This window comes from Procambarus clarkii, chromosome 94, assembly GCF_040958095.1.
Source record: "Procambarus clarkii isolate CNS0578487 chromosome 94, FALCON_Pclarkii_2.0, whole genome shotgun sequence".
NCBI classification, from domain to species: Eukaryota; Metazoa; Arthropoda; class Malacostraca; order Decapoda; family Cambaridae; genus Procambarus; species Procambarus clarkii.
In genome coordinates, this window is record NC_091243.1 from 7,657,243 (window position 1) to 7,782,700 (window position 125,458).

At 47.0% G+C, this 125,458-nt stretch overlaps 2 protein-coding genes across 2 annotated transcripts; one reads left to right on the forward strand and one right to left on the reverse strand.

The window, feature by feature from the left end:
• Window positions 1-13,558: 13,558 nt before the first annotated feature.
• LOC123748167 (uncharacterized abhydrolase domain-containing protein DDB_G0269086) lies at window positions 13,559-77,728 on the forward strand. The gene is given in 8 exon segments (XM_069319762.1): window positions 13,559-14,375; window positions 36,211-36,400; window positions 36,606-36,788; window positions 68,301-68,399; window positions 73,644-73,796; window positions 74,927-75,370; window positions 75,372-75,491; window positions 75,493-77,728. Coding segments are annotated over 8 exon segments (1,641 nt in total). The 5' UTR covers window positions 13,559-13,950; the 3' UTR covers window positions 75,520-77,728.
• A 10,291-nt stretch (window positions 77,729-88,019) lies between these two features.
• Window positions 88,020-89,132, reverse strand: LOC138359993 (neurofilament heavy polypeptide-like). Its single transcript, XM_069319872.1, has one exon. The coding sequence runs from the start codon at window positions 89,130-89,132 to the stop codon at window positions 88,020-88,022; it is 1,113 nt and encodes a 370-aa protein (XP_069175973.1).
• Between the last annotated feature and the right edge of the window lie 36,326 nt (window positions 89,133-125,458).

Sequence of the window (125,458 nt, forward strand, 5' to 3'; positions counted from 1 at the left end):
AGGAGAATGGGATGATGTTGGGTGTGGGCAGTCACCGTCGACAGGTCATTACACCCTCCACAGGAGGTCATCATTCTCTACAGGAGGTCATCATTCTCTACAGGAGGTCATCATTCTCTACAGGAGGTCATCATTCTCTACAGGAGGTCATCACACAGGTGGTCATCACCCTCCACAGGAGGTCATCATTCTCTACAGGAGATCATCACACAGGTGGTCATCATTCTCTACAGGAGGTCATCATTCTCTACAGGAGGTCATCACACAGGTGGTCATCACCCTCCACAGGAGGTCATCATTCTCTACAGGAGATCATCACACAGGTGGTCATCATTCTCTACAGGAGGTCATCATTCTCTACAGGAGGTCATCACACAGGTGGTCATCACCCTCCACAGGAGGTCATCATTCTCTACAGGAGATCATCACACAGGTGGTCATCATTCTCTACAGGAGGTCATCATTCTCTACAGGAGGTCATCACACATGTGGTCATCACCCTCCACAGGAGGTCATCATTCTCTACAGGAGGTCATCACCCTCCACAGGAAGTCATCACCCTCCACAGGAGGTCATCACCCACCACAGGAGATCACCACCCACCACAGGAGGTCATCACCCTCCACAGGAGGTCATCACCCACCACAGGAGGTCATCACCCACCACAGGAGATCACCACCCACCACAGGAGGTCATCACCCTCCACAGAAGATCATCACCCTCTACAGGAAATCACCACCCACCACAGGAGGTCATCACCCACCACAGGAGGTCATCACCCACCACAGGTGGTCATCACCCTCCACAGGAGGTCATCACCCTCCACAGGAGGTCATCACCCTCCACAGGAGATCACCATCCACCACAGGTCATCACCCACCACAGGAGGTCATCACCCACCACTGGAGGTCATCACCCTCCACAGGAGGTCATCACCCTCCACAGGTGGTCATCACCCTCCACAGGAGATCATCACCCTCCACAGGAGGTCATCACCCACCACAGGAGATCATCACCCACCACAGGAGATCATCACCCTCCACAGGAGATCACCACCCACCACAGGTCATCACGCACCACTAGAGGTCATCACCCTCCACAGGACGTCATCACCCTCCACAGGAGATCATCACCCACCACAGGAGGTCACTACCCTCCACAGGAGATCATCACCCACCACAGGAGGTCATCACCCACCACAGGAGATCATCACCCTCCACAGGAGGTCATCACCCTCCACAGGTGGTCATCACCCTCCACAGGAGGTCACCACCCTCCACAGGAGATCATCACCCTCCTCACGAGGTCACCACCCTCCACAGCAGATCATCACCCACCACAGGAGGTCATCACCCTCCACAGGAGATCATCACCCACCACAGGAGATCATCACCCTCCACAGGAGATCATCACCCTCCACAGGAAGTCATCACCCTCCACAGGAGATCACCACCCTCCACAGGAGGTCATCACCCTCCACAGGTGGTCATCACCCTCCATAGGAGGTCACCACCCACCACAGGAGGTCACCACCCACCACAGGAGATCATCACCCTCCTCACGAGGTCACCACCCTCCACAGGAGGTCACCACCCTCCACAGGATATCACCACCCACCACAGGAGATCATCACCCTCCACAGGAGGTCATCACCCTCCACAGGAGATCACCACCCACCACAGGAGATCATCACCCTCCACAGGAGGTCATCACCCTCCACAGGAGATCACCACCCACCACAGGAGATCATCACCCTCCACAGGAGGTCATCACCCTCCACAGGAGGTCATCACCCTCCACAGGTGGTCATCACCCTCCACAGGAGGTCATCACCCACCTCAGGAGGTCATCACCCACCACAGGAGGTCATCACCCACCACAAGAGGTCATCACCCTCCACAGGAGGTCATCACCCACCACAGGAGGTCATCACCCACCACAGGACTTCATCACCCACCACAGGAGGTCATCACCCTCCACAGGAGGTCATCACCCACCACAGGAGGTCATCACCCACCACAGGTCATCACCCACCACAGGAGATCACCACCCACCACAGGAGAACATCACCCACCACAGGAGGTCATCACCCACCACAGGAGGTCATCACCCTCCACAGGAGATCACCACCCACCACAGGAGATCATCACCCTCCACAGGAAGTTATCACCCTCCACAGGAAGTCATCACCCTTCACAGGAGGTCATCACCCTCCACAGGAGGTCATCACCCTCCACAGGTGGTCATCACCCTCCACAGGTGGTCATCACCCTCCACAGGAGGTCATCACCCACCTCAGGAGGTCATCACCCACCACAGGAGGTCATCACCCACCACAGGAGGTCATCACCCACCACAGGAGGTCATCACCCACCACAGGAGGTCATCACCCACCACAGGAGTTCATTACCCACCACAGGAGGTCATCACCCTCCACAGGAGGTCATCACCCACCACAGGAGGTCATCACCCACCACAGGAGGTCATCACCCACCACAGGAGATCACCACCCACCACAGGAGAACATCACCCACCACAGGTGGTCATCACCCTCCACAGGAGGTCATCACCCTCCACAGGAGGTCATCACCCTCCACAGGAGATCATCACCCTCCACAGGAGGTCATCACCCTCCACAGTACATCACCACCTTCCACAGGAGGTCATCACCCTCCACAGTACATCACCACCTTCCACAGGAGGTCATAACCCTCCACAGTACATCACCACCCTCCACAGGAGGTCATAACCCTCCACAGTACATCACTACCCTCCACAGTACATCACCACCCTCCACAGGAGGTCATAACCCTCCACAGTACATCACCACCCTCCACAGGAGGTCATCACCCTCCACAGGAGGTCATCACCCTCCACAGGAGGTCATCACCCTCCACAGGAGGTCATCACCCTCCACAGTACATCACCACCCACCACAGGAAGGTATTCCGTACAGAAAACGTGAATATTGTCATGAAAGATAGTCGCATTACATGTCCTTCTACCACTACTATTACTACGATAACTACAATTACGATAGCTACAATTACGACGTCTACTACTACTACTACTACTACCACTATGACTTCTACTACTACTATCCTCACCAGTATTCCCACACCATCACAACAGTCTCAAGGTCGACACAAGGCACAAGGAGTCAACAGTAGTAAGGCCGCCACGAGCAGCGCTGACACTACAGGGACACCAGCGGCCATGAGCACGGAGGGTAGTGAAACAGTTTACTGGATCCGATAGCAGCGTGTCGTGTCCTGTTCCTGTGTAATGTAGAGTATTACACGCGGTAATGATACGGGGGAGTTGTTGTCGAGCAGCCTGGTAACGAAATCTATTTGAAATACCTTTTTCTTATATATATTATATATATATATATATATATATATATATATATATATATATATATATATATATATATATATTGCCTTAGTCAGTCTGGTGTTGACAAAGGCTTTAACAAAGCCGAAACGTTCACCTCATTTCATATTTCTCTGTGGATTTTCCGCATATATATATATATATATATATATATATATATATATATATATATATATATATATATATATATATATATATAACTTTTCCTCTTTGGGGTAAGAATATAGAGCCCTTCGTCTTAGGGGTAAGAGTGTAGAGTTCTTCCACTCTGGGGAACGTATAGAGCACGTCCTCTATGGGATAAATAAAGAGCTCTACTAGTTTAGAGTAAGTGTACAAGCGTACACTTACCCATAAAGTGTACAAAGGTACAAGAGGCGTCTTAATTGATGATTCACGAGAGATTATTAATCCCGGACGACTTGTGCTGCGCCTCTCCACGGACACCAGCACTCATTGAATCATTTAATGGTCAACGTGATGTACTGCTCAACACGGTCGTATATCAGTGAGCGAGCGGCTATAGGTAGGTATAGGTAGGGTAGGTGGGTGTAGGTGAGGTAGGTGGGTATAGGTAGGGTAGGTGGGTATAGGTAAGGTAGGTGGGTGTAGGTAAGGTAGGTGGGTGTAGGTGAGGTAGGTATGTGTAGGTGAGGTAGGTGGGTGTAGGTAAGGTAGGTGGGTAGTGGTAGGGTATTTGGGTATAGGTAGGGTAGGTGGCTATAGGTAGGGTAGGTGGGTATAGGTAAGGTAGGTGGGTATAGGTAAGGTAGGTGGCTATAGGTAGGGTAGGTGGGCATAGGTAAGGTAGGTGGGTAGAGGTAGTGGTGTTCTGCGCGTCCTTGCACGTAGACTCGCCTAGCCACCTCCCCTATTCATCACAAACGTTCAAAGAACGACCGTCCCTAGTTCTCCACCCTTACGAACGACTCACTCTCCACCCACGACCCTCCCTCAAGCCCTCCACCCACACCCTCCACCCACGCCCACCACCCACGCCCTCCACCCACGCCCTCCACCCAAGCCCTCCACCCATGCCCTCCACCCACGACCCTCCCTCAAGCCCTCCACCCACGCCCTCCACCCACGCCCTCCACCCACGCCCTCCACCCAAGCCCTCCACCCATGCCCTCCACCCACGACCCTCCCTCAAGCCCTCTACCCACGCCCTCCACCCAAGCCCTCCACCCACGCCCTCCACCCACGACCCTCCCTCAAGCCCTCCACCCATGCCCTCCACCCACGCCCTCCACCCACGCCCTCCACCCAAGCCCTCCACCCACGCCCACCACCCACGCCCTCCACCCACGCCCTCCACCCAAGCCCTCCACCCACCGACAAAGCCTCGTGCTCCTGACCTTTCCCACTTCCACTTCACATCCTGTAAGTTAAAATTAGATCTCACTTCTTATAACATTAACAATAATAAGATAACGTGCAATAAAACTTTTATATTTCTAAATTACCAAGAATCCACTAGCAAAAATAATCATAACAGGGGAGGACTTATTGATACAAATACTTCATATTTACCGTCGTTATAATACTGGTTTTCGTATCTGAGTTAGTCTTATCTTGGTTATCTTAGTCATTGTGAGCTACGAATTGTAACCTTATAAATGGAGAAGAGGCTAAATATTGATCTTGGAAACGATGCAACGTGATTCTTAATTCCCTGGAAACACAAACCGAAACTGTCTTTATTTTCCGCTTGTTACAACTTGTAATAAAGTTGTTACATCTTGGCTTAACGTGTTTATGACGTATTAGAACGTTGTTACAACTTGCTATATTGGTTGTTATAACTGGTTAGGAGGTGTTAAAAACTTGTTCGAACGTTGTACCAACGTCGTAGTTTCAGTGTGTGTTTGGCGGGTTACTCTAAAATGGCGAATAAGTTAGAATTGGTGTAGATGCTATTGGTTTGGTGTTGATCTTATGGTCTCTTGAGAGGGGGTTATTAAGGTCACCACAACAGCTTATATTGACCAACCAGCGAGTATGCTTTTTGACCAACCAGCGAGTATGCTTTTTGTCCAACCAGCGAGTATGCTTTTTGTTCAACCAGCGAGTATACTTCTTGACCAACCAGCGAGTATGCTTTTTGTCCAACCAGCGAGTATGCTTTTTGACCAACCAGTGAGTATGCTTTTTGTCCAACCAGCGAGTATGCTTTTTGACCAACCAGCGAGTATGCTTTTTGACCAACCAGCGAGTATGCTTTTTGTCCAACCAGCGAGTATGTTTTTTGACCAACCAGCGAGTATGCTTTTTGACCAACCAGCGAGTATGCTTTTTGTCCAACCAGCGAGTATGTTTTTTGGCCAACCAGCGAGTATGCTTTTTGTCCAACCAGCGAGTATGTTTTTTGACCAACCAGCGAGTATGCTTTTTGTCCAACCAGCGAGTATGTTTTTTGACCAACCAGCGAGTATGCTTTTTGTCCAACCAGCGAGTATGCTTTTTGACCAACCAGCGAGTATGCTTTTTGACCAACCAGCGAGTATGCTTTTTGTACAACCAGAGAGTATGCTTTTTGTACAACCAGTGAGTATGCTTTTTGTCCAACCAGCGAGTATGTTTTTTGACCAACCAGCGAGTATGTTTTTTAATCAACTAGCGAGTATGCTTTTTGTCCAACCAGCGAGTATGCTTTTTGACCAACCAGTGAGTATGCTTTTTGTCCAACCAGCGAGTATGCTTTTTGTCCAACCAGCGAGTATGCTTTTTGACCAACCAGCGAGTATGTTTTTTGACCAACCAGCGAGTATGCTTTTTGACCAACCAGCGAGTATGCTTTTTGTCCAACCAGCGAGTATGCTTTTTGACCAACCAGTGAGCATGCTTTTTGACCAACCAGCGAGTATGCTTTCTTAGTCCTAAACATAGTCCGAGAGTAGAGTCTGAATGTATACTCATCGAGAAGCTGCGTTGTTGTATGCCTATAACCTTGACGTATACCTATACATATGTATGTATAAGCACACATGTGTATGTTACATGTGCTAGCTACACAATTAACAATTGTGTAACTAGTTTCGCAAGATTGTCGCTTGCTTAGCTAAATGAACTTCACAATTCGTATTACTGTATTGTGATTATAGAGGCTTTGGTAAATGTGAATATTTCATGTTCTTTTTTACCCAGTGTTCTTGTGTTGCATGGTTTAACAGGTCTCGTTCATCCTGGAGTTCTTCATTCAGCTCGCTCACCAGCAGAGCCACAAATCACGACAAATAACTGTTAACTCCAAGAAACAAATGCAACCTGCCACAGGTGAAGTCAACCTATCACAGGTGACCTCAACCTGTCATAGGTGTTCTTAACCTGCCACAGGTGACGTCAACCTGTCATAGGTGACGTCAACCTGCCACAGGTGACGTCAACCTGTCATAGGTGACGTCAACCTGCCACAGGTGACGTCAACCTGTCATAGGTGACGTCAACCTGCCACAGGTGACGTCAACCTGCCACAGGTGACGTCAACCTGTCATAGGTGACGTCAACCTGCCACAGGTGACGTCAACCTGTCATAGGTGACGTCAACCAGTCACAGCTGACGTCAACCTGCCACAGGTGACCTCAACCTGCTACAGGTGACCACAACCTTTCATAGGTAACTTCAACCTGTCACTGGTGACGTCAACCTGTCACAAGTAACCACAATGTCTGTGATAAACACAATCACTCTATCACAACTTTCCCCAAAATCTTTATAACTTCCAATAGACCTCGAACACTCCCCCCCCCCCCTTCCCTCTCCCCATCACCCTTCTCACTCCCTTCGCAATATTTCCTTCTACAGCCACAAAAAAAGAAACTGTGTTTTTATTTTTTTTAAGACTGTGGTCGTGGGAGCCGTTATCGGAAACGGAACTTCGCGAGTCTCTGTTGATTATGGGTTCGTGGTGTTTTAATTTATTAAAATAAATGTATATTGAGGAGAAAATTTGTTTGGCGTGTATTGTTGATGTGTTTGTGTGTTTTTTTAGAGAGTTGGACTCGTAAAGCATTCCTGAAGCAACCAAAACAGCCACACACACACACACACACACACACACACACACACACACACACACACACAACAGTAACAAAAACAGCCACACACAAACACTCTGCAGTAAACAAAGAAACTAAAGTAACTAGACAAGAAAGCACGTACAGTAAAGTGAACCAATTTTATCTAAAGCAAAAACTAAATAAAAACTAGGATAAAGAGGAATGAGGAACCTCAAAAAATAAAAAAATAGTAACCTTCCAGGAAGAGGAGGACTCTCCAACCCTCAAGAAGTACCTTGAGTTCCAGGAGGAGTCTGGGGTTCCAGGAAGAATTTGGGGTTCTAGGAAGTGTCTGGGGTTTCAGGAAGTGTCTGGAGGTTGCAGGAAGTGTCTGGGGGTTCCAGGAAGTGTCTGGGGGTTCCAGGAAGTATCTGGGGGTTTTTGAAAGTGTCTGGGGGTTCCAGGAAGTGTCTGAGGGTTCCAGGAATTGTCTGGTGGTTCCAGAAATTGTCTGGTGGTTCCAGGAAGAGTCTGGGGGTTCCAGGAAGTGTCTGGGGGTTCCAGAAAGTATCTGGAGGTTCTTGGAAGTGTCTGGAGGTTCCAGGAAGTGTCTGGTAGATCCAAGAAGTGTCTGGGAGTTCCAGGAAGTGTCTGGAGGTTCCAGGAAGTGTCTGGGGGTTCCAGGAAGTGTGTGGGGTTCCAGGAAGTGCCTGTGGGTTCCAGGAAGTGTCTGTGGGTTTCAGGAAGTGTCTAGGGTTCCAGGAAGTGTCTAGGGTTCCAGGAAGTGTCTAGGGTTCCAGGAAGTATCTGGGGGTTCCATGAAGTATCTGGGGGTTCCATGAAGTATCTGGGGGTTCCATGAAGTGTCTGCGGGTTTCAGGAAGTGTCTGGGGGTTCCATGATGTGTCTGGGGGTTCCAGGAAGTGTCTGGAGGTTCCAGGAAGTGTCTGGGGGTTCCAGGAAGTGTCTGGAGGTTCCAGGAAGTGTCTGGAGGTTCCAAGAAGTGTCTGGGTGTTCCAGGAAGTGTCTGGGGGTTCCAGGAAGTGTCTGAGGGTTCCAGGAAGTGTTTGGGGGTTTCAGGATGTGTCTGGGGTTCCAGGAAGTGTCTGGGGGTTCCAGGAAGTGTCTGGGGGTTCCAGGAAGTGTCTGGGGATTCCAGGAAGTGTCTGGGGGTTCCAGGAAGTGTCTGGGGGGTTCCAGAAAGTATCTGGGGGTTCCAGAAAGTGTCTGGGGGGTTCCAGAAAGTGTCTGGGGGTTCCAGAAAGTATCTGGGGGTTCCAGAAAGTGTCTGGGGGTTCCAGAAAGTGTCTGGGGGGTTCCAGAAAGTGTCTGGGGGTTCCAGAAAGTGTCTGGGGGTTCCAGAAAGTGTCTGGAGGTTCCAAGAAGTGTCTGGGGGTTCCAGAAAGTGTCTGGGGGGTTCCAGGAAGTGTCTGGGGGGTTCCAGGAAGTGTCTGGGGGGTTCCAGGAAGTGTCTGGGGGGTTCCAGAAAGTGTCTGGGGGTTCCAGGAAGTGTCTGGGGGGTTCCAGAAAGTGTCTGGGGGGTTCCAGAAAGTGTCTGGGGGGTTCCAGGAAGTGTCTGGGGATTCCAGGAAGTGTCTGGGGGGGTTCCAGGAAGCAAGAAAGATCGCCACATTCTAAATTACCTCTGTCACACTTATTACCATTATTATTAATATTATTATGTTGGATAAAAACTCCCACTTGTGTATCTGTGAATTTTATGTAAAGATTTAAACCAAATACAAAATTCACAAACACACAAGTGTGGATTTGTATCCTATGTTATTATGTGTGTAAGAAGACATTACTATTACCTATTATTAGTATTATTAATAATAATTTTAAAAATGTATATAGAATGTTTGTGTCTCGGTTAATTTATTTATGTGAATCATCTGTTTGTTTTTAAGTCTGCTGCAACAGCATCCGGGTGTCTGCTGCAACAGCATCCGGGTGTCTGCTGCATCACCATCCGGGTGTCTGCTGCAACAGCATCCGGGTGTCTGCTGCATCACCATCCGGGTGTCTGCTGCAACAGCATCCGGGTCTCTGCTGCAACACCATCCGGGTGTCTGCTGCATCACCATCCGGGTGTCTGCTGCATCACCATCCGGGTGTCTGCTGCATCACCATCCGGGTCTCTGCTGCAACACCATCCGGGTCTCTGCTGCATCACCATCCGGGTGTCTGCTGCATCACCATCCGGGTGTCTGCTTCAACACCTTCCGGGTGTCTGCTGCAACACCATCCGGGTGTCTGCTGCATCACCATCCGGGTGTCTGCTGCATCACCATCCGGGTGTCTGCTGCATCACCATCCGGGTGTCTGCTGCATCACCATCCGGGTGTCTGCTGCATCACCATCCGGGTGTCTGCTGCATCACCATCCGGGTGTCTGCTGCATCACCATCCGGGTGTCTGCTGCATCACCATCCGGGTGTCTGCTGCATCACCATCCGGGTGTCTGCTGCAACTCCAACTAGGACAAAGTCTCGTACTCGAACATCAATGACTCGTACAGGTCATCAATGACTCGTACAGGTCATCAATGACTCGTACAGGTCATCAATGACTCGTACAGGGCATCAATGACTCGTACAGGTCATCAATGACTCGTACAGGGCATCAATGACTCGTACAGGGCATCAATGACTCGTACAGGGCATCAATGACTCGTACAGGTCATCAATGACTCGTACTGGTCATCAATAACTCGTACAAGTCATCAATGACTCGTACAGGTCATCAATGACTCGTACTGGTCATCAATGACTCGTACAAGTCATCAATGACTCGTACAGGTCATCAATGACTCGTACAGGTCATCAATGACTCGTACTGGTCGTCAATGACTCGTACTGGTCATCAATGACTCGTACAGGTCATCAATGACTCGTACAGGTCATCAATGACTCGTACAGGGCATCAATGACTCGTACAGGTCATCAATGACTCGTACAGGTCATCAATGACTCGTACAGGTCATCAATGACTCGTACAGGTCATCAATGACTCGTACAGGTCATCAATGACTCGTACAGGTCATCAATGACTCGTACAAGTCATCAATGACTCGTACAGGTCATCAATGACTCGTACAGGTCGTCAATGACTCGTACTGGTCGTCAATGACTCGTACTGGTCATCAATTACTCGTACAGGTCATCAATGACTCGTACAGGTCATCAATGACTCGTACAGGTCATCAATGACTCGTACAGGTCATGCAAGTGACGTGTCAATTCATCAACGACATATCAGTCACTCACTCTAAAGTTATAATTTACCTTAGTTTAATACCTCACTCCCTCTCCTTCGTGTCTCTCTCTCTCTCTCTCTCTCTCTCTCTCTCTCTCTCTCTCTCTCTCTCTCTCTCTCTCTCTCTCTCTCTCTCTCTCTCTCTCTCTCTCTCTCTATGTTATCTTGGTTTCCTATTTCCTGCGTCCCCATTGTCTCTCTATCTTTCTCTCCTCCCATTGTTATCACCTGCCAACTGACACAACGATCACCTGGTCATTACTCCCTTCTATCTCCCTTCTATCTCCCTTGGATCTCCCGGGCTGGGGTCGTTGCGGGCCTCTGGAGGCGTGTGTTCCTGCCAGGAAAGCTGCTGGCGGGGTCGTGGCATGTGTATAGGAGCCTTACACCTGCCTGACCTGACAGATGCAAGTGTTACCGCTGTCTTCTTCTCATTATTACTCTCCCCTCTTCTCTGGGAACCAGTATTGCAGGGGGGGGGGTTCTGCTATTGCAGCTGCAAGAGCCACCTGCTGTTGGGCGGCGTCGTCTGTGTGGGGAAGCTCTTTGTCTCTCTCGCCCTCCACACAACAGCGAATGATAACACAATAAAAAGCTCACGACGACACCTCACATTCCAGGACAGATTTATTTGTGTAAGTAAAATAACAGAAAGAGGTTTTATTCATTGATTTAAACTGTGATTTACTGGGTTAAGTTGGAGGTGGTTCTTCAGGAGGTAGCTGGAGGTGGTTCTTCAGGAGGTAGCTGGAGGTGGTTCTTCAGGAGGTAGCTGGAGGTGGTTCTTCAGGAGGTAGCTAGAGGTGGTTCTTCAGGAGGTACCTGGAGGTGGTTCTTCAGGAGGTACCTGGAGGTGGTTCTTCAGGAGGTACCAGGAGGTGGTTCCTCAGGAGGTACTTGGAGGTGGTTCTTCAGGAGGTAGCTGGAGGTGGTTCTTCAGGAGGTAGCTGGAGGTGGTTCTTCAGGAGGTAGCTGGAGGTGGTTCTTCAGGAGGTAGCTGGAGGTGGTTCTTCAGGAGGTAGCTGGAGGTGGTTCTTCAGGAGGTAGTTGGAGGTGGTTCTTCAGGAGGTAGCTGGAGGTGGTTCCTCAGGAGGTACCTGGAGGTGGTTCTTCAGGAGGTACCTGGAGGTGGTTCTTCAGGAGGTACCTGGAGGTGGTTCTTCAGGAGGTACCTGGAGGTGGTTCTTCAGGAGGTACCTGGAGGTGGTTCTTCAGGAGGTACCTGGAGGTGGTTCTTCAGGAGGTACCTGGAGGTGGTTCTTCAGGAGGTACCTGGAGGTGGTTCTTCAGGAGGTACCTGGAGGTGGTTCTTCAGGAGGTACCTGGAGGTGGTTCTTCAGGAGGTACCTGGAGGTGGTTCCTCAGGAGGTACTTGGAGGTGGTTCTCCAAGAGCTACCTGGAGGTGCTTCTCCATGAGTCACCTGGAGGTGGTTCACCAAGAACCACCTGGAGGTGGTTCTCCAAGAGTTACCTGGAAGTGGTTCTCCAAGAGCTACCTAAAGGTGGTTCTCCAAGAGCTACCTGAAGGTGGTTCTCCAAGAGCCACCTGGAGGTGGTTCACCAAGAACTACCTGGAAGTGGTTCTCCAAGAGCTACCTAGAAGTGGTTCTCCAAGAGCTACCTGAAGGTGGTTCTCCAAGAGCTACCTGGAAGTGGTTCTCCAAGAGCTACCTGAAGGTGGTTCTCCAAGAGCTACCTGAAGGTGGTTCTCCAAGAGCTACCTGAAGGTGGTTCTCCAAGAGCTACCTGGAGGTGGTTCTCCAAGAGCTACCTGAAGGTGGTTCTCCAAGAGCTACCTGGAAGTGGTTCTCCAAGAGCTACCTGAAGGTGGTTCTCCAAGAGCTACCTGAAGGTGGTTCTCCAAGAGCCACCTGGAGGTGGTTCACCAAGAACTACCTGGAAGTGGTTCTCCAAGAGCTACCTAGAAGTGGTTCTCCAAGAGCTACCTAGAAGTGGTTCTCCAAGAGCTACCTGGAGGTGGTTCTTCATCTGGAGATTTAATATTACAATATTCAAAATGGGAGATATTCCTTATCTCCCTGGCCTCTCCTAAGTCACACTTACTACAAGTCTGTCGCACTCATCAGCCTCTGAGGGTACCAATGTTTACATGGGAGGGGGGATGCTGATGGAGATGAGATGATAGTTTGGGAGGGGAAGCTGGGAGTGGGAGGCTGGGTGGAGGTTTGGAGAGGCTGAGGAAGGAGGGGGGGGGGGAGGCCTGGGAGAGGAGATGCCTATAAGAAAAGGGGGAGGGGGAGGCTTGGTCGTGAGGTAGGCCTAGAAATATCTCGCCACAGCCTCGTGCCAAAGGTCTTGTTTCACTCAATTCATATTTGTGTTTTTTCTATGAAGTAAAGTTTCTAAATGAACACTTAATCTGCTAATATTGATATTCAATCTTATTTAAAATTACTATTTGGAACAGATATGGACGGCGTTTCTAACTGCCACAGATAAAATGTTATTCAAATAACTTCAATAGATAAGATAAGGGGGGAGAATGTTATGTTCGTGAACACTGTCTAAATGTTCACTCCGGCTGGTCAGCTGGGCTGAGTGTCCACCTGGGCTGCACACCTGTCCTCCTCCACCAATCAGCGCCCACCTCCCACCTCAGATGCCACTTCTTAATTAATCCTTCACATTTTCTTAATTATATCCACCAGTGGCAATATATCCATACTTCCAGAAGAAGTCACAATTAAATGAGTGACATTAATGGTTATGACATCACCAGCAAAGACTTTGACTTCATCATACAATTGTATATCAAGGCACCAGAGCTTCAGGTAGATTACAGCCAATCAGAGAGAGACTTTTGAGTTTGGCTCCGCCCAATGAAGCGCCAAGTTAATCAATGGTAAAAACGTATCAATGTTTCTATAATGAATAATGAAAATAAACATACGATAAACACCCACATGTGTACACAGGCATGTAAGCCCTGCAACTTGCAGGCTTGCAATACATATATATATATCCCGCATGTTAAGAACGCAGCAACAGCATGGTATTCAGCGGGCGAAAGATATGGGAAAGAACGCAGTGTAGTGGGAGATCGCGGGGGCGCGTGCCGCGAGAGCGCTGGCGTATATAGCCTGTGTTACTACCTAGTGTGTTGTTGTTACTGCGTGGCGTGGAGGACGCGAGGTGTGTATGCGTGTGTGGCCTGCTCCCTCCATGTGCGTGTGCGTGTGACGTGTGCCGGCTCCGTGTACTCGATACAGTGGAAAACAAATATATTCGCCTCCAAATACATTTACAGTGAAAAAATACATTTGGAAAGAGTGAAATATGTCCGCGATGACAAGGGCGGTCTTGGCACTAGTGGTGTTGGCAGTGCTGGGGCACAGTGCCACGGGCGCGACCCTCCGCGAACACAGGCACCAGCGAAGTCGCGATCACTTCGCGCGCCTCCAGGATACTGTAGATCGTCTTCACCTGCGTCAGAAGATAGACCACATGCTCCTCGCCAACCTCCAGAAAACGGTGGAACAGCTCCAGGAGAAGAGCAGAGTGTCTCAAGAGTTTGATGATGCTTCAGCCGGACCAGAGACGCCCTTCGCAGCCTCCTTGAAGATGATGGAGGCTGAGGGCCGCGCCCTCTCCGCCCTGGGGGAGAGGGTGACGGAGATGAGAGGGACAGTGACGCAGGCACTGGAGTCCGAGCAGCACCGTGATGATATAACGCAGCTCAGGCAGGAGCTGGCCAACCTCAGGTACTGTCCAGAGCACTTTCCTTTCATTCTTGTTGACACTGTCCATGGTATTGTCCTAACACTGTAGCTGGCACTGTCCATGGTATTGTCCTAACACTGTAGCTGGCACTGTCCATGGTATTGTCCTAACACTGTAGCTGGCACTGGCCAGGGTATTGTCCTGACACTGTAGCTGGCACTGTCTAGGGTATTGTCCTCTCACTGTAGCTGGTACTGTCCAGGGTATTGTCCTCACACTGTAGCTGGCACTGTCCAGAGTACTGTCCTCTCGTTCTTGTTGACACTGTCCAGGGTATTGTCCTCTCACTGTAGCTGGCACTGTCCATGGTATTGTCCACTCACTGTAGCTGGCACTGTCCATGGTATTGTCCTCTCACTGTAGCTGGCACTGTCCATGGTACTGTCCTCACACTGTAGCTGACACTGTCTATGGTATTGTTCTCTCACTGTAGCTGGCACTGTCTAGGGTATTGTTCTCTCACTGTAGCTGGCACTGTAGCAGGTACTGTCCAGGCCACCCCAATCTTAATGTTTCACTCGCCTCTGATGTCATCAGTGTTCACTCACCCCAGGATTTCACTCATTCACTAAGTATTATTTCTACAGTGCAGTGTCCGTCTCATGTTGATATTATCAGGGCGTGATCAATCTGGCTGTTACTGTAACTATCATCTAACGATGGGCCAGGCACCGCGACTATCACACACACACACACACACACACACACACACACACACACACACACACACACTACCTTTCTATTCATAGTTTTAAAACCAGGTATGATAGGGAAATAGGACTGGAGTCATTGCGGTAAACAACCGATGCTCGAAAGGCAGGATCCAAGAGTCAATACTCGATCCTGCAGACACAAATAGGTGAGTAGAAATAGGCGAGTACACACACACTCGAGGCTATTAGCACTGCCACTCCTAGTATTACAACTAGGAGCACCACTATTAATACCCCTACTATTCCTTACTAGCATTGCGTCTATGAATACCTCGTCCTTCAGCTCTGATGGCAGGAGCAAGATTTAGTCTTTTTTAACGTGACCGAAACACGTTTCTGTGCTATTGAAACTATTCTATATCAATTTCAAACCAAATCCTGCTCTCTCATGATCATTGATTTAGAAAAAAAGTCTTGCAAAAGCCTGCAATATTGCACCACAAGAGGACCCTGCTGTTTAACGCTGTTACGTGAATTCTGGTTTACGTATACTAACTCGGGGAGTTCACATTGGACGTGTATTTTGGTTTACGTATACTAACTCGGGGAGTTCACATTGGACGTGATTTTTTTGGTTTACGTATACTAACTCTGGGAGTTCACATTGGACGTGAATTTTGGTTTATGTATACTAACTCGGGGAGTTCACATTGGACGTGAATTTTTTGGTTTACGTATACTAACTCTGGGAGTTCACATTGGACGTGAATTTTTTGGTTTACGTATACTAACTCTGGGAGTTCACATTGGACGTGAATTTTGGTTTACGTACACTAACTCGGGGAGTTCACATTGGACGTGAATTTTTTGGTTTACGTACACTAACTCGGGGAGTTCACATTGGACGTGAATTTTGGTTTACGTACACTAGCTCGGGGAGTTCACATTGGACGTGAATTATACATTGCAGTGCTGGAATTATACGTGAATTACGTGATACGTATTGATAATTCAATACGTGGATTATACATTGCCTTCGATTTGTTTACAATTGCTCGATAATTCATCATGAATGAAGAGCCCTGCAAGCATCCCAAGTGATCTCATCTTGAAGAAGAGTGGGATGCTGAGGTCTCCCTCCCCTCCCCCAGGTGTGATGGCTGGCTTCGCCTCACCAGGAGCGCTCTTATATGACAATAGGTTTGACACCATTTTTCGGGCTCACCATAGCCCGTGCTACATGGACACTTCGTTCTGAGTAGCTAAATCTCAAACAACAACAACACCATTCCTTCCCACCCCCCGTCCCATCCCAAATCCTTATCCTGACCCCCTGACCCAGTGCTATATAGCCTTAATGGCTATATAGCACTAGGTCATAGCACTATATAATACGCTATATAGCCGTAATGGCTATATAGCAATGGGTAGTTCTTTCCCCTGATAGTTCCCTGTTCTTATGTGACAATAATAAATTACTTTTTATTATCTTATCTCTTCCACTTCTTCCTGTTATTATTGGTATTGTTAATGATAAAAATAGTAGAAATAAAAAGAATTAGTCAACTTTTATATAATGATCTGAAGCAAGTCTTCTTTGACGTCAAATCTTAAGTTCCTTGATAATCAAAATAGATCCATAGGTCTGAGCTGTATGACTGTCTGTCTCTCATTCAGTAACTCACCAGGTTACTCACCAGCGTAACTCACCAGTGTAACTCATCACTCTCTCGACTCCACTGATAAGATATCATTAGATGTTGGTAAAGAAACTAACCAGTTCTTCAAAATAATAAACATTTCGTTGTTTTTATGTCGCTACACCTCTCGCTAGTATTATCTCCTGCTCCTGGGTGAGGCAAGCGGGTAGGACCGGGGTTCGAATCCTGGGGTAGAGAGGGTAAATAAAAAAGCAGGGTTGGGGGGAGGACGAGGCTCCCTGCTCACCCATCTGAACGCTCCAGGTTCGAACCCGGATGAATAGAAGCTTCGTCTCGCAGCGTGCTCCGAAGGAATCGTGACGCCACGTGTCCTGACCGATTCCAGTACCTGGTTCGAGGCCTTGAGGTTATCTTGAGATGATTTCGGGGCTTTTTAGTGTCCCCGCGGCCCGGTCCTCGACCAGGCCTCCACCCCCAGAAAGCAGCCCGTGACAGCTGACTAACACCCAGGTACCTATTTTACTGCTAGGTAACAGGGACATAGGGTGAAAGAAACTCTGCCCAATGTTTCTCGCCGGCGCCTGGGACCGAACCCAGGACCACAGGATCACAAGTCCAGCGTGCTGTCCGCTCGGCCGACCGGCCTGAAATCACCCTCCAGTCTCCTCCTCAACCCCTTCAAACTACCCCAGGCAACCTCCCCCAGCAACCCCCAGCCCTGTAAAACGTCAGCTACGATAAATAAACTACTTATTACTTAGTTTGCAACAGTCTCCTTATCGGGCTCGCCATAGCCCGTGCTACTTGCAACTTTCTGTTCCAGGTAGCGAATCTTAAACAACATATAGTCTCCCCTGGCTTGGTGCCATTTGATAATTAGTATTGAGACGGAGAGACTAAGTCTGCTGAGGGAGATAACGCATGTTATCTGCGTTATCTCCCTCAGCAGATAACGTTATCTGCGTTAGGAGAAGAAACAGCGATGTGTGATAACATGGGTGAGGAGAGAGGAAGAGATAAAGGAGAGGAGAAAGAGGAGGTAATTAAACCAACGCGCTGGTGAGCGTCTTGTTCAAAAAAATATAAAAATAAAAACTTGCGCTGTCAAGGTAATCTGCTCAGACGGTCAGCGCGTGGATCCCACCTGCTGCTGCTGCTGCTGCTGCTGCAGCTGCGACACCAACAGCTGCTGGCTCTTCTACCCTTCCCTCCCTCCCTCCCCCAGCTGCTGCTGAGCTTTCTACTACTATGGTCTCTTACTGCTGTTCTTACTCTTACTGTTCCCGCTCCTAGGACTACCGTTGCCGCTACTGTTTCTGCTGTTCGACTGTTTCTGCTGTTCGACTGTTTCTGCTCTTCGACTGTTTCTGCTGTTCGACTGTTTCTGCTGTTCGACTGTTTCTGCTCTTCGACTGTTTCTGCTGTTCGACTGGTTCTGCTGTTCGACTGGTTCTGCTGTTCGACTGGTTCTGCTGTTCGACTGGTTCTGCTGTTCGACTGGTTCTGCTGTTCGACTGTTTCTGCTGTTCGACTGGTTCTGCTGTTCGACTGGTTCTGCTGTTCGACTGGTTCTGCTGTTCGACTGGTTCTGCTGTTCGACTGGTTCTGCTCTTCGACTGGTTCTGCTGTTCGACTGTTTCTGCTGTTCGACTGGTTCTGCTCTTCGACTGTTTCTGCTATTCGACTGTTTCTGCTGTTCGACTGTCACTGCTGCAACACCTGCTTTCATCCCCAACTGCTAATATACTGCTTCGTTTTGACTCCATCCCTCCCCCCTTGCCTGCTGGCTCTCTGGCTCCTGCTGTCTGCCTCTTACGATAAAAATACGAGTACAACTAGGTCAGTACACCTGCGTCAGCACATCTAGGAGAGTAGAACTAGGTGAGTACATCTTAGACGAGTACTCAGGTAACACTCTATGGAATCTACACTCCATGTTTGAGAACATAATTATGTGTTTTTTCTTGTTTTACACCTTAGGGTGGGGGGAGGCGCTCGTTCCTGAATATATATATATATATATATATATATATATATATATATATATATATATATATATATATATATATATATATATATATATGGTTTGAAAAAGTTTGTGGCAATGAATGATAATCTTAAATTAACTGTATGTCTGTGTTCTTAACTGTTCTGACTATCATTTATTTGCTTCCATTCACCTATTGCGTGACACGGGGCTTTAGTGTCCCCGCGGCCCGGTCCTCGACCAGGCCTCCACCCCCAGGAAGCAGCCCGTGACAGCTGACTAACATCCAGGTACCTATTTTACTGCTAGGTAACAGGGGCATGGGGTGAAAGAAACTCTGTCCATTGTTTCTCGCCGGCGCCCGGGATCGAACCCAGGACCACAGGATCACAAGTCCAGCGTGCTGTCCGCTCGGCCGACCGGCTCCTCACCCCAGGGAGCGAAAGAAAACGGAGGGAAACTCACCAGGGGTAGAACGTAAGCCAGTAACGCCAACGTAACTGTTACAGCCCCGCTCCTGTGCCAGGTAAGTCCACTCTACGGGCTCATCATAGCCCGTGCTACTTTGAGACTTTTGTTCTAAGTATCTGAATCTAAGACAACAACAACAGCCAACGTAACGTTTCGAAGAGAACACGAGGACAGGCTGGGAACTGGCGAATCACGCCGGATTCAACGAACGGATCCCCAGCCACTCCAATCATCGGGGATCGAACGCAGACCCTGCGAGAGGCGAGCCGCCATTGCTGTACCGACGATTTTAACAGAACCGAGAAAACGGTAAGAATCAAGTGGATTAAAAAAAACTAATCGGAGGAAACAAGGCGGATTAGCTTAAGGAACTAGGGAGTCGAACCCGGATGCTCAAGGCAACGTGGAACCAAAAAAGCACAGAGGGTAAGGAAGCTGCGACGACGGGGCGCACACGGAAGCCGGAAGAGCCAGAGTTGAGAGAAAGGAGAGGAGAGGAGAGGAGAGAAGAGAAGGAGAGGAGAGGAGAAAATGAGGAGAAGGCAGAACAAGGAGTAAACATCGTGCATAGACTGGCAGGAAACTGAGGAAGAACTGCGGAACAGAGGTGGAGAAGAGAAGCGAGACAGTGGCTGAGGAAGATCAACAGAGGAAGAGAGGTGATGGTTTGGTCAAAGAGGAAGTGAGAAAATAAGAAACGGTAAGACTCAAGAGGAGCAGCAGGTGGAGGAGTTCAGGAAGAGAGGAAGACAAACAGGAGGAGAAGCAAATAATACATAGCTAAATAGGGGATGAAAGAACGAACCCCCCCCCCCCCAAAAAAAAAAAAGTAAAAAGAGAAGCAAACAGTAAGAAATGCTGCACAGGGCGAGAGCAGGAGACACAAGGAAGAGGAGAGAATAAAAGAACGGAGAATGAAGAAGGAAGCATAGCTAGAAAGGGAAAATAAAGAGGAAAACTGCAAAAGAAGGAGGAGGAAGAGAAGAAGACTTAAAAGAAGACAAGAATGGATGGTTATAACAGGGGCCAGGACGGATACCAGATTTCGGGAGACGCAGGAGTGATTATGAGGAGAAGGAGGAGGAGGAGGAGGAAGAAGACAAGGAGGAGGAGGAGGAAGACAAGGAGGAGGAGTAGGAAGACAAGGAGGAGGAGGAGGAAGACAAGGAGGAGGAGGAGGAAGACAAGGAGGAGGAGGAGGAGGGCAGCAGTGTGAGCCCTGACCCGCCTTCCTCCCGTTTGACCTCCAACTCCTCCCCCTTGACTAATGTCACTTCCTCCCAACTCCTGTAATTGTCGGGGGAGCTGAGTACATCCCTTGTACACTATCACTGTACACCATCACTGTACACCATCACTGTACACCATCACTGTACACCATCACTGTACACCATCACTGTACACCATCACTGTACTCCATCACTGTACACCATCACTGTACACCTTCCTTGTACACCTCTTCCGTACACCAGTGTATACCTCCACTGTTTGGAATTTTCAAGTATATACATATATAATATTATATATATATATATATATATATATATATATATATATATATATATATATATATATATATATATATATATATATATCATGAAAATTAACACGTGATGAAAATGTGACAGTGTCAGAGAAACGAAGGAAGAATTGAAACAGGAAAGTCCTTAAGTACTTTCGTATTTAATAATCTTCAGAAAGATGTATTCTTCTGAAGAACTCAAGGGGAACCGAGCAAGCTTTTGCCCTGCATTCTTATTGGTCGGTTGGGATAGTAGAAATGATGTTAGTGACAGTTCTCTCTTCATCTTGTAGATGGTGGGACGCTTTTAAGCCTAAGCTGGATGTTGATAACTGGATTGGAGCACTTGTCCAATTATCCACTCAACTATATACCACTCTACCTAGAACAGGCGAGTGCTTTCACATCTTCCAGTCAGTAATCTCCCCCACCCCGAGCAGTAAAATAGGTACCTGGGTTTTAGTCAGCTGTCACGGGCTGCTTCCTGGGGGTAGAGGCCTGGTCGAGGACCGAGCCGCGGGGACACCAAAAAAGAAAAAGCCCCGAAATCATCTCAAGATAACCTCAAGATAACCCCCTTGTCTCTGAAGATGTTGACGAGAGCTTTAACGAAAAGCGCCCTTCAACAAGACGTCGGGTCCTATAATATTGTAAAATTATCTTTGGAGAGATAATTGTTCCCTTTTCTTTCTCAAGTGAAGAAGAACGCGAGAAATACTGGCAAGCGTCTCACAAGAACAGCCTCCTCTTCGTGTATCTTAACCCCCCCTTTATCACCTTCTGTCTCCTCGTCTCCATCTTCTCTCTCTCTCTCTCTCTCTCTCTTTCTCTCTCTTCCTTTATCTGCTTATCTCCTTCCACCTCTGCTCCCGCAACAGGTAATGGAAACGAAAGGAGAGAAAAAGAGATTGATGAGAGTTTAGAAAAACATTTCTGTTGTTGTGATCTTGAGAACAAATATGGCAAGTGTGAACAAAATATTAGTCTTGTGGGAGAGAAGGTGTTTAGTGGGAAAGAAGGGGTTTAGTGGGAAGGAAGGGGTCTAATGGGAGAGAATGGGTCTAGTGGGAGAGAATGGGTCTAGTGGGAGGGAAGGGGTCTAGTGGGAAGGAAGGGGTCTAGTGGGAAGGAAGGGGTCTAATGGGAGAGAATGGGTCTAGTGGGAGAGAATGGGTCTAGTGGGAGGGAAGGGGTCTAGTGGGAAGGAAGGGGTCTAATGGGAGAGAATGGGTCTAATGGGAGAGAATGGGTCTAGTGGGAGGGAAGGGGTCTAGTGGGAGGGAAGGACGCGGCCGCAGGATGTGTGAGGGACGTGATGGCCATCACAGGTTCCTGAGGATGAGGATGATGTTAGAAAGAGGCAGGATGGGGAATGATGATAATGGTAATAGTGGTTGTTGTGGAGGTGGTTATGATGCTTGCTATGGTAGTGGTGGTTATGGTGGTGGAGGTGGTTGTAATTGTGGTTGTGATGGTTAAGGTGGCTCTTACCTAAACTTACCCATCCAGTATTTGCCTATCAGTGTCTTCGGGGATGTGGAATACAGCCTTGTTGTTGTACCTGTTGTATTATAATTTAACTATTCTGACGCTCAAATTCTTGTATCAAAATCTGGCTTTAAAATTGTGGAGGGAGGTGGTTTCCACAACTTATTCTTTCAGTGCATTAGAATAGATATCTCCATACATTATTTCCATTTCTTTGCTCCTCCAGATTACACTCATGTCCTCTTGTCCTATTTTCTCTCACTTAAAATAGACTCTGTCCTTATCCATCCTTTCAGTTTCTCTCAGTATCTTGCATGTTGTGACCATATCCTCTCTGTTTCGTCTCTCCTGTAGGGCGAAACTCTGTACTTTCCCAGTTCTTGTTTTGGTCTTCATAATGTCCGGCTTCCAGGCCAGTGTTACGTACCCTGTGTTCCACTGGCTGTATAGTATGTCATTGATATAGAGTCATTACTTCAGTTATTAAATATCGTTCTAATGTTGGCTATTGACACGTCCGAGCTCACTCCCTCGGGGTAGGTCTTTAACGTCCACTGGGATCAGCAGCGGTCCCAGGACCGAGCCATGGGGGACCCCGATGGCTGGTCGACACCTCTCCGAATGTGACTTTATAGAAAGTTGATCACACATGACGAGATCCCGGCTTGAGCCAACCGGACAGCCATATAGACATCCAGCCAGCCATACAAGCAGCAGGCATGATCCACATCATCTTAATCCGTCGGTGAGAATAACCCATATACTGAGGGGGGTGTCCAAGTGTATTATGTCCCACACATCCACCACAACAACCAGCTACAACCCACCACAACCACCACTCTGGGTCTTCTCCTCTAACACAGCTCTTTACCGTCAGCACAACAGGCCTTCGTCGTCCTCTCGCGTGCGTCGGGGTGTGGCAAGATGATGTTTATAGGTGTGACTCTGCTGATTAGATGACAGGAGCAGACTCGATGACTTCCAGAAACGGAGCATGGTGTCGTACCTTTCTGACTGGCTCTTGCCGGAGGCCCCGTCGAACCACAGGAGATTCAAGTCTCGGAGGCTAATGGTAGTGACTTTATCCTAGGCATGTGGTGGCAAAAACACGAAGCTCGGGGAAGGGAGGAAGAAGAAGTGGCGGGTGGAGCGGAGGGTTGCCAGCACACCGTGGCTACTGGTGGCTTTTATCCTAGGTATTACAGAGCAAAAACTCGATACGGGTCTTTATCGCGTGGGCAGGCAGGCAGGCGGGCGGGTCGGAATGTGTATTCACCTAGTTGTGTTCACCTAGTTGTGTTTACGGGAGTTGAGCTCTACTCTTTCGGCCCGCCTCTCTACTGTCAATCAACTGTTACTAACTAATAACTCACTCTCTCTCTCTCTCTCTCTCTCTCTCTCTCTCTCTCTCTCTCTCTCTCTCTCTCTCTCTCTCTCTCTCTCTCTCTCTCTCTCTCTCTCTCTCTCAGGAAGCAGCTCCGTAACAGCTGTCTAACTCTCAGGTACCTATTTACTGCTAGGTAACAGGGGGAATTTAGGGTGAAAGAAACTTTGCCCATTTGTTTCTACCTGATCCGGGAATCGAACCCGGGTCACAGAATTATGAGTCATGCGCACTGTCCACTCAGCTACTAAACCCCCCCCCCCCCCAGACCCCTGAATGTGTGTGTGTGTGTGTGTGTGTGTGTGTGTGTGTGTGTGTGTGTGTGTGTGTGTGTGTGTGTGTGTGTGTGTGTGTGTGTCTTTCTTTGTATTTCAGAAATGTTAAACCACACTCACATAAACACAATGGACCTTCGACAATCGATATCGTTCCCCTCCAAAAGCTGGCGCACAGGTTGGGGAAACAAGCAGGAGTAACAACAGGCAAGTTGTTCCAGCCAGTAAAGAAGTACTTGAGCAACATTGGTTGTTGTTGTTGAAGATTCAGCTACTCGGAACAAAAAAAATTCCACAAAGAGTTGCACTCAACTTTGAGGTACTTTCTGTTCGTTCTCCAGATTCTTGAATACACCTCAAGGTTCACATACTCTGTGTCGTCTCTCGATTGATTGATCAAGATTAAGCCAACCAGGAGGTGGCACGGGCATGAATAGCCCGTAATGTCGTCTCTCTAGACTATAGACTCGGCTATTCGGAACAAGTTCCAAGTGAGCCCGTAACTTTGTCGTCTCTCGTTGTTGTTGTTGTTGTTATAGATTCAGCTACTCGGAACAAGTTCCACGTAGCACGGGCTATGGTGAGCCCGTAACTTACCTGGCACAGGAGCGGGGCAAGTAGCACGGGCTATGGTGAGCCCGTAGTGGACTTACCTGGCACAGGAGCGGGGCAAGTAGCACGGGCTATGGTGAGCCCGTAGTGGACTTACCTGGCACAGGAGCGGGGCAAGTAGCACGGGCTATGGTGAGCCCGTAGTGGACTTACCTGGCACAGGAGCGGGGCAAGTAGCACGGGCTATGGTGAGCCCGTAGTGGACTTACCTGGCACAGGAGCGGGGCAAGTAGCACGGGCTATGGTGAGCCCGTAGTGGACTTACCTGGCACAGGAGCGATCCTGTCGTCTCTCGTTGAAAATGACCTTATATACAGGTGAACGAGGCAGGTGAGATCCTCTGCCTATTGTTGATGTAAAAGGGGCACTCCTCGTGGATTAGCGTGACAGCGTCATATCTGACAACCTCGTGACCACCTCACAATTGACCAGAGTTGATATGGCCCTTGGTTAGCGCCTGATGCACGTGTGAATTTCCCAATGTGTACAGGCGATTATTCGCCGACGGGTTCAACTGTTGCTGTTCTGCTTTGTACTGTTCTCTCGTTACAATATCACTGGAAGACACAAGACTCGGGGAAGATATGATTACCACCTACAAAATTTTCAGAGAAATTGACAGGGTTGATACAGACAAATTATTTAGTATGGATAAACACGAATAAGGGGACACAGGTGGAAACTTAGTACTCAAGTGAGCCACAGAGACATTAGGAAGAGTTTGTTTAGTGTCAGAGTAGTTAACAAATGGAATGCACTAAGCAGTGATGTGGTGGAGGCTGACTTCATACACACTTTCAAATGTAGATATGATAAGAACCTGTACAGAAGATGATTGACGGTTGACAGGACCAAAGTAAGGCGGGACCAAAGTGCCAAAGCTCAAGCCCCGCAAGCACAAATAGGTGAACACACACACACACACACACACACACACACACACACACACACACACACTGACAGGACCAAAGTAAGGCGGGACCAAAGTGCCAAAGCTGAAGCCTCGCAAGCACAAAAAGCACACACACACACACACACACACACACACACACACACACACACACACACACACACACACACACGGAAACACTAGGCGGGGTAGTGCGTATTGAGCTCCAAGCCTCGTGACCAAATATTTACGCAAGTGTCAGGCATGGCAAACAAGCGTGTTGACTCACTCAATGGTCAATAACCATGCACTCTCCGGCCGCTATTGACCAAATATTGATCGTCCCACATGACGTGTGATGGAAATTCTCCACAGGAACCCCCCCCCCCCTGTCACACGAGTGTGGAAGCCAGATAATAATCAGGTAATTATTCCTCCATTATATCTACTACACATATTTCTCTAACACACACACACGCGCACACACACACACACACACACGCACGCACACACACACACACACACACGCGCGCGCACACACACACACACACACACACGCACACACATACACGCACACACACACACACGCACACACACACACACACACACACACACACACACACACACACACACACACACACACACACACACACACTCGGGGCCTCGTAGCCTGGTGGATAGCGCGCAGGACTCGTAATTCTGTGGCGCGGGTTCGATTCCCGCACGAGGCAGAAACAAATGGGCAAAGTTTCTTTCACCCTAAGTGCCCCTGTTACCTAGCAGTAAATAGGTACCTGGGAGTTAGTCAGCTGTCACGGGCTGCTTCCTGGGGGTGTGTGTGTGGTGTGTGGGGGAAAAAAAAAGTAGTTAGTAAACAGTTGATTGACAGTTGAGAGGCGGGCCGAAAGAGCAAAGCTCAACCCCCGCAAAACACAACTAGTAAACACAACTAGTAAACACACACACACACACACATCACCAGAAGCCATTCCGATTATATAGCACTAGGAAGGGGGCATAAGGATTTAGATTGGGGATTGTACGTAAAAACATTAATTGTGCGAAAATACTTTAACCGTCGGGTTTCGAAGCCTGCCAGATAAAAAGAGGCCTCTGCTGGTTGGTCCACAAGAGCCTGAACTTGGCAGAAGTCACTATCAATATTATATAATGTGTTATTTGCGGCCCTGTATCATTCTGGTCACTTCCCTTGGTACTGTCGGCAGAGTTCTCGTGCAAGATCTGGGTATAATTGAGGACTTCCTTTGCCACCTCAGTACAAAATAAAGACATGGTCGGGAATCCCTCCTAGAGTGCTTACAATCACCGCCCGTGGTGCTCTGTACCTCTGTACGTCTGACCCTTGCTGGAACTGGCAGAAATTACGTCCCCTCCCCATCTCCACCTCGATCACCCTTCCCACCCCCCACCCCAATCACCCTTCCCCCCCTCTCTATTTCCTCCTCCCCAATCATCCCAATCCCCGCCATCTTAAACCCTACAATCTTCTACTCCTAACCATCCCAAGTCTAGCAAACCCCCCTTTCCCTCTCTAATCATCACAAACCACCTTCCCAGTCCACACCAGCCCCCTTCACCACCATCCTGAGCCTCACCATTCCATCCCTCACCATCCTAATCCCCCTCGACGTCTCACTCATCACCCACTCCCTCATCACAACCCTCCCAAGCCACATCTACCTTAAATATCCCTACCTATCCACCCCCTCCAGCAATATTCTTCCCCCACAACTCCTTTCACCCCATCTTCCTACCACTCTCAACCCCCCCATTCCACAACACCGCATCTGTCGCTCATTCAGCCTAGGAAGGCCTGTGAGAAGAGCCCTGTTGCTCGCCCTGGCTCGCCTGCTGCTCACGCTGTGACAGGTCTAAGTCTCCTGTCTCATGCCAGTCAGCTCTGAAAAGCGTGAGTCAGCTCTGAGGGGCTTGAGTCAGCTCTGAGGGGCTTGAGTCAGCTCTGAGGGGCTTGAGTCAGCTCTGAGGGGCTTGAGTCAGCTCTGAGGGGCTTGAGTCAGCTCTGAGCAGCGGGAGTCAGCTCTGAGGGGCTTGAGTCAGCTCTGAGGGGCTTGAGTCAGCTCTGAGCAGCGGGAGTCAGCTCTGAGGGGCGCGAGTCAGCTCTGAGCGGCGCAAGTCAGCTCTGAGTAGCGTGAATCATGTGAACATTCACCTAGAGATGCTGGAACAGCAGAAGGTTGTGGGCACAAACGTTACTATGCTTGACCTCCGCCGGATACAGCTGTGCTAATTGAAACGAGCCTGGAGACGAGCATAGGTGTACTGAGCGAGACATTATAAATCCCACCGGTTTGTCGAACTCCTCCTCTCCTCCTTGATGATGACTGTGTGATTACGAAGATTGATTCCTTCAATCAGTTATCAAACAACTGCCGTCGACTTTCAATCATCTTTCCTCAACCTTCATTTTCATCCTTTCCTCTGGTTTTTTGTTTTATTAATTTCAGTTTCATTAATGTCGGTGGGTGACCCTCGACCCGGCAGCCTTGCTTGTGGTCGCTCGCGGCGATAGTTCGTCAGCTCAACTCGTAGCCACAATGCCTCGGAAATGTCAGAGGTTCGTTCTTTCCCCGAATTTATCGCTCGTTCGTCGCCTGGCCCGGCTGCGATCCGCAGTCGTGCGTGTGGACGCAATCGCGTGCGGGGCTGTTTTTTTAATGACACCTTCGTGCACGCTCGTGCGAAATTAAAGCACACTTGTTTCTGGCATTATTTTTGTGTGTGTGGTATCGGAGATCATATTCCTTTTTTTCAGTCAAAGTCATTTTACTGAAGATATGTCTCAGTACTAATTTCAGTATTAATAATAGTTAAGACGCCGTTTAATATTTCATGGTGACCTTGGACCGTGAGTGACAGGCTACAGAAAATTAATCTTTTGTTAGGGTTCGTGGCGCGGGTGAAGGCACGGAAAGATGTACATGCGAATACGCAATGTACGCCGAGAGAGAGAGAGAGAGAGAGAGAGAGAGAGAGAGAGAGAGAGAGAGAGAGAGAGAGAGAGAGAGAGAGAGAGAGAGAGAGAGAGAGAGAGAGAGGGAAATAAAGAGAGAGAGAGAGAGAGAGAGAGAGAGAGAGAGAGAGAGAGAGAGGGAAATAAAGAGAGAGAGAGAGAGAGAGAGAGAGAGAGAGAGAGAGAGAGAGAGAGAGAGAGAGAGAGAGAGGGAAATAAAGAGAGAGAGAGAGAGAGAGAGAGAGAGAGAGAGAGAGAGAGAGAGAGAGGGAAATAAAGAGAGAGAGAGAGAGAGAGAGAGAGAGAGAGAGAGAGAGAGAGAGAGAGAGAGAGAGAGAGAGAGAGGGAAATAAAGAGAGAGAGAGAGAGAGAGAGAGAGAGAGAGAGAGAGAGAGAGAGAGAGAGAGAGAGAGAGAGAGAGAGAGAGAGAGAGAGGGAAATAAAGAGAGAGAGAGAGAGAGAGAGAGAGAGAGAGAGAGAGAGAGAGAGAGAGAGAGAGAGAGAGAGAGAGAGAGAGGAGAGGTGGAGGCGGAAAGTTGTGTTTTATGTCTGTTAAAACAGGTGCTGGTACACATCGAGGGTTATATAATAGCACCTGTATATACCGTTATATACCAGGTGGAGTAAACATTGGGGTTGGCGAGTGTTTGTTGATGATGGGCGCATGTGTGTGTGTATATGTGTGTACACACACGTGTGTATGGATGGTCCAGACGGGGGTTAATGAATAAGGGTGTAGATAGTGTGGAAGCGAGAGCGTGAATATCAAACGTAAACACTAATGAGACGCAACAGACGATGCGTCACAATAACGTGGCTGAAGAAATGTTTACCAAACCACACACTCACACTAGAAGATTGATGATTGATGAAGATTAAGCCACCCAAAAGGTGGCACGGGCATGAATAGCCAGTAAGTGGTGGCCCTTTTGAGCCATTACCAATATCAAGAGCTGATACTGGAGATCTGTGGAGGTGCGACTGCACCCTGCGTGACGGAAGATGTCTCCCGACTAGAAGATGTAGAGACGAGTGAGATAAACACTGCCTAAGCGAGTATGGCGTAGGCAGTGTAGGGATCACCAAGCCTCAGCCACTGTCTCCATGTGGCGATCCCGAGATTGATTGATTGATTGATGAAGATTAAGCCATCCAAAAGGTGGCACGGGCATGAATAGCTCGTAAGTGGTGGTGGCCCTTTTGAGCCATTACCAGTATCAAGAGCTGATTCTGGAGATCTGTGGAGGTGCGACTGCACCCTGCGTGACGGGAGATGTCTCCCGTGCGATCCCGAGGGTCGAACCCATTATTTATGAGCGAGGTGACACGGGAACTATTGCGGCTCGTCCACAAGATAGGTAAAAAGGAGAACAACACCTGGGGTGTCAGTGGTAAGTTGTAGGAGGAGGTGGGGGGGGGGGGGTTGTCTAGTTGGGGAGGGTCCAATATAAAGTAGAGAGGGCCGGAGTCAGCCAACTACCACTTAGGGGCTATTCATCCCTGTGCCACCTCTTATGTGGCCTAATCTTCATCAATCAGAAGTTAGCCAAGAAGGGAGGCGAAGACGGTAGAAACGTTAGGTGGAGTCTTAACTCCTTAGATAGATTCCGAGGGGGAACAGATTAGGTAAGTGGACTAAGGTAGTTAATTAGGTTAGGAAGGTGAGTAATTAGGTTAGGAAGGTGAGTAATTAGGTTAGGAAGGTGAGTAATTAGGTTAGGAAGGTGAGTAATTAGGTTAGGAAGGTGAGTAATTAGGTTAGGAAGGTGAGTAATTAGGTTAGGAAGGTGGGTAATTAGGTTAGGAAGGTGAGTAATTAGGTTAGGAAGGTGAGTAATTAGGTTAGGAAGGTGCGTAATTAGGTTAGGAAAGTGCGTAATTAGGTTAGGAAGGTGGGTAATTAGGTTAGGAAGGTGAGTAATTAGGTTAGGAAGGTGAGTAATTAGGTTAGGAAGGTGAGTAATTAGGTTAGGAAGGTGAGTAATTAGGTTAGGAAGGTGAGTAATTAGGTTAGGAAGGTGCGTAATTAGGTTAGGAAGGTGCGTAATTAGGTTAGGAAGGTGAGTAATTAGGTTAGGAAGGTGGGTAATTAGGTTAGGAAGGTGCGTAATTAGGTTAGGAAGGTGGGTAATTAGGTTAGGAAGGTGCGTAATTAGGTTAGGAAGGTGCGTAATTAGGTTAGGAAAGAGCGTAATTAGGTTAGGAAAGTGCGTAATTAGGTTAGGAAGGTGGGTAAACTAGTGGGTAGCATTACGTACGTCGGTAAACTAGTGGGTAGGACAGTAATGGTGACCTTGCTCCTTGGGTCAATACACTACTTCCCTTGCTTCTACCTTGCTCTAATCCCCCCCCCTCCCTAACACCTACCACCCTCCCCCCCTCCCCATCCCATACCCCCACCCCGTCTCCCTCTCACCAACGCATCCTGCTGCCTCCTGCTGCTCCTGCTGCCTCCTGCTACTACTTGAAAAGTGAGCAGGAATAACATCCATATTCCCTAATATAGACGTTATTCTTGCTTGCTTCTGGCATATATTATATTTCTGCTGATGTCGTTGCATGTGTGCTCTTCCTCCAATCGAAATTGTTGCTGTTGTTGTTATAGAGTCAGGTACTCGGAACAAGTTCCAAGTAGCACGGGCTATGGTGAGCCCGTAGTGAACTTACCTGGCACAGGAGTGGTGCTGTGTCGAAATTGTTGTGTTGTCCACTACTTCTACTACCGACTGTCCCTCGAGTTTTCTCCGCCTAGAGCTTTCGCTTAAGTGATAGATACCTGTCTACCTGATAATCCGATAAGCCAGTTTCCTCTGTCTCTTAACGTCCAACCCCTTGGGCTGGACGGTAGAGCGACGGTCTCGCTTCATGCAGGTCGGCGTTCAATCCCCGACCGTCGAAGTGGTTGGTCACCATTTCTTCCTTCCCGTCCCATCCTAAATCCTTATCCTGTCCCCTTCCAAGTGCTATATAGTCGTAATGGCTTGGCGCTTTCCCCCTGGTAATTCCCTCCCCCCTTACCCCCTGTTAACTATTTCTAGAGTTATCTCTCTCTCTCTCTCTCTCTCTCATGAGTCCCATAAAATGATTTACGTCATCATATGACAATCGCTGTATTCCGTTCTCAGGCACAATCATTTGTACTCCTCACTCTGTATCCAGCGCGTAACCACCGCGCCCGCGAGCAACGCCTCCCGAAAAACCGCGACCACTTGCGCCCGGGGTGTTTATCGTGCTGGGGGAGGTGCTTAGCGGGGCCCTAATGTACGTTATTTGGCGCGCTTAATGCCGGCCCTACTTATGTTTACAGCCGCGGCGAGGCGCTCTCCACCACGCCGCTAGGGTCTTCGACTCGCTGCACGCCTGCTACCGGAGGGTAGCAGGGGTAACGCGCCAAGCTATTACGGCTCTATAGCACTTGGAAAGGGGGCTATAGAGCCTATAAATATATATATATATAGGCTATAAGGATAAGGATTTTGGATGGGACGGAGAGGGAAGGAATGGTGTCCAACCACTTGGACGGTATGGGATTGAACGCCGACGTGATTGAAGCAAGACCCTAGGTCTACCGTCCAGCCTAAGTGGTTGGGTGAGCCTGCTACCGGAGATTATCTTCAGTTGAGTTGCAGAGCTGTGTACTCTTCAATTCTTTCATTCCCATTACTTCCGTGCTCGTTTCATCAGCCGCCATCCATCCTGTTTTATGTTGAATAACACGTTGCAGACGACTCGCATCTGTTTGCCTTCAAACTATTTTTTTAACACCAGTGCTTTTCTTACTTCGTGCGTTCGAAGCACATTTTATGACTGGAAATGACTGGAAATCCACATTAACATTGGACCGCACATTTAGAGTAGATTTCACAGCCCGATCTCATCAACAAAGGTCAAATACTCATTAATCTAGCCGCTGAACCCGCTGTTTATAAATGAAAAATAGTTTATAAACCGATTCACAAATTACAACGTTCGAATATTTCTTCGCTAATGACCTCCGTTCGAATCTCAGGACTGTAAATGCTTCATCCACGTTCTTTAAATTCGAATAAACGCCAACGGACTCTAAACACTTAACCTACGCCTAACAATATACACAACTTTAATATATAATATTAACTTATTATAACACACTAATTTTTAATACAAAGTACGTCAGAATTGATGACTGGGTTTTAAGGGGATGGCCGCCACTTTAACGAACCAGACCTGAGGATAGATTTTAAATAATTATCAAAAGAACCAAAAACCTCCTAACCTGACCTTCCTTCTTCCTAACTATACACAACTTTAACACCTAATAATATTAATTTATGTGTTGGAAAACAGTGTTTTGAATTACACAGAACGGAACACTTGCTGAATGCTCCTTTGCCGACGAATGAAGCCTGGACGACCTGCTACCTGCCAACGCACATAATCCCAGATGCTCTAAATCCTTGTATCTAGAAATAATCAAAAGAATTTTTACTTTAATTTCTTTGAAGCTAGACAAAATATCGTTCAGATTTTGTTTGATTTAGTCCACTGCTCAACTCTCGGGTTGATAGTCGTGTTCTTAACTCTTAAGACGTTCATCTCTGGCTGCAACACTTGGGGATAAAAGCACTCTGGAGACATTTGGGAAATTTCCTTCTAGCTGTTCGAGGTTCAACCTGATTGCATCGTGACTGATCCACAAGTGCAACAGACTAAGACTAAAATTATCGTGGAGGGCTTCAAGAAATTTCAAATCCATATTTCCATCCCGTCGTTTCTCAACTAATGATTCTAATATTATACACAAACAGCAGACAAACGCACGAAGTATCAGATCTATCATTCAAACATCGAATCGTTCATTTATTGCTAGTTAATTACCAAAGGCAGTGGACCGCGAAGCCGTATACCAACCGACACTATCATCAGGAAGTCTCAAATCCATCTTGCCAACGTCTCCTTCATTGCTTGATTGCTTGCACGATTATTGATCTGAGATTGCAAGAGGCAGTAGCGGGAATCACCTGGCGAGAGTTACTAAATCACATACACCGTGGGACGGGACTCCAGGTGAGCTTGGCTTGTCCTTTACCTGGCAGTAATTAAGGGTTGATAAAGGCCACGTGTTTGTGGTCAGGTGTGAGGCGGAGTTGTTGATGGTGCTTGAACCGTTGATGGTGACGGTGTTTGGGGGGATTGATGGTGTCCTTGATGGTATGGCCGTGGTGGTGTTGACGCTGGTGAAATTGAAATTGAAATAAGTTTATTGAGGTAAAATACACACAAAGGGATGAGGTACCTCAAGCTATTCTCACCCCGTTCAGTACATCGTGTTAATACACACATATACACACATCACAAGCAATAAACGTATTACCGAACATTCTGAGAGATAAACATATACATTTCCTCCTTTACACGACGCTATTGAAGGTGATGTTGGTGAAGGGGGGTGTTGATAGTGATGTTAACGAAGGTGTTATTCTTGGATAGTGACGATAGTGAAGTCACGTGACGGTTAGGCTGAAAATGACACCACCACCAACTCCCCCCCCCCCCCTCCCACCCTTCCACTCTCCCCTAAAATTAGTGCAATTTTAGCTTCTTGACTCAACTGACTATTGTTGCTGTCCTGGATGTGATGTTGCTAGCAATGTCCTCTTGCACGTTCATTATTATTAAATATTATATTATCATCATTACTGTCGCTGTCGTGGTTATTACTGCCGTTATTATTACTTTATACATCATAGATTTGAGTATTAAATGTATTTTTTGTGATCATGTCGAGTATATATTCCTTTGATGTATCCAGATATATATCCAGAGATTCATGTATCCAGAGATTCATGTGTCCAGAGATTCATGTGTCCAGAGATTCATGTGTCCAGAGATTCATGTGTCCAGAGATTCATGTATCCAGAGATTCATGTGTCCAGAGATTCATGTGTCCAGAGATTCATGTGTCCAGAGATTCATGTGTCCAGAGATTCATGTGTCCAGAGATTCATGTGTCCAGAGATTCATGTGTCCAGAGATTCATGTGTCCAGAGAATCATGTGTCCAGAGATTCATGTGTCCAGAGATTCATGTGTCCAGAGATTCATGTGTCCAGAGATTCATGTTTCCAGAGATTCATGTATCCAGAGATTCATGTATATATACCCAGATACGCCCTGTGTGACCAGGTCAAGCAATTAGAAACTATCGCTCGGTACATGGCAACGCTGTTGTCATGTTTCCTGCACAGAGCAGGCAACTCGGTGCAGAAAAGTGTCCTGCACCGAGTTTTACTGAAACTGGAGAAACACTTGTGTACCGCGTGACGCCAAGGCTAGCCTCACGTGACGCCAAGGCTAGCCTCACGTGACGCCAAGGCTAGCCTCACGTGACGCCAAGGCTAGCCTCACGTGACGCCAAGACTACGACACAGAATTTTCCCACGGGCACTTTCACGACCGTAAAATAGGGTATTGGATAACCGAAGCCTATTAGGGGAAATCAGGCCTAGGGAGGTGGGTGAGAGATACAACAAGAGGGCGTGGGCGTGGATTTACCCACCAAGCTGTGCCTGTGTGGGCGTGGGGAAGGATAAGGAAGCTGTGAATGTGGGGGAAGGAAGCTGGAGGTAATAAGGGAGACGGGATGGAAAGGGTAAGTGAGAGGAAAGAGGAAGATCTCAAGGTAAGGGAGGAAAGAGAGAGGGAGAAGGGGGAAGATAGGCGGAAGAGGTATAACACCTTAACGCCACAAACTACCCACCCCCTCCTTCTTCTTATACCCATTCTCGCCACCTCGACCACCGTCAGGGCTTCACCACACCAGACAGTAGGCGGGTTAGTCGGGTCGAGTCGGATGCTCTCATGAGGATTCTCATTTTTTTAGGGGGGTGGTGAAGCGACTTTTCCTGCGACGCCATAGCCAGCCCTGAGGTGCTGAGGTGCTGAAGGGCTGAAGGGCTGATCGCCAAAGGGCCTCGAGATGCCCCCCTTGGCGATCCTTCCTTCATGGTTCCCTTTGCCGACCCCCTTTGGCGACTTCCATTGTCAGGGTTCAGGGTTCAGGACCAGAACCAATCTTCAGGGTCACAGAGGTTTCAAGACTACAAAACAATTTCAGGGCTACAGGGGGGGGGGGTTCAGGGCTACAGGGGGGGGGTTTCAGGGCTACCAGACTAGACACATAGGCTTCGTAACTAGTCAGGAAATCATTGTAGGCAAAATTAAGACAAATTCTGTGCGTAACTACAATAGCGGATTATGAGATGGAGGGACGAGGCCTTAAGCAGAATGCCAGCCAGAACAATGTGGGTCGTCGTTCAATCCCCGACCGTCCAAGTGGTTGGGCACCATTCCATTCCCCCCGTCCCATCCCAAATCCTTATCCTGATCCTTTTCAAGTGCTATAGTCGTAATGGCTTGGCGCTTTCACTTGATAAGTCCTTCCTGCCTTCCATTGTGCTTCCCCCCCCCCCCCCGTCCCCCGTGATACTGGAGTCGCTTTCATTGGTATCGGGAAATGACCGATATGACGGATTGACGTACCAGGGCGGACGATTGACGTACCAAGGCGGACGATTGACGTACCAGGACGGACGATTGACGTACCAGGACGGACGATTGACGTACCAGGAAGGACGATTGACGTACCAGGGCGAACGATTGACGTACCAAGGCGGACGATTGACGTACCAGGGCGAACGATTGACGTACCAGGGCGGACGATTGACGTACCAGGGCGGACGATTGACGTACCAGGACCGACGAATGACGCACAAGGCCGGACGATTGATGCATCAGAGCAGATGAAGCACTGGAATAATGTTACAACAAATTTATGCTCGTACGGGATACTTTTCCCCGAGTGTTAATAAAATGCTAATCTTTTTGCTTCTCTTCTCCTGCAGATCTGAGGTGCAGAGACTGAAGTCGTCTAGGGCGTCTGAGAGCGAGGCCAGCGCCGCCCACGCCCACGCCCGCGAGCAGCGGGAGGCGGTGACGGCGGCCTGGGTGGTGGGCAAGGTGCAGCATCTTGAGGACTCCGTGGCAGAGCTGCAGCGTTCCTTCAACGTGACTCAAGCCATGCACGACAAGCAGGTGAGTACCCCAACACCCTCACCAATCAGTTGGTTATCGTGACTCAAGCCATGCACGACAAGCAGGTGAGTACCCCAACACCCTCACCAATCAGTTGGTTATAACATATAAGCTCAGAGAATGTAGCGAAACTTGTTCCGGATATACTCTTATAGTCCCTGGAAAACATGTTCTACGAACCTCTCTCACACATTATATCCTGCAGGAGGTGGAGTCTCGCCTGCTGGTGGTGACCAAGGACTTGAGCGCCCTCAGAGGGACGCTGGCAGGGGTGACGTCGAAGGCCGAGGCGGCGGCAGCCACGTCGGAGGCGCTGCAGGAGGAACTGACGAGGACAATGGAAGACCAACACCGCATGGCCGGCCGTGTGGCCGCTCTCAACACAGAGGTGAGTGGCTTGGTGCTACACTGTGGCTTGGTGCTACACTGTGGCTTGGTGCTACACTGTGGCTTGGTGCTACACTGTGGCTTGGTGCTACACTGTGGCTTGGTGCTACACTGTGGCTTGGTGCTACAACACTGTGGGGGATAAGCGCCTCAGTGTGAAACTTCCCATATTCAAACAAGACAAGTCTCTCACTAGAATTGTATGTGTTCTCTTAAGACCTAAATATCTCTCCAAGAATAGCGGAAGCAAGACAAGGACCCAAGCTAGTCAGAACTATTGTTCTGACCAGCTCTAAGTTGTTCCACCTGTTCATTAGTCTCTTCCTCTTTATCACAGTTCGCACTTCTGAAACCCATCCAGTCTTCCTTCCTCCCACAACCCCGGCGCCCTTCCTTCTGTAACTCCCTCTTGCCTGTACTTCTTCCTCTTCTAGTCATTCTTGACATCATCACCGTCTAAACAGTACCTCAAAATTCCTTCTCTCGTCCAGTTTGGCATCGAAGAATTCTTCCGTCTCTTAGTAGACGGAGAGAACTAATGCCATTTTCTTATTTCAACTTACTCAGTAATGGTATCATACAGAAATGTTGATGAAATGCATATTTTGAGCTTTCAAAGGAACATAAATCAGGTGTTATACACTGTTGTGTTAGTTTTAGACCTTAGCTGCTTTTGAGGCCAATGTGGAACACTGTGTATGAGAGCAGGTATACAGCTCTGCGTAGCCATGAATACGAGTGTATGGCTACCAGGCTCCATTTAGCCACGGAAGGCTCTCATGTGCTACCATGACTCTCAGAGAAACACATCAACCTTCCGTGGCCTCAGCACTAGGGTTTCAGGTGCTTGGGGTCGCGGTTGCCATCAGTTTCTCCTGTCTGTATATATTGCTCAAGACTCGGGTCTCTGTTATTAAGGGCGCCGCGGCTGGGAGAGTGACCTCGGTAAATGACCTGGCGCTCCTGGTAATGACGAGGGAGGGAGACAATAGAAGCGTCCCGTGTCGTACCAATCACCGCCCTCACTGTCACTCGTCGCTAAGGCGGCCGGTGTCAAGATGACGCCCTTGGGCCTCCCTCCTACCATTGTTCTAACCCGGCGTCCTGGTCACGGATTAAATCGATATATGTCACGGGGTCGTTGCCGCTTCAGGCCACGTCAATGCCAGATCCAGCGGTGGTCCACGGCGCATTGTCCGTGTCGACGTGCTGAGAGAGGTGTGGAAGCTTCATCTGGGCCAGGTCTATTGTCCGGGAGGCTGTGTAGTTTCCGGAAGAAGTAGTTGACCCCACCACCCCTCCCTCTGGCCCAACATCTGCAGCTGGGTCAGTTCGATGCTGAAAACTGGTGCTCGGGTCTACGAACAAAGTTGTCGCTTGTCTGATGCGACGCTCAAACGGCAGGCTTGCATGACCACTAATGTGGCTGTGTGTCTCGACAGATGCGAACTAATAACTTTTCAACTGATCTGAGCCGTATAGTTGACCTTTTCAACTGATCTGAGCCATTAGTATGTCAGCATTGTAAATGTGTGGCCACGTCTGTGGTAGAAAATAAATAATAATAATAATAATAATAATAATAATAATAATAAAAGTATTTCGCCAAATGTAAACAGTAAGTTTTCCAAGTTTTGAAATTCCTTTGTATAACAATATAAAATTCTATGCTGCTGAGCCTAGAAATGTAATTCTTAATAATATGGATTTTCTTATATAATAATACATTATATATATATATATATATATATATAATTATATATATATATATATATATATATATATATATATATATATATATAAATCCATGAACCCCCACTAGAACCCCTGGGAGATATAAAAACTTTAATCTTTAACGCTTTCAGTCCCTGTGAAAATTTCTTTACCTCCCGCGTCATCCGTCTTCCACGGCCCCGCAGCCCTGTGAAAAAAATGGGTAATTGATTCCGGAGGTCCAGTTAGTGTGACCAATTCGGTCCGTCGCCGACCACGATGGAGATGGCCGGCCTAAAATAGGTTCCCTGCGACCCATCCGGGAATATAAACACATGTATATAATATATACATGTGTTTAATATAACACATGTATATACTGTAATATAACACATGTATATATTTACATATGTGCGCTCTCTATCTCTCTCTCTCTCTCTCTCTCTCTCTCTCTCTCTCTCTCTCTCTCTCTCTCTCTCTCAGAACAGAACTCTCACAAACATCGTCGAAGTTTATTAAGTTTTAAGGAATAAGTATTACGATTAGATTTTATATATATATATATATATATATATATATATATATATATATATATATATATATATATATATATATATATATATATATATATATAATTTTAGTTTAGTCAGTGCATGGAATTTTATTATATGATAGTAAAGCAATTTAGAATTTATCTAGAATGATATAGCGATATCCATCGTGGGCTTAAATTTAGTATCACGTTATATGATACTCTTTTTTTTTTTTTAATGATAACATGCTCGACCCGTCCATGTTGAGCAATACCCGTCAGCTATTGTTGTGAAAATTGAGCGAGACTAGCGTCAAACATCTGGCCTCCAACCTCAGACACACAGATATTTTATTTTTAGACATAGATATCCTACTGTCGCACTGTTATCAACCTCTTCGTCATGGGACGAAGACCTATGGACAGAAGAGGACAGGACCTCCTCTTCCTCCACCCTCTTCCATCCTCCTCCACTCTCTTCCATCCTCCTCCACTCTCTTCCATCCTCCTCCACTCTCTTCCATCCTCCTCCACTCTCTTCCATCCTCCTCCACTCTCTTCCATCCTCCTCCACTCTCTTCCATCCTCCTCCACTCTCTTCCATCCTCCTCCTCCTCTTCCCTCCGGTCCCCACCCTTACCCATTCCTTCCCCCCCCCACCTCCCCGAGCTCCCTCACGGCCCACGGTAGCAAAAAAGGTGAGTGTGGCAGCATACATCTTGCCTCCTTGATCGCGTATCCGTCCCAAGAGTGACCTCAGCCACACACCCATTCCTCCCTCACCTCGCCTTCTTTATGAGTTATTAGGTTAATTCGCTACCTCTTTCCTCCCCCCTCACCCTTTCCTTCCTTTCTCCTCCTCCTCCTCTCTTCCTGGCGGTGAGTTAGTGGGTAACAGCTCCCCATGTCTCTTACCTCCTCATTTGCCTTTTTCTCCTCTTCATGTCCTATTAACACCCTCTCCCCACCCCTTCCTTCCCCTACTGACCCCCTTAGCCTCCTCATGATGAGTTAGTGGGTAACTTTCCCTCCCCTCTTAACTTATTCCCAGTACCTGGAGTTGGGAAACTGCCTTTTACTCGACTCCCACCGATCTCCCCTATACCTCTTCCTCCTCTCCTCTTCCTCTTTAGCCCCATTTATCTTCTATGTCCCCCACCCCCTCCTCTCTTACTTCTCGCTTCTTCATTTCTTCCCCTTCCTGAATCAACCCCTCCTCTCTCTCTCTCTCTCTCTCTCTCTCTCTCTCTCTCTCTCTCTCTCTCTCTCTCTCTCTCTCTCCCTCTCTCTCTCAGTTCTTGATTTCTCCTGTTTCGTCTCCCTGCTCTTTCTTCTGCCTTGAAAAGGAAAAGTCCTGATTCTAACCTGCTGCTCCTCTAACAAAGCAACCTATAGGTGCAGTTTGGTACCAGGAAATAAGGACAGGACGCCGTCATTCTGGATTACCTCACGAACACTGGATTATTTCAAGCGTCCTGGGATTACCTCACGAACACTGGATTAGATCAAGCGTATTGTTCTCACCTAATTGTAGAGACGTAACTATGCTTGCGGAGGATGATGCTTATGAAGAGACTGTCCAACAACCTCACTTCTTAATACATTACATGTCATCGCAATTCTGATATTCACAACAAAACTATTTAGACTCAGTTCGTGGTTCATTTGGGTGCTGACGTCCCATTTCTGTCGAATTATTTCGCATCAGTAACCCTATTTCCGAACCACTGTTTACCTGTACCTATTCGTATTCTTACATTTCCCATTTTGAATACATGAAAAAGGACTTGGAAGGAAATGCATTTGTTGGAGGGTTGTTGAACTCTGTCAATCTCAGGGGTAACTAAGACCTGTCAACCTCGGGACGGTAACTAAGACCTGTCAACCTCGGGACGGTAACTAAGACCTGTCAACCTCGGGACGGTAACTAAGACCTGTCAACCTCGGGACGGTAACTAAGACCTGTCAACCTCGGGACGGTTACTAAGATCTGTCAACCTCTGAAGAAGTAGATACAGCAAGACGTTGTCGAAGCCTCGTGCTGTGAGTACATTGCTTGAGGGGAAAAAAAAGAAGGGTGGGGAGAGATGAAAAAAAGAGGGTGTGCACTTTGGTGAGGGGAGGAAGTAAGGGGGAAGCGCCCTCTGGGGACCTGGGGTGTCTCCCTCTGGGGACCTAAGGGAAGGAAAAGGGACAGGTACACTCATGCGGTCAGGGCAAGAAAACAAAGGTTCAGTAAGCTCCACGGAAAGGGAATGTGGCGAAGAAAAGGGTTTCCATGCTTGAAAAGGAAGTAGGGGGATGAAGAGTATAATCTTCAGATGGGAAGGTTAGGGATGGGTGATGTGGGAGGGTGTGTGAGGGATGGGGGAAGGGGAGAGAGAGAAGTGGAAGGGAGATGTGAGGGGTAGGAGGGCATGTGATGGAAAGAATGGGTGGGAGGGAGTGATGCAGTGTGGGATGGGTTCGGGGGAGGGAGAACACCGTCTCTCACACCGTCTCTGATCCTATTCAGAGGATCTGCACGCTGATCTTACCGTATTTCCTTACCATGGCCACACCAGCGCCACACCATGGCCACACCATGGCCACACCAGCGCCACACCATGGCCACACTATGGCCACACCATGGCCACACTATGGCCACACTATGGCCACACCAGCACCACACTATGGCCACACCAGCACCACACCATGGCCACACCAGCGCCACACAGAATAATCTCATTCGCGTAAAAAAAATCTTGTTAAGACAATACTTAAGACAACGCATAAGCAGATTTTTCCCATAATTTAAAATTGCATTTACAACTAAAAATTTTAAAATGGAAATATGATTTTCAAGTTTTCCGCCACTAAACACTTTATTCTTTACATCAAAAAATTAACGAAAGTTGTACAATGAAAATATTCAGAATTTTGACCAATTAGATTGAGAAGAAAAGTCATAACCAGCTCGTTTAGCCAAGATGGAACTACATCTTAGCAATGATTCTAAATACCAATTGTCTAGAAATAAGTCAACTGACGTAACTTGTTCTTATAGCTTTATTTGTATACAAATTAAATATTTGTATTTTTAGCTACATTTTCAGCTATTTTCCATAACTTTTCTATGTTAATTTTCCATAACTTGTAAATTTTCAGCCTTTAATGCTATTATTTTGTAGCTCTTTATACATATTTTTAGCATTTTATATTAATTTTTAGTCCTTTTCTCTCAATTTTTATTCATTTTCAAAAACGTTTTGCTAGTTGGTATGAATGTTGGCACCAACACACTCCCACACTTACCAAACCTCTACTTACTCGCTGCCACACCTGATGATTACTGATATCGATTACTGATATTACTTATTTGTAGCATATTCTATAAATCTTTAGCAGCCGGGAATAGTAAAGTCAGTGGGAATGTGTATGTGAGAGAGAGAGAAAGAGAGAGAGAGAGAGAGAGAGAGAGAGAGAGAGAGAGAGAGAGAGAGAGAGAGAGAGAGAGAGAGAGAGAGAGAGAGAGGAAGACAGAGAGGAACAGAGAGAGAGAGGAAGACAGAGAGAGAGAGGAAGACAGAGAGGAACAGAGAGAGAGAGAGGAAGACAGAGAGAGAGAGGAAGACAGAGAGAGAGAGGAAGACAGAGAGAGAGAGAGAGAGAGAGAGAGAGAGAGAGAGAGAGAGAGAGAGAGAGAGAGAGAGAGAGAGAGAGAGAGAGAGAGAGAGAGAGAGAGAGAAAGAGAGAGAAAGAGAGAGAAAGAAAGAGAGAAAGAGAAAGAAAGAAAAAGAGAGAAAGAAAGAGAAAGAGAGAGAGAGAGCAACAATCTCCATTTCCGTTCTACCTCGCTGATCTACATTCAAACGACGAATTACTCTTTGATAAAAAAAAAATAAAAAAAAAAAAGAATAAACAAGTAAAAATCGCGGTACGACACTATGGTCCGTGCAGACCACATGACGGCGCCGAGTCCCAGCTGTCGCGCTGGTTCATATCTTTTCGTCCCATTTCACTTATCCTCGCCGGGGGGACTCAATGGTGGTTTGAGCGACGTTCGAGGTACGTGAGTGACTCAATTGTGGCTTTGGATCACCCGGGATTTAATTCACGAAAATAATGTTATGAAGAACGAGTATTAGCGATTAGTTGTAGGATATGGCAGGAGGTAAGAGGGGTATAGAGCCCCGGGAGGTAGAGGGTATATAGAGCCCCGGGAGGTAGAGGGTATAGAGCCCCGGGAGGTAAGAGGGTATAGAGCCCCGGGAGGTAAGAGGGTATAGAGCCCCGGGAGGTAGAGGGTATAGAGCCCGGGAGGTAGAGGGTATAGAGCCCCGGGAGGTAGAGGGTATAGAGCCCCGGGAGGTAGAGGGTATAGAGCCCCGGGAGGTAGAGGGTATAGAGCCCCGGGAGGTAGAGGGTATATAGAGCCCCGGGAGGTAGAGGGTATAGAGCCCCGGGAGGTAGAGGGTATAGAGCCCCGGGAGGTAGAGGGTATAGAGCCCCGGGAGGTAGAGGGTATATAGAGCCCCGGGAGGATAGAGCCCCGGGAGGTAGAGGGTATAGAGCCCCGGGAGGAGGGCGTGGGTAGAGGAGAAGATTATAGTACCATAAGGGAAGACTATAGTAGGGTAAATAAAGAGGAGGATACGAGATAATGGTTGAGGAGACACAGTGATCAATAGAGAGAAGAAAAACATGGAGACTTCAATGAGACAGAAAGTAAGAATCCTCACTTACCCTCAAAAGATTTTTTTTCAATCTACGACGCAAGAAATTATGAAGACATAAAGATTCAACTGTCAAAACAGTATTATAAACCAACCCGTTCTCGCAAATTTAATAAGTCAATATTGACTTATTAAATATGTGCATAGGTGACATACTTAACATAATAGATACCCTTAAAAAGATTCATAGAAAACCCCGACCTTACCTAACCTTGTTAGTATCTTAAGATAAGCATCTTATTGCTTCGTAATTACAATTATTACCTAACCTATAATAGGTACAGGTTAAGTAATAATTGTAATTACGAAGCAATAAGATGCTTATCTTAAGATACTAACAAGGTTAGGTAAGGTCGGTGTTTTCTATGAATCTTTTTAAGGGTATCTATTATGTTTAGTATATCACCTATGCACGTAGTTAATACGTCAATATTGACTTTACGAATTTGCGAGAACGGGTTGTATAAACAGAAAGGAATCCCCGGCTCTCTGTTATACTCAAATTCTGTCAGTTGAAATGTAACCAATCACAGGCGAGTAGGCCTCTGACGTCATGCCAGACAGAGGAGCATCAAGCATGCTCCCAGCAGCAGCCTCAGTTATCCTCACAGACTCAGAGTAGAAGGACCTCGGCTAGGCAGATATATACCTTGCTATCTCAGTCAATAAATATAAACAGAAGCGACTACTGTGTCTACCTTCTACCCGAACAAGGCAAACGAATATCTCAACCAATTGTCGTAACTTAATCACTAGTACAAGCAGCTAGCCAAATATGACTCCATTGCAGCACCTAACGTCAAAATGCACAGTAGCTAGAAATGTATATTTTGTACGTGAATATGGTAATTCTAGAGTTATATGAAAGATGTACTCTAGGGAAACAGGCTGGAGTTCCAGCCAGCATAAGGTTGTAGGTACGTTGTGACATCGCTTGCAGGACCCGCCAGTGCAAAGATGACAGTGATTTTGGGCAGCGGCCGCTAATGAGAGCGGTTAGCAGTTGCAGCGGTCGCTAATGAGAGCGGTGAGCAGTTGCAGCGGCCGCTAATGAGAGCGCTGATCGCACGGCTACCTCGGGCGAAGCTCAGGCATTATCTGATCAATATTTCTAGTTAGGACATGAGGCAAACGCTGCACTCAGAGTCGGTCCCGTCTCACAGCTGTTCTCAACGGTGTGAAGGTAGGTATTGCTTCCTTCTCTCTCTCTCTCTCTCTCTCTCTCTCTCTCTCTCTCTCTGTCTCAATCGTATGTTTACATATTTAAACATAGGCTTCTACATCATAGCTATTTACAAGCAGACTGCTGACTAGTACATCTTTTTCGATCCAAACCACTTTTAAAATGGAAATAACTGGTCTTGATTCCACTCTCAGTGTGCTAATGAGGTACCTTGTAGCCTTGTCACCTTCATATGTCGCGTTCCAGTATTGACAGCAGCGGGAGACTTGCTTGTGGACCAGAGAGCGGGGGGAGGATGATCAACTAATCTTAGTTATCCAGTTGTTATGGTTGGGGATAACAGTGGCATCTTCTTCCCCAAGATGCTTTCTCATCTCCTGAGTGTGGGACCGCGGCCATAACTAGCAGTTAGCCGTCTTAAGTGCGAGGGGTGGTGACCCATTCATCAGCTCCCTCTGTGATAATTGTTTTCACTTGCAGTCTTCCTGGGATGCTGTCTTCTAGAAGCAGTCTTCTTGAAAAGCTGTCTTTCAGAAGCAGTCTTCTTGAAAAGCTGTCTTTCAGAAGTGGTCTTCATGAAAAGCTGTCTTTCAGAAGTGGTCTTCATGAAAAGCTGTCTTCCAGAAGCAGACTTCCTGGAAAGCTGTCTTTCAGAAGCAGTCTTCCTGGAAAAGCTGTCTTCCAGAAGCAGTCTTCCTGGACAGCTGTTTTCTGGAAGCAGTCTTCCTGGAAAGCTGTCTTCTAGAAGCGGTCTTCCTGGAAAGCTTTCTTCCAGAAGCAGTCTTCCTGGAAAGCTGTCTTCCAGAAGCAGTCTTCCTGGAAAGCTGTCTTCTAGAAGCGGTCTTCCAGGAAAGCTGTCTTCCCGAAGCAGTCTTCATGAAAAGCTGTCTTCCAGAAGCAGTCTTCATGAAAAGCTGTCTTCCAGAAGCGGTCTTCCTGGAAAGCTGTCTTCCAGACGCAGTCGCCCTGGAAAGCTGTCTTCCAGGAAAGCTGTCTTCCAGAAGCAGTCTTCCTGTGGTTGCAGTCTTATTATAGTCTTCCAGAAGCCCTGGATCAGGTTCTTGCCATAAGTCACTTCGAGACAATGACCAATCCAGCAACGCTACGCCAGAAGTGTAAGATTATGTCCTAACCAAACGCCCTTCTGGGACATTGTCTTAACCTCCGACCCTTTCCTGAATTGCAAGACTTCCCCCTTCTTCCTCCACACGTCACCCCTCCCACCGCCCCTCCCTTCCTCACTGCTAATGTCACCCTTTGACTCTCTGGGAGAGACAGACTTCATGTTTTTGTGCGCTAATAAGCGACTCTGTGTTAGGATTTCAAGGCCACGCTCCATAATCTTCTTGCGATAATTTTCCAACACTAACACAAAAACCAATTCCGTTTTTTGTTTTTGTTTTAACCATTGTAAATGTCTCGTGGCCTCGGCATTCGAGTTAACGTGGGTCCTCGTTGTTCTCTAGAGCTTTGGAGATCTTGTGCCCAGTGTGGGTATACTAGGATTGCACATTTGCAGGTTCATGTTAGCAAGTTCTACTGTATTGCAAGTTGGGTTTTAGCCAGAGAACGTTTTAACTTAATATCCATTTCCAGTACTTGAGAACTGCTTCACTCCTCCCTTCCCAATACCTTCTCTTTACAACGTTACAGCTTGCAGTTCTTGACACAGTTCTTGCACCAACACGGTATTGATAACATAACCTGCTGCAGAATCCCAGATTTTTACTCTCAGAGAGTTTGCTGTAATATCTTTGTTGCCATCTCCCTGCCATAGTGTTGCATCGTCTCGTTAAGTAGCTCTCACACTGTCTCTAGGCATCGTGTGAGAGATCAGCTTATGTGTTTACTACAATATTCGAGCATTAAAGATCCTGTCATAATGTTGCAAATGTTTGAATCTCCGTGTGCGGTCACCACGAGGGAGTTGCAGCGGGTTGGGGGGTCAGTCATAAGATGGTGTACACTCTTTCTTTGCCCTCTCTGTAGCTACAATATCTATTCCCCGACCCCTCACTCTGCTCCCCTCTTTTTAGTAGACCACGTCCCAAATACCTCTCATTTCCCCTCTCACTCTAATGTCGTGTAACACCGCCAAGCTTCCCACACCCGGTAGGGTCACCCTGACCCTTCCCACTCCCTTGACCCGGCAAGGTCACCCTGCCCCTCTGTAATTCACGTTCAAGTATGTTTAGTGAGACAAGAAAGAAATACATCTCAGAGGGATAATGTAATGTCTGTAATGTCCACCTCTTCCTCTCGTTACCCCTGAGACATCCATACACTCCTCCACAACCCATCCTCATCCCTCCTTACATCTCAGATCTCCCCCATATCCCCCACCGTCATATCTCCCATCCTCCTTCATCCTTCCTCACCCTACCAGTTCGATCACCCCCCCCCCATACCTACACCCCATACCTACCCCTCATACCCACACCCCATGCATGGCATCTCCCCATCAGCCACCACACTCCACCTTCGATACACCACCTCTCACATTAGGGCAGTGTCGCCCCCTCCCCCCTTTATATCTCCCACGCTTGTAACACCTCCTCGCCACACCCCCACCAGCCACCCCCCATCTCCGGCTCCACTACACTACTGTAGCACTTCATGCCTCTCCCCCTCACCCCTCTCTCCCCCACCCATCACACCCCATCATTATGTACTATCGACACCCCTCGCATTATCTCTCCCTCCCTCAGTGGTTAATCAGTTGGGGTCACGAGGGAGCAGCAAGCACCGAGTTCCACTGAAGAGGTGGAGGTGGAGGAGGAGGTCATATTCTCCTCTTCCTCCTCCTCTTCCATCCCTCCCCCTCTTCTCGTCGTCTTCACAATCTCTCTTTAATTTATCTACTCCATTCGTTTCTGCTTTTTCTCTTGCATCCCCTCTCTCTCTATCTTCTCTTCTCATCTCCTAAAGGGTTTTGGATAATTAAGGATCTTGCCTTACTAACAGGGAACAAAATATTTTTTTCTAACTCTACCTATATAATTTTATATATATTAATTTGTCGTTTAGAAACATTCTCTTTGGGGTACCGGATGAACATCTTGATTTGTTAAATGTATTGCAAATGAGGGTCACGGTAAGTGTGGTGGAGGGGGTCAGCAGCTAATATTGTGGTAGAAGACAGGCCCATCAACTAGCAAGATAGAAGGCAGGCCGCCATCAACTAGCAAGGTAGAAGGCAGACCTATCATCTAGCATAGTGTGAAGGCATTATCGTGAACATTTCTACAATGGCAGCCTCCCATCGCCTACCGCAGGCAGATGAACACACACAAGCTAAAGACTGATAACAGGCAGCACAGTGAACATCTCACTGGTCAAGTTAAGAAGGCGGTCTTCAGCGTTGACACGGGCCACAAGTTATGAGGTGTACTTAGCAGTTAGGAACTGTAATTGTCAGATGGACCACAGACTTAAGTACCCTACCCTGTGGTAAGCTCCAACCGGGTGATTTGCTGTCTAATCTATTTAGACAGTCTAATTGTTTAATCTAATCTATTTGCTGTCTAATCTATTTACCTATTTCTGTATCGTTGCTTCTGTATTTCTCGTTTCGCACGCCCTTCATTCCTCCCTCACACCTTCCCTCCCTCTTCTTTCGTCTTTTTCTTCCTCCATACATCCATCCAGCTCTTTATTTCTCTTCCTTTCCCCATTTATTGTTAATAGGAGGATAAACGAGATAGGAGGGAGGGGGGTAGGGAAGAGGGGGAGGATTTGCGTGTTCAGGCAGAGGCTTTTGGTGTAAGGTTACGAGTTCGCTTAAGAGGGATCTTAGGAAGCCTTGCCTTAGTGGTGGGGATGCCCAGTGATGTGGAAGCTTGCTTGCTCGCTCTCTCTCTCTCTCTCTCAATCATTCTCTGGCAAGTGAGAGAAAATACCAGTGTACTTCATTTGTTGTTGAGACATGATACGTGACGATGGTTTAAACTACTGTTGTTGACACAGGGGCGTAGGTTGGGAAGGTAGGAGGAGGGGGGAGTTGAGGGTCGGGGAGGGGGAGAAAGTGTGGTGGTGAGGGAGTGAGGGTGGTAGTGAGGGAGAGAGAGGGGCAGGGTGATGGTAATGTGGCTTAGGTTGACCCACTGGGATCATGTGTCAGCCTCCAAGACCTACCCCCATATTGGATCAGTGAATAGATGTACATACACGTTCATACATTATACATATGGCATCTGTATAAGAAGGGTAGTAATCAGTATGTATCATCACACGTATGGACATGTATATACCACGACAATTAGAACGCCCATGTACATTTTAAAATGGGAGTACACATGAATGGTATCATCGATATTTTACATTCCTCGGTAACGTACACTCTGTGGGACTATCCACACACACACACACACACACACACACACACACACACACACACACACACACACACACACACACACACACACGGGATCCAAGATCGGGATAGGCGGGATCCAAGAGTCAATGCTAGATCCTGCAGACACAAATAGGTGAGTATACACACACACACGGGATCCAAGATCGGGATAGGCGGGATCCAAGAGTCAATGCTCGATCCTGCAGACACAAATAGGTGAGTACACACACACACACACACACACACACACACACACACACACACACACACACACACACACAGAACATCGTGTCAGCAAGATGGATGCTTTCGTAACTCATACTGCAGTATATTCCATATAACTAAAATGTTCCTTTACCTGCACCTCTCCATCTTCTTTAACCCCCCATCCCTCCTACCAACCCCCTCCCATCCCTCCTACCCCCCCCCCCCATCCCTCCTACCCCCCCCCCCACATCCCTCCTACCCCCCCCCCCTACCCACTATAATGAACGGACAGGTTAGAAGAGCAGAAATGTAACCACATTCCTTGTGTGTTTTCTTATCTCAAAGTGATTGTATGTTCAGGGGCTTCATGGAGTTGTATGATTGTTTAGTCATATGACAGACGGTGTTTTGCTGCTTTTCTTAATGCCTTGTTTTGCACTGCTTGTAATTTTTGTATCTTAGTTTTTTTAAGGTGTAGAGAAGTAGTGGAGGGTATTGGAGATACACAAGGCTGTAGTCCCGCCGTAAGTGTAGCTGTGTATTCGTGGTAAGGCTACGGAATCTCTTCAGTTTGCTTAATGCTGGTTTTGCTTTGTTTATTCTGGCATTCAATTTAATTTTGATTCCTGTTCTATTAATCTTGAGTCCAAGTGTGCTGCCAACATTCGTGTGTTGCAATGGAAGGTTGTCAGGAATAATGGGGCTCTGGATTTTGTTTTGCAATGTGTATTATTTGGAATTTTTGTTTGTTGATGCTGATTTTCCCATTTTACTCTTGAAAGTGCTGTACAAGCCTACCTACCCCACACCCAAACGCTACACTTTCCTACACCCCCATACACCCTCCAGCACCTTCCCTAAACACCCCTACACCCTCCAGCACCTTCCCTAGATACCCCTACACCATCCAGCACCTTCCCTAGACACCCCTACATCCTCCAGCATCTTCCCTAGACACCCCTACACCCTCCAGCACCTTCCCTAAACACCCCTACACCCTCCAGCATCTTCCCTAGACACCCCTACACCCTCCAGCACCTTCCCTAAACACCCCTACACCCTCCAGCACCTTCCCTAGACACCCCTACACCATCCAGCACCTTCCCTAGACACCCCTACACCCTCCAGCATCTTCCCTAGACACCCCTACACCCTCCAGCACCTTCCCTAAACACCCCTACACCCTCCAGCACCTTCCCTAGACACCCCTACACCCTCCAGCACCTTCCCTAGACACCCCTACACCCTCCAGCACCTTCCCTAGACACCCCTACACCCTCCAGCACCTTCCCTAGACACCCCTACATCCTCCAGCATCTTCCCTAAACACCCCTACACCCTCCAGCACCTTCCCTAGACACCCCCACACCCTCCAGCATCTTCCCTAAACACCCCTACACCCTCCAGCACCTTCCCTAGACACCCCCACACCCTCCAGCATCTTCCCTAAACACCCCTACACCCTCCCTACACCCTCCCTACACCCACCGGCTTAACATACGTCTTCCCACACCTGCGGAAGCTCTTCGCCGCTCGCCCCAATTTACGAGTATTAAAAAAATAATGGGCTGGTCATAACTTTTTTACATTGAAGCTCCTTAATAAATTGCGAGTCGGCTGGGCCCCGATAACGATCCCTCAGCCGCGTTAGGACGAACATGAACCAGTGTCACACCCCCGCCAAAATAGAAACGTTTTGTAAACAAACGTCTGATTGCAGAAGAACGTAGAACGCAGCCCCTCTTGTAGAAGAACGTAGAACGCAGCACCTCTTGTAGAAGAACGCTTCTACAAGAGGTGGTGGTGTTTGCCGAACAACATTGCAGTCATGAAGAGCGTAGAAATCAGGGATTGTTTCAGCGTCTTCCGCCGTATTTCGCTTCGGAAATTGGACAACAGATGTCTTGTTGAAGGGTGACGTATGGTGGCCGATTTGAACGCTGGGCTCGGAAGATTTGGGTAGGATTGGAGGGGGGGGTGATTGGAGACTGTGTCCTCCCTTGCAGTGTATCCTCCCTACACTGTGTTCTCCCCGGCAGTGTATCCTACCCTACACTGTGTTCTCCCCGGCAGTGTATCCTACCCTACACTGTGTCCTCCCTTGCAGTGTATCCTCCCTACACTGTGTCCTCCCTTGCAGTGTATCCTCCCTACACTGTGTCCTCCCTTGCAGTGTATCCTCCCTACACTGTGTCCTCCCTTGCAGTGTATCCTCCCTACACTGTGTTCTCACATACACTCTACCCCTCTCCTCTAACTTTCTTTCCACCCCTGACCATTAACACTCCATTACCTTTTAATAACTATATACTCTTCATCTCTTTTCCCTTCCCTTTCCCTTCCCTTTCCCTTCCCTCCCACTACCCCCTCCCTTCCATCCACTCCTTCTCTCAACGGTCTCCCTTAAGTTACCAAGCTCCTTGGGAAATAGTGGGACAATACATACGTTCTTACGTTCTCCATACGCTCCTACGTTCCCCATACGTAACCTCGGCACTGTCGAATTAGCCCCGACAATACAATGGCATTGTAGTGTATCCAGTACAATGTCCAGATACAGTCTCAACACATGTTAATTGATAATTGATTTTCCTTAAAGTTCTAACACGTTCAGACGATAAGAAGTAACTACAGAAAGTGTGTATCTTATGCCTCCTGGGAGGTTACTCTTATACTTATATCCGACCACAAACCTATATTATAGAAACCCAAGAGTGAAAATGCAGTAATCTCACTGCTAGTGTGTTACCTATTAATAATGCTCCATAAATCTAAAATACTAAGTCAGATATATTATGTATTTACACACACAAATCACAATTTCGTGATGCATCAAATGAACGCCACACGCAATTGTGATTTCTGAGTGTAATGAAGTAAGGGCGAAGAGGGAGAACGGCCTGTTGACATAGCTCGAGTGCATGGGGGGAGTTGTGTAAAACCCTGGTTGTGCCTCGGAGAGGCTGCAGGATCCAGTAAGTTCAGTAGAACTTCGGTTTCAACGTCTTTTGACCATGTCGTAGCTCAGTCGATTAAGGCAGCGTCTGGGATGCTCTAGGACGCAGGTTCGAATCCTCGTCACGGCCCTTGTGGATTTGTTCATATCATGTATTTGTTAGTGCCACACACGTGTGAACATAGAATAGTGTGCAGTAATGTTTACTATTAAAAAGGGGCGAAGGGGGTGGTAAGAGAACCAATTACTATAAAGCCAAAGTAGGAGAACCAAAGTCGTAGACCCAAAGGGGTGGATATAAATAGGAGGTGTCGCGTATGGAGCAATAGGCCTTCTGCAGTTTCCACAATTCTTGTTTTCCTTCCTTTCTTTCTTATTCTTCCAGAATTATTCTTAGACCTTCCAGAACAATATTTATTGGCGTAAGTAAGTATTGGACAGCGTCACTCATCCTGTGAGTGAATATAGGGCCATAATGACAGTATTGGGCAGTGTCACTCATCCTGTAAGTGAATATAGGGTCATAATGACAGTATTGGGCAGTGTCACTCATCCTGTGAGTGAACACACCGCCACAGCACCGTAAACAATGTTCAACACTCCCACAATAGCAAGAAAATCCCGTCTGAGTTGTCATCTTGTCACCCCATTTTTCACGTTGAGGAAATAATTATCAGAAGACGTCAAGCTTATCAAACACCAGTAAAGTTACCAGCCACATCAACCTGTTAAGACATAACTTAAGATGTTGATACCAGACCTAAAGACATTGAAGATTAATGATGATAAATGTCACCTCGAGAAGCAAATTCAACAGAAAACGCATTCACAGCTGTTGGCGGGCTCTGAGGGAGAACTAAAAGTATTCATATTTCTAAAAATTTCATGGTTGAAGAGAAGGAAAGTGGTTTGTTGACCACTTATATGGAAGGAGGTGACTTTCTTGCCTACCCCTTGAGCACCCAGGGGACAATGGCACAATAAATATATCTGGTGACTTTTGACATTTCTATGCACCCATAGAATAGTGAAATAGTGCTCTGTAACACCTTATATGTGGCGCTCTATGATGATGATGATAGTGTGGCACAGGAGGGAAGCTCTGGCCACATCTGTAAGCAACGCTGACAGCCGGGGTCACATCTGTAGGCAACGCTGACAGCCGGGGTCACATCTGTAAGCAACGCTGACAGCCGGGGTCACATCTGTAAGCAACGCTGACAGCCGGGGTCACATCTGTAAGCAACGCTGACAGCCGGGGTCACATCTGCAGGCAACGCTGATAGCCGGGGTCACATCTGCAGGCAACGCTGACAGCCGGGGTCACATCTGTAGGCAACGCTGACAGCCGGGGTCACATCTGTAGGCAACGCTGACAGCCGGGGTCACATCTGCAGGCAACGCTGACAGCCGGGGTCACATCTGCAGGCAACGCTGACAGCCGGGGTCACATCTGTACTCCTCATCTGGGAGCGACCACACCCCCGGATGTTTCCTCTCCTCCCCCCCCCCCTTTCTCAAGTAACCTCTGACCTTTGAACTCTCCTCATCAGCTCCTCCATTCTACCTCTCATTTCCTTCTCTCTACCTTCTCCCTCTCCCACCCTGTACATCTCCCCCTCACTTCCCCTCACTTCCCCTCTCTCCTCCCCTCCAATATCTTCCCCGAGACAATATATCCCTCTTGACTTAATTAATTACGTTTCTCCCCGCATAATGAAAACCCGTAATTACTTTTTCACGGGCCCTTTCGTAGCCATTCATCATGCGCTCGCGGTGATGTGTCGAAGCACCGCCGACGAGTCGACCATCAGGTCGAGTCCGCTAACGAGTCGACTACGTGCGTCAGGTAAGTGGTTCATCTGACGCACGTAGAGCGACGCACGATGAACGAGTGTTACGACGCCAGCACGATTGGAACCCCCCCAAAAAATTAGACTTAAATAGGTTTGTGGTGGGTGGTGGTGGTGGCGGTTAAGGGGCCCAGAGTGGGGGTCCGGAATTGGGTATGGGGGTGGACCGGAGGGTGGCTGGTACGGGATGATTAAAAGAACAAAAAAAATCCCCCATCCCAATGGTTCCAATTAACGGTCCGGTCCTGTTGTGGATTGGCGGTTAAAACGGTAATCTGCTGACTGGGTCTCTGGCGCCATCAGGAGTCCAGATGGACTCCGAGACGAAGTTTTTGGACACTTTTGACCGTTTCCTGAGGAAGGGAAAGATTGGGCCCCTTTCCATGGGAGGCAGAGGAGGGGTAAGGTAATTAGGGGAGAGAAAGCGCCTATAGCCAGTATGATTATATAACGCCTAGAAGGGATAGGAGCTAGGACAGGGAGCTGGGATAGGAGGACAGTCAAGGAACAGTGTGTTTGCCACGCTACGACCCAACACACCAGCTGTTCCCTTGACGTTCCTCACCAGCTGCCTAGCTGGTTCCCTGATGTTCCATACACACACCTGGTAGATGCTAGCAGGCGATGAGTCACAATAACGAGGCTGAAGTCTGTTGACTAGACCATACACTAGAAGGTGAAGGGACGACGACGTTTCGGTCCGTCCTGGACTATTCTCAAGTCGATTGTGAATGGTCAATCGCCTAACACAATCGACTTGAGAATGGTCCAGGACGGACCGAAATGTCGTCGTCCTTTCACCTTCTAGTGTGTGTGGTCTGGTCAACAGATTCTAGCAGTCTATCATTTCCGTCAACACTTGGTGTAGTGGTTAGCACACTCGCCGGCGAATTACAAGCCGACCCGAGTTTGAACCATGGACAGATGAATGACTGGGCACAGTTCCTTCACCGTGTGTCCCCGTTCCCCTAGCAGTAACTCGGGACCTGGATGTAAACCTATTATAAGAATCTTGTTCTGGGAGCATTAACTGCGCTGAATAGCCCTAACCATTTCCAGTGCCTGACCTGAGGCCTACATCTCAAATTGCACAATTCCAAACAACTCAAGTACTTCAACCACCACATTTAAATTAACAACTAATCAAAAAAAACCACTGATCAGTTCCATCAGTAGAAATAATACTATTATTAACAATCCCACACATAACAATAATAGGGATTATATCCAACACATCAACAATTAGACCACAATACCGGAACTCCCACACCCACCCGCGGGACCTCCTTAGTTCCGGGACGGCCTTGTTTACCAGCCCGACCCTCATTACCGCGGGACAAGTTAAGGATGCCTCCAGAGCGGTGAGGAGGCGGCGCGAGGACCCTGATGTCCTCTTAGCCAGCCAGCCAGCCAGCCAGTCAGGAGGAAGACGGGCATTAAAAATTCGGGCGGTCAATCGATGTCTCGACAATTATAGGAGTCGACCACCGGAGGCAGCGTGGTCCACGCGCTCCGGTCCCCAGCTGTCATGTCCTCAACGTGGACCCTCCCTCCCTCCCTCACGCCTTCTCTCCCTCACGCTCTCCCTCACTCACTCCCTCACATCCTCACGCCCTCCCTCCCTCACATCCTCACGCCCTCCCTCCCTCACATCCTCACGCCCTCCCTCCCCCAGGGGCGTGTACACACACGCACAGATGAAGATAGAAGCAGAAGTTGTAATGAGGAGCTTCAGTAGAAGGCCTGCTATACGGGACCTACCCACAGATGGGATCTGTCATATAATTACATGACCACGCGTTCATTCTCTCTCTCTCTCTCTCTCTCTCTCTCTCTCTCTCTCAGCCTTATCTGATCCACACCTTCACTCTTCCGAAAAAACTCAAACACGTGGCGGCGTTCCTCGACGTTCATATGGCGTTCTACGACGTTCCTGCGACGTTCTACGACGTTCCTGCGGCGTTCTACGACGTTCCTGCGGCGTTCTACGACGTTCCTGCGGCATCGCCTACAGAAACCATCTCGATCACCCTCTCAGGGTTGAAGCAGCACACGCAACCAACAGGAATGGCCTCTCATGATTAACTTAATATTAAATTAATATTCTGGTGATTAAATGTAAACCATTAAATTATCAGATTGAGAAAAATCCGTGGGAGCCATAAGCAGGATTCGAACCCGCACACTTGGAACTCCCAAGCGCACGCCCTAGACCACTACACCGCGACATGGCCAAAAGCATCGCAACCTGTGAAACTTGCGACTTGAATCCTCTATGGGGGGGGGGTACCGAGGCTTCCACAGAAGCCCAATCAGGGGGTTTCACGCACTGCCCCTTCCCCTCCCTCATGCAGTCAAGCTGTGGTCCAGGGTTTCCACCTCCGATTGATTGATAAAGATTAAGCCACCCCAAGAGGTGGCACGGGCATGAATAACCCGTAGGTTCTATCTCCAATGCTTCACTTCAAATGGATTGACTATACAGAATACGAAAACAGTGTTAGAGGAGACGGGAGACATCTCCCGTCACGCAGGGTGCAGTCGCACCTCCATAGATCTCCAGTATCAGCTCTTGATACTGGTAATGGCTCAAAAGGGCCACCACTTGCGGGCTATTCATGCCCGTGCCACCTTTTGGGTGGCTTAATCTTCATCAATCAATCAATCTGTTGGAGGATAGGTTTTCTTAACCCATCCTCTAACCAATACATCCCAAATCCTTTTTGAGATGTATGGGGGGTTTTGAGGACGGTGGAGGGGAGTGTGAAGTCACTTGTGGATGGGGGATGAAGTACACGATTCATGGGACGAGGGGTGGGGGTGTGTGTGGTCTGTGGGGGTACATAATGGGGAGTGGGGGGTTATGAGTGATAGGGAGTGTGTGGGGGGTTATGGGGTGTAATGGGGAGGAGGGAGGGAGGGAGGTGGGGAGTTAAGGAAAGGGGGATAGGATGCAAGAGACAGCAGATGTGCGCTAGGCAGCTGGGAATTGCTGGGATCATAGTAATTACTCCAGTGATGCTGCCTCTTCACGTGTGTGTGTGTGTGTGTGTGTGTGTGTGTGTGTGTGTGTGTGTGTGTGTGTGTGAGAGTGTGAGTGCATGTATGTTTTTGCACCAGAGGTGGTAACCTCATACCTTTATATATATATATATATATATATATATATATATATATATATATATATATATATATATATATATATATATATATATATATATATATATATATATATATATATATATATATATATATATTTATTTATATAAATAAATTACACATAATAACAATAGGAATATGGACCGCACATCTACCTGTGTCTACTCTCAGAGGCTTCGCACTAAACACTGTTCTCCTACCGCCTCTCTCACTCACTTCCCATGTAAATGATCCCCCATCCTGGGAACTCATTCTCGTAAATGACGAGTATTTGGGGGCCCTCAAAACATATCCCTGAGGGCCCTCTCCTCCTGATATCTCTCCCAGCGTTGTGGCTCGTTATCTTATATGTCTTAAGGGCCACCTTATCAACTAGACCAGAACCTGCCGTTGCCTGAATGGCCACATGTGAAATCTGTTGCCAAGGGTGGCCTTGGTCAGAGACCGGGCCGCGGAGACGTTGATTCCCCGAAATCACCGCAAGGTATTCCCTACTCTGTCCCCTGTTCCTTACTAGTCCTTAGCGTCTATATCTATTTTTTTCAGAGACTCGCTACTTATTCTATACTTGCCCTTAGGAGCTATTTTTCCACGTGCTCTCAGCGCTTATTCTCTACTAGCCCTCAGCACCTCTCTTTCACTAGCCCTCAGCACCTCTCTTTCACTAGCCCTCAGCACCTCTCTTTCACTAGCCCTCAGCACCTCTCTTTCACTAGCCCTCAGCACCTCTCTTTCACTAGCCCTCAGCACCTCTCTTTCACTAGCCCTCAGCACCTCTCTTTCACTAGCCCTCAGCACCTCTCTTCCACTAGCCCTCAGCACCTCTCTTTCACTAGCCCTCAGCACCTCTCTTTCACTAGCCCTCAGCACCTCTCTTTCACTAGCCCTCAGCACCTCTCTTTCACTAGCCCTCAGCACCTCTCTTTCACTAGCCCTCAGCACCTCTCTTTCACTAGCCCTCAGCACCTCTCTTTCACTAGCCCTCAGCACCTCTCTTTCACTAGCCCTCAGCACCTCTCTTTCACTAGCCCTCAGCACCTCTCTTTCACTAGCCCTCAGCACCTCTCTTTCACTAGCCCTCAGCACCTCTCTTCCACTAGCCCTCAGCACCTCTCTTCCACTAGCCCTCAGCACCTCTCTTTCACTAGCCCTCAGCACCTCTCTTTCACTAGCCCTCAGCACCTCCTTTTCACTAGCCCTCAGCACCTCTCTTCCACTAGCCCTCAGCACCTCTCTTCCACTAGCCCTCAACACCTCTCTTCCACTAGCCCTCAGCACCTCTCTTCCACTAGCACTCAGCACCTCTCTTCCACTAGCCCTCAGCACCTCTCTTCCACTAGCCCTCAGCACCTCTCTTTCACTAGCCCTCAGCACCTCTCTTTCACTAGCCCTCAGCACCTCTCTTTCACTAGCCCTCAGCACCTCTCTTTCACTAGCCCTCAGCACCTCTCTTTCACTAGCCCTCAGCACCTCTCTTTCACTAGCCCTCAGCACCTCTCTTTCACTAGCCCTCAGCACCTCTCTTCCACTAGCCCTCAGCACCTCTCTTCCACTAGCCCTCAGCACCTCTCTTCCACTAGCCCTCAGCACCTCTCTTCCACTAGCCCTCAGCACCTCTCATTCACTAGCCCTCAGCACCTCTCTTTCACTAGCCCTCAGCACCTCTCTTCCACTAGCCCTCAGCACCTCTCTTTCACTAGCCCTCAGCACCTCTCTTTCACTAGCCCTCAGCACCTCTCTTCCACTAGCCCTCAGCACCTCTTCCACTAGCCCTCAGCACCTCTCTTCCACTAGCCCTCAGCACCTCTCTTCCACTAGCCCTCAGCACCTCTCTTTCACTAGCCCTCAGCACCTCTCTTTCACTAGCCCTCAGCACCTCTCTTCCACTAGCCCTCAGCACCTCTCTTTCACTAGCCCTCAGCACCTCTCTTTCACTAGCCCTCAGCACCTCTCTTTCACTAGCCCTCAGCACCTCTCTTCCACTAGCCCTCAGCACCTCTCTTTCACTAGCCCTCAGCGATGTCTGTCATCTTTTTCGCGCCTCACCACACCCATGTTCTCTAGTCAATGCCCAGTATCTTTCTGCAGTCAGTCGTGCTCAACTGTGAAAGGGAGAGCGAGAGCGAGAGAGAGAGAGAGAGAGAGAGAGAGAGAGAGAGAGAGAGAGAGAGAGAGAGAGAGAGAGAGAGAGAGAGATTCCACCTTTCCACTGCCTTTCTGCGTTGCTACACATAGCCTCCTACCAAGCCCCACCATCCCAGCCCTCAACTCCCTTTGAAAAAAATATAAGGAAAGTGTGTAAAAGAAGAATGATGGTAGGTGCAAGAGAGGGAAGAAGGGAAGGGAAGGGAAGGGAAGGGAAGGGAAGGGAAGGGAAGGGAAGGGAAGGGAAAGGAAGGGAAGGAGAATAATCAGTAGCCTGTTATGAACACTTTGACGCCACTCCAAATTCGATTAAGCACAAGATGGGCGGATAAGCGTAGCTCATTATTGCCCCGATCTAGTGACAGGGCAGGAAGGAGCTCCAGAAGAGTGGAAATCGTGCCCCTGTTAAAAGGCACGCCGACCTTAGCAGCTCCACACTGACCCCCACCCTGGGTGTTTGCCTGCAGGAATTTAAGGTCCAAAATGCCATTAAATGATTTGGGAAAACACGGCACTCATTTATTAGGGGATGAAATAGCACTTAAATTGGTGGGAAAGAGGAAGGAATGCTCGTATGTTACGGCTACCTATGCTTTAAGCGCACGTTATGCCCTTAAGCGCACGTTATGCCCTTAAGCACGCTGTAGGAGTTGTTACAGTGTCTCAACTTAGGGCTTACTAAGGGTGGTGATCAGTGATGATGGAGATTGGATTCTTGCTACTGCTTCTACTGCTTACCAGGGGTCATACGACCATCCTCACCCCCCCCCCCTTGCTCACTACTCTAAGGTACTGCCAACACCAGCTCTCCTACCCTGAGGTAATAACCCCACCCCAAGGTATTGACCCCACCCTGGTGTAATAACGACCCCAGAATGTTATCCCGCACCCTGCCACCACCCCTCGCCCCCAGGCCTGTCACCACCGGTCACAACTCCGCCGGTCACAACGCCGACGCGCCTGACCAGTCATCACAGACGCCTCAAGTGGTGACGGAGGTAGGGAAGTGCGTCCCAGTAGTGATGCTAGGAGGACTATGTGGAGGAGGCGAGGTTGGAAGAGGAGGAGCTGGGAGAGGTGAGGGAGGAGAGGCTGGGAAAGTTAAGGGATGAGGAGAGGCAGGGAGGGGTGAGGGAGGACAATAACAGTAAGAGTGAGAGAACAGAAACTAAGTGGGAAAGTACAAGATATGGAACGCTGGTAGGGCGCTATGGGAGAATAAAGGAATGACGGCCGGGAGGGAAGGAGATAAAAACGTACGGAAGTAGGGACGAAGGCGGTGAAGGCGGAAACGAGAGAAAAGGGGCTAGGAAGAGAAAAGACAGCCGAGAAGACATGGACGGCAAGCATCAGCATAAAAGGAGAGAGACAGAAGGAGAGAGAGAGAGAGAGAATACAGAAAAGAACAGCCCGATCCTCCAATGCATCCCCTCATTCTTTCCCTACATTTGGTGGTCTGGCTAGAGTTAAGACACGCACTCAGCTGACCACACCAGTGATTACTGAACGGACCCATCCCAGGCGCTGCTCGTATCAACGTCTCTACCACAGTTTACACGTCAATTTTGCCTATGTGGGGTCCCAAGGAGACGCAGGGGGCGCAGCTCCCTTGATAACTCGCGTTCCGTTGACTACAGAGTACAAGAGTTCAAGAGTACAAGGGAGCTCGACAGAGTAGAGACAGGAGAGAGAGAGTGAGGCAGGAGATAGAGAGAAACTGACAGGCATAAACTAATCATGTTGTTAAAGATTTAGCTACTCAGGACGAAGTGTCCATGTAGCACGGGCTATGGTGAGCCCATAAAAACTAATCAGTTAAGCTTCTACTATAAACCCGTCGACCACATGCTCTGCTACCCTGGACAGCTGACCACAGCATAAGCTGACGCGTTAAGCTGAAATAATCCATCAGCAGCGGCTTGAGTTATAAGATATGAGAAACTATTCTTAGCAGCCTTAGACTCTCTTACACCTGAGAATCAGTAACAGTTCACGGAAATGAGACATATATAATATATTATATTATATTATATTATATTATATTATATATTATATATTATATATATATATATATATATATATATATATATATATATATATATATATATATATATTATATATATATTTATATATATATTTATATATATTTATATATATATTTATATATATTTATATATATATTTATATATATTTATATATATATATTTATATATATATTATATATTATATTATATATTATATTATATATATAAACCCATTTAGTTTTAAATGTACTTAAATATTAAATAATACCTGTATAGGAGCTGTGTTACATCTACTAGCAATTTATCGCGTCAACTGCCTGGAGCTAGAGGCATTCACTTTTAAATTTTAGTAAAATCTCTGTCAGATTACATCCCTGGACGCACACAGCTACAGGGAACACACAAGCCATCCGGACGAGGAGCGCTTTAAGCCACAAAGAAGACTAATAAACGCGGCTCATTTGGGGGGAAACTTGCCTGAAACGTGATCGTAATTCTCCTATTCTCAGTTGGTCTTAACTGGTCTCGTTTTGTCTTACCTGATATTTGTATTTCTTTGGTCACAAATGGCCTAGAATATGTTATATATATCTCCCTAGACCAGACAATTCCCACCTGTTCTGATTACCGTATGGTCTCGGTGTCGGTCTCGGTCGGTCTCTCTCTCTCTCTCTTTCTCGGGCCGGGTTAGCAAGGCTATTTACAGTAGCTGCTGCTCCACAAACTACCGCTGTTTATGCTTCTGTCGACCCAGCGATCGTCAGCGTTATTACCCACTACTTCAATTGGTTTACAAGTCAGGTAATCACCTTGGTAATGACTCAAAGTGTGTGATTATCTGTCATTAACAGCTCGTCAGTTTTGATTGTTTCAGAGTTACTGAAGCGTGATGGATACCGTTCCCTGGAGGACGAGGAATTCTTACTGGAATTGACCTGGAAAGGATATTTTCTCTATCCATAAAGTCTCGAGTTTATTAAATATATTCCCCTATTTTCGTATTTTAAGAAATACACATTTCATAGAAAAATGACTTTGCTTTTAAGGGAAATATATTCTTTGAATGATCGTCGTAGAATTGGAAATTCTCAGTTCGACCCTTTCTATCAGCCAGGACCCTTTTTGTGTGTTATAGAGGATCATAACACTGCCGCGGGACCTGTGAAGCGAAGCAGACTGGAAAAGTATTTGGATCGCTTTTCACGGGGCATTGAATTCTCTCCTGCCACTATGGTCGAGCACATTATTCCCCGCCGACCTGATGCTTTATATCCGTCCACCGTGGCTGGGGAACACAAATACTTTTGAAGAATTACGTCACCAGGTTGGCAGAAATATTTTTTTTTCCCCGCACGGCACATCTTGAAAAGAATTTCTTGTGTACATTTTCCACTCTTGTGCATCGTTTGTACATAGCTTTTGGGAAACAGTTCTTGGAAGAGGACCCTTGAGATAACTTCTCGCGCTGCGTTGAAATCTCTCATTCGTATTCCATTGAAAGACTAACTTTCATATTGTAGGAGAACAAAATTATTTCAAGAAGCGAAATGGAGCAGAATAGGAAGAGTTTTTTCTCGAAGAATTTCAGACTGGAACTGCGGGTTGCTTACCAAGTGTTGTGATGTGTGGTCGGGAGCCCCTAGAGGCGGGCTTTGTTGTGTAGGAGAGTTGAGGGCTCACTACGGAGTGGGTCCCCGGCCACATTGTTGTCAGCGTAGAGTCCGCCCCTTCTGCTCGCCCTTCACGTGTTCTTAGGCGCCTCACAAGAGACACACTGATCGAAAAAAATATATGGAACCGTGTCAAATTTCACTTCATTGTATGTGAACGTGTGCTGGGCGACGTTATGGTCCTGTGCCCACCACTGGTCGACTGTCTCTCCTCGTTAGTCTACCAAAGCAGCGTATGATTGAAAAACGATAGGCAGATGCAGGCAGACCAAAACACATAAGAAACTACTCCAACCCCCCCTATATCACCTACCACATTGACCGTGGGATGGGTGGCCATTGACGTTCTTCACGAGAGCTTTTGTGTGGATGACAGTGTTATAAAGCGTCCTTTGATTACGTATAGATTTGAAGACGGTTTTATTTATTTCTTACTCCTTGTATGAACGCTTACACTGGCCGGGGTGTGGGGGAGGCACATCCCAGAGGACCTTCGCTGGTGAACAAATCCCCACGGGGCTGTGATGAACAAATCGCTCGTGTTGTTGTTGTAGATTCAGCACAGGCTATGGTGAGCCCGTGGTGGACTTACCTGGCACAGGAGCGGGGCTGTATGTGAAAGAGCAATGGTTGTCATTGTGTAGTGTGATAAGGGCTCTGCTGATTGAGAAAGATACTCAAACTATGTTTTGATCCGTGAATTAGCGTGAAGTTGACTAACAGAACAAGAGGAATGATCTTGAAATTTCCACGTTACTATATGCAATTTTTAGCGCATTTACGAATTGCAAATGCACAAATTAATATATTAATCGTTTCTGAACTCTGCAGAGGGTGCTTGCCATGTTATCATTTGATTATCCATGGAAGTTAGCTGAAATCGTTCAACGAATGGTGTCAGTTGTAGGGTAGGCAGCAACGTATTGTGTGTAGTAACATCAGGGGATAGTGTGAGGATAGTGCGGGCAGATGGATAGGTGGGGGCGATGGCAGACAGGGCATGTGGTGGTATGGGGGAGGCCGGCTGCTGTCGGGAGGGCAGCAGGTGATGGTAGTGTGAGGAGGCTGGCAGGTAGTGGGGAAGGGACGATGGGTGGGGGTGGTACGGACAGGAGGTGACGGGTAACGAGCTATCGAACCCGTCCCAGGAAGACACCTACACAATACACCGGAAAATGGGAGAGATGTACCTACTCCTCTTCCCCTCACTATTTATCTCTATCTCTTAAAATTAGGAGCTGTCCATTAGTTAAGAGAGAAACTTCTCCCACCCGCGCTCTCTCTCTCTCTCCCCCTCTCTACTCTATATATATATATATATATCTATCTATTTTCCTCTCTCTCTTTGCGAGGCCCATTCTGTAGTATATAGACCCAGTGTGGAACCCCGAACGATGATAATGGAAATAAACCCAAGAAATGATAAAATCCAGAGGTATCCAACGCGGCACGTACTAGAACTAAAAGGATTAAACTACGGGGAAATGCTAAGGCAGATGAACTTCACACCACTTTAAGAGGGATATAATTAAGGAGACGTGATAACGACATACAAGATTCTCAAGGAAATTCATAAGGCTGATAAAGCAGATGCTGTCAGTAAATCAGAGTAACAAGGGGACATAGAAGGGAAACTTGAGGCACCGACGAATTAGGTGTATGGTAGAAAGAATTTTTTTTTTGAGTGTAAGAATAGAAAGAAGATGGATTGTGCTGGAGACAGAAGATAGACAGCAGAAGTTAACACAATTGATTCAAAATTAAACCTATCAAAGAAACAGTTTAGTGAGAGCATATCCATCCACATATCGTCTTACAGGTATATATATGTGTACACATAGTTCCGGGCACCCGTTGCTCCGGGCACCCGTTGCTCCGGGCACCCGTTGCTCCGGGCACCAGTTGCTCTGGGCACCAGTTACTCTGGGCACCCGTTGCTCCGGGCACCCGTTGCTCTGGGCACCCGTTGCTCCGGGCACCCGTTGCTCCGGGCACACATGGCTGTGGAGATAACATCTGTAATATCTTCAGCGCACCCACCACCGTTGTTAAAGTCTTCCGTATAATTGAGTATGGTGTTGTAGGGAGTGGTGTGGGAGAGAGTGCAACATAGCCATACTGTTGAAGCTCTCTTTATTTCCTTGTCATCCACTTGGGCAGGACGGTAGAGCAACGGTCTCGCTTCATGCAGGTCGGCGTTCAATCCCCGACCGTCCACAAGTGGTTGGGCACCATTTCTTTCCCCCCGTCCCATCCCAAATCCTTATCCTGACCACTTCCCATTCACCTGGGCTCTAGGAGATTCGAACCCTGGATCCCCACGCGTGTGTGAGGCCAAAGCTCCATCGAACGAGGTATTAAGTGGTCTTAATAAAATAAATTCCCTTTCATTAAATTAGGGAAAAGCCAGAAAAATAAGTTTATTACCACGGAAGTGTGAATGGCAATTTATATTGGTCAACTACCTGTGCATGGGAGTAGTCTCTGTTGTTGTTCTTTTGTTTTGTTTTTTTTATTATTTTCTACCACAGACGTGGCCAGACATTTACAATGCTAACCAGCATATATACATTTTCTTCTGTCCTCCATGGACAGGGTTAGAGAAGTAGTAGTCTCTGTGACAGACGCCTCTTTCGGAGCACCGCTCCTGTGCCAGCTAAGTCCGCTGTGGGCTCACCATAGCCCGTGCTACTCGGAACTTGTTCCGAGTAGCTGAATCTATAATAACAAGCGCTTCTTCATTCTGAGGTTATGTCCGGAGGGGAGAGTTCTAGGGATCATCTCTAGTCGTTCCCTCGTGACCCATGTCGACACAAGAGCGGCTTGAACGAGTGTCCGGGAAAAGGTTGACGAGGTTCATAACGACCCGGACAGAGATACTGTGACGGGGGAAAATCGTTTACGTGAAAGGCGAAACCTCTCTCTTTCTCTGTCTCCATCCAGATGCTGGACAAAGGGGGATCAGTGGCTAACAGATCAGCGTCAGTTACTATTGTTTCAGTGTTTGGGGGGGGGATATGGGGAGGGGTAGTCGACAGGACTTCCACCTCTTTGTGGATCGGGGTGCTGGGTGGGTAGGGGAACCTCCGACGAATACCTCATGTTATGTAGCCTAAGCCGTTGCCCCTGCCTATACCCACACCTCAACCCCACCACATCCACTATACACCCACCACATCAACTACACACCCACCACATCAACTATACACCCACCACACCAACCACACACCCACCACATCCACTATACACCCACCACATCAACTACACACCCACCACACCAACTATACACCCACCACACCAACCACACACCCACCACACCAACTACACACCCACCACACCAACCACACACCCACCACACCAACTACACACCCACCACACCAACCACACACCCACCACACCAACTATACACCCACCACATCAACTACACACCCACCACACCAACTACACACCCACCACACCCACCACACACCCACCACATCAACTACACACCCACCACACCAACTATACACCCACCACACCCACCACACCCACACTCATTCCTGTGTCTGGCATAAAGACGGGCGATGCTTTCCTCAATCGACAACGTTTGAAACAACTCGAGTTTTAATTTGCGGGGCACAAACTTAGCTTATATGTTCTGTACCCACCATCGCGGCCGTGATGAAGGCCGCGAGAACCGAAGGTCCCATGCAAGTCTTCGCCCAAAAATACACGAAATTGGAAATCCGCTCGAGACGGATGACGGGTGAGGGCTATAACATGTATCCCGTCAAGTGAGTGGACGGGCGGAGGAGGGAGCACCGACCTACTGCCTTTGTTTTGATAATGAAAACAGCCGCGGTGTTGTGGGGGGGCTACGGTCACTATCATGTAGGGTATACGTGATAGTGGCCGCGATAGATGATACGTGATAGATAGAGTATCCGAAGACGTGGGCTGGAATGCATCATGCTTCGAAAAGATCTTGTAAAGAGCCTATTTCTGTTAGGGGGCCCACATGGGTTTGGCGTGGGTCTGTGTAAAGTGTGGGTTTTATAAGATTATGGAAGCCGTATGTGGGTGTTAGGGTTATGAGAGCGAGTGTGTGGGGAGGGGGGTATGGGTGTGGAAGGGAGGGGTATGGGTATGAGTGAGAGGGGGGTATGGGGGTATGGGTGGGTGTTCTTGCGCAAGCGTCAGCCCCCACCCCTCTCTACAGCCCCACCTGGCAACGTGAGTCTACAGTCCTGATGGTCCTACAGCTGCTGCTCCTGCTTGTAATCCTGACACTGCTTTTACAACAGCTGCTGTTGTTTCTGTTGCTTCTGCTGCTACCTCTTCTGGCGTTGGCACGACTCCATACTCAAACTTGCTTCTCCAGCATTAAAACGAATTCTTGCGCTGCTGTTATGTGTTGTGATGAAGAGCCGCGTGCCGGGCTGTAAACAGCCTCCAGCATCCAGTTACACAGCAGATGCTGGCCAGGTCGCGGCGGACCTCCACACACTGCCCAAGCTGTAGTGTAGAATATCCCTCCAGCGGATCATCTCCCCCTGGATGTCTGCCCCGCTCAACACATGTCCCTCTGGGCCCCAGCTCCCCCTTCCTCAGTGGGGGTAATCTAGATCTATCGGAGCAGATCTATCGTTAGCAGATCTATCTGTCTGCTAACTTTTGATTTCTAATGGCTATCTTTGTTGGTTATGGTCTTACTTGCCGAGGAATACAAAGTGTTAATACAAAATATTTGTGTTACAATGTATTGAATAATAATTATTATAATAATTAGTACAATTAATTTATTATCACATCGTTATCATAAACATATCGTTATCATATTCTCATACATGTCCTCCATAGCCTGGGGGTGATAGGAAGACATTTCCATTAATTAGTTATTCAGACAAGAAGCCCCAAGACGTGTCCCCTGACAGGTATACCTTCCCCCCCAAGACGTGTCCCCTGACAGGTATACCTTCCCCCCCAAGACGTGTCCCTGACAGGTATACCTTTCCTCCCGCAGGTGGCGACCGTCCGCGAGGACTTCGACGACCTGCTGAAGGCGCTGCCGGAGGGAACAGTGGCTGGCACCCCGACCTCCCCGCCGGGGACGCCTGGCGAGGTGGGTACACTATGCAGTAATGACTGTTATTGTTATATTGTCGAGGGGCCTGTCGGCTGAGTGTACAACGCTCGGGATTCGTAGTCCTAAGGTTCCGGGTTCGATCCCCGGCGGAGGCGGAAACCAATGGGTAGAGTTTCTTTCACCCTGATGCAACTGTTCACCTAGCAGTAAATAGGTACCTGGGAGTTAGACAGCTGCTAAGGGCTGCTTGCTGGGGGGGGGGGTAATAAAAATAAGGCCTGGTCGATGATTGGGCCTCAGGGACGCTATGCCCCGAAATTATCTCAAGATAACCTCAAGATAGTATAAAGGGGGCTGTGGTGGGTGGGGTAGAGGTAGGTTGCATGCCGGTGATGCATGGTCTAGCACTGGTCTCACGTAGGTTGTGTATAGGCTTTTTAAAGAAATCGTCGTTTTATATCCTAGAGGCTATCCTATGGCTCTGCAAATTGTTCATTTACTGCTGATATTATGGTGCTTGTGTGTGTGTGTGTGTGTGTGTGTGTGTGTGTGTGTGTGTGTGTGTGTGTGGAGCTGGAGTGGTGAGGCCTGTGTGTTGTCCTCTCTGGGTGGGAGGGGCAGGGGGGGGGGAGGACAAGCTCCAGTGAGGGAGGACAATCACCAGTGAGGGAGGGAGGACAATCACCAGTGAGGGAGGGAGGACAATCACCAGTGAGGGAGGGAGGACAATCACCAGTGAGGGAGGGAGGACAAGCACCAGTGAGGGAGGGAGGACAATCACCAGTGAGGGAGGGAGGACAATCACCAGTGAGGGAGGGAGGACAAGCACCAGTGAGGGAGGGAGGACAAGCACCAGTGAGGGAGGGAGGACAAGCACCAGTGAGGGAGGGAGGACAAGCACCAGTGAGGGACGGAGGACAAACTCCAGGGAGGGGGGTGAGGTGGAGGTGAAGGCTGCCAGGAGAGGGAGGGGCGAGGAGAGATGCGTCATGGCAGGTGATGGAGGCAGGTGTCATTAATTAGACGAGACGTGTGGCGGCGGTGACGACGACAGTGACGGTGACTGTGACAACAACAGTGACGACAACAGTGACGATGACGGTGACTGAAAGTTCCTCGATTATTCAACAGCAAAACGACGGACTAGTTGACACCGAATAGTTGACAGCTGCTGTCCCTTACGCTGACAGCATCATTCCCTCCCCCCACCACCACCACCACCACCTCCCCAGCACCCCACCCAGGGGTCGTCCCCCCCTACCCCCCCACCCAGGGGTCGTCCCCCCTACCCCCCCCCCCCCCACCCGGGGGTCGTCCACTACATACACCGCACAAACACAAAGCCGAGACTTTTAAGTCCCCAGAAACATTCAAAATTTGCAGAAGTTATTTAATTTCTAATGAAAGGCAACGACCGAGCGATAGTCATCCGGCCTCGTCCGAGCCCACTGGTCCTTCTCGGCATGAATGATATTGTATTATTTTTGTATAATACAATATAAGAGTCCGTAAGTCTGTAGGAAAATGGTTGAATGGGGCATGAACGACTGCATGGGCGTCAGCGGACCCACACATAGTATAGGTTAGGTAATAATTGTAATTACGAAGCAATAACATGCTTATCTTAAGATACTAACAAGGTTAGGTAAGGTCGGTGTTTTCTATGAATCTTTTTAAGGGTATCTATTATGTTAAGTATGTCACCTATGCACATATTTAATAAGTCAATATTGACTTATTAAATTTGCGAGAACGGGTTGCATATATACTCCCAGGAGAGACTACGGGAATTAAATCTCACGTCGCTCGACGACAGAAGAGTTAGGGGGAACATGATCACCACATACAAGATTCTCAAAGGAATTGATAGGGTTGATAAAGACAGTTTAACACAAGGGGCACACGCATTAGGGGACACAGGTGGAAATTGAGTGTCCACATGTGCCATAGTGACATTAGAATTTATATTTTTTGTGTCATAGTAGTTGTCAAATGGAATGCATTAGGCAGTGATGTGGTGGAGGCTGACTCCATACACAGTTTCAAATATAGATATGATAGAGCCCAGTAGGCTCAGGAACCTGTACGCCAGTTGATCGACAGCTGAGAGCCGGGACCAAAAAGCCAAAACTCAACCCCTGCAAGCACAACTAGGCGAGTACAACTACACACACACACACGCTACACACTTGTGCACACAATACACACACACACACACTACACACTATATACACTACACACACACATCCAAACCATACAGACGATGAGTCACAATAACGTGGCTAAAGATACGATAACCAATCCACACACCACACAATCGACTTGAGAATGGTCCAGGACGGACCGAAACGTCGTCGTCCCTTCACCTTCTAGTGTGTCGTCTGGTCAACACACACACCAGAAGATGTGGAGAGGACGACGACGTGTCGTTCCGTTCTGAACCATTATCATATCACTCAGGCTTCTCATCCTTCAAGCTAGTATTGAGAGAGAAAAAAAAATTCGGAGCTCCCCATGTTACGAGACAGGAAGGCTGTGTAATTAGCACCAATTACCCTGTCTCGACGGCTTGTGCACCATCACCATCAACAACAGTTTAGTCGGTCATTAATGTAATCACCTTGACCTTGGCTGGAAACTTACGCATAATTTACGCTTATCCATGATTTCGTTCTTATCTAGAACACGCGTTTGTGCTCGACTGATGCGATTATTAATATATATATATATATATATATATATATATATATATATATATATATATATATATATATATATATATATTATATATATATATATTGTGTGTGTGTGTGTGTGTGTGTGTGTGTGTGTGTGTGTGTGTGTGTGTGTGTGTGTGTGTGTGTGTGTGTGTGTGTGTGTGTGTGAGGTGGTGTGCTTCGCCCCATACTAACATAGTGAGGAGCCGGGAACCTGCTCTGATTCCTCACAATTTATGTTCGCGCGCATATTTACTATGTATGCCCCCAGAATGAAGCTATTAGCTCTTGGACCCCGCCTTTCTAACCCTCGGTTGTCTAATGTACTGACTCCCGACATAGTTCTATTTTATCATATTTACTACGTATTTTTCTCTCTCGCACACACACATCCCCAGGATGCAGCCCATAGCAGTATATAGGTACCTGGGAGTTAGCAGCTATGTGAACAGAAGCATCAGGGGGGGAATGAAACTCTGCCTATTTGTTTCCGCCTCCACCGGGAATCGAACCCGGGCCGTTAGGACTACGCTCCCTAAACACTGTGTACTCAGCCGAGTACAACACTGTGCACTCGGCTCCCTGTGTGTATGCGCACTCGCGTGCACGCGTGCGTATCTATGTGTGATAATTTATGTGCATTATTAGATGTGCTAATAGGGTCAAGCAATAATTCCCTGGTCCCACCATTACTTCTGATCGGGAAATTCACGTTTCTCACCGTATTTAATTTTAGAAGTTATTAACTGAAGGTGCCTCAGCGGCCTCCTCGTACAGTCCGTTTCGTTTACTGGTGATTCCTACCAGGAAGACGTTATTGGGACGATTAAGTGAGGGGGAGAGTTGAGGGGCGTATGGGCTGGTGTTGGGCTCTGCGTGAGGGGGAAAAAGTGAGGGGAAGGGGTAGACGAGTGGGCTGTGGGTTGGTATTAGGGCATCCGTGTGAGGGGATGGGGGTGGTGAGGGAGGCAGAGGACAAGTCTACCTCCCTCACCAGCGTCTCGTCTGGTAATTGTCACTTGACCCGTTCAGCAGTTCAGGAATGCTTCACTCTCGCTCGAATGTTTACGAAATACTTTCCCCGCTTGACTATCGTCCCTCATGTTAGTCTGTCCCCCTCCCCCAAGCCTACTCCCCACACCCCCGGCCAGTCCAGTCTCGTCTAGCACCTGCAGGAGCCGTCATGCCCCGCCCCAACACCTGCCTGGCGGAGTCACCAAGGTTAAGCAACACACGCCGTCTCACGGGCGCTCACCCCGGCCTACACCTGCTTCCTCTCTCCTTCAAGTCTTCCACATTTCTCTCCTCTCTCCCTTCTCCTCGGGGCCTCGTAGCCTGGTGGATAGCGCGCAGGACTCGTAATTCTGTGGCGCGGGTTCGATTCCCGCACGAGGCAGAAACAAATGGGCAAAGTTTCTTTCACCCTGAATGCCCCTGTTACCTAGCAGTAAATAGGTACCTGGGAGTTAGTCAGCTGTCACGGGCTGCTTCCTGGGGGTGGAGGCCTGGTCGAGGACCGGGCCGCGGGGACACTAAAGCCCCGAAATCATCTCAAGATAACCTCAAGATAACCTCCTTACACATTTAATCTTAGCCTACTTTTCCTCTCCTCCCCGTCTTCCCAAAATGTGTTTCACATTTTATCCTTTATATAACTGTCAACCTGATTCTCTCCATCTGTGTTCCTGCCTTCCTCCCATCCTCTCTAGGCTGCCGACACCTGCCGATGGTGATTGGACAGCGGGTCACTTCAGTAGACCAGCAGTTAGCTGGTCGAATTAGCCGAAATGGGCATTCTATACAAAAATGAAAATGTAATTAAAATCCCTAACCTAATATGTTCCAGCTAGCCAAGGCCTAAAATATACTGTATTAGGCAGAATATAATACATATATGTGCTATACTAGGCCTAGGAATGTTAGTTTGGTTTTGTCTTTCTGTTCCCTCGACAAAATTTATAGTAAACAAAGGTGAAATGAGACGAGGACAACGAGAGCAAGAGAGTAGGGCTACTAGGGCAGGAACACTAGGGCAGGAACACTAGGGCAGGACAGGGCCTGCCCAAGGGTATGGGGGAGGGGGGGGGTACACACTGCGAAGGACAGCGGCCGCCTGCGTCCCTAACCAACACCTGCCGCAGAGGAATGGCGCCCCGCCGCAGGCAGCCTAGGCCACCCGCTGCCTGTCGCCGCTCACTGCGACGACGAGCAAAAGAACCCGTAGGAAGAAGTAACAGAGAGAGAGAGAGAAGGAGGGAAAGTGAAATAGGAGATGGGGAACACGAAATAATATACAAATAGGAAATTTAAACGACAGAGGAAATTAACAAAGGCTAAATAATATATATGAACATACATATGTTACTAGTTTGTTCATACGCAAATGAGTACCAAATGTTTTGCGGACTTGCGGTAGCCTACAGAGTAGTAAGAGTACTGGTACTTGAACAGATATTACCCAAGTAGAAGCCATGGCTGTAGTAATGGTGGCTGGGGCAGGAGCAGTGCGAACAGATGCCCTTGCACCGAGACCCGACACTAAACCTATCGTGTTCTCCCGCAGAAGTCTGAAGCAGGAGCCGCGGCAGCGTCGTCGACGAGAGGAGTGGCTGCGGCAGTGGCTCGCGCCGCCCAGCTGCGTCAGGAGCAGCGTGTAGCCGCCCTGGAGCAGCGGGCAGACAGCCTCGACTTCGCCCTCACCCGCGCCCAGAAGAAGGTAAGGATCCACTAGTCTACCTTAAGGTCTATCCAGCACCTCTGATTTAATGCAAAGTGTTTTGTACGCTGTTTACCTCAAATTCTTGAGAATATCGGTCCCAATTAAGGCGGGATTGAAATTGAAATGTTGTTGTTTAAGATTCAGCTTCTAGGAACAAAAAGTTCTAAGCAGCACGGGCTATGGTGAGCCCGTAGTGGACTTACCTGGCACAAGAGCGGGGCTGTAACTGGAATTGAAATGAGTTCATTGAGGTATAAATACATACAAAGGGGTGAGATGGCTCAAACTATTCTCACCCCGTTCAGTACAACTAAAGAAAAATAGTTCTTATAGTTGGTATCAGTAGTTTACCTACATCGGGTTAATTCGAAACAAAAACAATAAATTGTATTTGTGAAAAGTAGAAATATAAAGTAGAGTGAATGGTCGCCAGAAGCTGAAAAGTCCTGTAAATGCTACACGAATCTTACCCAAGCATTTAGAGACCACAGAAGGTCCACTCACACCACACCACACGGTTGAGAGGCGAGACCGAAGAGCTAAAGCTCAACCCCCGCTAGCACAACTAGATGAGTACACGATGGCACAGTTTTAAGCTCACCAACTTCAAGTTCAACTGAACTTAATATTATCCAGCTTCAATCTCCCCCAAAGCCTCAGTGTTGAAAGGGTAGGAGGATATACCATCCTCTCAAAGAGGTAATAAATCCATGAAACTATGATACAATCAAAACCGCAAAAATTCTAAATTTTCTATGCGAACTATAAAATTTCTAGTTCGCACTAAACTATGCGAACTAAGAGAGAGCCCCGTGAGTAACCATCCCCCGGCCCTCTGCTCTTGACTGCCCCGTATAAAATAATAATATATGCAAATATTTCAGACAATAGCAAATCACACACTTTCAGTAATATGCAAATGAAGTGTAAGATTCTATTGAAATATAAAATATTGCAAAGAATTATGACGCATTCTTATGCCCTTTGAGATATTTTAGAAATTATCTAAAAATATCACAATTACATTGATTTGCTTTGCTGAATTTGATTCATTTATGTATTAAGTGTATTAAGTTCTCTCCGCAGATTTGGGTCGCACTCCTAATATATCTTATTTCTCTTCGCAGTTGTCGTCGTTCTCGCTTGGCTCAGGAGTCGAGGAGCGAGTTGCGGAACTGGCCGAGGCGGAGCGCCAACTGGAAACAAAAGCCGAGGCGGCGACGACCGGAGTAGGAGAAGTGAGGTCGTCCTCGGTAAAGCTTCTGGCCGCGCTGGAGGCTCTGGAGGCCCGGATGGAGAAGGAGGTGGCGGAGGTCAAGCAAGAGGTGGCCAAGATGGAGTTCACGGTGGCCCAGACGGCGGCGGAACGACAGAGTGGCCAGCAAGACGCTCGCGCAGCCCACGACGACACCTCCGCCTTACGCTCGGACCTACAGGGCGTGTCGCGACACCTCGACGAGATCACCCTCAAGACGGCAGCGCTGGAGGGCCGGAAGCTGGATCACGACATCACTGTCGCGCAGTGCCGCGCCCAGCAGCTGACCTTCGACCTCAGGTTGACGGACACCTTAGGAGCGTCTGCAGCACGTGGAGCGGCGCCTTCGTCGGTCCCACTCCCAGAGGGCGCACCAGCACCATCTGGCGCCGTGGAGGGACTCCGCCGACGATGCGCCGGGAGAAAACAAACGCCGGACGGCGCAGCGCCTCCCCGAGCGGCTAGAATAAGGGCGAGAGAGGAAGGCAGGGAGGACTGTGCCACCATGCCACTCCCACCTTGCCATAGCCTTCATCAATGGCTGCAGCCCAGTAATGCAACTATTCAGAAACTATTACCATAGTTGCACAGACTAAAGTTGCAACCATACCCGTTCTAGCTTCAATCTATCTTCCCAAGCTATAAAGATCTCCATCACTTTCGGATTCCTCTGTACTCCCTTTCTTAAAGATTCCCCGCTCCTACCTCTCTAGTACTCCCTGTTTATCCACCTTTCCAAGTCCTCTGTCTCTCTTCCATCCTCTCTCCCATCACTCACTCCCTCCCTTTCCTCACCGTAGTGCCTGAATGAACGTTTTGGTCACCAGTTCCTAGTCATAGGAGAAATAGGATGAAATATATATATATATATATATATACAATTTTAAAGTTTATAAGATGTATGTCAAATGTGCATTTTCATGCTTATGTCGATGCCCCAGATCCTTGTTTCAACACGTATATAGTTTTAAAGTAGTGCACTACATATACAGTACATATTATTGCTATTCACACAACGAGACGAGTTTGCATGCAATTAGATTAGATTTACTATATAGTATGTATATAACTATTATTGAAGTTATATTTACTCGTAAAACATATGTTAAAGTGAAACACTTACTTTAACGTGATTAATAATAACTGCATTAAACACACACACCCACACACACACCCACACACACACACACACACACACACACACACACCCACACACACACACACCCACACACACAACACCACTACACAATGTGTACCGTCTGTCTGTCTACCCGACAACTTGTTAGGTCATATAACCTTTGACCTCACATAACAGCCATCTTCATGTCCTATACGACCATTCTTCATCGATATGAAACAAGTGTATTTTGGGGCCCCTTAAGCATGATTGTAAATTACAAAAGGTATGTCAGTATTTTACGTAAATCGCGCACGCGCGTGTATGTCTCGTGCCAGTATGTTCAGCATATCCAGTACTTAGTGTGTACATAATAAATTTGTCCAGTGTCCAATCCCTTGTACAGTATGACCAGTGCTTCACTTGTACATCATGTAATGTGATCAGTGTTTTGTATATCTTGAGTCTGTATCGTCCAGGATCTAGTGTGCTCAATACCCAATATCCTGTATATTTGAGGATATACTTTATTCAACTGTAATATTGCATAATTGGACCGAAAATTGTGCACGATCTCCAGCGCCCTGTGTATGTGTACGTGTGCGTGTATGTAGAAGGGCATTTACCATAGATCTCCAAAGAAAATTTGAGTAAGCAAAGACCTGCTCGTGGTTCAGTGTCTTGTTGCATGCCGCCGTCCTTGCCAAAGTTATACCAATCAAATCACAAGGAATCTTGGGAGCCGCAACTTGAGACGTCAAGAGAGCCAGGTCTTTAGTGCCAAGGTCTCTAGTGCCAAGGTCTTTGGTCTGGTTGGCCTTGAATGTGGATTGGCTTCACACATGTGAAGGAAAGGATTGCTGAAAACGGCTGTGTGTGGATAACTCCGGGGGAACATTCAGTGATGACTGTCCCTTGAGTGTCCATATTGAATGGGTTCAGTTGGGTGTACTCTGGGATGTTGTTGTGTGTATATCAACACGCCCTGAAACACTCTTGGGTTAAGCAACATAGCCTGAGAGAGAGCTATGGGGCCCGCAACATGCCCTGCAGGAGACACTGGTGTGGCAAATAGCACAGTTCAGAGCCCTTAATATGACATAAAGTAGTTTTAGGTCTTGTGTGTATTAGAACTTCACCCGTCCAGTAGGGTGTAGCCCTGGGACCATTGAGGGTGCTGCAGGGTGTAGCCCTGGGACCATTGAGGGTGCTGCAGGGTGTAGCCCTGGGACCATTGAGGGTGCTGCAGGGTGTAGCCCTGGGACCATTGAGGGTGCTGCAGGGTGTAGCCCTGGGACCATTGAGGGTGCTGCAGGGTGTAGCCCTGGGACCATTGAGGGTGCTGCAGGGTGTAGCCCTGGGACCATTGAGGGTGTAGCCTAGGAGCTACCGAGAGCGTTGGAAAGCGTAGCCCGGGAGCCAGAGTACCGAAGGTGTAGCGAAAGAACCACAAAAGACTTTGGGTGTCGGTCGCCCGTGTATATAGTGTAGATATCTATGCTCCTTGTAAATAATATTTTTTATATGTGGAATAAAAAATGATCCAGTGGTGGAAAATGTTTATAATTTTCCCCTCGCTTAATGTACTGATAAAAGTATATCTTAACCTCTTGGTCGCCTAAGTGTCGATGCAGGTATTTATTTACGATATATATGTGACAAGTTGAGAGCTTAAAGGACGTTGACAAATAATTCTTATTTAGGTTAGTGTTTGTTGATGTAAAACCGAGCTAGTTGTACTCCCCTAGTTGTGCTTGCGGGGGGTTGAGCTCTGGCTCTTTGGTCTTGCCTCTCAACTGTCAATCATCTGGTGTACAGATTCCTGAGCCTATTGGGCTCTAATCATATATCCACACGAAAACTGTATGTAGTCAGCCTCTACCACATCACTTCCTAATGCATTTAATTTATTAACTACTCTGACACTAAACAAATTCTACAAATTCTTTCTAATGTTTCTATGGCTCATTTGGGCACTCAGTTTCCACCTGTGTCCCCTAGTGCGTGTGCCCCTTGTGTGAAATAATCCTTCTCTTCTCTATTCCTTTGAGAATCTTGTATGTGGTGATCATGTCGCCCCTAACTCTTCTGTCTTCCAGTGACGTGAGGTTTAATTCCCGTAGTTATGTGTGTGCGCGTATGTATAAGAGAAACAACACCATAGCATAACTTAATTTGTAGACGAGGAGATGGAGGGACAGACAGCCCGAGTCCTTACGTAATTACCATACCACCCTCTCCCACAACACCTCTTCCACTACACCCCCACAACACCCTCCAACACCCCACCCCTCCACACACACACACAAGGAACAAGTTAGGTGAGAAGGTGGTGGAGGCCAAGACCGTCAGTAGTTTCAAAGCGTTATATGACAAAGAGTGCTGGGAAGACGGGACACCACGAGCGTAGCTCTCATCCTGTAACTACACTTAGGTAACTACACTTAGGTAATTACACACGCCGGGGATAACGGCAATATCTTAATCAGCCTCGCGCTCAGCTGATAACATAAAACAAAGAGATGCTATCAGCTGGCGACTGTAAACAAAGACGACCGCGTGCGCTATCACTTGATACAAACAGTAAACGCTCAAGTGCTCTCACAGTCGGCTGATACGAAGCGTTTCAGCTGCAGGTGGACCCCATTACTCAGCCCTGACAACTAATCCTTTGTTTAGAGCTTAGTGCTAGCACATCGTGACTCAGTTCACATCACAGGTGCGGAATGTCAGGGGGACAGACCTACTGTGTGTATTATTAACTCTTAGTACTGTTCTGAGAGCCACACTAACGCATAATAATGTCTCTGCGAATCTATGGTTAAGAAGCCTAGGTACATAGTAGTACGCTGCTCCCTCATTCTACACTAGGGATCAAAACCTAGATTAAAGTTTATCTAACATTCCATATCACAGGATGGTTAGTTATACAAGGAATCAGGAGTTATCAGGGGGAAAGCACCAAGCTATTACGACTATATAGCACTTGGAAGGGGTCAGGATAAGGATTTGGGATTGGACGGAGGGGAAGGAATGGTGCCCAACCACTTGGATGGTCGGGGATTGAACGCTGACCTGTATGTAGGGAGACCGTCGCTCTACCGTCCAGCCCAAGTGGTTGGGCATTAGGATAAAATATGAGAGGCGAGTCTAGGCTACTAGCCTGCCCCTGTTACCTAGCAGTAAAATAGGCAACTGGGTGTTAGTCAGCTGTCACGGGCTGCTTCCTGGGGGTGGAGGCCTGGTCTAGGACCGGGCCGAGGGGACACTAAAAAAAAAAATGCCCCGAAATCATCTCAAGATAACCAAGATAGCAAACTCTGGATAGAGCTCAAGAATACCTAATATTCGAGAACATGAAATAGTTACAGAGCTCAAAGCATCTCATGTCATTTGGTCTGAAGTCACTGATAACTGGGCACTCACGAGTATAGTGCTGTAGAGGGTATTCCAGCCCTTGTTCACGCAGTTTACAATTGGAGTGCTCACTGATGCGCTGTTCCTTACCTGTAGCTACTCGGTCGGCCCGAGTACCAGTACACGCCAGGGGATCGCCCAGAGTACCAGTACACGCCAGGGAATCGCCCAGAGTACCAGTACACCCCAGGGGATCGCCCAGAGTACCAATACACCCCAGGGGATCGCCCAGAGTACCAGTACACCCCAGGGGATCGCCCAGAGTACCAGTACACCCCAGGGGATCGCCCAGAGTACCAGTATACCCCAGGGGATCGCCCAGAGTACCAGTACACGCCAGGGGGTCGGCGGAAGTCATGGCTTCCTCCAGGAATCCGAACAAGGAGTCATCCAGGACACAGTACAGTGCATACTCTAGATCACTGGGTCCCAAAGTGAGGGCCAAGGCCCTGCACGGATGGAGGGGTCCTTTTTACAATATATAAGGGGCCATAAGTTAAGGTCATGATACTCAAAGAAAAAATATAATACAATTTATTTTGCATTTTTTGGTTTAATACTTAGAGCGTCTTCATTACACAATGAAAGAGAGGTAACGGCCGTGAAGAGTTTGGCAACCACTACTCTAGATCATTTATAGAGTATTCACCGCCATAATGGAACTCTTGCCTCCTCAAATATAAACCGAAGCTGGAGAACCCTCACCTTCAGAGGTCACGACCTCTCCGTAGGGTGCAGTGGCATCTACACAGATCTCCAGTACTGGCAATGGCTCCAAAAAGCCACCACTAACGGGCTACTCATGCCCGTTCCACCTTTTGGGTGGCGTAATCTTCAATCAATCAACTCTCACCTTAATTCTGAAAAGACTCGTTCGAGGGCGGGGAGGGGGAGGGCGCAGCTGAATTTATCCAAGGGCCACCATATTTAGTGACCTCGTCGGGACCAGGAAGCCGGTGGCTTGTCAAAGCCCCTCCCCCCCATCCCTTTCCATGAGCCATGCTGAAAGCGACGGGGAAGGGTTACAGAAACACAATGGACCCAAAAGCTGAACCCCAACAATAGAAGCTCAGTTACCGTTCACGTGAGCATGTGAATAGGAAAACGTTTTTAAAAGAAAACGTTACTTTGCAAACTTATGGGGCTGACTAAGGAAATTCTAATAAACAAAATATTTAAAATGTATTATACTGACAGGCTATATATAGTACTTTAATATGCCCCCTTATTTTCCATTGTCGGAGACAGAAATGGTTTAGACTAATTTATGCTATTATAGTCATGAAGATTAATCAGCTAGTAATCAGGGCGATTTCGGTCGGGTTTGAGACCTTGACAGGGTGGGAATACTGGGCACCGATCCTCAACTGATCTCTTCTGTTCACTCAGCAGTAATTTAAGACCTGGTTGTAAAATAATTGGTGGATCGTGTTCAATGTAAAACTAGCTGATTGTAAGACGAAATGGGAGCACTAAGCCTGGGTCAAACAGGAGTCCAAAGTCGTAGTATTCTGTACCACCCAAACAAAACATCCAACGACGATTAACCGAGAGAAATAACGACCCTACATTACAAAGTTTGAAATAGTACTTTATTATTAGTATTAACCAAAATACCTGGTTATTCATACTCGTCCCCTGTACTATATGAAGTGATACAAAGCTTGGGTCACGAGTTACCTGTACCGTATGACATTAAAATTCCCCATCTCGCAGGATGCAATATTCTCCACCTTCAAGAACATGAGTGTGGATGGGCAGGAAGGCCAAGAGAGACACTTCAAAATGTTACGCGACTAAAGACCACATTCACTCCAAACACCTACACCACTCAGGCCCGTGCCACATCTTGTGGAGGCGTAATCCTGAATCAATCAATCGAGAGTGGATAGAATTAATTTGCAAAGCTCAGAGTTACGTGTGAGGCGTCTACGGGTCTCTTATGGGCCTGTTCGACTGTTGGTGATCAAAGAGGCATAGAAAGTTAACATATTTTACAGCATTTTTCATGCCGGGAAGTACAGCTGAATGTTATTGCATGTTATGCAACTAATAAGTCGACAAGTTATTATAATGTATTGATATAAATATTGACGTCAGGTTTCAGCAGTTTTCTGAAAAGGTTGCTGAATATTTCAGTGTAAGTTGAATACATCAGGAAAAAATAGTTTTATGCATAATAAAGTTGTATTTCAATAATACTACAATACTCAACAACTTTATCAAAGAGCAAGATGAGCCATATAGGTGAAGAGGAATCATTGCTTCAGGAAAAAGTCTTATAGTTCTGCGCCGAAGTATAAGTCTTCCTCACTTGCTGTTTGTCTTAAGGCCTATCAACCTCTGGAGGGTTATCAAGACCACAACAACAGCTTTTTTTTTTTTGCAGGGATATTCCTGCTGGCAGGGATATAAGCCTCTGGCTGGCCCACTAAGTGTTGCTTGTTTCTGTTTTACTTGGGCTGAGTATGAGTATTTATGACTCGTATGGTCGCTTCAGTAAGATTTTGCCATATGTGTTTAACAACTTCTACTCTGTTGAATCTAAGTTGAAATAATAGCTTACTGACCATCCAGCAAGTATACTATACTTATGAACATAGCCCAGGACTAAAGTAAACTCAGTGATTATGCACCTGGAAATTAGGTACACCTCTTTATACATCCTTTGAGTTTCCTTCGCAATAGACGACCTAGGCGCCCCCCCCCCCCACAGCAGTTATGTTCTCACAATGCTATGTAAACTAATGCAAAAATTTTGGCCTTCGAAATGTAGAATGGATATATACAACAGTCTTTAAAATAAATGAGATTATATTCACAATAGAGATGACAAGTCCTATTGTCTAAATACAAATGCCAAGGAATTTTGCGGTAGAACTTTTCATACCATAATAACAGAGAGATAAACTGAATGGGGAACAGTGATGCCTTCTTATCATTTACTAAATTTTCTCTGTATTAGGAAAACGGACTACTAGTGTTTTCTCATTACCTATTGGTGGTCTAACACCTGAGGTTGATTTGCACGAGTTTGTTATGCAGCCTGTACGACTAGGGGACACAGATGTTTTGCTGTTGATGACACAGGTGCAGTGATGACCCGGGTCTGATGCGACTCGTCAATCAGGGATCTGTTTGGTGTTGAGCTTAACACCTATCAACCTATGGACAGGTTATTAAGACCTTATTACTCGGTTATATGACAAGAGAAATTTACTGACCTACCAGCAAGTATAGTCAAGCCCTGGACATAATCCAGGACTAAAGTAAATTGACAGTGTATATACACTTATATGCAGGTAACACCTCCTTGACCCAAGAGAAAAAACGAAAATGGATTTAATTTCCCCCAGCTGGCTCTTAGCAGCGCTTTGCGTGTACGTGGCTGTATTAAATATGCAGTTTCTCTTACTAATCAACCACCGTATCATGATCTGTATATTTTGAAATAGCTATTTTTTATATCACCATCTTCAGACGACGGACAAGGCCAATAAAACGGAAAAGGCGGCGAAGATTCTCAGGAATAGTGTTGTCCCCCCTCGCACCAGCTCTAGAGGAGAAAGGGAACTATTACAACTATCCAAATATTATCAACGGGACAACTATTATTCGAAATCCGGACAAGAAGTTGTCCGGATCAACATGCGGACAACGTCTTGAAAAGGTGAGATGTAGCGCAGACAAGGAGTAACTTCTTCAAGATCAACACGCATCGGTATAGGACAGAAAACAGGAGATGATTTCTCACCCACAGGGTTATAAGCCCAAGGAACCGCCTACCCGCCGAAACCGTAAATGCCAAAATTCTGCCGAGTATTAAACCCCGAGTTTGAAAAAATCATCAAAACAAATGAGGTGACCTTTGACAAGCCACCGGCTTCATGTTCTCATCGACACCACTAGAGTGTTAGTTGCCCTCTTGTAAATTTAGGGAAATTGCTCACGAGATTTACAACCGCCTCCTCACTCTTTGGATCCTTATAGTAATAGTTATTGATCTGTCATCTTTACTCTCTAATAAATTTCTGATCAAAATATCCTGCCAAGACATCAGTTTCGTGAGGTGGTGTGTATGTCTAAAGATGGACGATACTGATGGAGTATCTGGTGAATATTTAAGTTAGCCCTAAGGAACAAATATCTACAATAAAAAACGAGAAACTTTAAAGGAGGGACACGAATATTAAAACCGAAACAAAATCTAGCCACAAACAGGTTAGAATTTTAGTTTTACTAAACTCTCAAGCATTTCCTTGCCTATTTTTCATCAGTTTCTCTTTTCCACCAATTGATTAAGATCCTAAACCGAGGATTCAGGGGATTTGGAAACTAAATCATTCAGTTTCCATTTGATATCCCAGCGGTGTAGTTAACAGTCTCCGTGGTGTAGTGGTAAGACACTCGCCTGGCGTTCCGCGAGCGCTATGTCATGGGTTCGTATCCTGGCCGGGGAGGATTTACTGGGCGCAATTCCTTAACTGTAGCCTCTGTTTAACGCAACAGTAAAATGTGTACTTGGATGAAAAAACGATTCTTCGCGGCAGGGGATCGTATTCCAGGGACCTGCGGATTAAGGACTTGCCCGGAACGCTACGCGTACTAGTGGCTGTACAAGAATGTAACAACTCTTGTACATATCTCTCAAGATATGTGGGAGTATCACGCACATATACAATATGTGATGACCTGGACGTCAATGTTTGACACCTGAATGTAACTCAATTTATATATATATAGCGATAGGTGTCCCCGATTGATGAAGATTAAGCCACCCAAAAGGTGGCACGGGCATGAATAGCCCGTAAGTGGTGGCCCTTTTAAGCCATTACCAGTATCAAGAGCTGATACTGGAGATCTGTGGAGGTGCGAATGCACCCTGCATGACGGGAGATGTCTCCCTTATGAATGTGTTAAGATGAAGATGAAGCAACCCAAAAGGTGGCACGGGCATAAATAGCCCGTAAGTGGTGGCCCTTTTAAGCCATTACCAGTATCAAGAACTAGGTGTCCCCGCTTCTCGGTGTATTATATACAGAGTCGTGTTGAGGTACGCCAGGTGTCACGAGGAGAGGGTCGTCAGGCCTGAACGTTTGTTCGCTAGTTAGTCTCAAGTGCCCACCGCAGCGACATATAAAATCAACCTTTATGATTACTACGTTTAGGGGCGAGTTTCCAGGAATGGACAGAAACCTCGCCAACAATAATAATAAATCATATGTATAGATAATTACAAAAACAAAGTCTTAATCCTTAATGAACAGTTCATATAATAGTACAAAATATGTATTAATTTTTGTCGGGGGGGGGGGGGGGGGAAGTTAAACTTTGTATGTATATAGGTTAGACTTATATCAAGTTCTCCCCCCCCCCCCCCCAAGGTGGATCTACTAACCCTCCCCAGGATGCAATACCACCGTTGACCAACTCTTGGGTACCTATTTACTGCTAGGTTTACAGGGGACCATATTGTAGGCGATAGGAATCTTGCCCAAGCATTTCTGTCATACCCTGGGAATCGAACCCGAGGATTCCAGATTGAGAGTCAACAATGAACCTAATTAGGCTACCCAGATCCATTAAATCCTAAATGCAAAATTTTATATAATAATATCCCACCACATAAGCATTACACAAGTTAACCTAAAAATCTCCCCGAAACGCTGCGCGTACTAGTGGCTTTACAAGATTGTAAATAATATGCTATGTATTCTCACAAACCCAATGTACCTTCTTGTATATAAATAAATAAATAAGTAATTAACTCTAGTCGGTGGCTATTTAGACTAAATGAATGCAATACAAGCAACAAAAACCGGCTTACTTGGCTTAGTCAGTGTCCACGCAGTGAAGCCGAGAACCCAGCCCAACCGCCCTCCGTGGGAGGAGGTCGTCGCCTGCTTCCCACAGCCCAAGCGACCACTGTGGGAGGAGGTCGTCGCCTGCTTCCCACAGCCCAACCGCCCTCCGTGGGAGGAGGTCGTCGCCTGCTTCCCACAGCCCAACCGACCACTGTGGGAGGAGGTCGTCGCCTGCTTCCCACAGCCCAACCGACCACTGTGGGAGGAGGTCGTCGCCTGCTTCCCACAGCCCGACCGACCACTGTGGGAGGAGGTCGTCGCCTGCTTCCCACAGCCCGACCGACCACTGTGGGAGGAGGTCGTCGCCTGCTTCCCACAGCCCGACCGACCACTGTGGGAGGAAATCTTCGTCTGACTCCCACAGCCCGACTTGGCCTTCCCACAATGCCTCTTTTTCCCTTCGAAGAAAACGGAACATGTGCAAATGTTGTTGTTATCCGCTGTTAAACTGCCGGGGCCAGAATATTCGCTCGTTATCCAGAGACCGACATATCGTTTCTGCTAGTTTGTCCAGGATTAATGTAATTCTTGCCTAGTGGTAATCAAGGCTGACGCCCGTAGCACCGAGGCCAGTGTCCTAATAACCCTCCAGAGGTGGATAGGCCTTATATTAATGTCAACATCACAGGCAGTTTAATTAACGCAATATATTAATTTATGACACAGGTGTAATGACGACACAATGATGATTTTATTTAATGTAAAATAGCACATTTTAACAGAAATTTTGTATACAACAATAAAGAATATTTAATGTTGTAATAAATACATACAAATAAATGATAAAAACAATTACATATTTGTTGTTGTAGGTGGTAATTTTTCCCAACCAATCTGTTTCTTTGATAATAAATTCCAGGAAAGATCTGCAAGTTATGTCACTCTTATTCGAGGTCTTGGTGGGGAAAAAAGTCATATGTATTGTGACGTTAGGAGGGGCAGGGAAGGCACCGTCCTTCGTAGCAAGTGATAATGTCAGCGGTGACGGCATTCCTTCCTGCTCTGGGAACCTCATTGCGACGACAACGGTATTTCTGCAGGCGAAGAGTCACAATAACGTGGCTGAAGTATGTTGACCAGGACCACACACTAGAAGGTGAAAGGACGACGATGTTTCGGTCCGTCCTGGACCATTCTCAAGTTGATTGTCACAATCGACTTGAGAATGGTCCAGGACGGACCGAAACGTCGTCGTCCCTTCACTTTCTAGTGTGTGGTCTAGTCAACAACGGTATTTCTGAATTGTGGGAGGTTTCGTTCAATGACAGTGCTGTTAGGTGGATTTAATGTATTTACAACTGCTGCTAGTTGGATTTAATGCATTTACAACTGCTGCTAGGTGGATTTAATGCATTTACAACTGCTACTAGATGGATATGCATTTACAACTGCTGCTAGATGGATATGCATTTACAACTGCTGCTAGATGGATATGCATTTACAACTGCTGCTAGATGGATATGCATTTACAACTGCTGCTAGATGGATATGCATTTACAACTGCTGCTAGATGGATATGCATTTACAACTGCTGCTAGATGGATATGCATTTACAACTGCTGCTAGGTGGATATGCATTTACAACTGCTGCTAGATGGATATGCATTTACAACTGCTGCTAGATGGATATGCATTTACAACTGCTGCTAGATGGATATGCATTTACAACTGCTGCTAGGTGGATATGCATTTACAACTGTTACTAGGTGATATGCATTTACAACTGATACTAGGTGGAAACACAGATTTCAGTCTTGATTTACAGACGACAAAATCAGAAATTCCAAACACGGAACACTTTACACGTAATAATTTCAGAGACGACGAAAATAGCAATAAAATAAATAAAAGATTTTGTATGCTAATGAAAACTATAATAATATTTACAGTTTTTATTATTTACATGAATAACGCAGGGAATAAACTTTTGCAGCGATGGAGCCAAGCAGTATTTGGATCACCAGTGCCATAGTTCCATGGTGCCAGGGGGGGGGGGGATTGTCATGGATCCACAAGGGTCAAGAAGATGACCTCTGCCATGACCTGATGTTTGACCTTCCTGACTCATCTGGTGACCCCTGCAGAGAATAGATTACGTCACATATACTCATAATTTAGATACGTATGGAAGCAAGTTTCAGTAATATGTTTTTAATGGAGTTATTATACCAATAGATAATTATTACCGGATAATCCATGCATATAACGCGAACCATGAAAGGGGTATACATACCACGCTATACGCCATACAGATCAGGGGGGGATTCATACATACATACTGACGCATCTCTGTTGACTTCACGCATCTTGCGCTAACTTGAGCAGCACCCGCTACTTGCGCTGACCTGAGCAGCATCTAGCATCGTTGCTTTAGCTCAAGTGCGCCACCATGAAGCTCATCTGCAAGCTTCATTTCAGTGTCGCCTCCCAAGCGGGAGAGGTGGAAATGTCCCTTGCCACCCCCCACCCCCCAGAGACATTTCGTGGATAAACAAAGCCATCTGGCTTCTGTGTGCCGGATGGGCAGTGTTGCTAAGCCAGTGTAGAATAACCGTATCTAGTTACCACTAGCTCAATAGAAAGCAATGCTCGCATACACTGAACCCCCCTGTTAATGCATCATTCTTGGGACTGCAGAATTCGGGTGTTATGCTGGCTATAGGGGTTCCCTGTGCTCTGTTGGGCTGAGGCTTCGTGCGCTCTGTTGGCTTGAGGTTTCGTGTGCTCTGTTGTCTTGAGGCTTCGTGTGCTCTGTTGGCTTGAGGCTTCGTGTGTTCTGTTGGCTTGAGGCTTCGTGTGTTCTGTTGCCTTGAGGCTTCGTGTGTTCTCTTGGCTTGAGGCTTCGTGTGCTCTGTTGGGTTGCGACTTCGAGTGCTCTGTTGGCTTGAGGCTTCGTGTGCTCTGTTGGCTTGAGGCTTCGTGTGTTCTGTTGGCTTGAGGCTTCGTGTGCTCTGTTGGCTTGAGGCTTCGTGTGTTCTGTTGGCTTGAGGCTTCGTGTGTTCTGTTGGCTTGAGGCTTCGTGTGTTCTGTTGGCTTGAGGCTTCGTGTGCTCTGTTGGCTTGAGGCTTCGTGTGCTCTGTTGGCTTGAGGCTTCGTGTGCTCTGTTGGCTTGAGGCTTCGTGTGCTCTGTTGGCTTGAGGCTTCGTGTGCTCTGCTGGCTTGAGGCTTCGTGTGCTCTGTTGGCTTGAGGCTTCGTGTGCTCTGTTGTCTTGAGGCTTTGTGTGCTCTGTTGGCTTGAGGCTTCGTGTGTTCTGTTGGCTTGAGGCTTCGTGTGCTCTGTTGGCTTGAGGCTTCGTGTGCTCTGTTCGCTTGAGGCTTCGTGTGCTCTGTTGGCTTGAGGCTTCGTGTGTTCTGTTGGCCTGAGGCTTCGTGTGCTCTGTTGGCCTGAGGCTTCGTGTGCTCTGTTGGCTTGAGGCTTCGTGTGCTCTGTTGGCTTGAGGCTTCGTGTGCTCTGTTGGCTTGAGGCTTCGTGTGTTCTGTTGGCCTGAGGCTTCGTGTGCTCTGTTGGCTTGAGGCTTCGTGTGCTCTGTTGGCTTGAGGCTTCGTGTGCTCTGTTCGCTTGAGGCTTCGTGTGCTCTGTTGGCTTGAGGCTTCATGTGCTCTCTTGGCTTAATGGCCGGTTTGACTCTAATGACTTCATCCGCCACTTCTTCCCCTACCTCCCAGGGCACATCTCCCATAAGGGAACATAGAGAATGAGAACCTTTCTATCCAAGCACCGGGGGGTTTCAGCCCAGACTTGTTTGGTAACCAAACTGATCTTCCGAGATCAGTTACTCTGAGCGGTCCGCAAGCTCACATACCCGCCACGAATCGGTTCATCTGGCACTTATCGCAGGAAAGTGTCGACAACTTGAAGCAAATTCTTTTAATCAGGAATTAGATATTATATTCGCTAGTGGACGGTTGCAGAGCTGTAGAACTCTGATGCTGACAGTTGTTCAGTTGTAGAGCTCTGATGATGAGGGTTACAGAGTCGTGAAGCTCTGATGCTGACGTTCGTTCAGTTGCAGAGCTCTGATGTTGACAGTTTAGAATAGTAGAGCTCTGATGTTGATGGTATTGAGTCGTGGAGCTCTAATGTAGACGGTTGTAGACTGGTCGAGCTCTGATGGTGACGCAGGGGTCTCACTCAGCTCTATAGTACCCTTAACTATCCACACGCTTCTAAGGTTGAGTCTTCCATCCCAGACGAGAGGGGACTAAGCTTCTAAGGTTGAGTCTTCCATCCCAGACGAGAGGGACTAAGCTTCCCTGTAACATACACAGAACAATAGGAAAGGAAAGGGGGAGAGGAAGGGAGAAGGGAAAGGGGGGAGAAGAAACTATGATAAACACTTAGAAAATTAGATGGAAAAAGTAAAATATGAATAAATTCAATTTAAAGAAGAAGATATGGTAGGAGAAAGATAAGGAAGAAGAAAAATAAGAAAGGAAAAAGATAAGAAGAAACATAAGGAAGGAGAATGATAAGAAAGGAGAAAGATAAGGAAGGAGAAAGATAAAAAAGGAGAAAGATAAGGAAGGAGAACGATAAAAAAAGGAGAAAGATAAGGAAGGAGAATGATAAGAAAGTAGAAAGATAAGAAAGGACAAAAATAAGAAAGGAAAGAAATAAAAAAGGAGAAATATAAAAAAAGGAGAAAGATAAGAAAGAATAAAGATAAGGAAAGAAAAAGATAAGGAACGAGAAAGATAAGAAAGGACACAAATAAGAAAGGAGAAAGAAAGACAAATGAAGACAAAACAGAACTATACACCCTCAGATATACTCACAAACACAAGTATACTAATAACAAATACTTATACAGACTGAAGGTATACACAGTGAAATATATAATAGTGGTAGAAGATGGGAATAGAAGAGAGAGAGAGAGAGAGAGAGAGAGAGAGAGAGAGAGAGAGAGAGAGAGAGAGAGAGAGAGAGAGAGAGAGAGAGAGAGAGAGGGGGGGAGAGAGAGAGAGAGAGAGAGAGAGAGAGAGAGAGGGAGAGGGAGAGGGAGAGGGAGAGAGAGAGAGAGAGAGAGAGAGAGAGAGAGAGAGAGAGAGAGGAAGAGGGAGAGGGAGAGAGAGAGAGAGAGAGAGAGAGAGAGAGAGAGAGAGAGAGAGAGAGAGAGAGAGAGAGAGAGAGAGAGAGAGAGAGAGAGAGAGAGAGAGAGAGAGAGAAAAAAAAGAATGAGAACAGAGTGACAGGAACCAATTCCTGTCTCACAAGTGAGGAACAGAAAGGAGAAGTGAGGAACAGAAAGGAGAAGTGAGGGACCGCAACAGCAAGAGAAGAAACAAAAGGAAAGACAGGGACGGAAAAAATAGGGAGGAGACACAGTAGAAGATAATAATAATAGAAGAAAGAGATGAGTAATGTCAAGATAAGAAGATAATGCAAGAGGAACCAGGCGAAAGAAGAGGGGCAGTGACGAAAGGAATTATAACGAATGGAAAATAACAATGAACCAAGAGAGACAAAGACAGTGTTTGCTAAACCCTGGAAATAAAGACGAAATACCGGAGAGAATAAAAACAATATAAAACAAGTGAAAGAAAAGGAAAAAGGGGTGATAGATGAATAGATGAACAATAATAGAAGAAAACAACTTAGAGAAGATGTGAACAAAAAGGGCACTGGATAAAGACTAGAAGGAAGAAAAGGAGAAGAAAAGAGGTTAGATAAACATATATTGTGAGAGGAAGGATACATGGATATGAGAGATTAGGATACAAGGAAATAATAGCTTGGATACAAGTTCTATCAAGGATCCAAGATCTATCAGGGGGAAAGCGCTAAGCCATTACGACTATATTGCACTTAGAAGGAGACAGGATAAGGATTTGAGATGGGACAGGAGGGGGAGGAATGGTGCCCAACCCCTTGGACAATCGGGGATTGAACGCCGACCTGCATGGAACGAGACCATCGCTCTACCGTCCAACACAAGTGGTTCTCCAACGGGACGAAGCGAAAGAAGCAACGGAATGAAATACATAATACAAGGAAATAAGCTGTAGAACAATGCATACGAAGGGGCAGAACATTTCTTAAGAACAGAACATCATACAGGAAGGGGAAGAACATTGTTTAGGAAAGGATATAACATTGTATAGGACGGGCCAGAACACAGCATAGGCAAAAGGCTACGAAACCATTAACCAGAATAACAAAAAAAAAAATGACGGTCGAAAATTCATAGGAAAGCAAAAAACTAGAAATATCACGGGATTTAAGACACACAAGACCCTGATTTAGCATTTTGAACAAACAATAAAGCAAGAGGAAAAGTTCAACCCAATGGTTGAACGTTCAACCCAATGGTTTTTGATCAGAAAAATTACACGAGAGGAATTACAGAAGTGGAGATTACAAACAAGAATACAAACAAAGGAATGGCAGACAGGTAACACGAAACTAAGAAGTAGAATGCAAGGCAAGGAGAGGTAGAATACAGGTAGAAGAGGTAGGTAGGTATAGAGGTAGAATAAAATGGCATGAGTGATTGGATTCTTAAGGAAACAAAGATTAGGTCAGAGAATGTTAATATGTGTCATATAATTAAAAAAAAAAAAAGCATGCACGGGAATGAGTGGAGGGATACGAATGAGGATATAGGAGATATATGATAAGAGGAAATGAGAGACAATTAATTAATAGTGATATCAACAGACGAATGAGAAACAGATGATCTCGGAGGATTATTAAAAAAATTAATTAAATAATTAGAAATAGATGAATGAGAAAAAAACTAACACAAAGGGAATGAAAGAGAAAAAAAGGGAATAAGAAAGGGAAAGAAGAATAACACAAGAATACCAATAATGAGAAACGAAAACGAAAGTAAGAGGCACGAAAGCAAGAACCAAGAATCAACATTTTCAATAAAAATAAAACAGGAAACTTAATATTAATAAACAAGGGAAGTAAGAAAATTGGAGAATCAGAGTATGAAATTGGGAAATCAGTGAAAGAAACACGAAATTCAAGGTAAAAAATAGGTGATGAAAGCTAGAAATAGAGAAGTTATAATAGAAAATGACCAAGTCTTCCTAGTGAGAAATAGGGGAGTCTTAGTAATAAATACAGAAGACATAGTAATGAGAGTTATGACTCACAATGAGAGAGGAATGATACATATAAGGGAGTTATAGTGAGATAAAAGGGGAGGGGAGGGGGGTGATGGTGAGATACATGGGGGTTGTGGTGAGACAAATGGTTGTTCCAACTGGTTGTGATTGGAAGCAATAGGACTGGAAATACTGGAACTGCCAGAGCGAGCGAGGGAGAGGAGAGGGAGAGAGGAGAGAGAGAGAGAGAGAGAGAGAGAGAGAGAGAGAGAGAGAGAGAGAGAGAGAGAGAGAGAGAGAGAGAGAGAGAGAGAGAGAGAGAGAGAGAGAGAGAGAGAGAAACAGACAGAGAGAGACAGAGACAGACAGACAGACAGACAGACAGACAGACAGACAGACAGACAGACAGACAGACAGCCAACCAGCCAGCCAGCCAGTCAGTCAGACAGACAGAGAAGAATGACAGCCCAAGATAAAGTCAACGGAACAGAAACAGGGAAACGGGTATCGTTGAACGGAATTAACGATAAACAGGAAAACAACTGAGAAACAGGGGATTAAGAAAAACAAAAATTAAAGTAAGATACATAAGAAGCAGAGAGAATAAAAATCATGGAGCAAGTATAAAAAAAACAATAAGATAATGAAAGAGGAGAATAACACGATTAAAAAGTTCCATTAAGAAAGAGGAATGAAACAAAAAAACTGAAATAGAAATTAAGAAACAGACACGTGAATAATGCAAAAGAAAACGAGAGAAAAGAACGAAAGAGGAAAAGGAATGATAAAGAAGGAAAAAAGAAAATGCGGAAGAATGAAACACAAGGATGGAGAATGAAACATAAGGGAGGGAGGAAACAGAAGAGTAAAGAAAGAAACAAAGGAGCTAAACATTAAAAGAAGACTAAAAATGAAACAGAATGGATTAGGAACATTTAGAAGAAATGTGATAAATTTTCGAAAAAGTGATCAAGTGTGTAGAGAGAAGAACAAGAGGGAAGGAAGAGGAGGAGGGAACAGGAAGAAGGAGGGAAACAGGAAAACAGTGATAAAATGGGGGAAACAACGGAAGAAGGGGAAACACAGTGGAGAAAGGGAACAGAGGATACGGAGGGAGAAAATAGACGAACAACAGAAGGAAGAACAGACAAGAGGGAACAGAACGAAGGATGGGAACAAAGGGGAAGAGGAAGGGAAACGGCGCGAACAGTGGGAAGGAAGGGGAACAGAGGGGGGAGGAGAAAAGGAGAAGGGAAACAGACAACTAGGAGGAGCATAACGGAAGGGAAGAGGAGGAGAAGTACAGAGTGAACAGAGGGAACAAGGAAGGTAACAGATGGAAGGGAAAATGTAACAGAGAAAAGTAGATATGTAACAGAGCGAAGTAGACGTGAAACAGTGTCAAAGACGAATGGAACAGACAAAAGTAGAAAAGTAACAGAGCGAAGAGGAAAGCTAACGGAGGAAAGTAGGAACGTAACAGAATGAAGGAGGAACGGAACAGAGGTAAAGAGAGAGGAAGGTAACAGAGGGAAGTAGCAAAAAAGAACAAAGAGGAAGAGAACGAAACAGAGGGAAGGAAAACGGTAACAAAGGGGGAAAGAGAATGGGAAACGAGGAAAGTAGAAAAGGAACGGAGAAGAGGAACAGGGGAAACAACGGGGGAAGGGGAAAGTAAACAGAGGGAAGGAGAAACGGGAAAGAGGAAAGAAAGAAGGGAACAGACGATAGGAGAAAGGGAAAAGAGAAATACAACAGAGAGATGGAAGGTAATAAGGGATAGAAGGTAAAAGAAGGAAGGAGCAATGGATGAAAGGGAAAAAAGAATGAAACAATAGAAAGAAAGAAGTGAACAGAAAGAAGGAAGAAGGGAACAGAGAGACAACAGAGGAAAAGGAGGACGAGAACAGAGGGAAGGAGGAAGGTCAGGGAGGAAAAGGAAAAGAGGGAATGATACAGAACAGAGGGAAGAACGAATAGAAAAGAAAGAAGAAATAGAACAGAAAGAATGAAATAGGTAGAAGAGGAAAGGAGGAAGCGAACAGAGAGAAGAAGAAAGGCAACAGAGGGAAGAAAAATGAGAACATAACGAAGAAGATAACAGAGGAAAGGAAAAAGATAACACATGGAAGGAAGAAGGGAATAAAGGGTAGGAGGAAAAGAATAGTTGAAACGAAAATGCGAATAAAGAGAGACGGAAGGGGACAGAGAGAAGGATGGCAAGAGAAGGGAGAAGAAAGGTAACACACCGAAGAAGAATGGAAAAAGATAGAAGAAAGGAAATATAGGAAGGGAGAAGGAAATATAGGAAGAGAGAAGGAAAACAGAGAAAAGGTGGAAGGTAGCACAGGGAAGGAGAGAGGAAACAGTTGGAAGGAGGAAGGGAACAGAAGGATAGGAAGAAAAAATGGAAGGGTAAAGGGAACAGAAGGGAGGAGGAAGGAAATTTAGGGAACAGGAGGGGAACAGAGGAAAAGAAAATATGGAAAATGACAGGAACAGAGGAAAAGAGAAAGGGAAAAAAACGAGAGAGGAATGGAACAGGGGAGAGGAGGAAGTAAGAGTGAACGGTGAAAGGAATAGATTAAAGAAAGAAGGGAATGAGGGAGAGAAAAGTGATGAGGAGGAAGGAAACAAAGGGATCGAGTAGGGGAACAGCAGAAAGAAGAACAGAAGGGAGAGGGAAGAAAGGAGAGAAAATGAGAAAGGAACAGAAGGAAGGAGTAAAGAAACTGAGAAGAGGAGCAAAATAACAAAGTAAAAGAGGAATAAGAATCTAGGGGAGAGAGAGAGAGAGAGAGAGAGAGAGAGAGAGAGAGAGAGAGAGAGAGAGAGAGAGAGAGAGAGAGAGAGAGAGAGAGAGAGAGAGAGAGAGAGAGAGAAGCAACAAGAGAACAGACGAAAGGGGAGAGAAACATAGAGAATGACGAAAAGAGCAAATGGACATGAGGAGAAGGAGGGAAAGAGAAAGGGAAAATGAGAAGATTGAAGGAGTAATGTAACAGTGGGAAAGATAAAGGAAAAACAGAGGAGGGAGAGAACAGAGGGGAGAGAATTAAGAAAATAATGGAAAAGAAGAAGAGAATAGTGGAATTACTGAAGGAAACACAGAAATGAATGGAGGGAACAAAGGGAAGGAAGCATGGAAAAGGTGGGAAAACAAGAAGACAATGGGAAGGAGAAAGCCTACAGAAATAAGGAGTAAGAAAACATAAGAAAAAAGGAATTATACACAGGGAATGATAAAGTAAACATGGATAAAGAGGAAGAGGAAGGGAGAGAAGAGAACTGAAAGAGGAGGAAGAGAACAGACTGAAAGAGGAATGGAAAGAAATGAGAAGGGAAGTGAACAGAGGCAAAGTAGAATTGAAAGAAAGTAAAAAAGACATAGGGAAAGAGGAAGAAGACAGTTGAAAGGAGGAACGGAACAGATGGAAGGAGGAAGTGAATAGTGGGAGGAGAAAGGGATCAGAGCAAAGGAGGAAAGGAACAGAGTGAAGAAGGAAGGAAACTGGAAGAAACCTAAGAGAAGGAAGAAGCTAAAAAAAAGAGAAGGAATGTAACAGAAAGGAGATAATAGAGGCAAGGAGTGAACGTAACATTGATAAAGAGGAAGTGAATAGATGGGATAAAGAAAGTAACAGAGGGAAGGAGGATGGGAATATAAGTAAGATGGAAACAGTGGGAAGGAGAAAGGAAAAAAAGGGAAAGAAGAAGGGAACAGGGACGAGGAATGAAACAGGAAATGGTAAAGGGAACAGATAGAAAGAGGACTGAAACAGGGGGGAGGACGAAGGAAACAGAGGGAAAGAGAAAGAGAATATAGGGAAGGAGAAACGGAAGAGAGGGAATAGAGGGAATAGAGGGAACAAGTTAGAAATAAATGAGAAATAAGAAGGGCAAGGAGGATGTATGGGGAAGAAAAGAGGAAGGAAACAAAAGGAAAGAAAAATTATATAGAGGGAACGAGGAAGGGGCGGAGAAAGTAGGAAGGGAAAAGACGAAAGAAGAAATGGAAAGAAATAACTAGAGGAATAGAACAGAGACAAAACGGAAGTGAAGAGAAGTAAGGAGGAAGAGAAAAGATTGAAATACGAATGAAATACAGGAAAGGAGAAAGGGAACAGAAAAGAGAACGAAGAAAGGAACGAGGAAATGATAAAGGAATAGAGTCAAGGATATAATAAACTGAGCTAGGAAGGAACGGAGCAAAGGGAAAGAGAAAACAAAGAGAACGTGTAGAATAACAGAGAAGAGATAGAAAGAAATGGTGGGAAGGAGGAACGGAGGGAACAGATCCAAGAAGAAAAAGAACAGAGGAAGAGAAGAAGGTAACTGAGAGGAGGAACGTAACAGAAGGAAGGAGGAAGGGAGGAGATGAAAAGATGATGGAAACAGAAACTAATACGTAAAATAATAAGAAACAGGAGCGGAAAACAGGAAAGGGGAAAGCAAACAGAAGCCAAGAGGAAAGAATTAGAAGGATTGTATTGAAGGAAGAAGGAGGGGGAAAAATGAGGAGAAGGAAAGGAACAGACTAAAACAGGAATGGAGCAAAACGATAGGAGGAATGGGACAGAGGTAAACAGAAAGATAACAGAGGGAAGGCGGAAAAGAACAGGGGGAAGGAGGAAGAGAACAGAGAGAATAAGAAAGGAAGCAGAGGGTAGAAGAAAGTGGAACAGAAGAGAGAAGGAAGGTAACAGAGAGAAAGGAAGGAACAGGGAAAAGAAAGGTAACAGGGGGAAGGAGAAATTGAACAGAGGGAAATAGGAAAGGAAAGCAAGAAGGTAACAGTGTTAGGTAGGAAGGAAACAGTGGAAAGGAGAAAGAGAAAGAGGTAATAACAAAGAAAAAAGAGGAGAGAAGGAAGGGATCAGATAGAAGGAGAATAACAGAGAAAAGGAGGCAGATAAAAGAGGGACGAAAGAGGGGAACAGAGGAAAGGACGAAGTGAACAAAGGAAACAGGAAAGAAAAAGTAGGAAGGAGTAAGGCATCAATATTAAATAGGAAGTAAATAGATGGGAAGAGAAAGAAAAAGAGGGAATAACAAAGGAAAAAGAAAAAAGATTGATAGAGAAAGGGAACAGAAGGAAGGAAGAAGGCAAAAGAAAGGAAGCAAGAAGAAACAAAGGGAAAGTGGAAGGGGGATAGAATAGAATATAGTAGTAAGGAAACAGATGAAAGAAAAAAGGGACACAAGTAAACAAACAAGAACAGAGGCAATACGAAAAAGAACAGAAAGAAGGATGAAAGTTCTAGACGAAAGAAGGAAGGCAACAGATGATAGAGGAACGAAACAGGGTAAAAGAGAAACGTAACAGAGGGCAGGTGGAACGTAACAGAGGGAATGAGGAAGAGAAAGAGGGAATGAGGAAGGGAATCGAGGAAAAGCAAAACAGGTAAGGAAATTATTAGAAGAATGGAACAGGAACAAGGGGAATAAAGCAAAGGAAAAGAACAAAGGTAACGGTGAGAAGGAGGAATGGCCCAGAATGAGAATAGAAGAGGAAAAGGAACATAGGGGAAAGAGGAAGGGAACATATGGATGATGAAAGCACCTACAGGGAAGAGAAATGGAACAGGAGAGGAAGAGGGAAAAGAATGCAGAAAGAAGGTAACGAAGGTGAGAAGGAAGAAAAAAGAGAAGTAGAAAGGGAATATGATAGAATTAAGGAAACAGAGGAAAGGAGTAAAGAAACAGAGGTAAGGGAGCAGATGAAAGAAAAGATGGAAGAGAGTAAAGGCGGAAGAAAATAAAGTAAGGACTAGAGAAACAGAGAAAATATATAAATGGAATAAGATAACAGAGCGGAGAAAGGTAAGAAAAAAGAAGGCAGAGTGAAGGAAACGTAGGGTTAGAGGAACTATAAAGATGGGAGAAGGAAGGAAACAGAGGGGAAGGAGGGAAGTAATAAAGGGAAGAAGAAAGAATACAGAGGGAAGGAGAAAGGAAATAAGGGAAGAAAGAAAGAAATAGAGAGGAGGATACAAACAGGGAATTATGAAGCGAATAGGGAGAGAACGAGCAATTAAAACACGGGAAAAGAATGAAGGAAAAAGATAGAAGGAAAGGAAACTATCAGGAGAAAGCACCAATCAATTATCACAATATAGCACTTGGAAGGGGTCAGGATAAGGATTTGGGATGGGACGGGGGATGGAAGGGAAGGAATGGTGCCCAACCACTTGGACGGTCGGGGATTGAACGCCGACCTGCATGAAGCGAGACCGTCGCTCTACAAACCACCCCAATAAATGAAATAAATGAGATCAAAGATGGGCAAAGAGGGAAGGAGGAAATATACAGAAGTAAAAAGGAAGGAAACAGAAGGAAGACGGATTGATGTACAGGAAAAAAAAGGAACAAAGTGAAGGAGGAAAAGGAAGAGGGAACGAGGAAGGGGAATATAAGCAATGGGGGGAAGGTAACTGAGAGAAGGAGAAAGGGAAGAGAGGGAAAGAGAAAGACAAGAAAGGGGGGTAGGAAGGAGTACGAATAGGGAAGTAATGAGGAGAGAAAAATAAGGAAGGAGGAATTGGATAGAGGTAAGAAGGAAAAGAAGGAGTAAGGAAACAAACTGAAGCAGCAATGGAAATAAATGATAGGAGGAAGAGAGCCGAAGAAAGGAGGAAAAAACAATTGAAGAATGAAGGAAACAGAGGGAACGGAGGAAAGAATAAATGGAAGGGAGAAAGGCAACAGAGAAGAAGGAAGGAAACAGGAGAATGGAGAAAGGTAACAGAAAGAAAGAGGAAGTGAATAGTAAATAGTAATACAAATGTGAATGGAAAAAAAGAGAAGGAGGAAGGTAACAGAAGAAGGAGAAAGTCAACAAATGGAAGGAAAAAGGACACAGAGGAAGGGAGTAGAAAGAAACAGAGGGAAAAGTGGAAAGGAACAGAGGGAGGGAGGAAGAAACGCAACAGAAGAAAAGAGTACAGGAACAGAGGGAATAAGGGAAGGGAATATACAGGAGGAGGAAGGGAACAGAAGAAAGGGAAAATATAACAGAGAAAGAGGAGAAGGAAGCAGAAGAAGAAGAAAAGAGGGAACAGAAGGAAGGAGGAAGAGAACAAAGGGAAGGAGGAAGGAAACAGGGTGAAGGAAGGTGGGAATTAGGAAGGACATAGGTTCGAGAAGGAAGAGAATATAAAAAAGGAATAAAGTAACAGCGGAGGGAAGGAAGAAGTGTTCAGAAGAAAAGAGGAAATGAACAGAAGAAGGGAGGAACAGAAAAGAGTAAAGAAGGAAAGGAGCAGAGGGAAAGACGTAGGTAGCCGAGGAATATAGAAAGACTATAAAAGAGAGGAAGGAGGAATGGAACAGAGGAAAAGAGGAAACGGACGGAGAGAAGGAAGAAGGGAAGACAGTAAAGGAGAAAGGGATCAGAGATGACGAGGAATAGAAATAAAGAAAGGAAATATTGGAAAGATAATGTTACCATAGGGATGGAAGGGGACTGAAGAGAGGAGTAAGGATAAGCAGGAAAGGAGGAAGAGAACAGTGAGAATTAGGGACTATACAGAGAGAAGTAGGAAGGGAATTGAAGAAAGGGGACAGAGGGAGGAGGACAAATTAAGTGGGAAGGAGAAAGTGAATGGTGATAATGGCGAAGTATACGGGAGAGAGAGAAGGAAACAGATGGAAAGAGAAGGGAACAGAGGGAAGGAGGAATTGGACTGGATGAACGAGCAAGGGAACATAGGACGAGGAAGGAGGTAACTGAGGGAACGAAGAAGGGAAAAGAAGGAAGGAGGAATGAAACATGCGTGGGAGGAAGAAAGCATGCATTGGAGGCAGGAAACATGAGTAAGATTAAAAATGCTTTGGAGTAAACAAACGCTGAAGGAACGAAAATGCGTCGGAGAAAGGGAACATGCTTTGGAGGGATTAAACATGCTTTAGAGGGATTAAACATGCTTTGGAGGGATTAAACATGCTTTAGAGGGATTAAACATGCTTTGGAGGGATTAAACATGCTTTGGAGGGATTAAACATGCTTTGCAGGGATTAAACATGCTTTGGAGGTATGAAACATGCTTTGGAGAAGTGAAACATGCTTTGGGGGTATGAAACATGCTTTGGAGGAATGAAACATGCATTGGAGGAATGAAACATGTTTTGGAGGTATGAAACATGCTTTGGAGGAATGAAACATGATCTAGAGGAATGAAACATGCGTTGGAGGTATAAAAAATGCTTTGGGGGAATTAAACATGCTTTGGAGAAATTAAACATGCTTTGGGGGGATTAAACATGCTTTGGAGGTGTGAAACATGCTTTGGAGAAGTGAAACATGCTTTGGAGAAGTGAAACATGCTTTGGAGGAATGAAACATGATCTGGAGAAATGAAACATGCTTTGGAGAAATTAAACATGCTTTGGAGGAATGAAACATGCTTTGGAGGAATTAAACATGCTTTGGAGAAATTAAACATGCTTTGGAGAAATTAAACATGCTTTGGAGGAATGAAACATGCTTTGGAGAAATTAAACATGCTTTGGAGGAATGAAACATGCTTTGGAGGAATTAAACATGCTTTGGAGAAATTAAACATGCTTTGGAGAAATTAAACATGCTTTGGAGGAATGAAACATGCTTTGGAGGAATGAAACATGCTTTGGGGGTATGAAACATGCTTTGGAGGAATGAAACATGCATTGGAGGAATGAAACATGTTTTGGAGGTATGAAACATGATTTGGAGGAATTAACATGATTTGTATGAAAGAAACAGGCTTTGGAGGAATTAACATGATTTGTATGAAAGAAACAGGCTTTGGAGGAATAAAACATGCTTTTGGAGGAATTAAACATGATTTGGAGGAATGAAACATGCTTTGGAGGAATTAAACATGATTTGTAGGAAAGAAACATGCTTCGGAGGCAAGAAACATGCTTTAGAGGAAAGAAACATGCTTTGGAGGGATTAAACATGATTTGTAGGAATGAAACATGCTTTGTAGGAAAGAAACAGGCTTTGGAGGAATAAAACATGCTTTTGGAGGAATTAAACATGATTTAGAGGAATGAAACATGCTTTGTAGGAAAGAAACATGCTTTGGAGGAAATGAAACATGCGTTGGAGGAAATGAAACATGCGTTGGAGGAATGAAACATGCGTTGGAGGAAATGAAACATGTGTTGAAGGAATGAAACATGCGTCGGAGGAAATGAAACATGTGTTGGAGGAAATGAAACATGTGTTAAAAGGAATTAAACAAGCGTAGGAGGAAGGAAACAGATGGAGGAAGGAAATAGAGAGATGGAAGAGACAGGAATGGAAAGAGAGAACCATGAATGAAAAGAGAAAGAAGCAGAAGTCAGAAAGGAAAGCATCTGAAATGAGACGCTGGAAAACTGAGAAAAGAAATAATGTGAAGCAGGGAAATAATGTGAATAATGAGTAGCAGGAATAATGTGAAGAGAAAGACAGAATAATGGGAAGAAAGAGACGAGAATAATGAGAGAGAGGGGCAGGAACAATGAGAGGAGAGAGAGAAAGATATAAAGACAAGAGAGAAGCAAGAATAATGAGAAGATAGAGAAAGAAATAATGAGAAGATAGAGAAAGAAATAATGAGAAGATAGAGAAGGAAATAATGAAAAGAGAAGCAGAAAGAATGAGAATAGAGAGACAGATATAATGAGATGAGAGGAGCAAGAATAATGAGAAGAGAGAAGAAGGAATAAGGGGAAGAGAAAGTCTGGAATAATTAGAAAAGAGAGCGAAGAATAATGAGAAGAGAGAGGCAAGAATAATGTGAAGAGAGAGAAGGAATAATGTGAAAAGAGAGGAAGGAAAAATGATAGAAGATAGGCAGGAATAATGAGATGAGAAAAGATGGAATAATGAGAAGAGAGAAGCCGGAATATTGAGAAGAGGAAAGCACGATCAGTGAGAAGAGAGAAACAGGAATAATGAGAAGAGAGAAATAGGAATAACGAGAAGAGAGAAACTGGAATAATGAGAAGAGAGAAACAGGAATAATGAGAAATGAAAGGCAAGAATAATGAGAAAAGAAAGACAGAAATAATGAGAAGAGAGAAACAGGAATAATGAGAGGAAGGAGTAATGAGAGAAGCAGGAATAATGAAGAGAGAGAGAAGCAGAAATAATGAGAAGAGATAAGCAGGAATAATGATAATAGAGGGCCAGAAAAAATGAGAGATGAAGGGATAATGAGAATAGAGAAGCAAGAATGAGTTGAAGAGAGAAGCAGGAATATAGAGGCAGGAATAATGAGACGTGAGAGAAAAGAATAAGTAGAAGAGAGTAGTCGGAATATTGAAAAGAAAGAAGTAGGAATAATAAAAAGAGAGAGAAGAACAATGAGAAGAGAGAAACAGGGGAGAATGAGAAGAGAGAAGCAGAGAATCAGGAATACTGATAAGAGAGAGGCACGAATAATGATAAGAGAGGCAGGAATAATGAGAATAGAAAGGAAGGAATAGTGAGAAGAGAGAGGAAGAAGTAATGAGAAAAGAGAAGCACGAATAATAAGGGTGATCGAAGCTGGAATAGATAGAAGAGAGAGAGAGAGAGTAATAATGAGAAGTGAGAAGCCGGAAAATTTATTTGAGAAAATCACGAATGATGAGAAGAGAGAAGCAGGAATAATGGGAAATAAGAGGCAAGAATAATGATAAGAGAGATGCAGGAATAATGTGAAGAGAGAGACACGATTAATGAGAAAAGAGAGAGAGAGACTGGAATATTGAGAAAAGAGATGAGGAATATTGAGAAGAGAGAGCCAAGAATAATGAGAAGAGAGAGAGAGAAAGAAATAATGAGAAAAGAGGGGCAGGAATAATGAAAAGAGAGAGGCAGGAATAATGAGAGAAGAGGGGCCGAAATAATGAGAGGAGAGAAGCAGGAATAATGAGATGATAGAAACAGGAATTATGAGATGAGAAAGGCAGGAAAAATGAGAAGAGAAAAGTAGGAATAATGAAAAGAGCGAAGACGGAATAATGAGAAGAGAGAAGTCGGAGTAATGACAAGAAAGAGGCTGGAATAGTGAAAAGAGAGAAGAGAAGCAGGAATAATGAGAAGAGAGAAGCAGAAATAATGAGAAAAGAGAGGCAAGAATAATGAAAAGAGAGAGAGGTAGGAATAAAGAGAAGGGAGAATAAAAGCAGGAATAACGAGAAAAGAGAAGCTTGAATAATTAGAAGATAGAATCAGGAATAATGAAAAGAGAAAGAGAGGAATACTGAGAAGAGAGAAGCCGGAATAATGGGAAGAGAGAAGCCGGAATAATGGGAAGAGAGAAGCCGGAATAATGGGAAGAGAGAAGCCGGAATAATGAGAAGAAAGAAGCACAAATAATGAGAATAGTGAACAGGAATAATGAGAATAATGAGACAGGAATATCAGAATAGTGAGACAGGAATGAGAATAGTGAGACAGGAATCATGAGAATAGAGAGGCAGGAATAATGCGAATAGAGAAGCAGGAATAATGGGAAATGAGAGGCACGAATAATGAAAACAGGAAAGCCGGAATATCAAGAAGAGGAAAGCATGAGAAGAATGGAGAAAGGAACAATGAGAAAAAAGAAGAAAAATAATGAGATGAGAAAGAGGCAGAAAAAAATTGGACGAGAAAGGTAAGAATAATGAGAAGAGAGAGGCAGGAATAATGAGAAGGGTGAGAAAAGAATGTACGGAGAGATAGAAATGAGAAGGAAGGAGAAAAATAGAAATTCGGAAAAAATAGACGGAAATAGAAGTAGCGTTTTAGAAATGGGTAGAGAGAGAGAGATAGGAAATGGGTAAAGAGAAGGGGTACAAATGAAACGAGTGAAATACGAATGAGAAATGCGAGGATGAAATAGGGGCAAGAGGAATAGGAATGGAAAGAGAAATGCAGGAATAGGGTGAGTGGAATGAAAAACGGAAAATGGGAACTACATTATGAGGAAAAAAAGGGGACAGAAAAGAGAAAATAGAGAGAGGAATAGAAAGAGTGACGTTGGAATGGAAAGAGATAGGTAGGAATGAGATGGAGGAGGTAGGACTAGGAAGAGAAGCACGAACAGGAGGAAGAAGAAGAGAGGTGAAAGAATGGGAAATGAGAGGCATGAAAAAAAAACGAGAAACAGGAATGAGAGAAATGAGATAGGAATGGAGGAGCTCAAAGGAAAAATTGGAAGAGAAGCAGGAACTGAGAGAAAGAGGCTGTAATAAGTAGTAAGAAGTTAGAATGGGAAGCGAGAGGCAGTAAATGGGAGAGGAGAGGCAAGAATTGGAAGAGAAAGTCTGAAACAGAAAGAGAAAGATAGCAATAGGACGTAAAAAAAAGCAGAAATGGGATGCAAAGTCAACTGAAATTAGGAGAGGCAGGAATAGAGAGGAAGCAATAATGGGAAAAGAGAGGCTGGAATGGAAAGATAATGGTAGGAATACGAAGAATGAAATAGGAATGGGAAGAGAGCGGAATGAATGGGAAAGAGAGTTGCAGGAAAGGGAAGAGAAGAACAAAAATTGGAAGAGAAATTCTGGAATGGAAACAAAGTCAGGATCTGGATGAAATCTGATAAAATAGGATAGAAATGAAAAGGAAGATATGGTAAAAGAGAGATGGCAATATGAAAAGAGATGCGGAAATGGAAAAAAGAGAGAAATGAGAAGAAAAAGACAGGATTAGGATGAGAGAAGAGGAAGGATTATGATGAGAGAAGAGACAGGATTAGGATGAGAGAAGAGACAGGATTAGGATGAGATAAGAGACAGGATTAGGATGAGAGAAGCGGCAGGATTAGGATGAGATAAGAGACAGGATTAGGATAAGAGAAGAGGAAGGATTAGGATGAGAGAAGAGGAAGGATTAGGATCAGAGAAGAAAGAATGAACAGCAAGAAGCAGGAAAGGTAAATGAAAGGCAAGAATAGAAAGTGAGAGGTAGGAATTAGAAGAGAAGCAGAAATAGGGAGATGAGAGAAGAATGGGGAATGTGAGGAAAGAATAAAGAGAGAGAGAGAGAGAGAGAGAGAGAGAGAGAGAGAGAGAGAGAGAGAGAGAGAGAGAGAGAGAGAGAGAGAGAGAGAGAGAGAGAGAGAGAGAGAGGCAAGAATATTAAAAGAGAATCAAGAATGAGAAAAAGAGTGCTACGAAAGATAGGAGAGAGATACGAATGTATAGGAGACATGAAAAAGAAGAGAGAGTATGTAATGGTCAAAACAGGAAGGATTAGGAAGGGAGAGGAAGGAATGAGAAGTGAGAGAGAGGAACGGGAAATGAAAGGTACCAATTGGAAGTGGGAGATAGAAAAAGGGAAGAGAGAGAAACGCAGAAATGAGAAGAGGAGAAATGAGAAGAGATGCATAATTGAAAAAAAGGGCAGCTGAAATGGAAGGATAGATACAAGAAAGGTAACAATTAAGAAAAATGGGCAAAAGAGAAGAGAGAGAGAGAGAGAGAGAGAGAGAGAGAGAGAGAGAGAGAGAGAGAGAGAGAGAGAGAGAGAGAGAGAGAGAGAGAGAGAGAGAGAGAGAGGCAGGAATAATGAGAAGAGAGATGCAGGAATTATGGGAAGAGAGGAGCAGAAATAATTAGAAACGTAGAAATATGAAGAGGGAATAGTAGGAATTGAAAAAAGTTGAGAATTGGAAGAAAAAAGTTGAAATGGAAAGAGAGAGACAGGTGTGAACGAGATGAGAGAGGATAAAATAGGTGGAGAGAAATAGGAATGGTAAAAGAGGCATAAATAGCAAGAAATAACCAGCAATGAGAGGTATGAAATGAAGGCAGGAGGGAGGAATAAGAATTGATAAACACGATCAGGAAGAGAGGAACAAGAATAGACAGATAGGGACAGAAGAAATGGGAAGAGAACATTGGAAATAGGGAGACAAACAGAAATAGAAAGCGAGGCAGGAATGGAAAGAGAGGCCGTAATAGGGGAGAGAACGAAGCAAAGAATATGGAGAGAGGAAAGAATTGGGAGAGTGAGCCAAGAATGGGAAGAGTGAAATGAAAATAAATTGGAAATGAGACGTAGGAAAGGGAATAAAGATACGGAAATGGGAATGTAAAAGCAGGAATATGAAGGTAGACGCACGAACGGCAAGAAAAGGCAGGAATGAGAGGAGATAGACAGGAATGGAAAGGAATTAATGAACAAATAATAAATGCAGGAAAAGAGAAAGAAATGGGAAGGTATCAATGAAATAAAAGAGGAAAAATGAGAGGAATGAGAATAGTGAATTAATAAACATTCTCTCATTAAGAACGAGAGATGAGCGGTTGACGTGAGAGATGAGAGGTAGAAATGAGAGACAAGAAACAGCAATGGTCGAAGAAAGAATGAGAGGGAAGAGGAGAAAATAATGAGAGAAAGGAGAAATAATTAACGAGAATGAAAGATAAGAAGTAAACTTGAGAGAAAAGTATGAATATAAAAATGAGAAACAGGTGAGAGACAAAAGAATAGAATGAGTGATGAGAGGAACGAACGAACAATTAGAGGAAGGAACGAAAGGTGAAAAGATGGAAGGAATGTAAGAGGAATGAACGAGAGGCGAGAGGAAGAAATAAAGGTAGGAGGTAGGAACGAAAGAAAAGATGAAGGAACTAGAGATGAAGGGAAGGGAGGAGAGGTGAGGGGACGGAACGAGAAGTGAGGAGACGGAACGAGAGGTGAAAAGGAACGGGAGGTGAGGAGAAGGAACGAAAGGTGAGGACAAGGAACGAGAGAAGTGGGGAAGGAACGAGAGATGAGAGGAAGGAGCGATAGATGAGAGGAAGGAACGATAGATGAGGGAAGGAACGATAGATGAGGGGAAGGAACGAGAGATGAGGGGAAGGAAGTAGAGGTTAGAGGAAGGAACGAGTGGTAAGAGGAAGAAACGATACGTGAGGGGAAGGAACGAGAAGTGAGAGGAAAGAACGAGAGGTGAGGGGAACGAAGGAGAGGTGAGAGGAATGAATGAGAGGTGAGGGAACGGAACGTAAGATCAAGGAAGGAACGAGAGTTGAGAGGGAAGGAATAAGAGATGAGGAGATGGATGGAGAGGTGAGAGGAAGGAACGAAAGGTGATAAAGACGAACAAGAGGTGAGAGGATGGAACGAAAGATGAGGAGAAGAATCGAGAGTAGAGAGGACGGAACGAGAGTATGAGAAAGAGGAACGAGAGGTAAGGGGAAAGGACGCGAGGTGACGGGAGGTGAGGAGAAGGAACAAAAGGTGAGAGGTAGGAACGAGAGATGAGGGGAAGGAACGAGAGATGAGGGGAAAGAACGAGAGTTGAAAGGAAGAAACGAGAGGTGAGAGGGTGGAACGAGAGGTAACAGGAAGGAACGAGAGGTAAGAGGAAGGCACGAAAGATGGGAGGAAGGAACGAGAGATGAGAGGAATAAAGGAGAGGTGAAAGGAAGGAACGGGAGATGTGAGGATGGAACGAGAGGTGAGGCGAAGGAAAGAGAGAAAAGGGGAAGAAAAGAGAGGTGAGAGAAATGGTCGAGAGGTAAGGGGGAAGAAACGAGATGTGAGAGGAAGGGAAGAGAGGAGAGAGGAAAGAACGAGAGATGAAGGGATGGAACGAGAGATGAAGGGAAGGAAATTGAGGTGAGTTTCCAGAGTAGAGGAAAGGACGAGAGGTGAGGGGAAGGAACGAGAGGTGATAGGAACGAACAAGAGGAGATAGGAACTAATAAAAGGTGACAGGATGAAACGAAAGATGAGAAGGAATGAGAGTAGACAGGACGGAACCTAGAGGTGAGAGAGAGGAACGAGAGGTGAGAGAAAGGAAGGAGAAATGAGGGGAAGGAACGAGATGCGAAAGGAAGGACGAGAGGTGAGGGGAAGGAACGAGAAGTGAGAGGAACGAACGAGGTGAGAGCAAGGAACGAGAGATTAGAGGAAGGAACGACGTATGGTAGGATGGAACGAGAGATGAGGGGAATGAACGAGAGATAAGGGGGAAGGAACGAGAGGTGAGTAGAATGAACTAGATAAGGGGAAGGAACGAGAGGTGAAGGGAAGGTACGAGAGTTGAGGCGAAGGAACGAGAGATGAGAGTGTGGAACGAGAGATGAGGGGAAGGAAGGAAGGAGAGGTGACAGGAAGGATCGAGAGGTAAGATGAACGAACGAGAGGTGAGGGGAAAGAACGAGAAGTAAGAGGAAGGAAAGAGATATGACGGTAAGGAACGAGAGGTAAGAGAAAGGAACGAGAGATGAGGGCAAGGAACGAGATATGAAAGGATGGAACGAGAAGTAAAGGAAAGGAACGAGTAGTGAGGGGAAAGAACGAGAGTTAAGAGGAAGGAACGAGAGGTGAGAGGAAAGAACGAGAGTTGAGAGGAAGAAACAAGGGGTGAGGGGAATGAACGAGAGGTGAGGGAATGGAACGATAGGTGAGAGGAAAGAATGAGAGATAAGGGGAAGGAACGAAAGGTGAGGGGAAAGAAAGACTGGTAAGAGGAAGAAACGAAAGGTTAAAGGAAAAAACGAGGAGAGGGACGAACGAGAGGTGAGAAGAATGTACGAGAGGTAAGAGGAGGAAACGAGAGGTGAGAGAAACAAATGAGAGTTGATAGGTAGGGACGAGAAGTGAGGGGAAGGATGAAGCGGTGAGAGGAAGGAACGAGAGATGAGGGGAAGGAACGAGAGATGAGAGGACGGAACGAGAGGTGAGAGGAAGGATCGAGAGGTGAGAGGAAGGAACGACAGGTGAGGGGAAGGAACGACAAGTGAGGGGAAGAAACGAGAGGTTAGAAGAAGGAATGAGAAGTGATGAGAAGGAACGTTTGGTGAGAGGAAGGAACGACAGGTGAGGGGGAAGGAGCAAGAGGTAAGAGGAAAGAACGAGATGATAAAAGAAGGAACGAGAAGTGAGGAGTAAGGAACGAAAGGTGAGGGGGAAGAAACCATAGGTCAAAGGAAAGAACGAGAAATGAAAGGAAAGAACGAGAGGTGAGAAAATGAACGAGTGGTCAGGGAAAAGAACGGGAGGTGAGAGGAAGAAACGAGAGGTTAGGTAAAGGAACGAAAGGTGAGAGGAAGAAACGACAGCTGAGAGGAAGAAACGAGAGGTTAGGTAAAGGAACGAAAGGTGAGAGGATGGGACAACAGCTGAGATGAAGGAACGAAAGGTTAAAAGAGGCACGAGAAGTGAGAGAAAGGAACAAGAAGTGAGGAGAAGAAACGAGAAATGAGAGGAAGAAACAAAAGGATAAAAGAAGGAACGAAAAGTTAGGGGAAGGAACGAGAGGTGAGAAGAATGAACGAGAGGTGAGGGGAAAGAACGGGAGGTTAGTGAAAGGAACGAGAGGTAAGTGCAAGGAACGAGAGATGAGAGGAATTAACGAAAAGTAAGAGGAAGGAACGACAGCTGAGAGGAAGGAACGAGAAGTGAAGGGAAGGAACTGGAGAATAGGGGAAAGGAAAGAGAGGTGAGGGGAAGGAACGAGAGGTGAGTGGAAGGAGCGAGAGATGAGAGGAAGTACCGAGAGGTGAGAGGAAGGAACGAGAGGTGAGAGGAAGGAACGAGAGGTGAGTGGAAGAAGCGAGAGATGAAAGGAAGAAACGAGAGGTGAGAGGAAGGAACGCGAGATGAGAGGAAGGAACGAGAGGTGAGAGGAAGGAACGAGAGGAAAGAGGAAGGAACGAGGGGTGAGAGGAAGGAATGCGAGGTGAGAGGAAATAACGAGATGTGAGAGGAAGGAACGATAGATTAGGGTAAGGAACGAGAGGTGAGGGTAAGGACCGAGAGGTGAAGAGAAGAACTGAAAAGTAAGGGGAAGAAACGAGAGGTGAGGGGGAAGGAACGGGAAAAGAGGGGAAGGAATAAGAGGTGACGGGAAAGAAAGAGATGTGAGGGGGCAGAAACAAGAGGTGACAGAAAGGAACGACAGCTGAGACGAAGGAACGAGAGGTTAAAAGAAGGAACGAGAAGTGAGGTGGATGGAACGGGAGGTGAGGGTAAAGAACGATAGGTGAGAGGAAGGAACGAGAGGTAAGAGGAAGGATCGAGAGATAAGAGGAAGGAATGAGATGGGAGAGGAAGGATCAAGAGATGAGGGGAAGGAACGAGAGAGAAGCGGAAAGATCGAGAGGTGAGAAGGTGGAACGAGAGTAGAGAGGAAGGAACGAGAGGTTAAAAGAAGGAACGAGAAGTGAGGGGGAAGGAACGGGAGGTGAGAGGAAAGAACAACAGCTGAAAGGAAGATACGACAGGTTAAAAGAAGGAACGAGCGGTGAGAGGTAGGAACGAGAGATGACTGGTAGGAACGAAAAATGAGTGGAAGGAACGAGAGCTGAAAGTAAGGAACGAGAGGGGGAGAAGGAACGAGAGGGGGAGAAGGAACGAGACGTGAGAGGAAGGAGAGAGAGGTGAGAGGAAGGAACGAGAGGTGAGAGAAAGGAACGAGAGGTGAGGGCAAAGAACGAGAGGTGAAGGGAAGGAAAGAGAAGTGAGGGGAATGAACGAGAGGTAAGAGGACGGAACAAGAGGTAAGAGGAAGGAACGAGAGGGGAGAGGAAGGAACAAGAAGTGAGGGGAATGAACGAGAGGTGAAGGGAAGTTAAGTGAGGTGAGGGGTCGGAACGAGAAGTGAGAGGAAGGAAAGAGACGTGAGGAGAAGGAACGAGAGGTGAGAGGAAGGAATGAGAGGTGAGGGGGAAGGAACGAGAGGTGAGAGGAAGGAATGAGAGGTGAGGGGGAAGGAACGAGAGGTGAGAGAAAGGAACAAGAGGTGAGTGGAAGTACCGAGAAGTTAGGGAAAGGAACGAGATATGAGTGGAAGGAACGGTTGAATAGGGAAAGGAACGTAAGGTAAGGGCAAGGAACGAGAGATGAGAGGACATAATGAAAAGTGAGAGGATGGACTGAAAGGTGAGAGGAAGGAATGAGAGGTGAGGGAGAAGGAACGAGAGGTGAGGGGAAGGAACGAGAGATGACAGGGAGGATCGAGAGATGAGGGGAAGGAACGAGAAGTGAGGAAAAGGAACGAAAAGTGGAAAAAGGTTCAAGAGGTGAAAGGGAAGGAACGAGAGGTGAGATGATGGAACGAGATATATGAAGAAGGAACGAGAGGTGAGATGATGGAACGAGATATATGAAGAAGGAACGAGAGGTGACAGGAAGGAACGAGAGGTGAGAGAGGAAGGAACGAGAAGTGAGAGAAAGGAACAAGAGATGAGAGGAAGGAACGAGAAGTGAGAGGAAGGAACGAGATATATGAAGAAGGAACGAGAGGTGAGAAAAAGGAACGAGATATATGAAAAAGGAACGAGAGGTGAGAGGAAGGAACGAGAGGTGGGAGGAAGAAACGAGAGGTGAGAGAGGAAGGAACGAAAAGTGCGGGGAAAGAACCAAAAGTGAGGGGACGGAACGAGAAGTGAAAGGAAGGAACGGGAGGTGAGCGGGAAGGAACGAGATTTATGAAGAAGGAACGAGAGGTGAGACGAAGGAACGAGAAGTGAGAGGAAGGAGCAACAGGTGAGGGGAAAAGGTGAGAGGTGAGGGAAAGGAACGAGAGGTGAGAGAAAGGAACGGGATGTGAAGAAAAGGAACTAGAAGTGAGGGGAAGGAACGAGAGGTGAGAGAAAGGAACGAGAGGTGAGAGAAAGGAGCAACAGGTGAGGGGAAGGGGTGAGAGGTGAGGAAAAGGAACGAGAGGTGAGAGAAAGGAACGAGAGGTAATGGGAAGTAACGAGAGGTGAGAGGAAGGAACGAGAGGTGAGAGAACGGAACGAGAGGTGAGGGAAAGGAACGAGAGGTGAGGGAAGGAAAGAGAGGTGAGAAGAAAGAACGAGAGGTGAAGAGGAAGGAACAACAGGTGAGGGCGAAGGGGTGATAGGTGAGGGAAAGGAACGAGAGGTGAGAGAAAGGAACGGGATATGAGGGAAAAAGAACGAAAGGAGAGGGGAAGGAACGAGAGGTGAGAGGAAGGAACGAGACGTGAGAGGAAGGAACAAGAGGTGAGGGAACGGAACGAGAGGTGAGGGAAAGGAACAAGAGGTGAGAGAAAGGAACGAGAGGTTAGGGGAAGGAACGAGGGGTGAGGGGAAGGAACGAGATGTGAGAGGAAGGAACGACAGGTGAGAGGAAGGAACAAGAGGTTAGGGGAAGGAACGAGAGGTGAGAGGAAGGAATGAGAGTTTAAAAGAAGGAACGAGAAGTGAAGGGGAAGGAACGGGAGGTGAGAGGAAGGAACGACAGCTGAAAGGAAGGAACGAGAAGAGAAGATAATGAACGAGAGGTGAGAGGAAGGATAGAGAGATGAGAGGAAGGAACGTGAAGAGAGAGAAAGGAATGAGAGGTGAGGGAAGGAACGAGAGGTGAGGGGCAGGAACCAGAGGGAAGAGGACGAAACGAGAAGTGAGAGGAAGTAACAAGAGGTGAGAGGAAGGATCGAGAGGTGAGAGGAAGGAACGAGAGGTGAGAGGAAGGAGCGAGAAGTGAGAGGAAGGATCGAGAGGTGAGAGGAAGAAACGAGAGGTGAGAGGAAGGAACGAGAGGTGAGAGGAAGGACCGAGAGGTGAGAGGAAGGAAGGAGAGATGAGAGGAAAAAACGAGAGGTGAGAGGAAGGAACGAGAGGTGAGAGGAAGGATCGAGAGGTGAGAGGAAGGAAGGAGAGATGAGAGGAAAAAACGAGAGGTGAGAGGAAGAAACGAGAGGTAAGAGAGGAAGGATCAAGATGTGAGAGAGGAAGGAACGAAAAGTGAGGGGAAGGAACGAAAAGTGAGGGGACGGAACGAGAAGTGAAAGAAAGGAACGAGAGGTGAGCGGGAAAGAACGAGATTTATGAAGAAGGAACGAGAGGTAAGACGATGGAACGAGAGGTGAGAGGAAGGAGCAACAGGTAAGGGGAAAAGGTGAGAGGTGAGGGAAAGGAACGAGAGGTAAGAGAAATGAACGGGATGTGAGGAAAAGGAACGAGAGGTGAGGGAACGGAACGAGAGGTAAGGGAAAGGAACGAGAGGTGAGGGAAGGAAAGAGAGGTGAGAGGAAAGAAAGTGAGGTGAAGAGGAAGGAACAACAGGTGAGGAGAAGGAACGAGAGGTAAGAGAAAGAACGAGAGGTGAGAGAAAGGAACGGGATGTGAGGGTAAAGAACGAGAGGAGAGGGGAAGGAACGAGAAATAAGAGGAAGGAACGAGACGTGAGAGGAAGGAACAAGAGAGGAGGGAACGGAACGAGAGTTGAGGGAAAGGAACGAGAGGTGAGAGAAAGGAACGAGGGGTGAGGGGAAGGAACGAGATGTGAGAGGAAGGAACGACAGGTGAGAGGAAGGAACAAGAGGTTAGGGGAAGGAACGAGAGGAGAAGAGAAGGAAAGAGAGGTGAGAGGAAGGATAGAGAGATGAGAGGAAGGAACGTGAAGAGAAAGGAATGAGAGGTGAGGGAAGGAACGAGAGGTGAGGGGAAGGAACGAGAGGGGAGAGGACGAAACGAGAAGTGAGAGGAAGTAACAAGAGGTGAGGGGAATGAATGCGAGGTGAAGGGAAGGAACGAGAGGTGAGAGGAAGGAACGAGAAAAAAGGGAAAGGAACGAGAGGTGAAAGGAAGGATCGAGAGGTGAGAGAGGAAGGAACGAGAGGTGAGAGGAAGGAACGAGAGACGAGGGGAAGGAACGAGAGATGAGGTGAAGAAACGAGACGCAAGTTGAAGGAACGAGAAGTAAGGGGAAAGAACGAGAGGTGAGAGGAAGGATCGAGAGGTGAGAGGACGGATCGAGAGGTGAGAGGAAGGAACGAGAAGTTAGGGAAAGAAACGAGAGGTGAAAGAAAGGAACGAGGAGTGAGAGGAAGGAACAAGAGGTGAGAGGAAGAAACGAGAGGTGAGAGGAAGGAACGAGAAGTAAGGGGAAGGAACGAGAGGTAAGAGGAAGGAACGAGAGGTCAGAAGAAGAAACGAGAGGAGAGAGGAAGGAACGAGGGGTGAGAGAAAGGAACGAGAAGTGAGAGGAAGAAACAAGATGTGAGAGGATGGAACGAGAGGTGAGGGGAAGGATCGAGAGGGGAGAGGAAGGAAGGAGATTTGAGAGAAAGGAACGAGATTTGAGAGGAAGGAACGAGAGGTGAGAGGAAGGATCGAGAGGTGAGAGGAAGGAACGAGGGGTGAGGGGAAGGAGCAACAGGTGAGGGGAAGGGGTGAGAGGTGAGGAAAACGAACGAGAGGTGAGAGAAAGGAACGAGAGATAATGGGAAGGAACGAGAGGTGAGAGAGGAAGGAACGAGAATTGAGGGGAAGGAACGAGAGGAGAGGGGAAGGAATGAGAGGTGAGGGAACGGAACGAGAGGTGAGAGGAAGATACGAGAGGTGAGAGGAAGGAACGAGAAGTGAAAGGAAGGAAAGAGAGCTTAAAAGAAGGAACGAGAAGTGAAGGGGAAGGAACGGGAGGTGAGAGGAAGGAACGAGAGGAGAAGAGCAGGAACGAGAGGTGAGAGGAAGGATAGAGAGATGAGAGGAAGGAACGAGAGGTGAGGGGAAGGAGCGAGAGAGGGAGAGGACGAAACGAGAAGAAAAGGAAAGGAACGAGAGGCGAAAGGAAGGATCGAGAGGTGAGAGAGGAAGGAACGAGAGGTGAGAGGAAGGAACGAGAGGTGAGAGAGGAAGGATCGAGAAGTGAGAGGAAGAAACGAGAAGTGAGAGGAAGGAACGAGAGATGAGAGAGGAAGGAACGGGAGGTGAGAGGAAGGAACGAGAAGTGAGAGGAAGTAACAAGAGGTGAGGGGAATGAATGCGAGGTGAAGGGAAGGAACGAGAGGTGAGAGGAAGGAACGAGAAAAAAGGGAAAGGAACGAGAGGTGAAAGGAAGGATCGAGAGGTGAGAGAGGAAGGAACGAGAGGTGAGAGGAAGGAACGAGAGACGAGGGGAAGGAACGAGAGATGAGGTGAAGAAACGAGACGCAAGTTGAAGGAACGAGAAGTAAGGGGAAAGAACGAGAGGTGAGAGGAAGGATCGAGAGGTGAGAGGACGGATCGAGAGGTGAGAGGAAGGAACGAGAAGTTAGGGAAAGAAACGAGAGGTGAAAGAAAGGAACGAGGAGTGAGAGGAAGGAACAAGAGGTGAGAGGAAGAAACGAGAGGTGAGAGGAAGGAACGAGAAGTAAGGGGAAGGAACGAGAGGTAAGAGGAAGGAACGAGAGGTCAGAAGAAGAAACGAGAGGTCAGAAGAAGAAACGAGAGGAGAGAGGAAGGAACGAGGGGTGAGAGAAAGGAACGAGAAGTGAGAGGAAGAAACAAGAGGTGAGAGGATGGAACGAGAGGTGAAGGGAAGGATCGAGAGGGGAGAGGAAGGAAGGAGATTTGAGAGAAAGGAACGAGATTTGAGAGGAAGGAACGAGAGGTGAGAGGAAGGATCGAGAGGTGAGAGGAAGGAACGAGGGGTGAGGGGAAGGAGCAACAGGTGAGGGGAAGGGGTGAGAGGTGAGGAAAACGAACGAGAGGTGAGAGAAAGGAACGAGAGATAATGGGAAGGAACGAGAGGTGAGAGAGGAAGGAACGAGAATTGAGGGGAAGGAACGAGAGGTGAGAAGAAGGAACGAGAGGTGAGAGAAGAAGGAACGAGAGGTGAGAGGAAGAAACGAGAGATGAGAGGATGGAACGAGAGGTGAGGGGAAGGAACAAGAGAGGAGAGGAAGGATCGAGAGGTGAGAGGAAGGAACGAGAGGTGAGGGGAAGGAACAAGAGAGGAGAGGAAGGATCGAGAGGTGAGAGGAAGGAACGAGGGATGAGGGGAAGGAACCAGAGGTGAGAGAAAGAAACGAGTGGTAAGGGGAAGGAACGAGAGGTGAGAGGATGTATCGAGAAGTGATAGAAAAAGGAACGAGAGGTGAGAGGAAGGAACGAAAAGTGAGGGGAAGGAAAGAAAAGAGAAGGGAAGGAACGAGAGTTATGGGGAAAAGAAAGAGATGTATGAAGAAGGAACGAGAGGTGAGACGAAGGAACGAGAGGTGAGAGGAAGGAACAACAGGTGAGGGGAAGGGCTGAAAGGTGAGGGAAAGGAATGAGAGGTGAGAGAATGGATCGGGATGTGAGGGAAAGGAACGAGAGGTGAGGGAACGGAACGAGAGTTGAGAGGAAGGAACGAGAGGTTAGGGGAACGAACGAGAGGTGAGAGAAAGGAACGAGAGGTGAGGGGAATGAACGAGAGTTGAAGGGAATGAACGAGAGGAGAGGGGAAGGAATGAGAGGTGAGGGAACGGAACGAGAGGTGAGAGAAAGATACGAGAGGTGAGAGGAAGGAACGAGAAGTGAAAGGAAGGAAAGAGAGCTTAAAAGAAGGAACGAGAAGTGAAGGGGAAGGAACGGGAGGTGAGAGGAAGGAACGAGAGGAGAAGAGCAGGAACGAGAGGTGAGAGGAAGGATAGAGAGATGAGAGGAAGGAACGAGAGGTGAGGGGAAGGAGCGAGAGAGGGAGAGGACGAAACGAGAAGAAAAGGAAAGGAACGAGAGGCGAAAGGAAGGATCGAGAGGTGAGAGAGGAAGGAACGAGAGGTGAGAGGAAGGAACGAGAGATGAGAGAGGAAGGATCGAGAAGTGAGAGGAAGAAACGAGAAGTGAGAGGAAGGAACGAGAGATGAGAGAGGAAGGAACGGGAGGTGAGAGGAAGGAACGAGAGGTGAGAAGAAGGAACGAGAGGTGAGAGGAAGGAACGAGAGGTGAGAGAGGAAGGAACGAGAGGTGAGAGGAAGGAACGAGAGGTGAGAGGAAGGAACGAGAGGTGAGAGGAAGGAACGAGAGGTGAGAGGATGGAACGAGAGGTGAGGGGAAGGATCGAGAGGGGAGAGGAAGGAACGAGAGGTGAGAGGACGGAACGAGAAGTGAGAGGAAGGATCGAGAGGTGAGAGGAAGGAACGAAAGGTGAGGGGAAGGAATGAGAGGTGAGAGGAAGGAACGAGAGGTGAGAGAGGAAGGAGCAACAGGGGAGGGGAAAAGGTGAGAGGTGAGGGAAAGGAACGAGAGGTGAGAGAAATGAACGGGATTTGAGGAAAAGGAACTAGAGATGAGGGGAAGGAACGAGAGGTGAGAGAAAGGAACGAGAGGTCAGAGAAAGGAGCAACAGGTGAGGGGAAGGGGTGAGAGGTGAGGAAAACGAACGAAAGGTGAGAGAAAGGAACGAGAGGTAATGGGAAGGAACGAGAGGTGAGAGGATGGAACGAGAGGTGAGGGAACGGAACGAGAGGTGAGGGAAAGGAACGAGAGGTGAGGGAAGGAAAGAGAGGTGAGAAGAAAGAACGAGAGGTGAAGAGGAAGGAACAACAGGTGAGGAAAGGAACGAGTGGTGAGAGAAAGGAACGAGATGTGAGGGTAAAGAGCGAGAGGAGAGGGGAAGGAACGAGAGGTAAGAGGAAGGAACGAGACGTAAGAGGAAGGAACAAGAGGGGAGGGAACGGAACGAGAGGTGAGGGAAAGGAACGAGAGGTGAGAGAAAGGAACGAGAGGTGAGGGGAAGGAACAAGAGGTTAGGGGAAGGAACGAGAGGTGAGAGGAAGGTACGAGAGGTGAGAGGAAGGTACGAGAGGTGAGAGGAAGGTACGAGAAGTGAGAGGAAGGAAAGAGAGCTTAAAAGAAGGAACGAGAAGTGAAGGGGAAGGAACGGGAGGTGAGAGGAAGGAACGAAAGGTGAGAGGAAGGAACGAGAGGTGAGAGGAAGAAACAAGAGGTGAGAGGATGGAACGAGAGGTGAGGGGAAGGATCGAGAAGGGAGAGGAAGGAACGAGAGGTGAGGGGAAGGAACAAGAGGGGAGGGAACGGAAAGAGAGGTGAGGGAAAGGAACGAGAGGTGAGAGAAATGAACGAGGGTAAGAGGAAGGATCGGACGTGAGAGGAAGGAACGAGGGATGAGGGGAAGGAACGAGATGTGAGAGGAAGGAACGACAGGTGAGAGGAAGGAACGAGGGTGAGAGGAAGGAACGAGAGATGAGAGAAAGGAACGTGAAGAGAGAGGAAGGAACGAGAGGTGAGGGAAGGAACGAGAGGTGAGAGGAAGGAGCGAGAGGGGGAGAGGACGAAACGAGAAGAAAAGGAAAGGAACGAGAGGTGAAAGGAAGGAACGAGAGATGAGGGGAAGGATCGAGAGATGAGAGAGGAAAGAACGAGAGGTGAGAGGAAGGAACGAGAGGTGAGAGGAAGAAACGAGAGGTGAGAGGAAGGAACGAGAGGTGAGAGAGGAAGGATCGAAAGGTGAGAGGAAGGAACGAGAGATGAGAGAGGAAGGAACGGGAGGTGAGAGGAAGGAACGAGAGGTGAGAGGAAGGAACGAGAGGTGAGAGGAAGGAACGAGAGGTGAGAGAGGAAGGAACGAGAGGTGAGAGGAAGGAACGAGAGGTGAGAGAAAGGAGCAACAGGTGAGGGGAAGGGGTGAGAGGTGAGGAAAACGAACGAAAGGTAAGAGAAAGGAACGAGAGGTAACGGGAAGGAACGAGAGGTGAGAGGATGGAACGAGAGGTGAGGGAACGGAACGAGAGGTGAGGGAAAGGAACGAGAGGTGAGAGAAGGAAAGAGAGGTGAGAAGAAAGAACGAGAGGTGAAGAGGAAGGAACAACAGGTGAGGGGGGAAGGTGTGAAAGGTGAGGAAAGGAACGAGAGATGAGAGAAAGGAACGGGATGTGAGGGTAAAGAACGAGAGAAGAGGGGAAGGAACGAGAGGTAAGAGGAAGGAACAAGACGTAAGAGGAAGGAACAAGAGGGGAGGGAACGGAACGAGAGGTGAAGGAAAGGAACGAGAGGTGAGAAAAAGGAACGAGGGGTGAGGGGAAGGAACGAGACGTGAGAAGAAGGAACGAGAGGTGAGAGGAAGGTACGAGAGGTGAGAGGAAGGAACGAGAAGTGAGAGGAAGGAATGAGAGCTGAAAGGAAGACACGACAGGTTAAAAGAAGGAACGAGAGGTGAGGTGAAGGAACGAGATTTTGAGACAGGAATGAGAGATGAGGGGAAGAAAGGAAAAATGAGTGGAAGGAACGAGAGCTGAAAGGAAGGAACGAGAGGCGAAGAGCAGGAACGAGAGGTGAGAGGAAGGATAGAGAGATGAGAGGAAGGAACGTGAAGAGAGAGGAAGGAATGAGAGGTGAGGGAAGGAACGAGAGGTGAGGGGAAGGAGCGATAGGGGAGAGGACGAAACGAGAAGAAAAGGAAAGGAACGAGAGGTGAAAGGAAGGATCGAGAGGTGAGAGAGGAAGGAACGAGAGGTGAGAGGAAGGAACGAGAGATGAGGGGAAGGATCGAGAGATGAGGGGAAGAAACGAGAGGCTAGTTGAAGGAACGAGAAGTAAGGGGAAAGAACGACAGGTGAGAGGTAGGAACGAGAAGTAAGGGGAAGGAACGAGAGGTGAGAGAGGAAGGAACGAGAATTGAGAGGAAGGAACGAGAGGTGAGAAGAAGGAACGAGAGGTGAGAGAAGAAGGAACGAGAGGTGAGAGGAAAGATCGAGAGATGAGAGAGGAAGGAACGAGAGGTGAGAGGAAGGAACGAGAGGTGAGAGGAAGGAACGAGAGGTGAGAGAGGAAGGATCGAGAGGTGAGAGGAAGAAACGAGAAGTGAGAGGAAGGAACGAGAGGTGAGAGGAAGAAACGAGAGGTGAGAGGAAGGAACGAGAAGTAAGGGGAAGGAACGAGAGGTGAGAGAGGAAGGAACGAGAATTGAGAGGAAGGAACGAGAGGTGAGAAGAAGGAACGAGAGGTGAGAGAAGAAGGAACGAGAGGTGAGAGGAAGAAACGAGAGATGAGAGAATGAAACGAGAGGTGAGGGGAAGGAACAAGAGGGGAGAGGAAGGATCGAGAGGTGAGAGGAAGGAACGAGGGGTGAGGGGAAGGAACGAGAGGTGAGAGAAAGAAACGAGGGGTGAGGGGAAGGAACGAGAGGTGAGAGGATGGATCGAGAAGTGATAGAAAAAGGAACGAGAGGTGAAAGGAAGGAACGAAAAGTGAGGGGAAGGAACGAAAAGAGAAGGGAAGGAACGAGAGTTGTGAGGGAAAGAAAGAGATGTATGAAGAAGGAACGAGAGGTGAGACGAAGGAACGAGAGGTGAGAGGAAGGAACAACAGGTGAGGGAAAGGAATGAGAGGTGAGAGAATGGAACGGGATGTGAGGGAAAGGAACGAGAGGTGAGGGAACGGAACGAGAGTTGAGAGGAAGGAACGAGAGATTAGGGGAACGAACGAGAGGTGAGAGAAAGGAACGAGAGGTGAGGGGAATGAACGAGAATTGAAGGGAATGAACGAGAGGAGAGGGGAAGGAACGAGAGGTGAGGGAACGGAACAAGAGTTGAGAGGAAGGTACGATAGCTTAAAAGAGGGAACGAGAAGTGAAGGGGAAGGAACGGGAGGTGAGAGGAAGGAACGACAGCTGAAAGGAAGACACGACAGGTTAAAAGAAGGAACGAGGGGTGAGAGGAAGGAACGAGAGATGACTGGTAGGAACGAGAGGTGAGGCTAGGGAACGAGAAGTAAGGGGAATGAACGAGAGGTGAGAGGAAGGATCGAGAGGTGACAGAAGAAGAAACGAGAGGAGAGAGGAAGGAACGAGGGGTGAGAGGAAGGAACGAGAAGTGAGAGGAAGAAACAAGAGGTGAGAGGATGGAACGAGAGGTGAGGGGAAGGATCGAGAGGGGAGAGGAAGGAACGAGAGGTGAGAGGACGGAACGAGAGGTGAAAGGAAGGATCGAGAGGTGAGAGGAAGGAACGAAGGGTGAGGGGAAGGAATGAGAGGTGAGAGGAAAGAACGAGTTATATGAAGAAGGAACGAGAGGTGAGAGGAAGAAACGAGAGGTGAGAGGAAGGAACGGGAGATGAGGGGAAGGAACGAGAGGTGAGACAAAGAAACGAGAGGTGAGAGAGGAAGGAGCAACAGGGGAGGGGAAAAGGTGAGAGATGAGGGAAAGGAACGAGAGGTGAGAGAAATGAACGGGATGTGAGGAAAAGGAACTAGAGGTGAGCGGAAGGAACGAGAGGTGAAAGAAAGGAACGAGAGGTGAGAGAAAGGAGCAACAGGTGAGGGGAAGGGGTGAGAGGTGAGGAAAACGAACGAAAGGTGAGAGAAAGGAACGAGAGGTAATGGGAAGGAACGAGAGGTGAGAGGATGGAACGAGAGGTGGGGGAACGGAACGAGAGGTGAGGGAAAGGAACGAGACGTGAGGGAAGGAAAGAGAGGTGAGAAGAAAGAACGAGAGGTGAAGAGGAAGGAACAACAGGTGAGGGGGAAGGGGTGAAAGGTGAGGAAAGGAACGAGAGGTGAGAGAAAGGAACGGGATGAGAGGGTAAAGAACGAGAGGAGAGGGGAAGGAACGAGAGGTAAGAGGAAGGAATGAGACGTAAGAGGAAGGAACAAGAGGGGAGGGAACGGAACGAGAGGTGAGGGAAAGGAACGAGAGGTGAGAAAAAGGAACGAGAGGTGAGAGGAAGGAACGAGAAGTGAAGGGGAAGGAACGGGAGGGGAGAGGAAGGAACGAAGGCTGAAAGGAAGACACGACAGGTTAAAAGAAGGAACGAGGGGTGAGAGGAAGGAACGAGAGATGACTGGTAGAAACGAGAGGTGAGGTGAAGGAACGAGATTTTATGGACAGGAATGAGAGAAGAGGGGAAGAAAGGAAAAATGAGTGGAAGGAACGAGAGCTGAAAGGAAGGAACGAGAGGCGAAGAGAAGGAACGAGAGGTGAGAGGAAGGATAGAGAAATGAGAGGAAGGAACGTGAAAAGAGAGGAAGGAATGAGAGGTGAGGGAAGGAACGAGAAGTGAGGGGAAGGAGCGAGAGGGGAGAGGACGAAACGAGAAGAAAGGGAAAGGAACAAGAGGTGAAAGGAAGGATCGAGAGGCGAGAGAGGAAGGAACGAGAGGTGAGAGGAAGGAACGAGAGATGAGAGGAAGGAACGAGAGGTGAGAGGAAGGAACGAGAGGTGAGAGGAAGGAACGTGAGGTGAGAGAGGAAGAAATGAGAGGTGAAGGGAAGGAACGAGAGGTAACGGAACGGAACGAGAGGTGAGGAAAAGGCACGAGAGGTGAGAGGAAGGGCCGAGAGGTGAGGGGAGGGAACGAGAGGTGAGAGAAAGGAACGAGAGGTGAGGGGAATGAACGAGAGTTGAAGGGAATGAACGAGAGGAGAGGGGAAGGAACGAGAGGTGAGAGGAAGGAACGAGAGGTGAGAGGAAGGAACGAGGGGAGAGGGGAAGGAACGAGTGGTGAGAGGAATGAACGGGAGGTGACAGGAAGGAACAAGAGGTGAGAGGAAGGAGTGAGATGTGAGGGAATGGAACGAGAGGTGAGTGGAATGAACGAGAGGTGAGAGGAAGGAACGAGAGGTGAAGGGAAGGAAAGAGAGGTGAGGGAACGGATCGAGAGGTGAGTGGAATGAACGAGAGGTGAGGGATAGGAACGAGTGGTGAGAGGAGAGAGAAAGGATCGAGAGGTAAGAGGAAGGAACGTGAAATGAGGTGGAGAAACGAGAGTTAAGAGAAAGGATAGAGAAGTTAGAGGATGAAACGAGAGGTGAGAGGAAGGAACGAGAAATTAGGGAACGGATGAGAGGTGAGAGAAAGGAACGAGAGGTGAAGGAAGGGAACGAAAGGTGAGAGGAATGTACGAGAGGTGAGAGGAAGGAACAACAGGTGAGGGGAAGGGGTGAGGGGAAGGAACGAGAGGTGAGAGGAAGGAACGAGAGGTGAGAGTAAGGAACCAGAGGTGAGGGGAATGAACGAGAGGTGAAGGGAAGGAACGAGGGGTGAGAGGAAGGAACAAGAGGTGAGGGGAAGGAACGAGAGGGGAGGGAACGGAACGAGAAGTGAGGGAAAGGAACGAGAGGTGTGAGGAAGGAACGAGAGGTGAGAGGAAGGAACGAAAGGTGAGGGTAAGAAACGAGAGGTGTGAGGAAGGAACGAGAGGTGAGAGGAAGGAACGAAAGGTGAGGGTAAGAAACGAGAGGTGAGAGGAAGGAACGAGAGGTGAGAGAAAGGATCGAGAGATGAGAGGAAAGAACGAGAGTGAGAGGAAGGAACAGCAGGTGAGGGGAAGGGGTGAGAGGTGAGGGAAAGGAACGAAAGGTGAGAGAATGGGACGAGTGGTGAGGGGACGGAAAGAGAGGTGAGAGGAAGGAACGAGAGGGGAGAGGCAGGAACGAGAGGTGAGGGGAATGAACGAGAAGTGAGAGGAAGGAACGAGATGTGAGGGGAAGGAACGAGAGGTGAGGGGAAGGAACAAGAGGTGAGGGGAATGAACGAGAGATGAGAGGAAAGAACGAGAGTGAGAGGAAGGAACAACAGGTGAGGGGAAGGGGTGAGAGGTGAGGGAAAGGAACAAAAGGTGAGAGAATGGAACGAGTGGTGAGGGGACGGAAAGAGAGGTGAGGGAAAGGAACGAAAGGTGAGAGAATGGAACGAGATGTGAGGGGAAGGAACAAGAGGTGAATGGAAGGAACGAAAGGTGAGAGAATGGAACGAGATGTGAGGGGGACAGATCGAGAGGTGAGTGGAAGGAACGAGAAGTTAGTGGAAGGAACGAGAAGTCAGAGAAAGTAACAAGAGGTGAGGGGAAGGAACGAGAAGTGAGGGGGACGGATCGAGAGGTGAGGGGAAGGAACGAGAGATGAGAGGAAGTAACGAGATGTGAGTGAATGGAACGAAAGGTGAGGGGAAGGAACGAGAGGTGAGAGGAAGGAACGATAGGTGAGAGGAAGGAACGAGAAGTCAGAGAAAGTAACAAGAGGTGATTGGAAGGAACGAGAGGTGAAGGGAAGGAACGAGAGGTGAGAGAAAGGAACGAGAGGTGAGAGGAAGGAACAAGAGGTAAGGGAAAGGAACGAGAGGTGAGAGAAAGGAAGGAGAGGTGAGGGGAAGGAACGATAGGTGAGGGGAAGGAACGAGAGGTGAGAGGAAGGAACAAGAGGTGAGAGGAAAGGAACGAGAGGTGAGGGAAAGGAACGAGAGGTGAGGGAACGGAACGAGAGGTGAGGGAAAGGAACGAGAGGTGAGCGGAAGGAACAAGAGGTGAGAGGAATGAACGAAAGGTGAGGGGAAGGAACGAGTGGTTAGGGAAAGGAACGAGAGATGAGTGGAAAGAACGAGAGGTGAGAGGAAGGAACGATAGGTGAGCAGAAGGAACAACAGGTGAGGGGAAGGAATGAGAGGTGAAGGGATGTCACGAGAGGTGAGAGAAAGGATCGAAAGGTGAGGGAAAGGAACGAGTGGTGAGAGAAAGGGTCGAGAGGTTAGAAGGTGAGAGAGATGAGAGGAAGGAATGAGAGCTGAGAGGAAGGAACGAGAGGGAAAAAAAGGGAACGAGAAGAGAGGGGAAGGAACGTGAGGTGAGAGGAAGGAACGAGAGGTGAGAGGAAGGAATGAGAGGTGAGGGAAAGGAACGAGAGGTGAGAGGAAGGAACGAGAGGTGAGAGGAAGGAACGAAAGGTGAGAGGAAGGAACGAGAGGTGAGAGTAAGGAACGAGACGTGAGGAGAGGGAACGAGAGGTGAAGGGAAGGAACGAGAGGTGAGAAGAAGGAACAACAGGTGAGGGGAAGGAACGAAAGGTGAGAGGAAGAAACAACAGGTGAGGGGAAGGAACGGGAGGTGAGAGGAAGGAACAAGAGGTGAGAGAAAGGAACGAGAGGTGAGGGGAAGGAACGAGAGGTGAGAGAGAGAGGAACGAGAGGTGAAAGGAAGGAACAAGAGGTGAGGGGAAGGAACGAGAGATAAGAGGGAGGAACAGGAGGTAAGGGGAAGGAGTGAGAGGTGAGAGGAAGGAACGAGAGACGAGAGAAAGGAACAACAGGTGAGGAAACGGAACGAGAAGTGAGAGGAAGAAAAGATAAAGTAAAGGAAAAAACAATTGAAGGAGTGAGAGGTGAGAGAGGTAGGAGTGAGGGATGAGAGAGGTAGGAGTGAGGGATGAGAGAGGTTGGAGTGAGGGATGAGAGAGGTAGGAGTGAGGGGTAAGAGAGATAGGAGTGAGGGGTGAGAGAGGTAGGAGTGAGAGATGAGAGAGATAGGAGTGAGGGATGAGAGA

Excerpts from the sequence above, each read along its gene's own strand:
- LOC138359993 (XM_069319872.1), bottom strand. The coding sequence starts at position 89,132 with ATGGGAGATGTGCCCTGGGAGGTAGGGGAAGAAGTGGCGGATGAAGTC.